The sequence below is a fragment of the Lampetra planeri genome, chromosome 9, assembly GCF_965212315.1.
Source record: "Lampetra planeri chromosome 9, kcLamPlan1.2.h2, whole genome shotgun sequence".
Lineage (NCBI taxonomy): Eukaryota > Metazoa > Chordata > Hyperoartia > Petromyzontiformes > Petromyzontidae > Lampetra > Lampetra planeri.
The window spans coordinates 543,130-665,954 of record NC_136115.1 but is presented as its reverse complement, the minus strand read 5'-3'; the positions used below and the strand labels follow the sequence as shown (position 1 = coordinate 665,954).

At 51.8% G+C, this 122,825-nt stretch overlaps 5 protein-coding genes and 1 long non-coding RNA gene across 15 annotated transcripts; 4 read left to right on the top strand and 2 right to left on the bottom strand.

Annotated features, from left to right (window-relative positions):
• Positions 1–3,512: 3,512 nt before the first annotated feature.
• LOC144720754 (uncharacterized) lies at positions 3,513–20,153 on the top strand. The gene is made up of 6 exons (XM_078597777.1): positions 3,513–4,485; positions 11,245–11,356; positions 13,308–13,731; positions 14,596–15,024; positions 19,533–19,784; positions 20,069–20,153. Exons 1-6 carry the CDS (start codon positions 3,646–3,648, stop codon positions 20,151–20,153), a joined length of 2,142 nt encoding a protein of 713 aa, XP_078453903.1. The 5' UTR covers positions 3,513–3,645.
• Positions 19,673–55,576, top strand: LOC144720522 (PH and SEC7 domain-containing protein 1-like). The gene is made up of 12 exons (XM_078597301.1): positions 19,673–19,784; positions 20,069–20,149; positions 20,540–20,652; positions 21,649–21,707; positions 25,924–26,013; positions 32,717–32,760; positions 33,310–33,560; positions 34,296–34,366; positions 34,978–35,135; positions 35,606–35,750; positions 46,681–46,824; positions 47,539–55,576. The coding sequence occupies exons 3-12, from the start codon at positions 20,565–20,567 to the stop codon at positions 48,121–48,123; spliced, it is 1,635 nt and encodes a 544-aa protein (XP_078453427.1). The 5' UTR covers positions 19,673–19,784; positions 20,069–20,149; positions 20,540–20,564; the 3' UTR covers positions 48,124–55,576.
• On the bottom strand, positions 32,762–34,680 carry LOC144720523 (uncharacterized). Its single transcript, XR_013585772.1, has 2 exons — positions 34,358–34,680; positions 32,762–33,517 (listed from the first exon to the last, which is right to left on the bottom strand). It is a non-coding gene; the product is annotated as an uncharacterized LOC144720523 (long non-coding RNA).
• A 3,921-nt stretch (positions 55,577–59,497) lies between the features above and the next one.
• LOC144720519 (protein transport protein Sec24A-like) lies at positions 59,498–88,693 on the top strand. 4 transcript variants are annotated; one of them, XM_078597290.1, is made up of 23 exons: positions 59,498–59,738; positions 62,502–63,269; positions 66,476–67,240; positions 70,832–70,891; positions 73,985–74,130; positions 74,836–75,008; positions 75,508–75,610; positions 76,411–76,537; positions 77,081–77,190; positions 77,993–78,105; positions 78,409–78,527; positions 79,086–79,141; positions 79,603–79,800; positions 80,004–80,127; positions 80,564–80,722; positions 81,056–81,229; positions 81,736–81,846; positions 82,357–82,532; positions 82,721–82,858; positions 83,297–83,401; positions 83,930–84,022; positions 84,810–84,916; positions 85,329–88,693. In XM_078597290.1, the coding sequence occupies exons 1-23, from the start codon at positions 59,714–59,716 to the stop codon at positions 85,441–85,443; spliced, it is 4,065 nt and encodes a 1,354-aa protein (XP_078453416.1). In that variant the 5' UTR covers positions 59,498–59,713; the 3' UTR covers positions 85,444–88,693. The 4 variants fall into 4 exon arrangements, with proteins under 4 accessions (XP_078453416.1, XP_078453415.1, XP_078453414.1 ...); XM_078597289.1 differs by having other exon boundaries at positions 59,498–59,762; positions 76,414–76,537; XM_078597288.1 differs by having other exon boundaries at positions 59,498–59,762.
• A 4,535-nt stretch (positions 88,694–93,228) lies between these two features.
• On the bottom strand, positions 93,229–105,658 carry LOC144720520 (MOB kinase activator 1B). The gene is made up of 6 exons (XM_078597292.1): positions 105,414–105,658; positions 101,056–101,222; positions 98,778–98,871; positions 96,984–97,117; positions 96,140–96,303; positions 93,229–95,184 (listed from the first exon to the last, which is right to left on the bottom strand). Exons 1-6 carry the CDS (start codon positions 105,425–105,427, stop codon positions 95,107–95,109), a joined length of 651 nt encoding a protein of 216 aa, XP_078453418.1. The 5' UTR covers positions 105,428–105,658; the 3' UTR covers positions 93,229–95,106.
• A 3,472-nt stretch (positions 105,659–109,130) lies between these two features.
• Positions 109,131–121,081, top strand: LOC144720521 (heterogeneous nuclear ribonucleoprotein F-like). Of its 7 annotated transcripts, none has more exons than XM_078597300.1 (12): positions 109,131–109,248; positions 110,595–110,708; positions 111,509–111,664; positions 112,021–112,170; positions 114,170–114,308; positions 114,903–115,081; positions 115,625–115,762; positions 116,274–116,371; positions 116,483–116,618; positions 117,831–117,914; positions 118,900–119,028; positions 120,555–121,081. In XM_078597300.1, exons 2-12 carry the CDS (start codon positions 110,618–110,620, stop codon positions 120,593–120,595), a joined length of 1,341 nt encoding a protein of 446 aa, XP_078453426.1. In that variant the 5' UTR covers positions 109,131–109,248; positions 110,595–110,617; the 3' UTR covers positions 120,596–121,081. The 7 variants fall into 7 exon arrangements, with proteins under 7 accessions (XP_078453426.1, XP_078453425.1, XP_078453424.1 ...); XM_078597299.1 differs by having other exon boundaries at positions 116,250–116,371; XM_078597298.1 differs by having other exon boundaries at positions 116,250–116,371; positions 118,861–119,028; positions 120,555–120,720.
• Positions 121,082–122,825: the final 1,744 nt, after the last annotated feature.

The window sequence follows — 122,825 nt, the reverse complement described above, 5'->3', positions numbered from 1 at the left end:
TTAACGCGCGTGTATGTGTGTTAACGCGCGTGTATGTGTGTTAACACGCGTGTGTGTATGTGTGTTAACACGCGTGTGTGTATGTGTGTTAACACGCGTGTGTGTATGTTTGTTAACACGCGTGTGTGTATGTGTGTTAACGCGCGTGTATGTGTGTTAACGCGCGTGTATGTGTGTTAACACGCGTGTGTGTATGTGTGTTAACACGCGTGTGTGTATGTGTGTTAACGCGCGTGTATGTGTGTTAACACGCGTGTGTGTATGTTTGTTAACACGCGTGTGTGTATGTGTGTTAACGCGCGTGTATGTGTGTTAACGCGCGTGTATGTGTGTTAACACGCGTGTGTGTATGTGTGTTAACACGCGTGTGTGTATGTGTGTTAACGCGCGTGTATGTGTGTTAATGCGCGTGTGTGTATGTGTGTTAACGCGCGTGTATGTATGTGTGTTAACACCTGAGTATGCGTGTGTGTATATGTGTGTTAACACGCGTGTGTGTTAACACGTGAGTATGCGTGTGTGCGTGTATTTTCGTGTATGTATGGGGAGCGATAGTGCATTGGTTAGCCCACTGCGCTACGAAACCCGTGACCCGATTTCGAATCCCGCTCACGGCCAACACCAGTGATGATTATCTGAACCGGTCCCGCGCCTCCCCTAGATCGACTCGGCCTTAAATAAGTACCTGGTGTGGTGTGTAATCATCAGCGCTGGGGAGACAAAGACGGCCGGGCGTGGGTTTGGTCACCCATCCTCCCGTGTGCCGTGCCGGCCTTCATCAGAGCTGCTCGCTATAGCGGCATTTCACTAAAGAGTCTGTGAAGGCTCGAGAGGGGATCTTTGTCTTTTGTGCCGATGGCTATCTGTGTGTATGTCATTGTATATCTCTGTGCATTTGTGTGCGTTTGTGTGAGTGTATTTGTGTGTATCCGTGTGCATTTTTGTATGCACCTCCGATTAGCACGGTTGGCTATGTATCTCCTCGTGTATCGTGCCAGTTTTCATAGATACCCGCCAAAAGCACTTGCCCAAAAATCTGTTAAGGCTATACGGGGAATCTTTGTCTTTCTCTTGGTCGTGTAGTGGTACTGCTCCTGCTGCTGCACTTGGTAATGATTCTGCTGCGGCTGCTGCTGTTGATGATGATGGTGTTGATGATGGTGTTGATGATGATGGTGGTGTTGATGGTGGTGTTGATGATGGTGTTGATGATGATGATGATGGTGTTGATGATGGTGTTGATGATGGTGTTGATGATGATGGTGTTGATGGTGGTGTTGATGATGATGGTGTTGATGGTGGTGTTGATGATGATGGTGGTGGTGGCGTTGATGATGGTGTTGATGATGTTGTTGATGATGATGATGATGGTGGTGTTGATGACGATTTTGCTGCTGATTACTGCTGATGATGTGTATGTGGGATGCTGCTGCTGCTGCTGATGATGCCATTGCCGATAATGATATTGATGGTGATTCTGTTGGTGATAGTATAATGTAGCGGTGATGCTGATGATGAGGATACGACTGCTTCTGGTGACGTAGTTGCTGCTAATGATGACGATGCTGATGATGACACTATGTATGTTGAACTTCTTTCGCACCGTACGATGACGATGTTGCTGTTGATAATGTTTACGATGATGATGTATTACTCAGTTGGGATCAGACATAGCAACTGTGGCCCTCTGACTGGCGCACTAATCCACGTGTTCAGGTCAGTGAATGAGTCGCGCTGTGCCCAACTGGGACATCTGCCACTGGGGGTGCCCTGGTTGAGACGAGAGGTGTCCCCGCTCTGATACGCCCCGGTGGATCGGAGGGCGGCTTGATACAAATACATCATTGTCATTGTGATGTTGATGCTGCTGCTGATGATGATCATGATGAATCAACTGCTGATGATATTGCCAATGCTGCTGCAGAAGCTGATGATGATGATGATGCTGATAACGGTGATGCTGCTGCTGATGCTATTGATTTTGCTACTGCAACAACTAATGCTGATGATGCTGATGATTCTCAAGATATTGATTTTTCTGCTGCAGAAGCTGATAATGATAATGATGCTGCTGATGATGATTATGATGTTGCTGCTGCTGACGATGATATTGCTTCTGCTGCAACAGATGATGATAACGATGCTATTGTTGATGCTGCTGCTGTTGATGATATACATATTACATCTGCTGCAGTGTCTGAGAATTGTGTTGAAGCTGCTGCTCATTAGCAGCTGCTGCTGACGATGCTTCTGCTTGCTGCAGTATCTGATGATTATGATGAAGCTGCTGCTGATGGTATTGTTGATGCTATTGCAACAGCAGCAGATGATAATGTGATAACAATGCTGCTGCTCATGCTGCTGTTGATGATATGCTACTGCTGTAGAAACTGATAATGATAACGATGCTGCTGATGATGCTGATGCTAACTATGATGCTACTGCTGAAGATGATTATGTTAATTGTTCATCAGCGGGTGAAAAGGTGTGTCTCCTGCTTTCCGCATCAAGAGGACGTTGTGGGATTACGAGTGACGGATTAGGTGGATGAGAGCTCACGCCATTCACCGGCGCGGTGACCCCTTCGAGTGTCCATGGCCGTCATGGTGCCTGCACTCGTCCTTGATGATGCGGTTGTCAGCATCAGAAACGTGATTTAAACTGTAGGAGGAATCCGATGAGCGATAAAGCTCCTTTTCACAGATGTCCAGTAATTGGTGTGGGTGATGTCGATGATGATGATGTTGTTGATGTTGCTACCATTGTTAAAGTTGATGTCATCATCTCTCTCGTTGTTGATGTTTTCTTGATAATGTTAATATTTTTGTTTGTGATGTCCGTTGTTGATAATCTTGACCTTGTGATTGCTGTTGTTCACGCTGTTTATTCCCTTGTTGATGTTGTTGTCGGTTACGTTGTTGTTGTTGTTGTGTTGTTGCTGTGTTGTGGCATGGGGGAAAGGGGGGGCAGAGCCCCGCCCCCACCCTCCACATTCCCCTCTCCCGACCCCTCCTGAGCCCCCTCCTCGCCCGCGTTTAGTTCATGGGCCAGGCCAGAAGTCTGTACCACCTATGGTAGTGCACCTTCAGTTGTACACAATCGTGTCTACCGCTCATCGGAGTCAATTACTTGGCACCCCCACTCGCATCACGTGGTTATCTCATCATTCATTGGCCACAGGAATAAACTGGAACCTGCCCAGCCCTGCCCCCCCAGGTGGAACCGACAGGTGACGTAGCGCGTCCTGCTTGGCTCATGGGCTAATCGGGCTATGGGGGAGGGGGTATTAGTTAGTGGGATATCGAATGTGTAGGCGGGCGGTGCAATTGCACCTGGGTCGGGGGGGTCCAGGCCGCGGGCTACGAGGAGGTGGGGGCCGCGGGCTACGAGGAGGGGGGGGAGTAGAGATGGGACCGGTGGTGAGCCCATGGCATTCCCAGTAACAGGACCCAAGCCCACCACGCGACGCCGCTGCTTTGTACGTCTCTACACATTCGCCGAGCGCTGCCGTGTAGCTCATTGATTGCTCGTTTGATTGCAGCAGCGCCGCCGACAATTTGAGCGCAAGAGTCGCATGGGCATCGTGATGACGCGGCCCCCCATCGTGCTCGCCCTCAAGTCGGAAGCGACCGCACGGGGGCGACCATGAGCGACTCCCCGTTGCCTCTCGAGGGGGGTCCCGCCGCCTCGCCGAGCCCCCCGCGCTCCCCACGTACCCCCAGCGGTGGCGCGTCCCCCCTCTCGGGGGGTTCCGCCGCTTCCTCCTCCTTCTACCGCGCGCGCTTCGAGGAGCTCTGCAGCGCCTTCGCTGCGGCGGCGGAGGCGACGGCGGGAGCAGCAGCAGCAGCAGGAGGAGCAGCAGGAGGAGCAGGAGGAGGAGGAGAGCGCAGCGGGCCGACTCCGCGACTCTCCGCGGAGCGCGCGGTATCTTCCTGCTCATCCTCCCCGGGCCCCCTACGTCTCCCCGCCGACACCGCCGCTTCGGGGTCCGGCTTGTGGCCGCCGTCGGGTCGCGGCAGGCGGTTGCGAGACGCACGCAGCAGCAGCAGCAGCAGCACCGCAGCCACCGCCACCATCACCACGAAGTCCTTACACCGGGAGCGCGCCGGCACCAGCGCCTCGTCCTCCTGCTCCGTGGTGAGCATCAGCTACGTGGAGCGGAGCCGCGCCGTCGTCACCCCTCTCGGAGGGCCCCGGAGCTCGGCCGTCTCCTCCCCGGACTCCGCCGCAGTTTCCGTCGTCTCCCTGGGGTCGCCCCCTCCCCCCGCGAGTCCCGAGGGGCGCGGGGGGCCGTGGGGCGTCCGCGGGGAGGAGCGCCTCGCCTCCTTCACGGCGCGAGTCTCGCGCCTGCCGCGACCCGCGTCGCTGCGCGCGGGGAGCGGAGCGGAGCAGGAGGAGGGGGAGGAGGGCGCGACCCGGGGGGGGGTCAGGCGACCTGACAGCGGCGCCCTGGGCAGCAGCCCGGCACGGTCCGACTCGGCCACGGTAAGGGCGACGGTGATCGGCAAGACCCCGTTGCTTTGGCGTCGGGGTAGCGGGTTCGGAGATGGCGTTTGAGGTATTGTTAGGGATCGGGATAAGGCAACAGCTGGGGTTAATAATGCGAGGGTTGGGCTCTGGTTATTGCCCCCCACCCCCACGTCCCCACCACCCACCTTTCTTTAAGATGTGGTTCCTAGTTCGATAAAATGTTTCCAGTAACAGAGAACAAGTCGTCCGGATTCGGTCCCAGGGACAGCGCTCTCCACTCGAGTCGCAGTTCTTCCCGACCACGTGACGAACTCGGCAGGCTGCGCGTGCCGCCTGCTCACCGGCGCAGCGCCGCTGTCAGGGGACATTCACCGTCCGGGAAAGTGGAACAGAGGTGCTGGTGTACAGAGGCTTTAGCGGAGGAGTGTTTAGGCGAAGTCATCGATGATGATGACGACGACGATGTGTATAGCGCCGTAACGTGGCAAGCTATCGTAAGGGCGCTGGACAAACGGCAATGGCATTTGAGCCATGAGTCCAGAGATGTGGTGTCTATCGTGAATATTGAAAAGGTGAGTTCTGAGTGGGGTTTGAGTGACGGCACACGACAGCGTGGTTAACATAGGTCCCCGAGCGTAGCGAGTTGACCGGTCATCTGTGACTGCACACACACAACAAAATCCATTGCATTAATTTGGTTCTGCACTTAATTTGTTCAAATGTCAGCTCAGAGCTCGAATGCAGTAAATGTGACAGCGGTGAGGGAGAAGCATTGCTCTTTGTCGCGGGGTGGTCGGCGTGGGAGTGCTGCCCGATGCTGCGTGGCCACAGACGTCGCTTGATTGGGTCTCAGAGGTAGCGCTCCGTGAGCCGCTTCAGGGGCCGCTCCCTAACGCGAGGGGCTTTCACTGGTCTGCGAGAGAAGCGAATTCACTCTTCGTCTAGTGATGTGAAACTTTGTGCAGTGCTTGCAAATTCTCACGCGACGCACGTGCTTTTTTCCCAGATTGCTCGTTGCTTCAACTCCCGTACTTCATTTGTTTCGCTTTTGTCATATTTGTGACCCACGTCCCTCTTGCAAATAAGAGCTGTCTGTGCGTGACTGAGTGGGTGCATATATTTGCATACATCGTGTGGGGAGTGGTGGGCGCAGCGGCTCGCGTGCAGCGCTCCGAACCCGGCGACCCGAGTTCGGTTCCCGGTCACGGCCACCACCAGTGACGATTATCTGAACCGGTCCCCGAGCCCCTGCTAGGTCGACTCAGCCTCAACTGGATATACTTCCTGGAGCAACGAAACTTTCGTCTCACTTTCCTCAATTCTATTGAAGCCGACACGGGGGGTCTTTATATATAAATCTTAATTTTAGAACTTTCGTGACTGCAGGAATTATTATTTGGTTCTTTCGGTTAAGTCACGTCTAAAGATAAAATAATAAATTAAATTAAATAATAGAATACGACGTTTCGATTGCAACACAAGCAATCATCATCAGGTATAATGAAATAGCGACATAAAATCTAACCAGAAAACTATAGACAGACATATTAGCAGACAGATATCACCAAGATACATAGCGGGAGCAACACAGGTAACAGAGAGGGGTGATCGTCTCTGTGGGGTGGCCTTAAATAGACAGAGGGGGGGGCGGAGGCAGAGAGAGGGAGAGGGGTTAGAGAAAAAAATAGCATATCAATGAGTGGTCAACAGACGTGGTGCTGCACGGCAAGTAAGCCTGAAAATCAGGAGGACACACTAAAATTAAATAACCTAGTAAAATATCGAAATGTAATGTAATACAACACAGAGGGTCGGTCAACACACAATTAACGCATAGCCTGGTTGATTACGTATTTCAAAGATTGCTAAGTTAGAATTTAAGTGTGAACATTCTAAAGAGGACACAGGCAGAGAAACAAGTCGCCAGAGAGAGAGAAAAAAGATAAGCTTAAAACTTCCCCGTAGAAGTGGTTCAATCTTAATTTTAGAACTTTCGTGACTGCAGGAATTATTATTTGGTTCTTTCGGTTAAGTCACGTCTAAAGATAAAATAATAAATTAAATTAAATAATAGAATACGACGCTATTTCATTATACCTGATGACGATTGCTTGTGTTGCAATCGAAACGTCGTATTCTATTATTTAATTTAATTTATTATTTTATCTTTAGACGTGACTTAACCGAAAGAACCAAATAATAAGGTCTTTATATAGTTTATGAATGTATATGCCTGTGATTTGCGCAGCGTGTATTAATCGTGCAACTCGGTATGTGAGTACGTGTATGTCTACGTGTCCTGTGCACGTATCAGGTAGAGACCTCGTGTATGTGCGTGCGTACGTGGCCTATCGCATGCGTCCTGTAGGTTTGCGCACGCGAGACAAACACAGACGCCACGGCGCGTCGCTCTCCACCACCTCCACATTCACACGCCGAGGGAACACGGGGACCCCAGAACAGGGTTGGGGGGGGGGCATGGAGCTATCGGGGTCACCGGTGGGGGACACGGGGACGCAGAGACAGAGGGATCGCTTGAGTGGGAAATACGGGGGGTGGAGGTGGGGGAGGTATTGGCTCTGGGGATACGAGGACTTAGGGGGTCTCTGGGAAGAAAGGAGAGGGGGGGCAGGGGTGGAGAGTGGAGGGACGGAGGGAGACACGCGGACGACCAGACGCCAAGAGGCTGCAGGATCCGGGTTGTGAGAGGGAGGCTGCCGCTGCCACGGGGTGGGGGAGGGGTGGGGGGGGTGGCGACGGCGACGTGAGGGTGTGGAGGGGAGCAGGAGGAGGAGGAGGTGAGGGTGGAAAGGAGACGAGGTAGAAGCGGTCGAGCCGTCTCTGTTGGGCGGGCAGCAGCGTCTCTCGCCTGACCGCTCGCTCACTCACTCACTCACGCACTTCGTTCGCCTGTTTGTGGCTACCCTGCTGCCGCACCTGGAGTCCAACTGGGTCGTCGTTGTTGTTGTTGTTGTTGTCAGAAGCCAGGTAAGTTGGACGGCACTCCTGGGAGACATCGGTCGATTGTTTGAACAGCGGGTGTACAGCGCACAGACACAGACATATGCACACGTACACAGACGCACGAACACACACACTTTCGACACACACCATAGACACAGATACAACCACACAAATACACATTTGTTACCTGCAGCCTTAACAGACTGTTAGGGCTAATACTGGTGGCGAGCACTCGTTAAGGACGAGAGGGGGTCGGTGGCCAGCACCACCTCCGGCCGACTTTGTCTCGAGTGGCGATGTTTACACATCGCACCAGACACTCATTTGAGGCTAGGTCGACCTAAGGGAGGCCCAAGACTGATTCAAATATTAGCCACTCGTATTGGTCGTGAGCGTGTGTTCACCTCTTTCTGTAAATGTATCACTGTGAAGTGTGTTGTGTGCAATGTGCCCGTGTGTGTGTGTGCCCGTGTGTGTGTGTGTGCCCGTGTGTGTGTGCCCGTGTGTGTAATGTGCCCGTGTGTGTGTGTGCCCGTGTGTGTGTGTGTGCCCGTGTGTGTAATGTGCCCGTGTGTGTGTGTGCCCGTGTGTGTGTGTGTGCCCGTGTGTGTGTGTGTGTGTGCCCGTGTGTGTGTGTGTGTGTGCCCGTGTGTGTGTGCACGCCAGCGAATATTTGTATTTTTGAGACGCGAGCAGAACTTGCATTTCTGGTTCTCTCGAGATAGAATTGGATTCGTGGGATATTGTGTACGTGTGTGTTGTGTCATTAATGAGCAATCAGAATAATATAAAATAATGTACAGCTCCTTTGTCAATCAGCTGCTGCATGGATTAAGGCCGTCCTACGCACCATGTCGATCGTAAGAGTAGTTTGACCATACTTCACCCCTCTGGTGAGTGCGGGTTGTGTGTGTGTATGTATACACACGTGTGTCGTGGAGAGTGGTGGTGTAATGTTTAGCGCTCTTCGCAAAGAACACAGTGACCAGAGTTCGAATCCTACTGACGATCAATAACCGTGGCGAATATTTGAACCGGTCTTGGGCCTCACCCCCTAGCCTAGGTCGACTCAGCCTTAAATGAGTACCTGGTGCAGCGTGTACCATCAGCACTGGGGAGAGAAAGGCGGCTGGGCGTGGCGTTGGCCATCCACCTCGTGCGCCGCGCCGGCCTTCGCAGGCGCTCGCTAGCAGCACTTGCCCCAACAGTCTGTTCGAGGCTAAAAAGGGGATCTTTGTTTTTGTTATCCTATGTATGTGTGTATATGAGCAGGTGGGACAGTGGTTAGCGCACAGAGCCAGTGTACTAACCCGGCCACATGAGTTATATTACCATCAATAGCGCGTGATATCTGAACCGGTCCTGGACCGCCTGCTCTTGGTCGACTCAGCCTAAAATGAGTGTGGAGTGCGGTGTGTTGACATCAGCATGGGGGGGGGGGGGGTAAAGGCGGCAGGATGTGGTGTTGGCCACACAGCCACCTACCTCGTGCGTCGTGTCAGAACGTGTCCCGACAGTCGACAAAGACACACGCTAGCGGAATATGTTTCATAAAACACGGAATATGTTTTATAAAACACGGAATATGTTTTATAAATTGACTCCTGAATTTGTGGGCGGTGGCACTGAACAAGTGTTCCCCGCTTGTCGCAGAGGCTCGCGGTTCGAATCCGGAATGCCGCCCTGGTTATTACTGAGGGTAAATCTTGACTTAAAGCTTTCGTGACTGCAGGAATTCATATTTTTTGGGTCTTTCGGTAAAGTCGCGTAGATAGGTTCAAAGAAAATAACAAAAACTACGTTTCGATCGCAACACAAGCGGTCGTCGGCAGGAAACGTCGTAGTTTTATTTATTTTCTTTGAACCTATCTCCGTGACTTCACCGAAAGACCCACAGAGTTTGCATTGCTGGGGGTGTCTGAATGAATATCGCCACGCGACGCGTGCTGCACTCCCAGTGGACGTTACAGGCCCCCGATGTCGTTCGAATCGAGTCGGCCGTTGCGTGCCGACACCGTGGGCCACATTTGCCAAATTAGAAAACATCGCACCGCAAATCGCTCAGTTGGGATGACTACACACGGAGCAACATCGCCCTGTCCTGTGGAACGACTGCCGACTGTGTCCGTGTGACACAGCAGCACCTTCCTTCTCGATAGCCCGGAGCTATAGGAACGACACCGCCACGGTAGCCAACGCGGCTAACTTTCTATCAACTACCTGCTGTCAACTCCTTGTCATCAACTACACGTGTATCGTAGATACATCCATGGGTGGCATGGGGCTCTAGGAAGAGCCACGGAAGCCACAGGCCTCGGCTGCACACACGTTGCTGTACTGGTCACCACGAAGGAAGCGCGATGGCGAGGAGTGAGTGACTGAGCGAGTGGTGGCATGAATGACAGTGTCCGTGATGAAACATCAAGTTCAAGTTCATTTATTAGGTATAGCCCTGTGAGCCATTCGGCTCTTGAATCGGGTGCAACCGCAACAAACAAAAAACAAAAACATCTTAAAGTGAATATGTGACTGAGTGCAAACAGAAAATCCAAGAAAAGACAGTAAAATATTGCAGAAAAAGCACCGTACACAAAAATGTGCAAAAATCCCAGTGGGATGCAAATCAAACAACAACAATCACAAGACAACATGAGGACCGAGGCCGGCTGGGAGGCATGGTGGGAGCCGCACGCGCGTGATTCATGGAAGCTGATTCGTCGGGGTTCTTCAAGGGACGCCTGCGTGAGCGATTCCAGAATGTAACCACGGCACGAGCCAGATGGACCAAGTGGGCCCCCATCTTTCGCTTGTAATGTTGCTGATGCCCTTATAAATAACCTCTTGACCTTTAATACTTCCCAAGCCACCCCAAAGATCTGGCTGGGGGGGCGGGGAGGGCAGCGCGCGGGTCAAGTGGGAGAGGAGGTGGGCGGTCGCTGCGCTTCATTGGGAAGGAGGCAGCGAGAGAGGGGGGCAGAGACCCCCCCCCCACACCTGTAGATTCATCAACACCGTCAGCTGATCAAGTTTCACGCGCACATCGCGGTTAAACCCGTTCCTCGACTCGAGGCAATCCGAGCCGTTCCATAAACATTGGGGAGGTAGGGAGGGGGCAATTATCTCTCTCGTGGGCGGAAATAATGACGAGGCGTTAGCGACACAGCGGGCCTGGGACTGTGGGGGGCGGAGAGGAGGGAGGGGGTGGCGCGTGGGGAGTCGAGCATTGGACAATTAGACGAATATTGACGGTTTGATAAAGAGATGGAGAGAGATAGAGAATGATAATCACGGTAATTTACAGTCCCGTGCCAATCTACTGCGGGCTGAAGGCCTCCTCGTGCTGTGCGGCCCGTGGGGGGCTGGGGTGACCCAACTTCCACACGCGACACCACCGCCCCCCACTGTGCACACAGCGACAAGTCGCCCTGCACAGCCTTCACGGGCTGCTAAGGCTCCACGCGAGCGCCCGTGAAGGCTGGGGCCGCACACGAGGTAGGCGAGGCCCAGGAGTGGGTCAAATAATCCCTGCTGTGATTGGTCGTGAGCTGGAATCGAACTCGGGTCGACGGGTCGTAGTGCAGGGCTATCCGCTAGACGACCGCTCCTCGCACACAAATACACAGACACACGCGTGAACACACAACCCGACACATTATGCATTTCCCATATCGGAAATCGAACTCAGATGCCTGGGGTGGGGGTGGGGGGGATTGTACAACGCGCGAACCACTCGGTCCTATAAAGCCTCGACATTCGAATCCTGCAACCTCCCACCTGCCCGCACCTCTTGCCCCCCCTCCCCCCGTGCAGCAGACGGAGCGATTCTCGCCGCCGCCGCACTCCGATCCGTCTCCCCGCGCGTCGCGACTCGCCCAGGCCAGACACGACTTCTTCTTCGGCAGCTCCCAGCCGGAGACGCACGGTACGGGGCGCACGGCCAGGCAGGGCAGCGTGGGGCAGGGCAGGGATGGGTCAGGCTCGGGGTGCACCCGGGACACATACCCAGGGCCCTGGACTCCGGAGGGCTCAATGGAAGGCGCCGTGACATTCTGACTGTGTTGGTATTCACCGTCGCGCTGCTGCTGCTGCTGTTCGGCGATTCCCGTGGTGGAACCAACGTCGCCTGTACACGCAGCAGTCGCCTCCTCCACCTCCTCCCGTCCCTCTCTCAAAGCCTCGCCTCTTCTCCAGTGCCCATTCTCTCCCTCTTCACTCCCCTCGCCCCTCCACTCCTTCCCGTCCCGCCCCTCTAGCCCGTTTGTGATCCCTCATTACCCCGCTCTCTCTGTCACTCGTTCCTTAATCCTTGTAGCACGCGCCTGCCATCTACATCATCCCATTCGGTCATCGTTCAGTAAGCCATGTCAAGCGCCTTGTGTGAAGCAGGCGCTCTATGTAAATATACATTTAGATTGGATTATACCACGCGTCCGTTGTCCGACACGATGTCCGACGTTTCACCCAACGTGTTGGAACCTTATTTAGGAAGTTAAGTGAGTTTCTCCGATAAGTTCCATCAGCACCGTGGACCGAAACGTCGGACAACTTGACGAACAAAACGCGGTGCAACCCGGAAATGCACGCGTCTAGAAGAGGTGTGCGTTACGGTTCGCATTTTGATTCTGCAGGCAAGTGTGAGTGTCTATTGCAGGCAAGTGTGAGTGTCTATTGCAGGCAAGTGTGAGTGTCTATTGCAGGCAAGTGTGAGTGTCTATTGCAGGCAAGTATGAGTGTCATTTTAATGTGAACAATGTAAACAATGCTGCCATTGTTGGGAGTGTGTGGCAGCGAGGGTTGGGCCGCTTGTAATGATGTGTCCCGTTGTATAATGTGCAGCGTGAGCATTGTTTATGCAAACTGCATCTCACAATCACCGAGGAAGCACAGACAAAGCTGAAAGGTTGCAACCAGGCGAGCCGGCACTACCCACAATTGCCAAAGTTTTGCGGCCCTCTATATATTACGACTTTTCCAGCCAATTAGTGAGTATTCATACATGTGGGAGGAAACCGGAGCACCCGGACCAACAGCCACGTGTGTGAGAGGGGCGAGACTCTATCCCCGTGCAGAAGGGACAGATGGAGATGAGTCGGCACGTTGCTGTACCGCCATCTTCTGGCGAGCCAGGGTATGGCGCCTTCCTGAGGTTTCCGCCAACCCTCGCTGCTGCATCCACAGCGCGAGATTACGGGCGTGTGGGGCAGGGTCCGGAGGAGGGGGTGAGGCCTCTATAAGAGACGAGCTTCTGTGTTTCGCAGTTCACTTCGACTCGCACTTTCATTTCCTGTTTTAACCTCAATAGATCCATTCCCCTCCACAGCAGGTTCCGCTCCGTGACTGATTTTTAACCAATAGAGGGCCCCCTTTGCACCACAGAGACATAGCCATGGCACGGCATTTGAATTGAATGAAGCAAATTTAAGGTAAAACAACCTAACTTATCTTGATTCAAAATTTCGATTTAAAGCTTTCGTGACTGCAGGAAGAACCAAGAAGATTATCTTGATTCGTTTCGTGTAGTCATCAGTGACCACTCGGTTTAATCACAAGCCAGCCTATGTGTGTATATGCGTCTTTGCGTAAGTCTATGGGTTTCCGTGTCAGTCCACGGTTTATCTGTTGTAAGTGTGTGTCTACGTATATGTCGATGTCTATACGAGTGTCTAAGGGTCTCTATCATAGTCATTGGTGACCTGGCCAAAACCACCAACTCGCTAATCTTGAGGACTGGGCTCATTCACAGTAGATCAGCTGCCTATGACCTCTGACCTCTGAGTCTCACCCAGCCTCACCTCTCCAAACACGGAGCTCTCTCCATCCTCTCGACCTCTCCTCTCTCTCGAACGACGCAAATTCGTTGTCACATTCCTCAGCCTCTCCTCCGGGTCGTCATGGTGACGTTGCCATGGCGACAGCACGGGTGATGGACGGAGGAGGAGCCAGAGCCAACCGCAGCAACAACAGCCGCAACAGCGGCGGTAGCAGCAGCAGCAGCGGCAGCGGCAGCAGCAGTGACGACGACGACGATGGTGGAAACCACAGAGCCCTGGCAGCAGCGGCAGGATCCAGAATCCCCAGCAACGGAGTCGGGAACCCGGCGAGGAACCCGGACAAAATAAAACCGAGCAAAACTTTCCCTGCCGCCACCGCCGCCAGCGGGGCCCAGAGGAAGGCGCGGAGTGAGGTGACGAGGGCGCGGATGGGGCGGAGCGGCGGTGACGACGAGGATGAAGACGACGACGACGATGATGATGATTCGTTCGTGGAGCAAGCACTCTTTAACGGCGGAGGACCGGGGTACGTAGCGTGGACAGGGGTACGTAGCACGGACCGGGGTACGTAGAGAGGACATGGGTACGTAGCGTGGACAGGGGTACGTAGCGTGGACATGGATGGGTAGCAAGGGCTTCAGCCAAACTGCTTGAGCATTCCATAAATGTTTGTTTTTAAATCTGCATTCCTGAGAAAGTCAAACATCAGGTGAGGGAGAGGAAATCGTGTCTATAATCGTAGTCGTAATACTAATAATTACCTCTATCCAGGAGAGCCACGCTGAGTGGCAGGGTTCATATTTGTAAGATGTTCCCAGACAATGACTGATGAGTGTATATTATATACGTGGGGAGGACACCGGAGCACCACACATTGCGCGCGGGGGCCATGCTGAATCCTCGTACAGATGGAAACAGATGGGTTTCCAATTGTGATGTGACATTCATGTCACGAGAGGGGTACATTCCCATGAAGGCGATTCTTGGAGCGAGCAGTGCATCACCGTGTGTGAGAGAAGAACAACCCTGACTGGTTATATTGGCAGGGCTTTTTGGAAAGTTGCTTGAATAAGAGTTGAGCCGTTTAAATGCCACCCAGCTGCCGTTTACCCGATCGATCAACGCGAAATCACGTGACAGGATCTTGAGGTCAGCACGTGTTATTGTCTCGTGACCCCTCTTCACCCTCCAGGGATTGAGGGCTTGGCAAGGTGGGGCAGGGTTCCACGGGCTTCAGATCCAAGGGGGTGCTCACGAGGGAGGGGGCATCCTCACAAGGACCTCAGATTCGGCCGAGGACATCCCGTGGCAGTTTCCAACAGCGACGTTTCGGCTGACGCTGCCGCCCTCTCGCCTGCGTTACCCTCCCCGCCCCCCCCCCCCCCCCCAGGCTGCCGCCGCGCGGCGAGGCCGCTCGCCCTACGGCGGCGGCGGCGTTTGCTGCCGCCGCGTCCCCGGGCCGCGCAAGCCTCGCCTCGCTGCAGGACGCCTTCAGCCGCGACTTCGAGGAGATCGTGGAGGCGCAGCGGAACCGCGCCGCCTCGTGCCTCAGCCTCAGCTCCCTCGACAGCTTCACGTCGCCGCCATCCACGCGCCGCGCCGCGGGCTTCCCCCGCGCGGGTCCCGCGGGGGCCGCGGCTTGGGCGGCCCCTGGGCCGCCGGCTACGAGCGGCCATGGCTCGCGGGCGGGGGCCTCGGCGGCGGCGGCGGGGAGCGGCGATGGCGGGGCGGCCGCGTGTAACGGGGCGTACGGCGACGGAGGAGCGGAGGGGGGGTCCCGAGGAGCGGCCAAGCGCGGGGCCGGGAGCACGCCCTGCAGGTGCTGTGGGGACCATCGGGGGGGGGGACGATTGGTAGATTCGTTCGGTGTTGATTGACACCGAATGTTTAAGTGCGCGATGCGCGCGTCGAGTGCGTGCGTGAGAGCGAGAGTCGATGGGTTGAGTCGTTTGTGTTGTTGTGGTGGTGGTGGTGGTGGTACGGGTTTGTTTATGCCCGTGCCCTTGTCTATGTCGCTGTGTTTATACGTGCGCATTTGTGCGTGTGTGTGTGTGTGTGTATCTGTGTGTGTGTGTGTATCTGTGTGTGTGTGTGTATCTGTGTGTGGGGCATGCGTGCAAGTGTGTGTGCCCACGTGTCTGTGTATCTATCTAATGGGAGGAATAGCGTAATGGTTAGCGCGCTGCACTACGAACCTGGCGACCCGAATTCGATTCCCGCTCACGGACAACACCAGTGACGTTTATCTGAACTGATCTTGGGCCCTCCCCTAGGTTGACTCTGCCTCAAATGAGTACCTGGTGCGGTGTGTTAACATCGCCACTGGGGAGACAAAGGCGGTCGGGCGTGGTACTGTGCACCCACCCCCTCGTGTAACGTGCCAGCCTTCACAGGTGCTCGCTAACAGCACTTGCCCCAAAAGTCTGTGAAGGCTATACGAGAGATCTTTGTCCTTGTGTATCTGTGCGGCGTGTTTGAGTTGGGGGCGGTGGTACATTGGGTTAGCTCACTGCATTACAAATCAAGTGACTTCAGTTCGATTACAGCCAAGATTAACATCACAATGGCAAGTGGTATTTTAACTTATCCCGCCCCCCGACCCCTCTACGTCGACTCAGCCTTACACTCAGCAGCAGATGCGGTGTGTAAACGCCAGGCCTCACGGTGACAAAGACGTGCTTGCAAGGCTTACACCACGTGGTAGCATTGTTCCGGCCTTAATGGCTACGTCTTCACTTTCAGCACTTGCCTCGACAATCGCTTTAGGCTATACGGGGGAGTTTTGTCTTTGGAAATAGAATTTGGGTTGCTTCCTGGAATCCCACAAAGCCTTCGGAGATGCTGCAGTAGCCGCAGCCTCGCGATCAATGCTCTCAATTTAAACACAGAAACAAGTGGCAGCCCTCCATCAATCCAAATAACAACATCAATCAACACATTTTCGTCACTCGCACTGTGGCCTTAAAACGAACAAGTATATAATTGGCGACGTTTCGGGCAACGACCCTTCCTCACAGCGCATCAAGAGGCCACAGAGGTCGAGTTTTATGTGCAATGCTTAAGGACCATTGCCCAACACGTCGCCTGTTGTATTCTTGTCTTGTGAAGGCCGCCACGGTGTTATTTGAGGATGTCTTGAGTGTGTGTTTTTATTTGTGCTTGTGCACCACTGCCCAACGCAGCAGCAGCAGCAGCAGCAACGTCGCAACATAATCTCGTTATCGACCCAGCACTGGATGATGAAGGCCTTCCCACGCCGTGCCCATCCCGGGGCGGTTGTTGTTTGTCCATACTTCACCGCGCTCCTCGGTGTGGAGGAGGTCCCCAGAGATGGTTCAGATATCGCTCGCCACTGATGCTAGCCGTGGCGTATAACAGAGCCCGGGTCACGGGGTTCCCAGCACATTGCGCTGACCACTGCGCTGGGACCTGGGGACGGCTCTGAGTTCGTCAGCCATTCGTCCTTCTCGACGAATGTTGTATAACAGCGTTTGATGAAGCAAGCCAAACCCTGCACCGGCTTCGGCTTTCTGGGCCTCGTCAGCAGAGTCCGGCCTCTTAAACAAATGCTGCTGCTGCTGCTGCGTTGTCTGGTGTTGGGGTCTAGAGCCGTCCACGAGCGGGTGAGTGAGGATCGATGATTCCAGCCTGGTCGAGTACGACCAACACAATTACCCTCGAGACACACACAGACATTCAACACAGTCGTTTGAGGCGATACTGTGGCCTTTAAAGGAAACACAATAGGCGACGTTTCGGGAAATGTCCCTTATTCATGGCACATGGGAATGCCTTCTGCCCACAGTGTGTTTCGTGCTTGATGAAGGGATGTGAAGGGATGTAGCTCTCAAGCGACGGGAACGCCGTCGCATCACCGCATGCTGTGCTGTCGCGTTTGTCCGGATTCTGTCTTCTGACTCCAAACCCCGCGGGGGGGGGGGGGGGCCGCCAGCGGGGAGCGCCGCTTCAGCATCACTCGCTCTGATCTCTCAACAACGCCTCCCACGCTCCCCACCACGCCAGCTCTTTATTATCGTCAACGTCGTACTTTGTATATCATCATTCTCACCGTCATTATAGTCATCGTTGTCGTCTGCAAACGATTACGTGTGGACCACCCACATGCACACGCGCACACACTTTGACGCACACGCACACACGATCAAACGCGCACACACACAGACACCCTCCCACTCACTCACCCACACACGCATATTCCCACACCCCCACACACATTCGTATACATATGTAAACAAATGTAGACAAACGTCTACGCATCCTCACACACTCGCACATATGCAGACCCCCACACACATCGCCCAATCAAAGGCAAGGATCCCCATCCCCTATCGCCTTTAACACACCGTTGAGGCAGGTACTGTGAGCAGCAAGAACTCTGAAGGTCGCGACACCACGCGAGACAGGGTAGGTGGCCAGTACCATGCCCGACCGCCTTTGTCTCCTCACAATGCTGATGTTTACACACCGCAAGCGGGTACTCATTTATGGCTGAGTCGCCCTAGGGGGAAGTCTCAGACCGGTTCAAATATTTGTCACCGATGTTGGCTGTGAGCTGCAATCGGACTCGGGTCGCTGGTTCGTAGCGCAGTGCGGTCACCACTATACCACCGCTCCAGAGGCGTAGCTAGGATATTTTGCGCACGGGGACGAACTATAAAATTGGCGCCCCCCCCCCCCCCCGTTTATTCACATTTTCCTATTACCTCGAATAAGGAATAACAATTAAAATTTTAATGAAACATTGTATTTAAAGGAGCAAATTTATAGAAATTATATTACATGGCTCACTCAGTCACTGTCGTAGACTGGTTGACATAGTCTACAAAAGATGATTTTTTCTCGATTTCACTGTCGCAAACTGGTCAATCACGTAATAAAAATCTGTTTTTTCCAATGTTTCTCTTTCAACACTAAGAAGAGCAAGATCGCTGAGACGATCTTGTCCCATTGAAGCCGCAAATACGACAAAATAAGTTTCAATTTGTTGAACGACCGCTCACAGCTTGCAATTGAAACTGCCATTGTTAATACAATTTGCAGTGAAATTTGCAAATTCGGAAATATGTCGTCTTCATAAAACACAATAAAACCAAGAAGATCCAAAGGAGTTTCTGGTAGAACTTCATTCCGGTTACTGAGCAGCATTTTGCAATCTTCAATTTCTGTGAAAAGTTAGTGGCCATTGATGTCGGTGTCATAGAAATTTCCAAAATCTGTGCAATTTCGACGAATTGCATCGACATCTGTGTCGGATAGAAGAGTTTTGACGTCCAGCAGAAATCCAAATTTTGTGTTCAGGTCTTTTAGTCGTAAAACCCGTGTTGACATCTCCTGTTGAAGTCGATAAAATACGCTCTTCATAACGCGCACAATTTCTTCTTCTGCTGAAAGTCCTGCATCTTTTGCCAGTTCTCCTGGCATCTTCCGACGTCACCCAATTCTTGTCCACATCGATCCCCCAGGCTGTGCATCTTGTTTTGGCGTTTTCTACAGCAACTTGGCTCAAATCATCACGAAGCTTGACAAATTCATGCTCCAAAGATTCAAGATCAGTTGCTGCTTCCTTGAAATTCATAGTAGGATCCTGTAAGCGCTTCTGAACACGATCAATTTTTCCAAGAATGACATTCCCGAAATGTAATAAAACTATGAAGTTAAAATTTAATACGCATGCCTGTAACTGTTCTGCATCACTACTGGTTTCAGGCGTCATAGTTACGTCCTCCGATAATTTGACTAGCAGCCCTACTAGTTCATCCAGTCCTTCATAGATAGCTTTAACAGCTTCTGATCGTGCATTCCAGCGTGTTTCAGGCCGTCGTAGTTTCCGCCACCAAAAAACAGGCCAGTGACTAAGGCTGAAAGACTGCGCCTGTCTGTTGTTTGGGACGTTCTTCCATGTAAGTTCTTAATAGACGCGCGTACCAAAATGTAATTACATATAATGTAGGCTGTGTGTGGCGGGATATATAAACTTTTAGGTTGAGGTGTAGATTTGTGCAGTAGTTTCAGGCTGCCGCGCCCGCCGCAATAAGTTATAATGTAACGTTGTAAGCCTCATTTTGGCGCCCCTTTACCTTGGCGCCCGGGGACATATGTACCCCCCTGCCCCCCCCTAGCTACGCCTTTGCACCGCTCCACACATGCGTACACACACATCTCTCTACCCACACACACACACAAGTCACCCAGCCACTCGCACACTTCACCCACACACACCCATCCACACTTAACCCACACACACCCACAAGTCACCCAGCCACTCGCACACTTAACCCACGCACCCCCCCCCCCCCCCCCCCGCAGTCCTGGCAAGCTGCGCGACCTCCACGCGATCCTGGAGCGGGTCGAGGGAGGCGACGTCGCGGCCGCCGAGCTGGAGGCCCCGGGGGCGCTGGCCAACGGCGCCGGGGCGGGCGAGGGGGGGGGCGCCGGGGGCCCGGGGGGCCCCGAGGACTCGCGCGGGTCGCCCACCCAGGCCGCACGTCGCCTCGCAGCCAAACTCTTCCACCTGGAAGGAGTGCGGCGCTCCGACGTCGCCAAACACCTGGGCAAGAAGTGAGTGCGGCGCGGAGGGGCGCGGGGCTCAGCCCTTCACTCACCGTTTTCTTGCGAGGGTTGGTCCCGATGTGAGCGTTGACTCCGATGTGAGGGTTGGTCCCGATGCGAGGGTTGGTCCCGAAATGAGCGTTGGTCCCGATGTGAGCGTTGATTCCGATGCGATTGTGGTTTCAGAGTTTCGCTCTTCAGAGAGCACTCGCTTGCACGTGAGGATGTGTCGCCGATTGCGCACACGGTACAGTACGCGTGTGCCCGTGTCTCGGTGCGCGCGTGCCCCTCAGCAACGAGTCGTCTCGTCTCGTGGCCGAGGAGTATTTGCGGTTCTTTGACTTCACGGGACTCACTCTGGACCAAGCGCTGAGGTGAGTGCAGTAGTCACGACAACAACAACATTGTCATTTTGTTGGGAAACTTCTGCTGAGTCTCAAGACTATTTTTCAGGAGGGTACTGCTTCCTTCTCACTCCTCCTCCCTTACTGCTGCCTCTCTCCCTCCCCTGCTCCCTCGCCACTCGCTTCTTCCATCCCCCACACACCTCCCCGTGCTCTCTCCCCCCCACGCATTCTCCCCTCTCCTCTCCCTCTGTCTCTCCCTCCCTCGTTCCCTATCTCGCCCCCCCCCCCCCTCTTTCCTCCCTCCGTCCGTCACGAACTCCCTTCTCCTCCGTCTCCTCCTTTCCCCCCTCCTCCCCTCGTCTCTCACTCCACCGCTCCCTCCCTACTCCACTCCCTCCCTCTCTCCCTGCTCCCTAGGCGCTTCCTCAAGGCGTTCGCGCTGATGGGGGAGACGCAGGAGAGGGAGCGCATCCTGGCGCATTTCTCCCGGCGCTACCACGCGTGCCACCCAACCACGGTGCCATCCGAGGGTACGCGACCTCCCCCCCCCCCCCACCACGGCCAGGCAGCCACGATGTTAGCGAGCACCTATTACTCATTCAGTGACGACGCAACTCCCCCCCTCCCTCCTGTAGCGACATCCCTGGACTGTGCATTCCTGTCGGAAGCTTTATTTAGCAGAAATAAAGTCACTGAACGTTATCGTTCAGATTGCTACTGCTGGGCTCTGGTGACGTCATTGCAGTGCTGAATTAAAACGTGCGTCTGCATGAAAAGTACGCACATTGATGTGAAGGAAAAGCACCAACTGGATTCGTCAATAACACTGCGGCTTTAAAAATAATAAAAAGAGGCAATGTTTTGGTCATAGAACCATATGTATATATATACCAGAGCAATGTGCCTTCTGCATAACATATGTCCAATGAAGAAGGATCCTTGCCCGAAACGTCGCCTATGATATGTTCCTGTTAAGGCCACACACAGTTTTAAGTATGTGAGAATTTTTGCCCGTACCAAAATGATGAAAACATCATCGGCTCTACAACTATCACAAGGTATCACCCAGTCTGTATAAACTACACATACTTGTGGTGAAACATGCAAACAAACATTGCTTTGACAATAATAATAATAATGATGCACACATTGTCTTTGGAACGGATTGGCCTCCACCAGGGACAGCCTCCTTAATGGCCTTGTCGCGTCACCAGTATTAGAGCAGAGGATACCAAAGGAGAACATCACAAAGGCAATGCAAACATCAATATCCTTAACACCTCCTGTATTGTTATTGACGAACATCTTGAGTTGTTGTTGTTGACAGTGCTTGTGCACCACTGCCAACGCAGCAGCAGCATCACCACCCAGCAGTTTGTTACAATTCGGGTCGTGCTGCCGCCGTTTTGGAGTCTGGTCGGATTTCTTCATTGCGCGTAAACAAATTGGCGGTGGCGGTGGCTTGGGAAGCACGTCATCCAGCAGTGGGTTGACCATGGCTAATGATGAACTTGCTGTCTCGACAGACGGTGTGCACACGCTCACGTGTGCCCTCATGCTGCTCAACACGGACCTGCACGGACGAGTAAGTACACAGGTGTACACACACACATAGTGGGTAGGTGGCCAGAACCACGCGCGGACGCCTTTGTCTTTCCGAGTGGCGATGTTTACACATAGTACCAGGTACTCTTGTGAGGCTGAGTCGACCTTGGGGAGGCCCAGGACTGGTTCAGATTTTAGCCACTGTTGTTGGTTGTGAGCGGGGATCGAACTCGGGTCACCGGGTTTGTAGCACAGTGCGCGAACCACTTCGTCACGTGTGCAGATGGAGGTGTATCTACAAACACCCCAACACGTGTACAACACATGCACAACACACGTACACACACCTGTGCACATTCTCATACGTGAAAACATTCATACACATGTTTGCATAGAAACGTGTGGACACACTTGTCTACATACACATGCAGACACAGCACATACACGCACATGCAGACACCAACAATTGCACACATGTGAACTCACACAGACCTACACGATCGTTTCTTCGCTTGGACAGACGCACACCTCCACGCCTTATGTGTGCCCTGAGTGGGGCCGATGTCTCCTCGCACTAACCATGTCTCTCTGTCTCACCTCTCTCACCTTTCCTCACCGCACCCGCGCCCGTTACTCCCTCACCCAGGCGGTGAGTGCCCTCCCTCCTTCCCCCTCGTGACCTGTACACATTGCTCAGGGCAATCCAAAGCCATCAGTAAGCTCAGGTCTGCGGTTAGAATCAGGGTCAGGTATATAGAAAGGATATGCATGACATTTGTGGTTATAGGTCAGAGTCAGATGTGTGGTTTTTGTAAGGGTTAGGTCTGTGGTCAGGGTCATGCCTAGATGTATGTTTAACATCAAGGTTGAGTTTGTGGGTCGGCTCAGGGTTAGGTTCTTGGTTTGTTGTCAGGGTTAGTTAGGTGGTATTGTTTCTGGACAGGGACTCAGCACCAGCGATGTGGTTATGGGAATACGTTTAGTAAGGGGTAGGATCATGGTGAGATCGCATGGCTAGGCTCAGGACTTGGGTCTCTGCGTGGTTTTTCAGTTGTAGTGCGCGACTCAACAGCATTATATTATCATTCTGAACGACGGTGCCGTAGCCGCAAGCAGCACTGAACTTAATTAATTAGCCGTATCCAATTAATTATGAGCGTTAATTATGAGCGATTCTCGTTGAGGGATGCGGTGAGTGAGCTGTACTCTCTAGAAAGAGGGCGCCGAGAGTCTAGGACTAGCTCTATCCCTAATCACTCTAGCCAATCAGACACTAGCACTAGCTCTACCACTAACCACTCTAGCCAATCAGACACTAGCACTAGTTGTATCAGTAACCAGTGTAGCCAATCAGACGCTAGCTCGATATCCTAACCAAATTATCCAACCAGATGCTACCAGTTTCCACAGTTAATCATACCCTCAGCATAACCACACTAGCCCAGAAGACCGCTAATCCTATTACTAAGCTTAGCCCCACATCCTGGCGCTTTTCCCGGAATCCATCGGCACCATCCTGTCTCCCTGCCCTTCTTGATTCGCTTCTCGCTTTTACAATCATAGTGTTGCTGGGTGGTGTGGAATAATCTACAATCGCTTGCTTACCCGAATGCTGGTGAGCTCTAGAGGGCATTTAGTCTACTCTTCAACGTTCATCGGACGTCTTGGACGAGTGTAATAATGCTGCTCTAAAGACACCACTGCAGCCAATCGGAAATAATGTTGGGTTTCACGGGGGAGGGGCTGGTGGGGATGTGGGGGGAGGACATGGTAATGAGAATGATAAATTAATGGGCGCGGCATAATCACGTGTGGAAACAATTGGTCGCATGCTGCAGGGTTAGAGATTGGATGAGGGATAGAGATTGGCTGCAGAACTGTTCAGGGCAGCACTGTTTTGTACTAAAGCGACCCTGGCGTTCATTTACACACACAGCACCTCCCGCACCTCTCATTAGCACGGTTGGCTACGTACGGTGCCAAAGAAGTTCAACATATATACATGCAGCACTATTCCGTCTCACGGACAGTTCCATCCAGCACCACGGACAGCACCATAGAAGACATTTTAGAACCACATACATCTCCATTCACTACCATAGTTATCTCCTTTCAGTTCCACGAACCATGCTCTGTACCATGCAGAAAGTCCCGCTGGGTACCATGGACAGCTCCACTCTTATCACGATACGGTATTATAGTATTGAGAACCACGTACATCTACATTCACTGCAATTGGCATCTCAATTCAGTACCACGGACATATCCATTCGATTCCATGAAGATGGCTCCACTTAGTACCCCGGACAGCTCCATTCGTTATCACAAACAGCTCAATTTAATACCAAGGGCATCCAGACAGCTCCATTCAATTTTCAGGACCGCTTCATTCGTTAACATGAACAGCTCCGTTCAGCACCATGGACAATTCCAGTTAGTTCCAGCCAATGGTTACGGACAGTTCAATTGAGTGCCGTGGACAGCCCCAATCGGTATCAGTCAGTATCCACAGACGGCTCTGTTCAGTCCCACGGACAGCTCCATTCAGTACCACGGACAGCACCGTTCATTATCATGAACATCGCCATTCAGTACCACGGACAGCACCATTCACGACCACGAACACCGATTAAGACGAAGAAACCTGGGGAATAAAGATGAACTTATTCATTGATTACAATTCTGCGTGTACGAATAGATTATCTCCAAATCCTTTATGTTTACATTCTAAAGAATAATGGCGCACTATCCGATATGTTTTTAATAACTCTCTGGATTCTTAAGTCACTCAACTACAGGATTCTGTAAATATATAACACTGTACTATAGATTGACGTCATTCCACATCAATTCGCACTGCTATAGATTATTTAAATTCACACCATGAATCGCAAGCCATATATTCCAATTACTTGCACCAGCAAAGCTTCTACCAGCACAGGGGACAAATCGATAATATGTAGACAGTCAATATTTGGCAAAAAATATCATCATATATAGAGGACTTCAGAGCTTGGGCAATTTTTAGTAGCCGGCGGCTCGAAGTACAACTTCTGCCTTCCAGCGTTGTCAGTGCTTAATCAACGATTGTGAGATGCAATTTGTATGAATGACGACGCGATACATGAAAGTATATGGAGTAATCAATTTTGAGAATTGAGTTGCTTACGAAAAGTACCGAATCGTAGTGGCGTGAGTCATTCACTACGCAAGGCATTGATATGATTGCTATGTGGAGTCGATACAGCTAGTCACATGAATACGAACACAATGTCAGTTGTTTACCGATCAATAACACTATATATAATACGTAACGTTTCAGGCAATGGTCCTTCTTCATGGCACATAAATGATGATGATGATGATGATGAAGATTAATTGCCCAAAGCGTCAGTTATTATATGCTTTTTCATTTTAAGGCCACAGGGTGATATTAATGAAGATGTTGAGCTTTGTTGTTGTTGTTTGTCCTTGTGCAACACATCGAACGCAACAGTAGCGGCATCACCAACATGCTGTTGTTCACATTTTTTGGTCGTCTAAATGCGATCGCGTCTCGAGGTGCGCCGTGAATAGCGGGACATGCACGTCACCTGGCACTGGCCCGAAGCCTCCATCGCTCTCCCCAAGCATTCCGTAGCAGGCCTCAATGTGAGCCGGGGTGGTGGCACAGCCAATCGTCCAGAGCTTTGGAGGCAATGGTTGGTGGTTCGTAACCAGATCAGTGAACCTTCCCAAACTCGCCGGGATCAGAGTTGGCCAGGAGATGGCAGTACAGCGGAGTGGGTTGTAATCTCGACCGCGCGAATCTTTGAGTGTTATCACCGTCGCCGTGTCGCAGGGCCCTCATTAAAAGGCGATGCTCTCTTCGATAAATAAACTACTTTATCATCATCATCATTATTATTAGGACAGTTATAGTCGTGATCTCAGCACGCATTGCAGAATCTTGCCTGAAAGTGAACTCCGCTCCCCATACATCACCACTCATCTGTGACAGAAAAGAAATCATTTCACAGTTACACTCCATTCAGAACTATTAATTTCAATTAACCGTGTGGAACACGTTCCGTTTAGCAGCCAATTAAAGTAATTAAAGGACACGTCGTGCACATTATCGTCAGCACGGTCATTATCACATGTGGCCCGTTGATCTGCAATAGCATTGATGAATGGGACGGACGTCTATAATTGGGGAATCGATGTCTCCGATTGGTTAATCGTTGGCCGCTGTTGTGCTCGTGATTGGCGCGCAGAATATCGGGAAACGTATGACCTGCCAAGAGTTCATCGGGAACCTGGAGGGACTGGACAGCGGGCAGGATTTTCCCCGGGACCTACTCAAGGTAAATGCGAACAACGATGACAGAGTACTTACATCCGAAGGACGGCGGTGCACGTGGTGGCTATGCACGTGGTGGCTATGCACGTGGTGGCTATGCACGTGGTGGCTATGCACGTGGTGGCTATGCACGTGGTGGCTATGCACGTGGTGGCTATGCACGTGGTGGCTATGCACGTGGTGGCTATGCACGTGGTGGCTATGCACGTGGCTGTCTGGAATCCAGCCCTGTGGAGGCAGCAGCGAGGGTTGGTGGATCGCAAACAGATGTAATACTAAACACGTACAGTATATCCCTTTATTAATACTGTACACTGATGGATGATTTATTTTCGAGCGGTGTTTATGTTGGGGGTTGTTTGACTCTACTTCTCTATGCTGGTTATTACAAAGAGGTGAATATGGATTGGGGGGGGGGGCAGGAACCCATTCAGATGTCTCTTTCCGGTGACATCACAGTGCCAAAACAACTGTCCTACCACTCCCCCACGCATACGAGGCAGTGATACTGAAAGGTCCGCACGGACGAGTCCACGAGGCCACCTGATGATACTGCCACCTCATGGCCACTGCACAAGCCAACGATTTTCAGAGTTTCACAAATCTGTGCGTGATCAGTCAACCCTGACCTCCACAGCGCTGGATACACGCGCGTGTGTGTGTGTACACCACACTCACGTGACTGTAACGTGAGTGGTGAGAGTGTCAGTGTCAGATAGCCTTAATAGGTGCTCCCCAACAGCACTTGTCCCACCAGCCTATGTAGGCTACGTGGTGGGGGTCTTTGTCTTTTGTTTATGAGGAGAAGGGGAGGGCGGCGTCTGTTTGTCTCTCGCCCCCTCCCCTCCGAGCCCGAGTGCACCTGCTGCTGCTACACACTCCACACTCGCTGTGACACACTCGCTGTGACACACTCGCTGTTACACACTCGCTGTTACACACTCGCTGTTACACACTCGCTGCCACACGCTGGCTGTTACACACTCGCTGTTACACCCTCCACGCTCGCTGTTACACAATCACTGCCACACACTCGCTGTTACACACTCGCTGTTACACACTCGCTGTTACACACTCGCTGTTACACACTCGCTGTGACACACTCGCTGCCACACGCTGGCTGTTACACACTCGCTGTTACACCCTCCACGCTCGCTGTTACACAATCACTGCCACACACTCGCTGTTACACACTCGCTGTTACACACTCGCTGTTACACACTCGCTGTTACACACTCGCTGTGACACACTCGCTGCCACACGCTGGCTGTTACACACTCGCTGTTACACCCTCCACGCTCGCTGTTACACAATCACTGCCACACACTCGCTGTTACACACTCGCTGTTACACACTCGCTGTTACACACTCGCTGTTACACACTCGCTGTGACACACTCGCTGCCACACGCTGGCTGTTACACACTCGCTGTTACACCCTCCACGCTCGCTGTTACACAATCACTGCCACACACTCGCTGTTACACACTCGCTGTTACACACTCGCTGTTACACGCTCGCTGCCACACGCTCGCTGTTACACACTCGCTGTTACACACACGCTGTGACACACTCGCTGCCATACGCTGGCTGTTACACACTCGCTGTTACACCCTCCACGCTCGCTGTTACACAATCACTGCCACACACTCGCTGTTACACACTCGCTGTTACACACTCGCTGTTACACACTCGCTGTTACACACTCGCTGTGACACACTCGCTGCCACACGCTGGCTGTTACACACTCGCTGTTACACCCTCCACGCTCGCTGTTACACAATCACTGCCACACACTCGCTGTTACACACTCGCTGTTACACGCTCGCTGCCACACGCTCGCTGTTACACACTCGCTGTTACACACACGCTGTTACACACTCACTGCCACACGCTCGCTGTTACACACACGCTGTTACACACACGCTGTTACACAATCACTGCCACACACTCGCTGTTACACACTCGCTGTTACACGCTCGCTGTTACACGCTCACTGTTACACACTCACGCTCTCAGGCACACCCGCCAGTCGCTACTAAGTGGCGGTGAAGTCATCAGTGTACTTGTGCCAGGCTATGTGCACTTTGAGATCACGTGAAGTGTTCCCTGGCAGGAGGGTTGACTGAGATGACTGGCAGGTGCACCACCTGTGCCCCCTACTGTTCTTGTATCCGCCCGGCGCGCAGGGACACCAACTCTCTGACACACACACACGCACATGCTTGCTCGCTCTCATGCACACTGCTGCAATCACGCTCTCCCACACTCACCCGCTTACTCAAGCACACACTCAATCAAACACAAAGATCCCCTTCATAGCCTCAGGAGACTTTTAGGGCAAGAGCTATTAGCGAGAACCTATAAAGACCGGTACGGTACACGAGAGGGTGGTGTGGCCAGCACCACGCCCGGCCGAATTTGAGGCCGAGTCGACCTAGCGGAGGCCCAGGACCGGTTTCTATATTCGCCACTTGTTGGTCGTGAGCGGGCATCGAGCTCGGGTTGCACAGTGTGCTAAGCACAGCGCCACCGCTCTCCAGCGCACACTCCGAGTGGAGCCCGCTGCCGGAGCGTGAGGCTGCTGCCATGACGACGCCGCGAGTGTGCGTCGAGGCGGAGCGAGGAGCGAGCGTGGAGAGCGACTCGGGAGGGGTTGGTCGGCGCATAGCCCGAGGAAGAGGGAAGGAAGATAGAGGGAGAGAAGGGGGCTACAGAGGCAGAAAGAGTGGTGGTGTGAGTTCTGTTTATGAAAGTGGTGGTAGAGGGGGGGGGGGGGCTGCAGCTTGGAGGGGGCTGAGCGGGGCAGGGAGAGGGAACCGATGAGCGGGAGACGGGACGAGCCGAGATTAGAGAGCGGAGCTGGGAGTGGAGAAGCATCACCGCCGCAGCTTGTCGCCCAGACTCATCGCATCTACTCTCCAGAGGCGTCGGAGAGAGGGGAGGGGAGAGAGGGGAGGGGAGAGAGGGGAGGGGAGAGAGGGGAGGGGAGAGAGGGGAGGGGAGAGAGGGGAGGGGAGAGAGGGGAGGGGAGAGAGGGGAGGGGAGAGAGGGGAGGGGAGAGAGGGGAGGGGAGAGAGGGGAGGGGAGAGAGGGGAGGGGAGAGAGGGGAGGGGAGAGAGGGGAGGGGAGAGAGGGGAGGGGAGAGAGGGGAGGGGAGAGAGGGGAGGGGAGAGAGGGGAGGGGAGAGAGGGGAGGGGAGAGAGGGGAGGGGAGAGAGGGGAGGGGAGAGAGGGGAGGGGAGAGAGGGGAGGGGACAGGGGAGAGAGGGGGGAGGGTAAAGGGTTGGAGCAGAGATCCGAAACTCCCCTGGCTCCCCCCCTCCCTCTCCCTGCGAAGCTGCGCTTTCATTTTAGATTCGCGCTCCGTCCGCGGGACTCGCTCGCCGTGACCGCCGATCGCTCTCGGCAACAGGCGCAGCGAGTAGCGCGGTTTGTGCGTGTGACGTGGGGCTGTGGGGATGGCAGTAACCTGCTGGTAACGCGCGGTGACGGGTTAGCAACACGTGGTCGTGTGTGGCGGCTGATGTTCTTGTTGTTAGTTCTATGATTTTCTGTGTCGACGTGAACGGTCTGGGCTCAGTGGGGAGCCCGCAGAGAGGTTGATCCGTGCACTCGGGGGGGTCCGGGGACGCTCAACGAGGGGGGCGGAGGGTGGGGGTGGGAGATAAGAAGGCGGCGGAAGAGGGTTTGCTGTTTGTTGTTACATTCATCCACTCATTCAGTTACTCGGTCATTCATTCACTCATTCATTATTCCGAGTTCGTAATCGAAAATTGCTTTGGCCGTATCTGTACACGCTCCAAGTAAGTTTAATTATTATTATTATTGCATTGTTACTCTTTCCGTTATTGATTAATGTAATCTGTAATTCATCTCTACATCAATTCCATCAGTCAGTAACTCAGCCCATCTCATTTTCAGGCAGCCGTTCGTCAACTCGGTCATTGTAAACGTAATCCTCGTTCCTTAATTAATTCGTAGATTGACATAAACACACTTCGTGATGCACATCTAACAACGACAATCACAGCTGGTTCGTCTCGTTGCTTCATTCAGCGATTGCGTTTAGTTATCCAGCAACTGTGAATGCATGCTATGGGTGCTGCCTATCAGAGCACAGTCCATGGTCTAAGGGCATTGCTCTCGCAAGCAGAGCGCGAGTGACTTCTGCTGCTGCTGCTCTGGGTGCGAGCACACGCAGCTCGTTTCGTCTGCTCGGAACACGCGGGCGGCGGCGCCCCTTCGGGTCTCGGCACATTCTCGGTGATTCATTCCGTCGCTCGTTCAGTCGGTTATTTATTGGTGGGTTCGTTCACTCGGCCATTCAGTCTGCTGCTCGCTCGGTGACGCATTTCGCTCTGGCCGCGTATTCGTTGTTGAGAGGCGGTCGCGTAAATCCAAACTGCGATTGTAATTTGTCTTTGATTCGTTATTGAATTCGCTCGTTGCTTAAGATATTAATTAATTATTCTGCTCGGTCATTCGTACATGTACGTACTCGTTCGTCCAGTCGTTCACTGGTACATGTGTTGTTGAGGTGAGCTCTTAGAGACGCTCGATAATTACAAATTATAACTCTCGCTGCAGTGCAATTAATTCTCCCGGATATTCACCCATTTAGTTTATGTACTAATACGTTGAGCCATTCAATAATTCATTTATGTTGTTCATTCCCGAATTCACTCGCTCGCCATTTAATTCACTCGCTCATCATTCTTGAGAAGCAAGGCGGGGGGGGGGGGGTTTCGCACGTCACCGCGTTTTACATTCGCGTTGTGATTCTCCCGCACTCGCTCATCCATTCACTCAGCCCTGAGCTCAGCTACTCGCAGGGAGCCGCGCTGTGGAGGGGGGGGGGCTGTAGGGGCGGCGGGGGGGCCGCAGCCTTGGGGCAGTGGTTCGGGCTGAGGGGTCCCTGCCTGCCATGCACGTGGTGGCTATCCGCTGTCACCGGTTAGTGCTGATGGTTGCTGGTCGGTGTTGATATTGCTGCTTATGGACCGTAAAGGGGTTTCTTCTGCGTCCCTAGCGTCGTGTCGAGGTTGGTGGCGGAGCCAGAGGATGGCTCCAGGAGGAGTTGCCTCGTGGTGAATTATCTTGAATTCTGACGGCGGTGACTGCTCACAGCCGAGATTGGGTGTAGCTTTGTGGCCCATGGCGCGAGGGCGCTCACCGCAGCCGTCCTGCCAGTGAAACTCGGAATCGTCAATTGTTGTAGGAGGCGACAGCCACGTCTACCGCGCGATCTTCTGACGCGGTTCAGTGGAGAGCTCGTGAGCTAGGGCTGATGAGCTTCATCTTCGCGAGGCTGATATTGATGTTGAGCAACATCTATCATTTTACTTCGAGGTGGTTAATGAGCCAGATGATTGCGTCAGGAGTAGCGGAGTGGTGGTGAATCGCTGTGGTGATGATGTCTCCTACTGATTCGTATTTCTGAATCTGACATTGAGCCATTGCACGTTCCATGGTTCTGTTCTTGGGTTTCAATTTCCCATCTGTGCATTATCATCGTCGTCGTCACCAGGTATCCGCAGCAACTGTTGCTGGTGTGGTTTGTCCAATGGATGCAGTTTAGGGGTTGTGGTCCCATTAGCGTTGCGGAAGGTCGAAGCCAGAGAGATATTCTGCTTTGGCGGGTCGTTCACGCGGCAGGGATGATCAGATATGGTCGTGGGTGCCTAATCAGCGCTATCGGTGCTGGTTAAGGCTGCTTGGGATTGTTGGTTCTGGTTAGTTATTGCTGGTGATCCAGGTGTGACAGTGATTGGTGTTGTGGGTCACCCCAGGGCTGATCGCCTCCAGTGGCCTCCCCCTGCCAAGCCCGCCACGCCTCTGAATGCACTTTCCAAGTTGAATGTGTACGACATATTAATGTAATAAAGAACGAATTAATTAAATATAGCCGGTTACCAGAGCAGCCAGCGCTAGTTAGAGCTGGTTAGAGCTAGTCAGAGCTGGTTAGAGCTAGTTAGAGCTGGTTAGAGCTAGTTAAAGTTGGTTAGAGCTGGTTAGAGCTGGTGATCTAGACCGGTGAGCACTGCTGCCTGCACCACGCCGCAGCCCTGGGTTCCCGTGTCACGAGTCCGCGTCGTGAGGACGAGTTCGCGTCGTGAGGACGAGTGCGACGATGATCGGAGTGAACAGCGCCAACTCGTGCGCGGGCCTCTCCCGCTTGCCCCCCCCGATCGACCTGGGGGGCCACTCGCGGTTCGGGGGGGGCTCCGGGGGCCTCGTGGCAGTCTCCGAGTTTCGCTCGGCGGGGCCCCCCTCGCAGCAGCAGCAGAATCGTCGGCCCCCCCGCAGGGCTCCGGCGGCGTCTCCCACGAGGCAGCGTGGGGGGCCCACTGCGAGAGGGGGCAAGGCCGATCCCGAGTCGGAGAGGAAGGTGGGGAGATGATGGTGGAGTTGTTACTGATGATAGTAGAGTGATGATGCTGTTGATGATGGTGGAGGTGATGATGCTGTTGATGATGGTGCTGGTTGTTGTGGTGTTAATGGTGGTGGTGGTGATTATGGCGGTGAAAATGATGTTGATGATGAGAGAATATTAATCACGTGATAAACCCCCCCCCCCCCAACTGCCCCTGGAGACTCGGCTCATCGTCACGATTTGTGACCATCGTGATTCGATCTGGAATCGAATTCTTTTGCATTAAGAGCTTTCTTGTTGTTGTTCTTGTTGTTGTTGTTGTGTGGGTTGCAGGCACTGTACAACTCCATCAAGAACGAGAAGCTTGAATGGGCCATGTGAGTGATGTCATCTGTTGTTATTATTTAATTTCATATTATTATTGCAGTTGTTGTCATTGGGCGTATGTGTTATTGCCACTGTGAACATTTAAATGCATTTACGTGGTGGAGGTGATGGGACTGGAGTTCGGTAAAACAGACTGCGTGTTCAGTGGAAGGCATTCATCATCAGCAACAGCATCTGTAGCATCATCACCAGATGCAGAAGCTTCATCACAACTATTGCCCAATCATCATCATTATATGAATAAGGTTTATCAGCATCATTATTATCATCGCCGTTGTCATAACTAACACCAAAATCTTAACCAGTAACACCGCCATAGCCATTCCTATCGCACCATCATTGACTTCACCAACATTATAATCCCTGTCATCATCACCATCCACATTACAATAATCAAAACCGCCACCACCAAAATAATTAATATCCCCATTATCACCCTTATCATCACCATAACTACCACCACCACCACCACTATCATCACCATCATCGTCACAATCATCATCATCATGCTCCTCATCACGTGTTTCACCCCCCGGTAGTGACGATGAGGAGCTGCGCCGTTCGCTCTCGGAGTTGGTGGAGGACCACGGGGATCGCCCCGGGGGTGGCCGGGACGGATCGGGGGGCCGTCTGGGAGTGGGGGGCTCCGGCGGGAGTCGCCCCATGCCCGGCCGCCTGAGCAGCAGCGGCAGCAACCCCTTCCTGGACCTGGTGCCGGACCCCGGCGCCGCCACGCACAAGCAGGGCCTGCTGGTGCGCAAGACCCACGCCGACATCGACGGCCGGCGCAGTGAGTGTGGTCGTGGGTGGGCGGGTGTGTGGGCGAGTGTATGGGCGGGTGTGTGGGTGGGTGTGTGGATGAGTGGGTGGGTGTGTGGGCGGGCGGGTGGGTACGTGACTGGATGTGTGGGTGGGTGGGTAGCTGGGTGTGTGGGTGGCTGTGTGTGTGGGCGGGCGGGCGGGTGGCTGGGTGGGTGTGTGTGGCTGGGTGTGTGGTTGGCTGGGTGTGTGGTTGGCTGGGTGTGTGGTTGGCTGGGTGTGTGGATGGCTGGGTGTGTGGGTGTGCGGGCGGTTGTAAGGGTGTGTGGGCGGGTGGATAGATGCTTGAATGAGTGGGTACATATGTAGAACACATTCCTGCGGAGGGAGATGGTAGGAACGTTGGGTTGCTCGGTCAATGGCCAGGGTCAACGGCGGCGTGGTGTATTCCGCAAATATGGCCGACTGTGAGGGCGGGCACAAGCCGGCGTGAGTAGGTTAAATGGTGAGTTTTATAAGGGCACCACGGGGTGACCAGCCCCTCCCCACCCAGCCCCTCCCACCCTCCCCTCTCCACCCAGCCCCACCCCTCCCATTTTTGGATGCACGACGGTCGGACAGACACAATAATCCCCTGTGGGCTGGTGGAACCAGGTGGTTCCTACCAGTATAAGTGGCTATATGGGTGGGTGGATCGGCAGGTTGGTGAGTTACTGGCTGTGTGAGTCACCGCTGTGTCCCCTATCTCCATTACCGACACCTTCAGCTCCCAAAGGTCGTCGCGGCTGGAAGGCATTCACAGCTGTGCTGCGGGGAATGGTGCTTTACCTGCACAAGGTGAGTGTGAGTGGGCTTGGCGGAGGAGTGGTGTGGGGAGCCGCGGGGCAAGCCAGTAGAATGTTGTAACAGCTCCTTGGCGGCCACGAGCGCCAGCAGTGTAGCGCGCCGTTGCTTCCTTCCCTCTGCGAGGGTCCCGCAGATGTTGCACATTTGACGATCGACCTCTCGAGCTGTCGCTCGCTCCATGCGAACAACGGCAGCTGGCCGCAGCGTTGGGTTACAGAGCGCACGGCAGAGCAGACAGCGGTGGCGGTGGCAGAGTGGGTGGGGGGGGGGGACCCGAGTCTAGGCAGGTGTGGCCCCTCACCGCCCACCAGGTCACTGCCCCCCACGCCCCCTGCCCACATCCCCATTAACCCCCAGCACGCCGTCTCCCCGACAAGCTTCTCGCTTGCAAAGAGCTGCAGGCAAAGTGCAGCGAGGCCACCGTCACAGGGCCCGCCGCGCTCACTGAACACGCCGCGCCCGTCGCGTGCGGACAGAGTGCCCGGAGTAGCCGGAGAACACCACCCACGCCTCGCACGATCGGAAGTTTCGCGAATCTTCCCGTGATCCACCGCAGCGCCGGATTTGTGAGTGCGGCTGTGGCGGTTGTGGTGGCGCTGCAGGGGGACAAGGGCCCCGTGGGTCCCCTGACGGACGAGGAGCTGCGCAACGCGGTGAGCATCCACCACGGCGCCGCCTCCATGGCGCGCGACTACGGCAAGCGGCCCCACGTGCTGCGCCTCGTCACGGCCGACTGGAGGGTGCTGCTCCTGCAGGCGCCGTGAGGAAGCGCGCTCTGCCCCTGCGCCACACCCCTTCCTCTTCCTCCCCTCCCCTTGCCCCTCCTCCCCCCGCCTCCCCCCGCCTCCACCACCTTCCCCCCTCCTCCCCCCTCCTCCCCCCTCCACCCTCCTTCCTCCTCCCTCTCCCCTATCTCTCTTCCCTCCTCCTCTACCATTATCATAATTTTCATAACCACCGATTTCCTCCTCCATCATCAACATCATGAGGATGATCACCAACATCCTCCTCCCTCCTTTGTGCACCACGCACGGCCTCAACCACAATCACTACAACCGACAACCGCGATGCCAGCTGTGGCATCCAGCAGCGCAACAACCACGACTGCTATCACAACCACCACCTCCAGCAGAACTACAACTCCACCACGTTCCACACCCACCACCACCACCATCGCCACTTCGACTGCCAACACCAACACCACAAATCGAGTTCTCCCCTCCCTCCCAGGAGCCACGAGGAGATGGAGTCGTGGATTTTCCGGATCAATGTGGTCGCTGCGGAGTTCTCTTCGCCTCCGTTCCCGGCGGCCACGGCTTCCACCAAACGCTTCAGCCGCCCGCTCCTGCCGTCCATGGCCACCAAGCTGCCTCCTGTGAGACCACGCAGACCCCACCCCCTACCCCCATAGCCCCCACCCCTACCCCCATGACCCCCACCCCTACCCCCATGACCCCACACCCCTACCCCCATAACCCCCACACCCCTACCCCCATGACCCCACACCCCTACCCCCATAACCCCCACACCCCTACCCCCATAGCCCCCACACCCCTACCCCCATAACCCCACACCCCTACCCCCATAACCCCACACCCCTACCCCCATGACCCCACACCCCTACCCCCATGACCCCACACCCCTACCCCCATGACCCCACACCCCTACCCCCATGACCCCCACACCCTACCCCCATAACCCCACACCCCTACCCCCATGACCCCACACCCCTACCCCCATGACCCCCACACCCTACCCCCATAACCCCACACCCCTACCCCCATGACCCCACACCCCTACCCCCATAGCCCCACCCCCCTAACCCCATAGCCCCACACCCCTACCCCCATAACCCCACACCCCTACCCCCATGACCCCACACCCCTATCCCCATAGCCCCACCCCCCTACCCCCATAGCCCCACACCCCTACCCCCATAACCCCACACCCCTACCCCCATGACCCCACACCCCTACCCCCATAACCCCCACACCCTACCCCCATAACCCCACACCCCTACCCCCATAACCCCCACACCCTACCCCCATGACCCCACACCCCTACCCCCATGACCCCACACCCCTACCCCCATAACCCCACACTCCTACCCCCATGACCCCACACCCCTACCCCCCATAACCCCACACCCCTACCCCCATGACCCCACACCCCTACCCCCCATAGCCCCACACCCCTACCCCCATGACCCCACACCCCTACCCCCATAGCCCCACACCCCTACCCCCATAGCCCCACACCCCTACCCCCATAACCCCACACCCCTACCCCCATAACCCCCACCCCTACCCCCATGACCCCACACCCCTACCCCCATGACCCCACACCCCTACCCCCATAACCCCCACCCCTACCCCCATAGCCCCACACCCCTACCCCCATAACCCCACACCCCTACCCCCATGACCCCCACCCCTACCCCCATAGCCCCACACCCCTACCCCCATAACCCCACACCCCTACCCCCATAACCCCACACCCCTACCCCCATGACCCCACACCCCTACCCCCATAGCCCCCACACCCCTACCCCCATAGCCCCACACCCCTACCCCCATGACCCCACACCCCCTACCCCCATAGCCCCACACCCCTACCCCCATAGCCCCACACCCCTACCCCCATAACCCCACACCCCTACCCCCATGACCCCACACCCCTACCCCCATAACCCCCACACCCTACCCCCATAACCCCACACCCCTACCCCCATAACCCCCACACCCTACCCCCATAACCCCACACCCCTACCCCCATGACCCCACACCCCTACCCCCATAACCCCACACCCCTACCCCCATGACCCCACACCCCTACCCCCATAACCCCACACCCCTACCCCCATAGCCCCACACCCCTACCCCCATAACCCCACACCCCTACCCCCATAACCCCCACCCCTACCCCCATCACCCCCACCCCTACCCCCATGACCCCACACCCCTACCCCCATAGCCCCACACCCCTACCCCCATGACCCCACACCCCTACCCCCATAGCCCCACACCCCTACCCCCATAGCCCCACACCCCCTACCCCCATAACCCCCACCCCTACCCCCATGACCCCACACCCCTACCCCCATGACCCCACACCCCTACCCCCCATAACCCCCACCCCTACCCCCATAGCCCCACACCCCTACCCCCATAACCCCACACCCCTACCCCCATAACCCCCACCCCTACCCCCATGACCCCACACCCCTACCCCCATAGCCCCACACCCCTACCCCCATAACCCCACACCCCTACCCACATAACCCCACACCCCTACCCCCATGAACCCACACCCCTACCCCCATAGCCCCCACACCCCTACCCCCATAGCCCCACACCCCTACCCCCCATGACCCCACACCCCTACCCCCATAGCCCCACACCCCTACCCCCATAACCCCACACCCCTACCCCCATAACCCCCACCCCTACCCCCATGACCCCACACCCCTACCCCCATAGCCCCACACCCCTACCCCCATAACCCCACACCCCTACCCCCATAACCCCACACCCCTACCCCCATAACCCCACACCCCTACCCCCATGACCCCCACCCCTACCCCCATAACCCCACACCCCTACCCCCATAGCCCCACACCCCTACCCCCATAACCCCACACCCCTACCCCCATAACCCCACACCCCTACCCCCATAGCCCCACACCCCTACCCCCATAACCCCACACCCCTACCCCCATAGCCCCACACCCCTACCCCCATAACCCCACACCCCTACCCCCATGACCCCCACCCCTACCCCCATGACCCACACCCCTACCCCCATAGCCCCACACCCCTACCCCCATAACCCCACACCCCTACCCCCATAACCCCACACCCCTACCCCCATAACCCCACACCCCTACCCCCATGACCCCACACCCCTACCCCCATGACCCCACACCCCTACCCCCATGACCCCACACCCCTACCCCCATAACCCCACACCCCTACCCCCATAACCCCCACACCCCTTCCCCCATAGCCCCCACACCCTACCCCCATGACCCCACACCCCTACCCCCCATGACCCCACACCCCTACCCCCATGACCCCACACCCCTACCCCCATAACCCCACACCCCTACCCCCATAACCCCACACCCCTACCCCCATAACCCCACACCCCTACCCCCATGACCCCACACCCCTACCCCCATGACCCCACACCCCTACCCCCATGACCCCACACCCCTACCCCCATAACCCCCACACCCCTACCCCCATAACCCCACACCCCTACCCCCATAACCCCCACCCCTACCCCCATGACCCCACACCCCTACCCCCATAGCCCCACACCCCTACCCCCATAACCCCACACCCCTACCCCCATAACCCCACACCCCTACCCCCATAACCCCACACCCCTACCCCCATGACCCCCACCCCTACCCCCATAACCCCACACCCCTACCCCCATAGCCCCACACCCCTACCCCCATAACCCCACACCCCTACCCCCATAACCCCACACCCCTACCCCCATAGCCCCACACCCCTACCCCCATAACCCCACACCCCTACCCCCATAGCCCCACACCCCTACCCCCATAACCCCACACCCCTACCCCCATGACCCCCACCCCTACCCCCATGACCCACACCCCTACCCCCATAGCCCCACACCCCTACCCCCATAACCCCACACCCCTACCCCCATAACCCCACACCCCTACCCCCATAACCCCACACCCCTACCCCCATGACCCCACACCCCTACCCCCATGACCCCACACCCCTACCCCCATGACCCCACACCCCTACCCCCATAACCCCACACCCCTACCCCCATAACCCCCCACACCCCTTCCCCCATAGCCCCCACACCCTACCCCCATGACCCCACACCCCTACCCCCATGACCCCACACCCCTACCCCCATGACCCCACACCCCTACCCCCATAACCCCACACCCCTACCCCCATAACCCCACACCCCTACCCCCATGACCCCACACCCCTAACCCCATGACCCCACACCCCTACCCCCATGACCCCACACCCCTACCCCCATGACCCCACACCCCTACCCCCATAACCCCCACACCCCTACCCCCATAGCCCCCACACCCTACCCCCATGACCCCACACCCCTACCCCCATGACCCCACACCCCTACCCCCATGACCCCACACCCCTACCCCCATAACCCCCACACCCCTACCCCCATAACCCCCACACCCTACCCCCATGACCCCACACCTCTACCCCCATGACCCCACACCCCTACCCCCATGACCCCACACCCCTACCCCCATAACCCCCACACCCCTACCCCCATAACCCCCACACCCCTACCCCCATAAACCCCACACCCCTACCCCCATAGCCCCACACCCCTACCCCCATAAACCCCACACCCCTACCCCCATAACCCCACACCCCTACTGCCATAGCCCCCACACCCTACCTCCATAACCCCCACACCCCTACCCCCATAAACCCCACACCCCTACCCCCATAGCCCCACACCCCTACTGCCATAGCCCCCACACCCTACCCCCATAACCCCCACACCCCTACCCCCATAGCCCCACACCCCTACCCCCATAAACCCCACACCCCTACCCCCATAGCCCCACACCCCTACCCCCATAACCCCCACACCCCTACCCCCATAACCCCACACCCCTACCCCCATAAACCCCACACCCCTACCCCCATAACCCCCACACCCCTACCACCATAGCCCCCACACCCCTACCCCAATAAACCCACACCCCTACCCCCATAACCCCCACACCCCTACCCCCATAACCCCCACACCCCTACCCCCATAACCCCCACACCCCTACCCCCATAACCCCCACACCCCTACCCCCATAAACCCCACACCCCTACCCCCATAACCCCACACCCCTACCCCCATAACCCCCACACCCCTACCCCCATAAACCCCACACCCCTAACCCCATAACCCCACACCCCTACCCCCATAAACCCCACACCCCTACCCCCATAGCCCCACACCCCTACCCCCATAGCCCCACACCCCTACCCCCATGACCCCCACACCCCTACCCCCATGACCCCCACACCCCTACCCCCATGACCCCCACACCCCTACCCCCATAACCCCCACACCCCTACCCCCATAACCCCACGCCCCTACCCCCATGACCCCCACACCCCTACCCCCATAACCCCCACACCCCTACCCCCATGACCCCCACACCCCTACCCCCATAACCCCCACACCCCTACCCCCATGACCCCCACACCCCTACCCCCATAACCCCCACACCCCTACCCCCATAACCCCCACACCCCTACCCCCATAACCCCCACACCCCTACCCCCATGACCCCCACACCCCTACCCCCATAACCCCACACCCCTACCCCCATAACCCCCACACCCCTACCCCCATAAACCCCACACCCCTACCCCCATAACCCCCACACCCCTACCCCCATAACCCTCACACCCCTACCCCCATAACCCCACACCCCTACCCCCATAAACCCCACACCCCTACCCCCACACCCCTACCCCCATAACCCCACACCCCTACCCCCATAAACCCCACACCCCTACCCCCACACCCCTACCCCCATGACCCCCACACCCCTACCCCCATAACCCCACACCCCTACCCCCATAACCCCCACACCCCTACCCCCATAAACCCTACACCCCTACCCCCATAACCCCACACCCCTACCCCCATAACCCCACCCCCCTACCCCCATAAACCCCACACCCCTACCCCCATAAACCCCACACCCCTACCCCCATGACCCCCACACCCCTACCCCCATAGCCCCCACACTCCTACCCCCATGACCCCCACACCCCTACCCCCATAACCCCACACCCCTACCCCCATAACCCCACACCCCTACCCCCATAAACCCTACACCCCTACCCCCATAACCCCTACACCCCTACCCCCATAACCCCCACACCCCTACCCCCATAACCCCCACACCCCTACCACCATAGCCCCCACACCCCTACCCCCATAAACCCACACCCCTACCCCCATAACCCCCACACCCCTACCCCCATAACCCCCACACCCCTACCCCCATAACCCCCACACCCCTACCCCCATAACCCCCACACCCCTACCCCCATAAACCCCACACCCCTACCCCCATAACCCCACACCCCTACCCCCATAACCCCCACACCCCTACCCCCATAAACCCCACACCCCTAACCCCATAACCCCACACCCCTACCCCCATAAACCCCACACCCCTACCCCCATAGCCCCACACCCCTACCCCCATAGCCCCACACCCCTACCCCCATGACCCCCACACCCCTACCCCCATGACCCCCACACCCCTACCCCCATGACCCCCACACCCCTACCCCCATAACCCCCACACCCCTACCCCCATAACCCCACGCCCCTACCCCCATGACCCCCCACACCCCTACCCCCATAACCCCCACACCCCTACCCCCATGACCCCCACACCCCTACCCCCATAACCCCCACACCCCTACCCCCATGACCCCCACACCCCTACCCCCATAACCCCCACACCCCTACCCCCATAACCCCCACACCCCTACCCCCATAACCCCCACACCCCTACCCCCATGACCCCCACACCCCTACCCCCATAACCCCACACCCCTACCCCCATAACCCCCACACCCCTACCCCCATAACCCCCACACCCCTACCCCCATAAACCCCACACCCCTACCCCCATAACCCCCACACCCCTACCCCCATAACCCCCACACCCCTACCCCCATAACCCCACACCCCTACCCCCATAAACCCCACACCCCTACCCCCACACCCCTACCCCCATAACCCCACACCCCTACCCCCATAAACCCCACACCCCTACCCCCACACCCCTACCCCCATGACCCCCACACCCCTACCCCCATAACCCCACACCCCTACCCCCATAACCCCCACACCCCTACCCCCATAAACCCTACACCCCTACCCCCATAACCCCACACCCCTACCCCCATAACCCCACCCCCCTACCCCCATAAACCCCACACCCCTACCCCCATAAACCCCACACCCCTACCCCCATGACCCCCACACCCCTACCCCCATAGCCCCCACACTCCTACCCCCATGACCCCCACACCCCTACCCCCATAACCCCACACCCCTACCCCCATAACCCCACACCCCTACCCCCATAAACCCTACACCCCTACCCCCATAACCCCTACACCCCTACCCCCATAACCCCCACACCCCTACCCCCATAACCCCCACACCCCTACCCCCATAGCCCCCACACCCCTACCCCCATAACCCCACACCCCTACCCCCATAGCCCCCACACCCCTACCCCGATAACCCCACACCCCTACCCCCATAACCCCACACCCCTACCCCCATAACCCCCACACCCCTACTGCCATAACCCCACACCCCTACCCCCATAAACCCCACACCCCTACCCCCATAGCCCCCACACCCCCTACCCCCATAACCCCCTACCCCCATAACCCCACACCCCTACCCCCATAACCCCCACACCCCTACCCCCATGACCCCCACACCCCTACCCCCATAGCCCCCACACCCCTACCCCCATAACCTCCACACCCCTACCCCCATAGCCCCCACACCCCTACCCCCATAACCCCACACCCCTACCCCCATAAACCCCACACCCCTACCCCCATAACCTCCACACCCCTACCCCCATAAACCCCACACCCCTACCCCCATAACCCCACACCCCTACCCCCATAAACCCCACACCCCTACTGCCATAACCCCACACCCCTACCCCCATAAACCCCACACCCCTACCCCCATAGCCCCCACACCCCTACCCCCATAACCCCCACACCCCTACCCCCATAACCCCCACACCCCTACCCCCATAACCTCCACACCCCTACCCCCATAAACCCCACACCCCTACCCCCATAAACCCCACACCCCTACCCCCATAAACCCCACACCCCTACCCCCATAACCCCACACCCCTACCGCCATAACCCCACACCCCTACCCCCATGACCCCCACACCCCTACCCCCATAAACCCCACACCCCTACCCCCATAAACCCCACACTCCTACCCCCATGACCCCCACACCCCTACCCCCATAACCTCCACACACCTACCCCCATAACCCCCACACCCCTACCCCCATAACCCCCACACACCTACCCCCATAACCCCCACACCCCTACCCCCATAACCCCACACCCCTACCCCCATAACCCCACACCCCTACCCCCATAACCCCCACACCCCTACCCCCATAACCCCACACCCCTACCCCCATGACCCCCACACACCTACCCCCATAACCCCCACACCCCTACCCCCATGACCCCCACACCCCTACCCCCATGACCCCCACACACCTACCCCCATGACCCCCACACCCCTACCCCCATAACCCCCACACCCCTACCCCCATAACCCTACACCCCTACCCCCATGACCCCCACACCCCTACCGCCATAACCCCACACCCCTACCCCCATAACCCCACACCCCTACCCCCATAACCCCCACACCCCTACCCCCATAACCCCCACACCCCTACCCCCATAACCCCACACCCCTACCCCCATAACCCCCACACCCCTACCCCCATAACCCCACACCCCTACCCCCATAACCCCACACCCCTACCCCCATAACCCCACACCCCTACCACCATGACCCCCACACCCCTACCCCCATAACCCCCACACCCCTACCCCCATAACCCCACACCCCTACCCCCATGACCCCCACACCCCTACCCCCATAACCCCACACCCCTACCACCATGACCCCCACACCCCGGCGAGCAATTAGTGGCTGTGGAGCTCAGAGTTCGCTGGTTACACGCGGAGCTGTTTGGCTTTGAGTGAGAGGAAACCGGAGGGACTCGCGACACAAACAAGGGGATGGCCTTCTCTAAAGGTCTGCCTCGAGATGAGTCCGCGAACCCACTTGCTGTACTGCCATCTCCTGGCCCACACGTCATAGCCGGGCGGTGGTGGAGGCCGCGAGGGTTGGTGGATCGCGCACCAGTGTGGCGGCATCATGTATTCACGGACTACTGCATGGGATAGAGTGTTGCCCCCTCGCACGCGTGGGTTTTCTCCAGGTGCTCCTGTTTCTTCCCACGTGTAGAAACACTCCTCACTAATTGGCTGACAGAATACTGACGTCAGGGTATATATTTGCCCAAATTCTAAAACGGCCCCCGCAGGTCACTCAGTTGGGATGATGCGGAGCGGCCACCACCACCGCCCTCTCCTGCCTAGGGGCAGCCTGAAGCCCCTGTGCACGTCAGGTGACGAGTCGCCTCGTGCTGCACAGGGACAGCTGCCACTCGGGGTGCGCCCTTTCAAACGCGTCGAGATGCGATGAGGTGCAGCGCTGTGAGACGCCCCCGGTGTAATTGGCGGGGGGTGGAATAGCTCGATGGAACTTACAACCACTCCATCATTCTCGTCACCAGTCCGTGCTCGCCGGCTTCATCCGGTTTCTATGGGCGACGGCGTCACACTGCACGGGGGGGGGGGGGGGGGCAAGTGACTTTGTGCGCGGACGAGTGATGGGGATGGTTAGTGTGAGTGTTCGAGCGCGAGACGTGGAGCGATGTCGGACTTTAGCCTGACCCTGCCCTCGTAGGGAAATCAATCACCCGCCAGACCGTAATATTTAATGGGCTTAGAAGAGAAGATTTTCCCTTTGAGATCATGCCAAGCCAACAATGGTTGTATCATTAACTTGCACAGGCCGGACGATATTCGCGCTAAATGTCAGCTTTGTTTTTCAAATATCTATTAGAGCTGAAATCCGCTGAAGAAGCGATGCTTGCGCAAAATAAACTCACGCAGACGATCCGTCGCCTCCTTCACATGGCCGCCCTTCCACAGAGTAAAACTATTTTGGTTACACAACCCGTCAGCCGCACGGCCTTCTGGGAGTGCTTCATGTCAGCAGCATCGATGCAAGACAAGCAGCACTCTGGACCGGTGTTGACACCCAGAGTCTTCTCATCAGCAGAGTCGAGCTTGCTGGAATCAATGCTGGTGATCTTGCCGGGTGCTGCAGGTGGCTTGCACAGGAGGCGGAGGGAGGGGGGGGAGTTATTTTATATTTGACTCCGAAGCGTGTGGCCACTCGCTGTGGTTTAACGATGTCCTCCTGGGAGAGAGGCTGGGGTGGCGGTGGGGGTGGTAGGGGGCTGTGGATGGAGACGGCTGTATGGGGTGGGGGGAGTGTGAGTGTGGGGGGGACAGTAAGGATAATGGGGTGAGTATGTGATGGTGCTGATGATGATGGAGGTGAAAGTGATGACATGCTGATGCTGTTGGTGATTACGACAATAAAGCACCAAAACATGACGATGATAATTAGCATGATCATAACATATTGATAATTGTTATAATGCTGCTGATACTAATGCTGCTGATACTAATGCTGCTGATACTAATGCTGCTGCTTCTACTGGTGTTGATCGTGCTGGTGCAGCTGTTGCAGCTACTGCTGCTGCTGCTGCCTGTTGTTGCTCAAACCAACTATGCTAATCCTACTGCTGCTGCTCAGATCACTACTCCTGATGGCGCTGCTTCTGACACGGCTGCTGATATAGCTGTTGGTGCTGCTTCTGATGATGATGATGCTTCGTAATGCTGGTGTCAACACTTTTGCTACTACTGCTGCTGATACTGATGCTGATACTGATGCTGCTGATACTGTTGAAGCTACTGCTGCATTAGACAGCTGTTAATACTGCGAATGCTCCTGCTGCTGACATTGCTTCTGATGACGGTGAACGTGTTGCTGAAACTTTGTCATCTCCTTCCATGTCGGCTCTCATCCTCTTCGTTCCCAATCTTCTCTCTCTCTCTCTCTGTCCCTCCGTCTCCCTGTGCCCAATCCCCATGTTCGAGCCTTCTCCCTCCTTGCACCCCTCCACTGGAATCAACGTCCCCTGTACATGAAGCAGTCCCCCTCCTTAACCTCCTTCCATTCCTCTTTAAAAGTATCGCCTCTTTTCTATTACCCATTCTCTTCCTCTTCGCCCCTCCACTCCTTCCCGTTCCACCCCTATAGCCCTTTCCTGATCCCCTAAGTACCCCTGTATCACTGTCAATCATTCCTCAATCCTTGTAGCACGCCCCTGTCACCCTTTTGTAAGCCATGTCAATCGCTTTGAGTAAAGGCGCCCAAAATATACAATTAGATTCGATACTGCTGATGCTTGAGCTGGTGTTGTTGCCGCTGTTGATGCGCGTACGACTGGTGCCGATACTTCTGCTGGCTGCTGATTCTGCTGGCGCTGATTCTGCTGGCACTGATTCTGCTGGCGCTCGAAGGAGGAGCAGATGCGGTGCCACGCGGACCGGCTGGCGGCGCTCTGCACGGAGCTGGCCCAGCACCAGGAGGCGCGGCCGGATCGGCGCTCGCGCTCCAAGGAGCAGCACGAGCACCGGCTGCGCGAGACCTACCTGCTGCTCGAGGTGCACCCCTGCACGTGTGTGCCAAAGATGCCCCACGTAGCCTTCTCTCAAGGGGGGTGGGTGACCGGCACCACACGGACGTTAAGCAACCGCACCAGCGACTGTCCTCACTCAACTGAGGTTGAGCTGCGCTGTGTGAGGGCTCCCCCTGGAGGCAGAATCCGTATCACGGACGCGGGACGGCACCTTTCAACACCAGGTGGGGGGGGGGGGGTCTCGGGGGCCAAAGCAGGAACGCTCTCGTCACGGCCCCAGTGAGTTGAATTGAATCTGCGAGCCCCGAATGATGGATGTTCCTCGGGGTGGGCAGGTTAGAAGCCAGCTACTCTAGCGGGCGTGTCGCCGCAGACAGCGCCGCACCAACACCGCCGTGCCAGCTCCCCCGGGACCGGTGCACCGTGCGGAATCTCGCCAGGGCTTGCAGACCGAGCCATGTCATAATCATCATCATCGTCACCATCGTTGTCTTCATCGTCACGTGTCCAATACTGGGTAAGCATATTGACGGTGGTGGTAGGACACGAGCAGGAGAATCGGGGTCTGCATTTTCGCATGCGAGCACTCCATCAGGAGCTGGTCACCGCCCCGCCCGCCGGTGCACCGCTCGAGCACTCGAGCGCCAGGCCACTGTGTGCGGTGCATGCGCGGCCCACGTGTGACTGATACACGATCCCAAATCCCCCACCCCCCTCCGCTCCCCGTGCGTCTGAGCAGAAGACGCGCTACGAGACGTACCTACGCCTGCTGAGACACAAGATAGCGGCCGGCACCGATGACCTGGCCGTGGTGGAGGCTGCCCTGGGCATTGGGCAGGAGAGCGAGCAGGGCGCGGCTCTGGAGCGGAGAGGAGGCTCTCGGCACCGAACGGAGCAGCCTCAGCAGCGTCACCCGAAGCAGCGGCAGCAGCAGCATGAGGAGGAAGGGCAAGGCCTGGAGGAAGGGCACGGGCGGGAGCAAGGGATTGCGCAGGGGCAAGGGGAAGGGCAAAGGGAGGGGCGGGAGTTGTGCCAGAGTCCTGGCACCCTGCCCCAGACCTGCTCTGGCCTTTCAGTGAGTGAGCAGCAGCAGCAGCAGCAAGATTATCAACAACTGCAGCAGCAGGGGGTGCAACAGGGGGAGCAGCAGGCGGAGCAGCAGGGGGAGCAGCAAGGGGAGCAGCAGGGAGAGCAGCTGGGGGAGCAACAGGGGGAGCAGCAGGGAGAGACTGCGTCGGGCGCGGCGGGGGGGAAGGGCGCCCCCCGGAATGTGTCTGAGCGGCGCAGCTACAGACAGGCCATCAACGGGAAACTGCGGCGGTGAGCGGCCTCAGTGGAGGGGGGGGGGGGAAGAGGTAGTTCACTCAGAGTCCGTGGAGAGAGGGGAGATCATCGCTTCGCTCTCTCCCCCACCGACCCCTCGCTCACCACAACCGACCCCTCGCTCACCACAACCGACCCCTCGCTCACCACAACCGACCCCTCGCTCACCACAACCGACCCCTCGCTCACCACAACCGACCCCTCGCTTACCACAACCGACCCCTCGCTCACCACAACCGACCCCTCGCTCACCACAACCGACCCCTCGCTCACCACAACCGACCCCTCGCTCACCACAACCGGCCCCTCGCTCACCACAACCGACCCCTAGCTCACCACAACCGACCCCTCGCTCACCACAACCGACCCCTCGCTCACCACAACCGACCCCTCGCTCACCACCGCCCAGCTGTCTCTGTCAGGGTCTTCTCAGCCACGCGCTGTGTGTGCGAGGCAGTGCTGGGTGTCGTGCCCAGTGAAGATGGGGCGACGAAATGGGGGGAGGGGGGCATCACTTAACTTTGGGGGAGGGGGGGCACACGGGCTAATAATAATAATCCACACCCCGAGTGGGATGAGAAGAGGATTACGCCAAAGCGAAATTGAGCGGGCAGAGCGCACGGGGAGTCGCCACTCGACGTGAGCACGCGGCTCCATGGCGGGAGCCCTGCAGCATCTCAGCGCCGGAGGCTCCTCGCGCCGTGAGGAGAGACGGACATTGTGAACCCAGAGGCAGCAGCAGCTAGCGGTGGTTCTAGGACTCTACGAGTGGGACTCCGGACCTTGGGGTTGCGTGGTGACGACCGTGTTGCTGCTGCTGCTGCGGTATCTTGCAAGAAAGAAGCGTTGGCGAGGAGTGGGTTGGCGTCCAACAGCGGTGTTGGAAATGACCTCTGGAACTGACACTTGAGTGGCCCCCCAGCTGCTTTCGAATTTGGGAGGACACGCGGCTTTCGGGGGGCACTGTTGTTGGTTAGGAAAGGGGGGCGGTGAGAACGGAGCCCCCTAGAATACCCAAAATAGAATCTCCACTGAGTGTGCACTTGCGATAATGGTGATGTGTGGTTCGTGGTGAAGTGCGGCCTGGAGTATAGACCCAGTGGAGCAAGGAGCCTCAGTTTCCAGCACCCATCCGTGTGATGGGGAGGGGCGTGCTCCCTTCTGCTGCCTGCCGTCTAATGCACGAGCAGTGCGGGCGGACTGAGAAGACTGCAGCTTTAGATCTGGGATGGGAAGAGTGGTCTGATCTCCGCATTGTTCAGCGATCCATTCATTGTGTTCCTGTGATATAGTCCACGTGATTCATTGTTGTCTTGTGATCCACACCGTATTTTCCACAGATGCATTCCGTTTTTGTAAATGATCCACTCCGTGTTTACTTCATGTCCCTTCCTTGATTTCCGCTTATCAGCTCCGTATTTTTTAGTGATCCACTTCGTGTTTTCCACTGATCCACTCCGTAGTTGCACCTCCGATTAGCGCGGTTGGCTCCGTACGGTGCGAAAGAAGTTCAACATACATACGTAGTTTTGAGTGATCCACTCCGTATTTTCCTTTGATCCACTCCGTGATTTTTTTTTCCACTGTTCCATGCCATGTTTTTTTCTATTTAGCCACTCCGCGTTTTAAGTGTTCCATTCAAATCTCCGCACAGATTCAATCCAGAGACGTGCACTGCGAGCCAGCAGACCACGTGTCATACTGTCTCTTCCGTCTCGACTGCCATCTCCTGGCTTCGCGCGGGCATCGCAGCGCCACGCGACAGCTGGCAAGCTGCTGGTGGCCACCAGAGCCAAGACCTCCTCACCAGGCTGCGACCTTGCTTAGCTTCTGAAATTTGACGAGATGAGCATCATTCAGGGAGATTCGGTTGCAGCAGGATGCATGTCCACAAGACACAGGCGTCTGGCTAACCTGCCACCAGGAATGTGCTGCTGCTTCTGCTGCTGTGTTGAGAGTGGCGCACAAACAACGACACGAAACTCAACACATTCGTCAACACTATGGACTTAAAATGACACACACCACGCAACGTTTCGGGCAATGGCCCTTATTCATAGCACACGAACAAGAGTCATTGCCCGAGACGCGTCTGTCCCTGTGCAGGCAGGTTTATTGAGCAACGTGTTGAGGGTGTTTTAGTTTCACAGGCTGCGTCCCGAGGGGCGTCACGTTGCCTCCTTATTGGCCATTCACGTTCGCTTTGTCGTACTCGTTGTCGATTTGAAGAGGGATTCATTTCTCACGGAATATTTTCCAGTGGTCCCACAAGCTCGCATTCCCCCGGACCCCTCCCCACCCCCGCCGCCACCCCCACTTCGTTTCCGGAGTTTAGCCCCGGAGAGCTCCGTCTGAAATGAATCCCCTTGGATGCTGTTCACGCCACCATTGTGCGCGCTGCTCAGTGAAGCGAGACGGAGCGCGCCGGAGCTCTTCCCCTCCTTTCATCTGCCCTGGGACTAATTCCACGTGGCCGAGCGCCCACGTGACTCGCGACTACTGTGACCTTTGAGGGGTCACCGTTATCTACCCGGTGGAGGAGGAGCAGGGGGGGGGACAGGGATTCGTTTCCCCGTTGCACCCCACGGCTCCGTCTTTCTCACCGAGTGCTTCACGGGTCGCTGGTAGACTGGAGGAGCAGGCCACTTGACCAGTAGCCACGCCCATAGCGAAATGTGTACTGGATGTGGTGTGCCGTGCGCGGCTGAAATTAAACCCTGACTTGGTGCCCGACCCCCTCGCCCAGTGCCAGCAGCGAGAGTCGTGTGCCCCTGTAATCAGCCCCTTCCCCCGTCTCTTGTCACGAACTCTTGTGTCCCTGACCGCAGGGGTCTTCTCCCTGCTCACAATCGGGGTGGGTGCCTTAGGGTGGCTCTGTGAGCATTGGGGGTGTGCTGCGATGCACGGGAGTGGATGGATGAGGGTGGCTGCACGGCCAATACCAGTGACGATTACCTGAACCGGTCATGGGCCTCCCCTAGGTCGATTCAGCCTCAAATGAGTACCTGGTGTGGTGTGTAAACATCAACACTGTGGAGACAAAGTCGGCCGGGCGTGGTGCTGGCCACCCACCGCCTCCTGCGCCGTTCCGGCCTTAATCGGTGCTCGAGAGTGGCACTTGCACTCAGTCAGTGAAAGGCTATACTGGGGATCTTTGTCTTTGTTCTTTTGTACATGAGTGCTGATGCGCTTGTGTTGTCCACGGCATGGTTGTGTTTGCTGTGCACCAACCCGAACGGGTGCTGCTCGCTAACAGAACTTTCCCCAACCGTCTAAAAGGCTGAACAGAGGGATCTATATACTACACAGTATTTGTCGGTACCAACCCGTTGGATATTTCAGATTTGGGTGTTGGAGCTCGATATGAATGGGGTCCAAATACCACGAGAGTCGGACGGGGGGGGGGTACCAATGCGTAGCTGATCTGCCAGCCTTAAAATCACAGTCGACTCTACAGTAGTTCTCTTTAAAAGATCGCCAGTTGATCTCGTGAGTGTGGGGCGAGCGGGGCATTTAGTCTGGACCCCCTGTCACAGCCTCCATCTCCGTGTAGTATTTTAGTTTACACGAAACACGCCCTTGCAGGAACGTGACCTCGTATCTCGTAGCTGCCCCGCCACCAGAGCGCGCTCGCCTCGTCACTGCTGTGAGTTCCAGACTTGGCCAGCGGGGAGCCGAGGGGGGTAGCCCAGCATACGTGGCCAGGTGCGCGCTGGCGCTACGAGATCAGAGCTGGGATCGCGTTGCTGCTTCGGGCTTGTGTCTTATATTTAAACAACCTCCACCTTTCGTCCCAATCCATCCACGTTTGTGAGACAATTTTCTTCGATTATCATCACAAGTGATGATTTTTTTCCTATAGATATTTGTAAGCGAGTGGATTAATTTATCTCTCATTGTAAATGCTCTACGTGTTCAAACAGTATAGTTGATGTAAACATCGCTGTTCGTGAAGAGAGTGAGATGATCATTATACTGGAGAGAGCCTATTGGAGATCAGAGAGAATATTCTAACGTACACAGTACGACAAAGAGACAGGCGACCGGGCGTGATGCTGGCCAAACACCCCTCGTGTGCACTGCCGGCCCTTATACAGTATGTGCTCGCTCACAGCACTTGCCCCAGCAGCATGTGTAGGCTATACGGGGGATCTTTGTCTTTGATATCTAATCCACACACACATGACACACACATATCAAGAAAAAATAAAGTCCCACACACAGGCCCTTGGTGAATCTACTGGTGGACGAAGACCTCCCCATGCCGTGTGGCCGATGAGGCTTGTTGATGAGGATTGTTTGACTACTTTACCAGAACCTGTTGAGATCTAGACATTGGTGCGGGCTTGGAGCGCTAACCAGTCACTCAGCCATGTGGCCACCTCAACACACACACAGACCGATAGACTCGTTTAGAGACCAATGAACTTACAGAGACCTATGACTGACTGCATAAACACTAAAAATATATGCCAATTGTTGCTGTTCAGCATCGTGATTACGGGGGTCGCATTTACGACGTTATATAAACCCAAAGTTTTATTCTGTATGAATGTTTCCCAAAACTATAGGTCACCAAACTGTAATTATGGGCGCTCGGGAACGCCAGAGGAGACTGGGATGAGGCAGGGCAAGGGTGGTGATATTAGTGGTGGTGGTGGTGGATCGTGAAGGATCGTGAGATTAGCAATGGTCTGGGTTTGTATTTGGCAGCCGCGTGAACACGTGCGCGCCAGCCAATTGGATGTCAACAATCTTCGACAGGGGACATCATCAGCGCCAAGATTGCCTCTGGCAGATTACTACAGGAAGCTCTTGGATCGTAGCTACGCGCCTGTAGGCTGTGTTTCCAGTGCTGCCACGCACGAGTTTGAAGCTTCCGCATTGATTTCCCCAAAAAAGTTACTTTCAGGCTCGTCGTTTTGGCACTGCAGTGACGTCACCGCGCAATCGCTCTAAAAAAAGTTGGAATACGTCGGTGCCGTGAGAGCTATGACGGAGATCCGTTACTTGCCTTGCCACGTAGCTGCCCCATATCCTCCACGTGGCAGAACCGCCGTTGCCACTTGGCGGGCATCATCAGTAGTGATTTGATGGAACACCTCATCGTTATCACGTGGCACCATCGTCGCCACGTACCAGCACCATCATCAATGTCATGCGGCAACAAGACGTGTCGCAGCTTTTCCACGTGGCAGAACGTCTCAGCCACTTTGTACCGTTATGGTTTCCACGTGGCGGCACCATCACGACCACGTGGGCAGCACCATCGTTGCTATGTGGTTTATCCATCAGTCATCACTGTGGTTTGTGCAGTGCGTATGTATATATTGTACGTTGGTATAAGTTATTTGCAATTTTGCTTGTGATTAGAAGTTGTTTTCCCCAGTTATTTGTAATTGCAAATGAGGTTTGTATTTTGATGAGAACGAAAACGTATTTAAAAGTCTATTTAAAAAAGAAAGACCACACACGCATACACGCGTATACTACTGTACATAATTTAAAGTGGTTACCACTTGTGTTATACACTGTGACGTGGAATGAAGCGAAGCACTTGAAACGCAAGTGAACACTTGTGCACACATCGCACACTCGAGAGAGAGGGCACTTTGGTGGCAATGGCACGCACTCGCATGAAAGAGTTCCACGTACGTCCACTACAAATCAGGGACGGTAACTGACGGTCGTCAATGCCCCGCGTACATGAACTCATCTCACGCGGCACGTGGCTTCATTTCACACGACTCGTGACATCACCGCATACGGCCAGTGGCCAGATGAGGCATACCACAGATACTTAAAGGACCGCAAACGATATTTAACCATCACTGCACATATGTGATGTGCACTAAGCGGGTGGTAGAGGGGATAATTTTGGCCTGACAAAACTTTCCTATATACCACGCGGTGTCGTCACCTGTTGTCGTTGAAGTCGTGTCGAACACAGTCGATGCATACCTCCGCCCAGTGTGATCACAGTTTCATATTGCCTCGTCCGTGTGTACCCCTCCAGAGAAACACATTTGCGGCCCTTTTATCTTTCCACTGGTGGATGAGGCCGCCCCACGCCGTGTGTGTCCTGGAGGGTTGTTTAACCATACTTCACCACGCTAGTGCAGGTTTGTTTAACTGGGCAAGGCATAGACTTGGGGACATAGAAGTACAGAACAACAATTTATTTTGCTGCACTGCCTCCTGTACTGTCCACCATGCAGCCCTGCATCAAGCTGTGTATGCATGCTGATCACCCACCACAAGCACTATCCGGGCTAAAACCTGCTGGGCTTCCACACATAAACGCAGCTCTTGTCGGTTTAACACGTAGGATGCTTTCGCGACCAATATCCATAATAGAGGTTTTTTGGGTTAGATCGCGTAAATATATAAATGCGTCGTCAAAACCCGCCACCACCTGATACAGCCGACTAGTAAGAGTTGTCACGTAAACAGAACGTGCATCATGTACGTTGACTCGGTAATCCCCCCTCCACATTGCGCAAGAGCGCAGCTGCGTGGTCACCACATCTACGCCTCTATATGAGGAACGCAACAGGTGGACTTCTCCACAAATATGGCTGTCGCCTGATGAAGCTAGTTGCACTTACTGGCGAAACGTCGTACTCAGATTGTAAATGTTGTGGCTTGGCTCTCCAACACACAACCGGTGTGCTGTACTAGTGACGAATTGGCACGTTCTATTTACGTGACAACCCTTACTAGTTGGCTGTGTCGGGTCGTGGCGGGTTTTAACGACACATTCATATATTTACGCGATCTAACCCAAAACAAACTCTATTATGCAACTCTTGTAGCTACACAAAATCTAGGCGGTGTGTCCCAGGCTACTCCACACGACATTTGCAAAATTCGTTATTGAGACGCAAAGATCGCTTTGAAGGTTTGGCAAAGCGTGCCATTACAACGACCCATTGGCATCACCGTGGCATAATTCACATGGACTATATTATTCATTATACGGCAATCCAACGTGACATCAATAGAGGACTGTAATGATTCCCTTGACCGTAACTTTAAAGTATTATTTTTTATAAATACGTTTTTTTCACAAGAGCCTTGATATATTTGGAATACCTTAAAATGAATAACGAGGGTTTTTATTTTAACTTCACGTGGGAGATGAAACCGGAGAACCCAGAAAAAAACTGCCAAGTGGACGAGAGTGGGTTAACACCATCCTGGATTCGTCAACCTACTTGCTGTGTTGCCATCTCCTGTGCACCTCGCAGTTCAGCGTGGGTTTGGGAGTGTTCACAAGTCTGCATGATCCACCGACCCATGGGGAATAGTGTCACAGATCTCTGCGTGATCCACCAACCCACGGAAGGTGCAGGAGGATGTCTAAGCTGCTTTATACCGTTGGATGTTCGTCGCTGAAGAAACGCGAGTCTTTGGTGGAGATTTTAATAAAACATACACCGTGTAATTACTAACTATTGTTATGCATTTACTTATTGTACGTCCTTTAATTACTGGCAGCGCATAGAGTGAATGAGCCAGAAGAATAATTTAATTGGTACCACCTAAGGAAGCAACACTTTGGCAGCAAACTTCGTAGCCTCAGTTGACTGACATTCTATGAAACTCGGAACTGTTGGTGCAAATTCGTCGCATCACTGCTCGAGGTCCCATGCTGAAGGGGAAAGAGAAGCTGTGGAGATAGACACGGACGGAGATGGACACGGACTGAGATAGACACGGACAGAGACAGGGAGGCAAACGCACACACGGAGTTTCAAACAACACAGAAGTGTGTAAAGGCCACTCAGCCTCTGTGCATTAACAAAACAAGCTATTTGCAGTTCAATCTTGACTTAAAGCTTTCGTGACTGCAGGAATTCATATTCTTTGGGTCTTTCGGTAAAGTCACGTAGACAGGTTCAAAGAAAATAAAAAATAAACTACGACGTTTCGACGATTGCTTGTGTTGCGATCGAAACGTCGTAGTTTTTTGTTATTTTCTTTGAACCTATCTACGTGACTTTACCGAAAGACCCAAAGAATATGAGCAGTACCTGAAGAACTGCATTTTCGTCCTCTTGTCTTTGTCCACCATCACAATAAATGTGAGCAACTAACAGGAACTGCAGTTGGTGTTTTGCATAATGCAGAGGATTTTAACACGTTTCTGTGGTGCTGCTGCCGTTGTTGTTGTTTGAAACGTGTGGTTGTCCAGCCAGCACTGTTACACTCCTATGTCGGGTGTTCCTGGTCATTTACACATTTGAGCACGCACACAGAGGAGAAGCATACGCGGAATGAGACAGGCACAGATACAAAGATCCCCCATATAAATTTCGATTTAAAGCTTTCGTGACTGCAGGGATTCATCTTCTTGGTTTTTTCGGTAAAGTCACGTAGAAGGGAAGTAATAAAATAATAAAAATAAAACATAATAAAATAATAAGTTGTAGCCGAAACGTCGTGAGAATTATTTTATTATGTTTTATTTTTATTATTTTATTACTTCCCTTCTACGTGGTTTTACCGAAAAAACCAAGAAGATGAATCCCCCATATAGTCTTAATAGACTGTTAGGGCAAGTGCTGTTAGCGAGCACCTATGAAGGCCGACACGGCACACTAGGGGGTGGGTGGCCATCACCACGCCCGGCCACCTTTGTCTCCCTAGTGGCGATGCTTAGGGGCCGTCCATAAATGACGTCACGCGATTTTGGACGATTTTTTACCCCCCCCCAAATATGACGTCACAAAGCTCTGCCCCCCCCCCCCCCCATTGTCATTGTAGTGCGTATTTAATGTGGCGCTGCACTCTGATGTTGTAGGAGAAAACATTTATTAAAAAGTATATTTAATTAAGTAGAACGTGTTGTCTATATTTATTTAAAGTTGCGCATTTTGATGTGACGTCACATTTCTCAAACACCCCCCCCCCCCTCGTCACACATCGCCACAAATGTCTGACCGCCCCCCTAGGTGCGTGACGTCATTTATGGACGGCCTCCTACCGCTCCCCATACGTCTGTTTGCACGCACACAGAGTCGGTGTTTTTCGATGGGCATTCACGCAACACAACTGTGACTCAGTCGCGATCCTCACCTGTGAATGGGTCATGACGTCACGCAAGTGCGTCAGGTTCTGCACGCGCGCGGAACACCACGTGAGAGCGCCCCCACCTCATGGCCCGCCCACTGCGTTCCTCGACGCATTCCTGAGAAGTGCGTGACGCCAGTGGTGGGTTCTGGGACTCAGTACACAGGAGGATACAGGATTTAAAGTTCAGGTCTCAAGTATATGAAAAATAGATTTCTATATCCAGTAATTAATGAAAATGTCAACTTGTAACGCGCAACCGAGTACCCCCTTTCCTGACCAAACATGGTTCTGAGAAATAAATGTATGAATAATGAACATCAATATTTTAAACAATTGTCCATTTGATCCTTATGGCAGTACTCGTGTACCAAATAATACTAAATGGCCGAGGCAATTTAATATTTTTTTTCTGGGACACTATTTTTTCCAGGGGTGTACTTAACTCCGCGACTGAGGTACCAATCAATCCGAAATCAGTGCAACTCCGCGATGTCGAAACGCCGAACATCAGCATAACAAAATCCGTTATCGAAAATTTCCACTTTGAATAGTGCATCGTGTACAGCTCGTCGAGATGAGTCGATTGCGAGAGCCGGGTACTATAAGGTAATGTTTTTAAAGTATCCTAACTAGCTTCTAATTGCCAGCGAATTTAATACAAATCAATGGACGCTCAGCACGCTTTGCGCTCGCTGGTTGCTCTTGGAAACCACCTTGTTTACGATCAATGAGTTAGAAAGGTATTTTATATTGTTCTAGGTTACCATGTGCATTTACATTTTTATCGTAGCTATGTTATACAATATTGGCATATTTATACATAATTATTCACCAATTACTCTAATTTACTACTATAATGAGCCAATAATGTCTGTGTGTCCCGCGCGTGACGTCACTCCACGTTATCCAGCCCCCCTCATTAATACTCATGAACAGGTGACGTCCTCCACATGGACCCCTCCTCATTAATATTAATTAGTGGGTGACGTCACTCTACATGGGGGAGCGAGGCACCTCCCCCTTTAAGTGGAATAAGTCTGTGTCACTTTACAAATTGCACACGAATTGATGCAATGAATATCACGTCGCCGTCTGCTTTTCGCTTGCAAGTTTCAGATTTACTGAAATACACCCGCCCTTGGACGGGCACAATGCTAGTACGATATAATTTCACACATTTATAAATCACCTCACGTACCTCCGTGGAACATTGTCACGTACCCCCAGGGGTCCACGTACCCCCGATTGAGACCCACTGCTCTCCATGGGTACACGAGTTAGTTGATCGGCAGATCCCGCGTTGTGGTGTGACGTCAGGGTACTCCCACCTCGAATAACTCATGGCCAGCGAGGAAGTATTGGGAAGTACGAAGTACCTACCCCTCAGTCAAGAGATGGACGGCTCACCAGCATTGGTTTTAGTAACTGACTGCTGATGAGACATTGGATGTCGAAACCGATCTAGAGCTTACTTGTACGAAGCCAATGCTGTGAGAAAAATGCACTCCCAGAAGGCCCATCGGATGTGTAAAATAGAACTTTATTTTTCGCGGCAACCTGTTTTGACATCCACACAACAATCCCGCGTATAGCGTACATTGGCTCTTGGGGCAATTGCACAGCCCACGGGGATGTTGTAGCAAACAACACGCTCGGCCACTTTTGTCTGCCTAGTGATGATGTTTCCACACCACACGACATGCCCAATTAGGGCCGAATCAACATCGATAGGTGAGACTCAGCACTGGTTCAAGATATTCGTCACTGACCTTGGTCGCGAGCCGGAATCGAACTCGGGACTCTGGGCTCGTAGCGCAGTGCGCTAACCACTACACCATTGCTCCGTACACGATTTTTACGTGACTTTTTATTGAGGAACTCTGTGATCTCTTGACTAATTTTGTTGTTGTTCTGCTGCCTTGTCCAAGCTTACATTCAGAATTGAAAAATCGGACATAAACCTTTATTTATATTTAATTACTTGGTAACTTTTTCACATTTTGCACTCCTATCGTGTTTTGAATTGTTTGTTGTTGTAAAATTCTGACCCCGCGCCCCTACTGCGCATCTGTAAAAAACGAGCTTTATAGCTCATCGGATTCCTCGTGCAGTCGAACGAGTCACTGAGTACATGGACCACGTGCGCGCTCACTGCCACGTGCTGCCCCATCGCTCCTCCCTCTCCCGTCACTACCAAGTCACGTGACACCAGCGCCCGCCCCCTCCTTCCTCCTCCCCAATCGCTGCGCACCCTGGGTAAACTGCCACGTGTCCCAAGCGCGCACGCGCGGGGCGGTGCGTCACTTCCTGCGGGTGTCGGAAGTGACGCGGCCGCCCCCCCGCCCCGCCAAGGGACGTGACGACTCGGGGACTCCGGACGGAGACGAGACCACGAAGGCGGCAGCGGCGGCGCGGAGCCCCACACGGAGCCCCACACGGAGAGGCGGGGACGGCACGAGGAGGTTCAGCCGCTTAGCGACGCGGAGACTCGACGAAGGCGGCGCCGCCTCGGGATGTCGGCGACGGCGCCTTACGCCGGTGGGCAGAGGCCCCACGCTAACGGTGCGCGGCCGCTCGGTCCAACCGGGGAGGGTTCACCGAACTCGGCAGGGTGACTAGCCGAGTGCCGTGGTCTGCGGCCTAGGCTGCGAGGTTTGGGGGAAGGGAGTTCCGCGAGGTTTGTGTCTGAAACTGGCGTTTCGGGTGTGAGATGCGGGTCTGTCGGTGTGGTGGTAGGCCGTACGTGAGGAGTGCTGCTGGTGTTGTGTGTAGCGAATGTTGTGATGCCACATTTGCCACCCTTCTCGACTCCAGCTACTTGTTAGGGCTCTCACGCCGCCACTCGTCAATCTCTTACCGACGCTAAATCCAGGCCTCTGCTACCCAGTCGTACATTGAGGTTATTTCAATCACTCCGAGTCCACGTCCCCACTCAGATCTCACGCTGATTCTCGTTAATGCCACCATTATACCAGTCGGCATCACGCCGTGTGCTCACCGCTCTCACGCATTGCTCGTATCGCAGCGTGAGAGTTCTACTTCAGGCGGGGAACAGTCGGGGACTTAAGCCGCTAGGCAGGGTGAGGCTTAGAAGAAGGGGAAGCTTAACGCGTATTCTGGCCGGATTCCCTTTATCAAAGAGGCCGCCCCGCCTTTCTCACGACTGGTGGAAGGTCCGACCGGTGTCAGGACCATAGTTTATTTGTGCGAGGAAACATATCAAATTCAGTGGCAAAATCACTTTAAGCGTTCACCCAATTGTCGCCGTGAGGGTCATCGTTAATGATCACGAGTGATGTAATACAGTCAATGTTTTTTTATATGTCTGAATATGATAGCAACTATTTATAAAGGCCACACATACTCCTCGGGACATGTTAGAGGAATACGTGATCCGAATGGCCGCGTGGGTGAATAGGTAGGGAAACGAAGGATAATCTTGCGAAGGATTTTTTCAGAGGTCACGAGGTAGAGGTTTTGAGTGCATCGTGTGTGTACCCTCAGTTGACTGACATTCTTTACCAAGTCTTATCCATCGTTGGTCATCTCTTCTCACGATGGTTCCTGCCCAAGCCCACTCGTCCTGAGTCTGTTTGCTTTGCCGTTGTTGGAGTTGTAGCCCAAGGTGGTGGCACACGGCAGAGGTGTAACAGTTTGTCCGACTTCCCCAATCATGGCAATCCAATGACTAACATTTGGAATTCACGGTTGCAATTCAGCTAAAACTCGAAAGACAATAGGCCGATGGACTTAACATGTTTTTTATATGTGTATGTGGAGAGACCGTAGTAATACATAAAAATTGGAAACCTTTAACATGGTCGGGAATGTAATAGTCATGCCATTGAACACATTTACCAATCTAAAATAATGAATTATTGCATGTGCTATTCAATGCATGTATTCTAAATTTAAGATTGAATACGAATAGATAATTAATCTGATGCTTCACTACCAGCAGCGTAGCATGGTTGGTGTATGGAATAGACCACCTCTCCCCACTTCTCTGCTCGCTGTCCAATGTCTCCCCCACCTCTTCATAGACGGGTGCTGGGCTTCCCCCTCTGGCCCATGCATTGCGTTGCAGTCGCACCACCTGCACACTCAATAGCTATGCCACCGATCAGCCCCTAGCAGTTGGGTGGTGGGGGCTGGCAGTGATTGCGGCCACGACGCCGTTCTCATTCCAAAGTTCACTCGCTTCCAGCGGTCGCGCAAGGAGCTGAACGCAGCATAGGATGCCAAGGCCGGAATGATTTGGGGAAAGAGCGGTGAAGATGTTTATTACCCTGAGCCTGTTTTATAATCTTGTAGAATGGCCAGCCATAGTTGTGTTTTAACAATGATCTTGTGTAGTGATTGATCATGTTTCAAGTGGAGGAGGTGTGGAGCTCCAGCTGGCTCTTTCTAGTGTCAGGAGTGATGCTTGCAGGTGGATTAATTAATAATTATTATGCACAGGCAACATGTGATTGTTCATTATTGCCTGAATCTGCTTTAGTGACACACACCGGATTTAAAATATACTGGTACCACAAACCATAATTGATTTGGACCTCGTAGGGCACAGTATTGGGTGAGCTAATACATATGAGAGGGGAAAATGGGGACTGATAGAGAATTTGTTAGCGCTAGCAATATCACTACCAAATGGTTCCAACACTAATTTTGATTAGTTTAACACGTAGGCTTTCGCAACCAATTTAATCATTATAAAGGTTTTTGGGTTAGATCCCATAAATATAAATGTGTCGTAACCCTCCACCACCCGACACAGCGTCATCTGGTCGAACACCATATGAGACGAGGCTCCAAAGAAAGCTGTCTCTGGTGTGGACCAATCAGTTTCAAAGACAATGCATAAATTACCAGAGTGTTGTTTTTTTGTTTGCATTTGACTGCAGGTATTGCGGTTAATGTAGACATGATTCCTTGCAAAAGGTGTCAGTTTTGTTGCCAGAAAAAAGGGGAAAAACCCTATTAGTACAGCCAGTAAGGTTTGTCACATAAACAAAATGCGCCAATTAGTTACTACTTCATCCCAGCGGTGTGTTTGAGAGTAAATCCACAACATTTATAGCAGCAGAATTGCCTACTACAGTGCCCATTGAGTCCAGGAAACGTTTTGATGAGGAAGCCACTGTAATTGCATTTCAGCTACTCAATGAAGCCACCTGCTTGTGTCCTCTCAGACTGGAAACCCCCAGACCAAGTGAATTGCTTTGCAAACCGGATCTATTAGATGGTATTCATCTCACGTCCTTATGAAATTAATTGAATAAGCATTTTCTCCCTCAACAGGACCCTATCAGAACTCTTCGCCTGTGCAAGGACAGCAGGCAACGCTACCTCCAGGCACCTTTCACCCGCCAGCGGACGGAAAGCATGTGCCCCCTCCTGCCATGCCCGGCTTTCCCCCGTATAATCCCATGGGCGGCCACCCTGCCACACTCAACCCTAGCAACTTGGCGACCCTACAGCCACCCCGGCTGTCTCCCATATCCAACAGCCTTCCGCCGACAGCGCCCAACAGCACGGGGGGCCACCATCACGCAGGAGGCGGTTCGGGCCCGCCCTCAAACCGGAGCTCACCCATGATGACTCGGGTGTCGCCCATGCCTGGCACGGGCCAGCCATTCCCTCCTCAGCAGCACCAGCAGCGGCCATCCCCTGTCAACCACTGGGCACCGACGCCTGGGACCAGCATGAATCACATGTCTGGTCCTCAGCTTGGGCCGGCGAATGGACCTTTGGGGCCTGCAGGGATGTCGGGGAACGGCTACGCTCCTGCTCAAGGTGGTCAGGGGCAGCAGATGGGTGGTTCCCAGCCCATGCCTACTTACATGTACACGCAGCCCATTAGCCACGAGTACGGGTCGGCATCATCGGCGGTGGCTCCGTCACCTCCGCCTCACAGCAACAACACCAATGTCACCGCTGTCCCTGCGCAGCAGCCTGGGTTCAATCCCAGGCCAGGGCCTCCCCCGACTTCAGGCAGCCAGGGTGCTGGGCTATATCAGCCGCCTGGATCGCACGCGGCTGCTGCGCCGTACCCCGCACCACGTCCAGGTACTTGAATTGGTTTTGCTTTAAGGTGCCCAACTGACTTTTTCCCACACTTCCTACATGTTCTTCATTCCTTATGTTTTACAAGGAAATCCTTTTTGAGTTTCATGTTCATGCTTATTTGGTGATGCTGTTGTCTATTTGGACTCGTGGAGTGAGCTTGTGTGTTCAGCCTTCTCTCTCCCGCACTTTCTCTGTGTGTCTGTGAAGCGGAGAGAGGGTGTGTCTATTTAGGAGATGTTCCCATTTCTCTGCTCAAGTCCGTAGGTCAAAGACGAGGTAATGGGGTCACATTGCTGGCTCGCTGGTTGTCTGATTCACTGTAAAAAAAATCTGCAACCTCCATAGCTATGCTTTTTTTATTTTAAAACTACACCAAGCACGCTTAATAGTTACTAACTAGTTATTGGTGTTTGATTTTTGGACCGTGTGTGATTTTTTTTAAACTACCTTTGTCAATGTTTTTGAAGGAAGGTGCTACTTAAAAACAAACAAAGTTCACGTATATGTATCCCTAAATTGTGTGCAGTAGTCTGTACGATACGAATATGAAGCTTCGTCAATGATTAATTTACTTTAAAATCAAATGCTGTGTGTTCCAACTTAACATCACTGTCAGTGACATTTTGAGGAGTAGGCAAGTGCCTGGGAACAGACGTTTAAAAAAAATCACTTTGTAAAGTTTTCCCTTTAACGAAGCTTCATACATTTGTTGGATAGCAGGAGAGGCCGCCTATGCACTCGTCTGCAAGGTGACAACTATTTATTTAGGTTTCATCTTCCTTTAATTTAAATAGATTAAGATGCTGCGGTAACTCAAATCAACACTAACATTTTCTGTGCCAAAAGTGCATTTGCAGACGTGACGTGATAGCATTCTCTTACGAGAACATAACCGTAAAGCAACATGTGAACTTAATTAAAGACCCCTTGGTTGGCTGACATTGTTATTTACATTTTGGCAATTCCACATTTTTGCTTGTTTGTCATAATTATTTTGGGAAACCCACCGTCCACCAAGACATAACATAATTTGGTAGTTTTCAATCCTCTGCTGAATGAGCACTCAGTATTTGTGGAGCTCTCTTGCCTAGAACACCAAGTAACCAAGCAGCATTTATTTAACAGGCCACACTGCAGATGTTGGAAAGTTTTCTTAAAGTTTTAAATGAATTGTATATTACCTGCTATGACATGCAGATTGAAAACATGGACAATGACAAATAAGATAGAACATAAGTTTAAAAGTTAACAAAGGCATGAAGAGGTACATGCATCTAATTACACCTAGAGACAAATTAATTCATGGATCGGAAAAAAGATCCAAGTTAGAGTTAGAGACAACATTGACTGTGAAGAAAAGTTGGTAGGCTTGGGCGTGACATGCTTCTCATGTCATGGGAAGAGATGATGGCTGGTGGTCGAGACTAAAAACAGCCAAAGGAGGAAATCTGCTATAAAATATATCCACAGGGGAGATGGAGTGATGAGTTTTTCTTCTGTGCAGGAGCTGGATGGATTGATGCATTGTGGGACCGTAATATTGTCTATGACTTATGGAGGTCTTCATTCAGCGGTGGTTAGATCATGGCTAATGATGATGTTATGATGATGATCATCATCACGGTCATCATAACCTCTGCTGATGACTCAGAGGAGTCAACAACATTCCAAGATGTTCCCAGTTTAAACAATTGCTGCTTAGTTGATTAAACAGACTCTTACACGTTCGCTTATTAGGAACTTGGCAGCTGTACTGCACCATTAGTAAGTCACGTAACAAGTTCCTTCGCAAGTGAATGATTGAAGGAAGGCGGCTGCTGTAGGTAATGGGAGGAATGCCTCTACGCACGCGGACCGCTGGGGCTCCGCAATGCTCTTCGTTTATACACGAGGGCATTTTACTAACAGCAGAATGAAGGGCATGCCTCCTGCACGTGTGTGTATCTATTCACAAATAATTTTTTTTTGTTTCAAGATGGAATTCATACAAAACATATCTTAGCATAATCATGAGAAAGTCATTTTCTTCCTGTTGCAAAGTGGGTATTTTGTAAAATAATTGAAAAGGTATAGAAAAAATTCGTGTTGGAATACAGTTTTTTATCCATTATATTGATGTGCCTATCTGTGTGCATGCATGCCAATGCATGATGCAATATTGCTCAATGAACCTTCAACTATTCGCAAAAAACAGGTCATCTTCCTCCTGTTCACAAAGGGGTCACGCAGTGTTAGTGCAAGTATTAGGTGAAGCCTGCTTGCATATGGAAAGAGCTGCCCCATCAGTAATGCGGTCCCTGCAGCAGCTGCTGCACATGTGTTTCTGGCAGCGTAACGATTGTGACTTCTTGTCAGAGTAGCGGACTGTTTAAAGTAGTCTCGTTAGTTCAGTGCCTGCTTATGCTGATTTAATTGGCAATGCCAATGGAAGTGCATGTACATGTACTGCCCTGTTGTCTATCCCCTGCTGGATTGAGGGCCTCCCCACGCTATACGGATTGTGGGGAATTATTTCAACATTCTTCATCACGCTGGTTAGCATGAGTTGGTGAAGGGTGGGAAGCATAGACTTGAGAGTTTAGCACCGTACAACAATTGATTTTACTGAGTTGTCCGTAATGTAGCCAGTAAAAATATTATTTAAGTGAGATTTTATTATTGCGATTTCCAACTTCACACACAGACGTTTTATGAAATTCTAAATACGTGGAACGGACTCCTTGCCAGCGTGAATAATCTGGGCCTGAATTAGAATTCCTGGCATGGCAGCATCGAGCAGCGCTGCCGTTAGGGGCAGTAAGCAGCGGGTCGTGGCATGAAACTGGAGAGACGGTTGAAACTGCTTGTGCTGGGCTCCGAGCCGTAACGTGACCGGAACATCTGCCCGGCGAATGCAGCATTTTCAGCTGTCGCGGAAAGTCTCCTTCACTGGAAATGTTTAATGTAAAGACATGTCATTTTGTTTAATGCGGTGTGACTGGTATGCATGCAATGATTCCTCCAATCCAATTAATTGTGAGAATCGCAGCCTATAGTGACCGCATTAACTCATTGCATATAACGTATATGTAAAAAAATCGATCCTTACACACGTGATATGACGTATTTATCGCGGGCGTGTAAGGATCCCACATTTATATTTGATGAAGCCGATGTGTCGTTACGCATTATGTAACTGACTTGTCTGATGGTCGTGTGCGTCTCAGGCCAACCAGGACCACCGCAGGCCGGGCAAGCATATGGAGCGATACCAACTATGGCACCTCCTCCACTGGGCCCTCCATCAGTGGGCCCTCCACCAATGGCAGCTGCATCAGGGGCCCCTTCATTAGGACCTCCACCAATGACCGCTCCATCATTAGGCCTCCCACCAATGGGCGCTCCATCTGGGGGCCCTCAATCATTGGGTCGTCCACAAGCGGGGCCTCCACCAATGGCCACTCCTTCATCAGGCGCTCCATCAGCAGGTCGCCCTCCCATGGCTATGGGTGGGAGGCCCCAGCCACCACTGGTTGCCCCACCTCCAACCGGAATGGCACCAGGATCCATGCAGTCGTGGCACCAGCAGCAGGTGCAGCCTCCACCCACTCAGCAGCAGCATCAGCAGCATCAGCAGCAGGCGCCACCTCCACCCACTCAGCAGCATCAGCAGCATCAGCAACGGCAGGTGGCGCCTCCACCCACTCAGCAGCATCAGCAGCGGCAGGTGGCGCCTCCACCCACTCAGCAGCAGCATCAGCATCAGCAGCAGCAGTATCAGCAGCATCAGCAGGTGCCACCTCCTCCCACTCAGCAGCAGCAGCATCAGCAGGTGCCACCTCCACCCACTCAGCAGCAGCAGCAGCTGCCGCCTCCACCCACTCAACAACAGCAGCAGCAGCAACATCAGCTGGGTCCCGCATCTCTTCAGTCGTCTTCATACCATCCGCCTCCACATGGACAGGGCCAGATGTCTGGCAGTCCAGATGCTGGTAGGCCAATGCTTACATTTCCATCATTCAGATCTGGGGTCAGTTGTAATTCCCAGCAGTTTTATTATCTCATTGCAAGTACATTGTGGCAATTCAGTACAATGTACGCAACTGCAATTAACTATCCTGGTCTGCTGTGATTATAAGTGACTAAATGTAATTCTTTGGGGAAGATGCGACCCAAGGAAACAAATGGCTCTTATCTTGTAAAAATATAGATATCAATGCTGTATTCCTGGCTGCCCAACACAAATGTATAATTGTATGTGTACATGTATTTGTGTGTTTTTTGTGGCCATGTGTGTGTATATGTATTGTATCAGTGAAGCATAAGTGGCCAGTGACATCTGATCCAGTCCTCGGCCTCCCTGCTACCTTGACTCAATCTTAAATGAGTACCTGCTGTGATGTGTAAATATCAGCACTGGGGAGACAAAGGCGGCCAGATGTGGTGTTGGGAGGCGTCGTGTTGTCTGCAGCACCCCACCATCTATTGCAGGCCTTCATAAAGGCAGACCCCTGCCCCCACATCGCCCTTAACAGACTGTTGGGGCAAGTGCTGTTTGCAGGCATCTTATCAAGTCCACCATGGCTAATAAGGATTTCCCCATCAGAAGGTTCTATAAAAAAAAAATATTTCTAGAAATATTTTACATTACAGTCGCAGTGCAATGTCATGCCACGAGTGACCGGGACTGCATGAGTGTTTCTTAAAATGTACAAAATGGTCATTGCAGCGATGTCATGAAGGTGCCATAATAACGTTTCTGACCATTACCAAAGTCTTGTTCCCGATTAATTAAGCTCGTTATTCACGTGTGACAAGCCAGGACACACGGCTTCGATGTGTAACAAAAAGATAACAGCTTTTACATTCAATCTTCGTATTTTTTTTAAACTACTTGGCTTACAGAGCTTCTTGTAAATTACCATCTTATGGAATTCCTGTCGCTTGCCTCTGCCTAACAACTTCTCTTATTTTGTCTCTCTTCCCTTTTCGTTAATTCTGAGTTCTCTTCCAAAACTCTTCCTTCTCTTCTTTTCTATCATTGTTTTGATTTGCCATCCCTCTCGGCTTTATTATTTGCGCTGTCGCAAACGGGGCAACTAGGTTTGCTCCGCGGTTACCAAAGTCCGGCGCATGACGTTTCTCCCGGCCTCGCTGGGGACAACGACTCAGGTGCAGTACCGGGGGGTGGGGGGAGGGTGACAGGTATCACACGGCCTGCGGCTCTCTGTGACCACGCCCAAATCTGTGTGTCGGCGTGTCTGTGTGTGGTTGCGTGCCACCGTGTATGTTCGATTCCCGCGCACGGCCAGCACCGGTGGCGATTACCTGAACCGATCCTGGGCCTCCCCTCGATCGACTCTGCCTCAAATTAGTACAGGGTGTGATGTGTGAATATCGCCACGAGGGAGACAAAGGTGGCCAGCACCACATCCGGCCACCCACCCCCTTGTGTGCCTTGCCGGCCTTCATAGGTGCTACTCGCTAAGAGCATATGCCCTAACATTCTGTTAAGGCTACACGGGGGATCTTGGTTTTTGTACAAGTTAGTAATAATAATTGAATTGATAATTCCATCCTAGGATCCCAATGCGTATGCCTTCGGGTATGCGTGTCCCTATACATGTGTGTTTACATGTGTCTGTGTGTAGTTTGTGTGTGTCTCCATATCTGCGTGGTTCCATCAGCATCTCGTGGCATGTGCCCATTAGTACCTTCAGACCCCCTCCCTCCTCCGCTCCGTGAACCAGCACTCAGGAGCCAGGCTCCACCCCTCACCTTGGCAACACGCTCCGCGCCGCTCCCTTTGAACCGCCACCGCTGCTGTCCCGGCATAGAGCTGAAAGGACGGGCGATCTGCATCACAACCGCCGCGGAGGGCTTGGGCGAGGCAGCAGCCAGCCTCGCTCCCAGCTGTACCGTCCCTGCCATCGTGTTAAGAGAGCCTCCGGTGCCTGGGATTTATAGCAAGCAAGATAACGTTCTTTGAGTCTTCACTGTTAGTCGTATTCTATTTTTTATTGCTTTCTTTGCCGCCGCTTGTCAACGATGACGCTTTTGCTGATGCTTAAAATCAAGCGCAAAAGAGTTCACCCGTTTCGGGCAGGTGGGTTTGACGTGGGGCGGGGGAGGCGTTGTTGGGGTGAGGGGAGTGTGTGGGGTGATGCATGGAGTGGCCCTAAATTTGTCACCATTTCTCGGAGAAGGGGAGACGTGGGCCATGTGGGATACGGAGACGGAGGCGGCATCGTGAAGTGACAGCAACATGTGGCGGGGATAGGGGATCGGTCAGTTTTATTGTCCAGATCTTGGTGGATGGGTGGAAATGTTTTTTAAGAAAACTTTTGTCACGAATAATAATTGGGCTTGGGCAGGACACATCTCCCAAGAGCAGGTGAGCTTGCAGAGACCGGGCGATGCAATCGGCTCATGTGCAGGTGCTCCAGTCATCGTTACGTCGCGTGCATCACAAATTGTGTTCGTGACCATCCAGATGTGATGGAGCTCAGTCAGCCGCACAAAGGGGACATCGTCATTTAACCTTTACACTTGTGAATTAGTGTGCAGGGTACCTGCCAGCCGTGGCACCTAGTAACGACCGCTGTGTTTGGTCGTCACTGTGTTCTGGTACAAGCCCAACACACATTGCAGAATAAGCGCAGCTAACTACGCGGTCGGTCGGCGCAGGGGAGCCGTGCGTGCGGCGATCGGCACATTGATCCCGTGTGCACGCATGTACGTGCTTAGTCTTGGATCGGATTATCTCACCTGTGCAGCTTGGCCGTTTGAGAGTTCGTTGTCACGAAGATTAATTTGAGCAGGCTAGTCACTGGGGGGTATGACAGGTACAGTGTTGTTTTTGTACGTGGGAGCTCTTGTGTCATGTTATTATTACAGGGCTCAGGGATCCGCAGTTACTTCCCGGATTCAATTCCCGGCCACAGCTGAACCTGTCCTGCCCACCCCCTAGGTTTACTCGGGTCTTATATTTAGTGCAGTGTTTAAAAATCAGCAATGGGAAGACAAAGGCTGTCGGGCATGGGTCTGTTTGTGCCACACATTTGTTCACTGGTCCTTGATAGGTGCTTGCAAACAGCGCTTGCCCCAGCAGGCGATGCAGGCTCCAGAGTGAGCGATCTCCGTTTCGTGTACACCTTGCTGTCCGAGTCTGCATGTACACTGCATGCGTGTCTGTGTATCTGCCTGCGTCTCTTCATGTGTACGTATATACATGCACACGTTATGTGTGTATGTATAGGTGCACACCCGTGTGTACACAGTGCAGGTGTATATTGTGTCTTACTAAGCTGTATAGTATATTATGTCTTACTAAGCTGTATTGTACATTGTGTCTTTCTTCCGCACCTCCCATTAGCACAGTTGGCTACGTGCAATGTGCATGCATGCATAGGTGTCGGTGCAGGCTCCAACCTGGAAAGTGTCGGCACTGTGCTCGTCCTGGTTTGCTCGGTCACCACTTAGAGGCGACACATTCTTTGCCGACGCTGTCACCACAACCATGGCCCGGTGTGGCTCCCCAACCTAAAGGTGCTGGCTGCCACTAAATGGCGTCTGTGTTGCAGATGGTGACTCCGCGTCCAGCCTCAGCAACTACGACTGCGTGGAGGGCGGAGGCATCATCGGTGAGCGTGCCCTGCCCGCTGCGTCGCACCCTGCCGTCGGCTGTGTCACGTGCAGTAGTACACACATGCGGCTCTTTCAGAGGGTCCCCCCAACCCCGTGCAGGTCCACGGGGGTTATATTTTATTGTGGTTCATCACGCTGTTCAGCGTGGGTTTGTGAAAGTGAGGAACATAGAAGTACGGTGCAACAATGCATTTTGTTGCTCCGCCCTCTTCTGTTGTACATGGCGGTCCCCCTTCCAAGCACTGAGCAAGCCCAACCCAGTGCCGAATCACCTCGAAGCACCCAACCTGCATTCTTTTCATCGTCGCCCCCCCCAGTAATGTTGGTGTTATTCAAGTAATCAAACCCATCATCGGTTGTCTGATCGATTATTTCACTATTCGGTGAGTCCAGCTCCAGTTGCTGCTAGCCAACCAAGCAGCCGCAGCCTACGGGGGGCTTGCCGACCGCTGTGCAAGCCTCTAGAGGACGGCAGCAGCAGCTTGCAGCCCTGGAAACGAGCGCTGGCTTCCCTGGGGGGGGCGGTGAGGAGGTGGCAGAGCGGTGCCTCTTCTTCACCGGGTGGTTCTTCACAGTTCGGCTGCTATTGGTGGTTTGGTAGTTCAAACGCCACATTCATTTGTTTCTGTATAAATTTTAACTATAAATTATTTTGTACCACTGAGCTATGTACCTCTTTTTCAGAAGCTACCTGGCCACAAATGATAGCTTAACGAAGTGGCTTATCATTTGTAAAATTATAGTAGCCAAATAGTCTAAAGCGTGTTTCTAACTGTGGAGGAAAAAAACGGAGGATCCACAGAAAATCCACGCGAGCAAACTCCAAATATACAGCAGCAGGTGTCAGGGTTGGGTTCGAACCCACGACCTCCTGTATGCCAGCAAGGTAGTTAACATCTCACCACCGTGGCGAGATGTATATTTATTCTTAAACTGTTGATAGATATTCGCCTGTGCCAAATCACATGGAAAGCACCCACTGCTCTGCAGATTTAGGAAGCTACTAAGCAGGATTGAGCCTGGATAGTGCCTGCGTGGTTGACCACTGTGTATGACGGGCATTATCGGCCGCGGGGGCCTACGTTGTTCCACAGAGGACAATGCTGCAAGATCTAGTGTTGTACTGTGCTACGGCTCCCTCATCTGTGTCCCCTGCCTTAACCAATCCGCACTGAACAAAGGTGGTCAAATAACCCCCACAATCCACAAAGCCATGGGGAGGTTCCCCATCCAGCAGTGCATTAACAGAGGGCCGTACTTGTACCTGATGTACATGTAATTAATAGTGCAAAAGTGAGTTTATTGTACGGTGCTGTTTATAACAAATGCAGTAGTGGGATATTCTGGGGTTAGGAAGCAGGAGGAAAGGGAGGGACACCTTAAGTCACGATGTTGGGTCTTCTAATTATTAACCAATTTTGTATACTGCCCATAAATACATTGTCCCAATTAACCTACCTGCAAGGTGGGGTGGGGGGCAGGCCCCCCCTTACCTACGCAACAGCCCGTACAATCGCAGCAGGCGTAGGTGCGCTCTTATGAGCGTGTGCGCCAAAAGCCTCCCACGCGCGCCAACATCGGTGCGAAGTGGAAACAGAACACATCCATTCATTTGTGCAACAATAGCGGCTGCCTTTGAACGCGATGATACGATCATAATTATTTGGCTCTTGCGGCAGCGAGGGGTGCTTGTGACACTCGTTCCTTGTACCCCGGCGCCACCATCATCTCCATAATCACCCACCGACCCATATCCCCTCTCCCCACTGTCTGCTGTTTCACAGGGGACACAGCCTCTCATGCCCTTCTCACACATAATGGTAACAGCATTAAGTATGCAGATACGGGAATGCATTCGCATGGTAATAAACACAAAAAACGACCAAATGTATTCTGTGCGTGCGGCCCACATCGTGTCAGGAGATGAATAAATGTTTTTTTCTGGAAGTGGAAGAAAGCAGCATTCTCAGCTTGTGTCAGGGAACGGTCCCTAAAGCAGCGTTCGTAGAACTACTTTTTAATTGCCTTCTCTAGGCTGCTTTTTCACACGTATATTTGCCCTGCAAAGAATGTCCATAATATGGCAGTGAAATGCTTAGATTTTTTTTTTTATCTCACAAATGACACCAAATTTATCGTGATTATAAATTTTTCTGAAATCTTTCACTGGGTTGAGACTACACTCACAGTTTCAGAATCCACTGTAGTAATTCGCAGCTGAATCAGATTGGAACCCAGATTCTTAAGAGTGGAGAAGCTAGTTTAGTCAACAATTTTGTTTAGCCTACGTGTTACATTTTGTTTAGATAGAAATTGGTTTGAAATCCAGGAATCTTAATAGTGCTCCCTTATTTTCTCTGACAAATTCATGTTTTTTTACACATGTACGTGTATTGAATAGCAGTGTAAAAGTGTATTAAAAAAAAAGTGTCTTCAAAGTCATTCAAATTTTATGCAAACTATATGCAAAATGGGATAAAGGGATCAGTGTGTTCAGTAGTTTGTGCACTGCACTGAACATGTTGAGTTGAATTGAATGATTAGCTTTGGCTCGCGTCACGAACCTTCACTGATCAGCGTGGTGAAGTATGGGCACATAATCCACATGACAAACAACATATGTGAGGCCTTCATCTAGTAGTGGATTGACAAAGGGATATTAATAATGTTTTAATCATCACTTCGAATAAGATCACCTTTAGGCTAATGCAATGAATGGGATGGAACATAAGATATCGACAATACTCGTGGAATACAGACAAATATAGAAAAGGGAGGCAGTACAAATGTCACAATAATTTATTTAATTTTTAACTGATTTGCGGTCTTGAATCGTCAGCATCTGTAAAACACGCTTGTCAACACCCATTGCTGTGGCAGAGAGATAGAACATAAGATCAAACATTTTACCCATTCTTGAATTGAACTGCGATCTTCATCCGTCAAAATCTGTGGATAAAATGTCATAACCTTTCTTATTTAATGACAAGCGTAGCTGCCTATCATTGCGTTGCATGAGCAAGTCCATGACATATGTGACATTACTTTGTTGTTTTCGGCATCATCATCATCTTCATCGTTGTTATCAGCGGCACCAAATTCCCCTACGGGACCTCCCATGGGCGGAGGTGGTGGTGGTGGTGGTGGCTTCGGACCGCCGGGCTACCCGCACGCTACGCCGAAAACCCCCTTCCACAACGCGGCCATGTCCAGCTACCCTCCGCAGTACCCACAGGTGCGTTATGCTCTCCCACGCCAGGAGTCTGGATACCTTCATAAACAAATAATTTACTGATGCTGCTGCATTGGCAGCGTTGCACAAGCACAGTTAACAACAACAAAAAATTCAACATTCAATCTTAATTTGGAGCTTTCGTGACTGCAGGGATTACTCTTTGGTTCTTTCGGTAAAGTCACGTATAAAGATATTATTTTATCTTTATACGTGACTTTACCGAAAGAACCAAAGAGAAATTCAAAATGTTTGTCAATAACACTGCGGCCTTAAAAAGAATGACGTTTCGGGCAATTGCACTTCACAGTACCTAGAGAGACCAGAGGGGTAGAGACATAATCTACCCCTCTGGCTTCTCCTGTGCTTTGACAGAGAGGGCCATTGGCTGAGACATCACCCATTCTATACTTTCTTTCTTTAAGGCCACAGTGTCTACTGTAATGTAGACGCAGTGTATTTTTTTACAGTTAATTCACCCACATTAATAATCAGGACGGCAGCTCGATTCGAACCGGAAACCTCTGCAACAAGTGGCAAATGCGCTCCTGCGAGGCTGTGTAACTATTGGTACCTAATGGTTCACCTTGCAGTGATTCCCATGGGTTTCCCTGATTCAGGGTAATAATGATGTTCACAAATCGGTTGCATTTCTATGGGTTTTTTTGTGCTTACGGTGCATGTAAAATGTGTTGTCAATGTCTGCAGACTGCTTTTGGACCCAACCAACTGTCCTCCTCAATGGGGGGGTTGTCGGTCCAACCTGAGAGCTTGCGGCCAGTCAACTTGCTTCAAGAGAGGAACCTCCTTCCCCCAACGCCGGTGGAACCCCCCAAGCCCAACCTCCACCCCGACATGCAGCAGCGCAACTGCCACCCTGAGTGAGTAGTGACGGGGCATGTGTATCGCTAAGCCGGTCAAGCCAGCCTGCTCAGAGAGCTCACGTGTACAAGTAACTTGTAGCAGAGATGTGCCCCCGTCAGGGACGCTGGGTGTGACATTGATTTACATTGCAGTGCCATCTATGGCATCTCGCCAGCTCTACCATAAGAGGTTTTCTGGATAAGATCGTGTAAATTAACCAAAAAACCTCTTATGGATGCTATTGGTCACGAAAGCCTGTGTGTTAAACTCCCCAACTAAACTTTGCGTAAACTTAAATTCCTTTGAACCGCAGCCGCTTTGTTAAGGTGCAGAGCAAGGAAACACGAGAAAATCCAGACTGAGCGGCCTGATAAAGCATGCTCAAGTAACCTCCACGATTCATCACGGCGCGGAAAGGCCCTCATCCAGGAGTGGATCAACAGATTGGCGCACGTGCGCTGAACGTGCATTTAATACATCCACGCTGACGCGCGTTCCCTTGTGCTCGTTTGGCAGCATCTTCCGCTGCACGCTGACCAACATACCACAGACGCCAAGCCTCTTGGGCAAGGCCAAGCTTCCGCTGGGTCTCCTGCTCCACCCCTTCAAGGACCTGCAGGTGAGCGCTCCCTCTCGCCAACACCACTGCCGCCGGAGCCCACGAGCTGGAGACTCGGAGAAACTGGGACGAAAACAACGCGTCGTACAGTCACCAGCGGCAGCATCAGGCACGCCACGTGGATTCGATTATGTGTGACCCTTGTCTCTTAACACGCTCGCGTGTGTGTGTGTTATTTGTGTGTGTGTTTTATGATGTAGCGTGTGTTGTGTGTTGTGCTTTGTTGTATGTGGTGTGTCTTGTTTGTGTGTTTTGATCCGTGTTGTCTATTGTGGTGTTGTGTATTGTGATGAGTGTCTTTCTGTTTAATATTTTGCATTGGGGACTGATATTTTTGTTTGTTTTGGGTTTTGTTTTTGAGGTCTTTTTCTGCTGTGTTAATGTGATGCAGCGTGTCTTTTGTGGGTTGTATGTTAAGTTATACATTTTTTGTGGGTTATTTTCTATGTTTTGTTGTATATTGGGTGCTAAAGTGCTTTTTAAAATTGTGATTTTTGTTATGCACTGTAAGATTTTTGTATTGTGTGATATGCTGTTGTGTATTTTTGAGTTACACCATTCCGTTTATTTCATTAATGTTGTTGCCCGCTGCATAATGTGTTGCGTGTGTGCGGTACGCTGTCGCGTGCGACGTGTTTTTGGGTGAGATTCTGCGCTCCGTTTATCGCATTTACATTCTCCGTTTGGTGTTTTTCGTGCTCACGATTTACGTTCCACTTGGCGCCGTGCCCCACCCACCCTCACTCTGCCCGCGTGCCGTTCGTATTCTCCGTCCCCCCTCGTTTGCGCGGTGCAAGCAGCAGCTGCCGGTGATCACCGCGAGCACCATCGTGCGCTGCCGCGCTTGCCGTACTTACATCAACCCCTTCGTCACCTTCATCGACCAGCGCCGCTGGAAGTGCAACCTGTGCTTCCGCGTCAACGAAGGTAGGCGCCGCTCGCGTAACGCTTCTCATATTAAACGCGACGCCCGCAACGCATCCGTAAAGTCGTATGTCTGCCTGCAACGAATATGTTAATTAGGATTCGTACAACTGGGTCTGCAAATCCATTGCCAAATACCTTTGAGTTGTATCATGAGATCTCCTTTGCCAGTATGAAATTATGATGCAAACAAAAAAACATGCTCTGACAGTAAAAGGCATTGTCATTTTCAAAGACACATACTGTCAGAGCATGGTTTTTCATTTTCACCACATGTATATGTGGTTAATGGAGACATGATTTCTTGCAAAGGTTTCAGTTTGGTGTTTTAACATCTTAACACCTGTTTTATTGCCAGAAAGGGGAAAAACCCTTATCACCTTTGAGTTGATTTGTTTCACACGGATGATCCCGTTTCGCTAGTTGCCCGGTACTCGCCCAGCAGTGGCCTGACAAAGAGGCCGTAGCCTCTAAGTCGGCGCTACTCTTCACCGCAGTTTAACAAATAATAAAAACTCCATGCTTGTGCTCGTTCCCCGACATCAGTTCCGGACGACTTCATGTACAACCCACTGACGCGCTCGTACGGGGAGCCCCAGAAGCGGCCCGAAATCCGCAATGCCACAATCGAGTTCATCGCTCCCTCCGAGTACATGGTGAGTAGGGGTGGGGGGTGGGGGTCTGTTTATGTCGAGGGTTTACACGGCAGTGCTGGGCGACGTGAGCAAACGTGCAACGTCGATACCGCCGTTCAAAGCGTACGACTGGAGCGACCATGAAGGACATGAGTATCGCATTGTGTGCTGGCTTGTGTCGGCCAGCACTGGTGTCTTTGTGTGTCTTTTTGTGGATAAGTGTGGTGAATGGTGGCCCAGTTAGCGCAATGCTCTCTATGAACGCGCCAACACGAGTTTGATTCCCGCTCACAGCCAACACCAGTTACTATTATTTGAACCAATCTTGGGCCTCCAATACGTCGACTGAGCCTCAAATGAGTACCTGGTGCAACGTGTAAACAATGCCACGAGGGAGACAAAGGTGGCCGGTCATGGTACTGGTCATCTACCCACCCCCTCATATGCCTTGTCAGCCTTCACAGTTGCTCAATAACAGAACTTGCCCCAAAAGTCTGTTCACAAGGTTATACGGGGGGGGGGGTTGTCTTTGTATGTTTCAATGTGGCCCAGTAGCCAGGTCGGGGGCAGTTGGCCCAGTAGGTAAACTGGGCGAGGCGTGGGGTCCGCCTCATGGAACGTCGGGCCGTTCGGCCGCTGGGCGTCTTTCACGCCGATAGGCGATGCCGACCACTGCTCCGTGACGGAGAGCCATTCCTGCCGCCCGCTGAGCGGTTTGCCACGGTCGGGGTCGTGTGAAGTAGCGCGTGGCGTCGGGCGATCGTGGCGAGGGGCGGACGACGAGGCCGTCACGTGCTCATTGTCCGTGCGTGACCGTGTGCAGGTGCGGCCGCCCCAGCCGGCCGTCTACATCTTCCTGCTGGACGTGTCCTTCCACGCCGTCGAGTGCGGATACCTGCCCGTCGTGTGCAACAGTATCCTGGAGCACCTGGACAGGTGTGTGGTGTCTGTGTGCTTGTGTGTGTGCATCTGTCAAGTCACCTGGCGAGGTCGTGCACAGCTCCTGCGGGAATTGACAGACCAAGAGGTTCCATCGCTAGTTACAAGTGTCAGTGTCCATAAGAGGACGGTTGTACTGGACTCCCTTTATAAAAGGCCTATCAAAAATTGATGAAGCGTAGTCTATCTGCAAGTGAAACTAAACTCATATGATTCCTCAAAGTGTTTTGGTTCCTATTGATACAATGGTAGAGGCCCCGTCGTCACGAGTTCCCCCACCCCAACCCCGTGCTGACGCAGGTTACCGGGCGACAGCCGCACGAAGGTGGGCATCGTGACGTTTGACAGCGCGATCCACTTCTACAGCCTGCAGGAGGGGCAGGCACGGCCACAGATGGTGGTGGTCACGGACATCGACGGTACGCACCCACACAAACAAAGGCGACTTTCCCCGGACCCCGAAGTAATAAGAAGAAATATTAATATTTATTTTTTATAAAGCACCTTTCATTAACGGTCTCAAAGCACTGTATAAGACACAATAACTCATTCTGCGTTATAACGGGCGCATTCCGTGTTGTGCTAAAAATCTTCCCTCATGGGAGAACCACATAGCGAAAACGCGTTGTGTGAACATGCAATTAAGCAAGGTCTTACTGTATAATTCAAAACAAAGAGCGTTTAGAATATTGTGTTAACACATTAATGGACTCTGAGTACCTGATTGGCTTGGCGAATGAGTTCACAGTTAAGTTGTGTAAGGGCCCATGCACACACGCACGCTCAGCCGTGTACCAGCTCGCTTGCTAACAAGATTGAATGGACAAGCAAACTATTCCATGCGGGAAAAACAAACAAATGCGGTGCGTGCGTGCACATGTGCTTTTGGAGCCGTTTGGTGGTCTCGTTGTTGCTTTCGTGATGGCGGCGGTCGGAATGTTGAGACGGCCCGTTGTTCCGTCGTGTGTTCCATACAGATGTGTTCATCCCAAGCCCCGAAGGCCTCCTTGTGAACCTGCAGGAAAGCAAAGAGGTGAGCGTCATCAAAGCCAAGCCAGCCCAGCCATCGTCATTTAGTAACTCTTTCCAACGAAGGGGGAAAGCGTTTGTGCGTTAGTTCTGGCTGTCTGTAACAGTGGGGGCACAATAACTCATTCTAAGATGATCGGATATACTATGAGTTTTTGTTTAAGGTTGTGTTGCTATTAGGGGCTTAACCGATAGAAAACCCAATAAATTCATCAAAGCCTTACCTAACACTTTGCACTAATAACCAGTGCGAAAAGGTTTCACCTCACCACCATATGCAATGGCTAACATCATTATTTGTGACATCACAAGATGATTTCATTACGTGCGGTGTAATCGCGTCGTGCGGCTCCAAAGATAACGGCATCCCACCAAAAACTCGCAATGACAAACGTGTGTTGAAGAGCGTTACAGAGTTATGCCATATGCGCGGCTCTAACTCGTGCCACGCTGTGCTCTCCCCAGCTGTTCCGCGAGCTTTTGCAGTCTCTGCCGACCGTGTTCCCGAGTGGGGCAGAGCGCGAGACACAGAGCGCGCTGGGGCCCGCGCTGCAGGCCGCTCACCGCCTGCTAGGAGCGACCGGAGGCCGAGTCACTGTCTTCCAGAGCCAGCTCCCCTCCGTGGGGCCCGGCGCCCTCAAGCCACGCGAGGTCGGCGCCAAGGTGTGGGTCCCATTGTCATCGTGGTCTTCATCATCAGCATCGGCAAAAACAGGAGCAGTGTCATTGTCCTTGGCATCGCCTTCATTTACAGCATCCAAAGCTTCTTACAGTTTCCATACACGAGAGAGCAAGCGAGTGAACGTGTGAGCGAGTGGTGATCGACGCGGCGTGGGTCGTGGCGTTGTGTGCGTGTGTTTGATCAGGGCACCGAGGGCCTCTCTCCAGCCACCGATTTCTACAAGAAGCTGGCGCTGGACTGCTCGGCGCAGCAGACGGCCGTCGATCTCTTCCTGCTCAGCAGCCAGTACGCCGACCTGGCTACGCTGTGTGAGTGTCCCCGGGCAGTCCCACACTGACGCATATCGCACTCCCTGGGTGCTCTTTTGAGCTGGTCACACCGATGCCGTCACCGTTTCCTGGAGACGACCTCATGGCTAGACGAATGAAACTCACCTGAGCAATGTTCACTTTCATTCTTGTAACTCTCCATCTATGGTTTTGTGACCTTATCATTATGAGCAGAGAGCCGGGTGGCTAAAACAGGCGGTGCGTCCGCCAGTCATCTCAGTCCCCCCGAGGTCTGTTAACCCACAACACGTGGGGCTTGTCCTGTGACCTGCCGGCAAGCTTTCGACACTCCACATGGTCTCAAAGTGCACCAAGCTTGGCACAAGCGCTGTGGTGACATTACCATCACGACGACTGGCGGCTGTTGTTGTTGACCACGGGTGCGTGTGTACGTGCGCTCGATTTCCGCGTGCAGCTTGCATATCGCGGTTCTCTTCGGGCGCCGTCTATTACTACCCGTCCCCGCATCCCGTCCACGCGCCAGCCCAGCTGGAGCGACTGCGCAGCGACCTGCAGCGCTACCTCACCCGAAAAATCGGCTTCGAGGCCGTCATGAGGATTCGCTGCACCAAGGGTGAGCGGCTCTTGTCATCGCTGTCATCGTTGGTGTCTTGATTCGTTATTTTTTGATTTTGTATTTTTCCCTTACAGAATCTTGTAGGCAGAGTGCTATTTTGAAACTTTACCCCGAATTTGATTGGGAGCCAGTGAAACGATCAGGAGTATTGGATTCATCCGATCACGCCTATGGGTTACGGGCGAGGAGTCCGGCAGCGGCATTTTGGATCATCTGGAATTTTTGAGATGAAGGATTTTGGGGTGGCCATAGAGAGGAGAGAGTTGCGGTGGCGGGGGACGCAAGGCGGGACGCGTGACCGCGGTGCGCTGCTCTCGTGCCGCCACCCAGGCCTCTCCATCCACACGTTCCACGGGAACTTCTTCGTCCGCTCCACGGACCTCCTCTCCCTTCCCAACGTCAACCCGGACGCCGGCTTCGCCGTGCAGGTCTCCATCGAGGAAGCGCTCGGCGACGCCGCCACCGTCTCCTTCCAGGCAGCGCTGCTCTACACGTCCAGCAAGGGTGCGTGGGGGACATGGGGGGGGGGTATCCAGGTTACGTTGACCCGTGCCTCCTGCCCTTGCGCTCTGTCTCATTGATTTAAATTCGCTGGTCTTTATTTAACCAAGATCACTTGATCAAAATTTGCAAAGAAGCATGGATTGGAGCATGTTTGGAATTACACCATAATATTGAAAGAGGAACACCTGGATTAAGAAACAAGCACCAATCTGAGATGTCACATTTACCGATAAGATAAGTAAATCTGCTTGGACCAAGACACATCGCTTAAATGGGATGATGATAATGATTGATGGCCGATGGATGAGACTGGTGATGGAGAGTGATGAGATCAATTTACGTGTAAGAGATGGATGCATGGTGATGGATTTTAGCAGCACTGGACTGTGAGGGATGGCAACAGGATGGGAACGATGATTGTTGCGGTTACCTTTAATTGTTAATGTTTGTGTGATCACGCTTATTTATTTACTCTCTTGCCAATGTGGTCTCGCGGCGCCCTGCAGGCGAGCGGCGGATCCGCGTGCACACGCTGTGCCTGCCCGTGGTCACGACGCTCATCGACATTTACGCCGGCGCCGACGTGCAGGCCGTCACGGCGCTCCTCGCCAAGATGGGTGAGGCCCGCGGCGCACCCCCACAGATGCTGCCCCCCCCCATGACTTAAGCACGGCACCCCCATTCGCTCCGGCGAAGTTAATATACCGACTCTGCCAGCGCTCTTGGTTCCAGCACTTAGGTGAAAGGGCACGCAGGTGCAAGGGCTGGTGTGTAGTTGGTACCATGGGAAGCGTGGGTGGTGCATCTGTCAGTCATCTCGGTCAGTTAACCCATAATATCTGGGTCTGTCCCGTGACCTCCTGCCAGTGATCCGTTGATGTTTCACATGCCTCAAAGTGGCCCTAGCCTGGCATAAGCGCTGTGGTGATTTCGCCATCACTTCGTGGCGAATGGCAGCTGTTGTTGCGTATAGGGAGTGGTGGCAAAGGCTGGCCTGGTGATGGCCACGCTCCCACCCACTCGTGTGCCGTGCCGGCCTTCACAGGTGCTCACTAAAGGCACTTGCGCCGATATGCTCTGAGAGTCTACCCGTGTGATCTTTGTGTGCACGTTGTGTACGTTTGTAGCGGTGGACCGCACGCTCTCGTCGAGCCTGAGCGACGCGCGTGACGCCCTGGTGAACGCCGCCGTGGACTTCCTGGCTGCGTACCGGGGTTCGGGGGGCGGCCCTGCGCAATCCGGGCTCACGGCGCCACACGGCCTGCGGCTGCTGCCGCTCTACGCGCTGGCGCTGCTGAAACAGGTGGGAGGCGTTTTGCAGGGTGGCGGCGCTGAACCGTGGGGCGGGTGGGCGGGTGCCTTTTGAGTGTGGGGCAGCAAACAAAACAGCCGTAAGTGTTGAAGTAAGTGTTGATGAAGTACCACCCGCACTGCTACTACGATGGCGGTGGCGATTGCCGCGTCCTAACTTTGGTCGTCTTTTCATTCCAGAAAGCGTTTGGCTCGGGAAAGAGTGTGCGCCTGGATGAGCGAGCGTTTGCCATGTGTGAGATGAAACACCAGCCACTGGGCCAGCTCATGCGCGCTGTGCACCCCAGCCTCTACCGCGTCGACAACCTCACGGAAAAGGTGTGGCCAGCCGCCCCTTACCTCCCCTGCCCCCCTCCCCTGCCCTGCACCCCCCCCCTCGCCTACAGAGTTGGTCACGCCACTTGGGAAGTGCGTTTGTGTGTCCGTGTGGGGAGCGGTAGTGCCATGGATAGCGCACTGCGCTACCAATCCAGCCATGCGTGTTTGATTCCCGCTCACAGACAATAAAAATAGGCGAATATTTTAACCGGTCCAGGGCTGCCGCCTGTCGTATAGGTCGATTCGGCCTTAAAATAGTGCCTCGTGCATTGTATAAACATGAGCCCTGGGGAGACAAAGGCAGCCGAGATTGGTGCTTACCACCCAAACCCCTCGCGTGCCATGCTGGCCTTCATAGGTGCTCAGGAACAAGATTTTCCCCAACAGTCTCTGAAAGGCTCTACGTGTGGGGCACCTGTGTGTTCATGGCGTGTGCAGGGTGGGGTGATGGAGGGCGACGTGCTGGTGCCCCAGCCGCCGTTGCTGCAGTTGTCTGCCGAGCGTCTGTCTGGGGACGGAGCCTTCCTGCTCGACTCGGGCACCGTGAGTTGGCACGGGCGCCACCTGCACATTGCCATGCCAGCACGCGGCACCACCGTCACACTCCTGCTTCTCACCTGACCACGATCTAACACCGAGGTGTACCTGTCGTGCGGGGTGCTGGTCTTGATAGGTGCTCACTGATGCTGCTCGTTGCTCTGGTTTGTGAGACTGTATGGGGGTCATCTACATATGTGTACGTGCATGTGTGCGTATGTGGAGAGTGGTGGTGTAGTGGTTAGTGCGCTTCGCTACGAACCTGGCGACCCAAGTTCGATTCCTGTTCATGGCCAACGCCAATGATAATTATCTGAACCAGGTCCTATGGCCTCCGCTAGGTCAACTCAGCCTCTAATGAGTACCTGGTGTGGTGTGTAAATATCACCACTTGGGAGACAAAGGCGGCCGGGCATGCTGTTAGCCACCCACCTGCTTCGTGTGCCGTGCAGGCCTTGATCGGTGCTCGCTAAATGCACTTGCCCTAACAGTCTGTTAAGGCTATACGGGGGGTCTTTGTCTTTGTGTGTCCAGGTACTGCAGCTGTGGGTGGGCAGGGGCGTCGGGCTGGCTTTCCTGCACGAGGTGCTGGGTGTGCAGAACGTCGCAGCCATCCAGACGAACACGGTAACGATCGATGGCTCACCCGTGCCCCTACTGCCGTCACTAGCGCCAGCTAGTAACACCTGTGTCCATCCTTCCATCACTGTCAGACCTGACGCAGAAGATCCTCGGTTTTGATCTTCCGTGAAGCTTATGGGCCGTAACCCCTAATACCAGAGGTGGGACAAAGTCATTGTTATGCAAGTCCAAGTCGAGTCGCAAGTCATCAAATTCATGACTCGAGTCTGACTCGAGTCCAAGTCACATGACTCGAGTCCACATCTCATAGGTGGGACAAAGTCATTGTTATGCAAGTCCAAGTCGAGTCGCAAGTCATCAAATTCATGACTCGAGTCTGACTCGAGTCCAAGTCACATGACTCGAGTCCACACCTCTGCCTAATACACATCTGCACAAACCACGGCACAAATTGAAAACGAACAGTTTGCGGTGACTGTGGTCACCACCCAGAACAGAACCGCAGAACAGATAATGACTCAATGCCCAAGTCACAAATACGAAGGAGGCACGATAACAGCGGTTCACCAGTCCACTAGTCCTGACACAATCGTCTCGCTCAAGCACCTAAACATGAAATTGTAGCTGTTGCTCTACATCAAGATCAGTCATGCGACGAAGAGGAAGGTATGGGTTTGGAGATGGACGGTCCACGAGTGCCTCTCCTCGACACGAGCTCTCGCGACGTGGCCCATGCTGAGTGGAGTCCACATCTTGTGTGTGAAGTCTTCTGTATGTAACACGTGTGTGTGTGTGACACGTGTTTGTGTGTGTGCTTTGTGCATCCCTGCAGCAATGGTCCCTGCCGGAGCTGCCCAACGCGGCATCGGAGCGCGTGCGCTCCTTCGTGTCGTGGCTACGGCGTCACCGGGCCTTCCCCCCGCCACTGCAGATCATTCGGTGAGTCTTCACGGCATCGTCAGCAGCCACTTGGATGAATGCGTCCTCAAGCCGCTGCCATATCTCACGAGTTGATTGAATCTCTCCTTGGGCCCCGTTCTCTCCTGCGGCTGCTGCCACTCCAACACGAGTCTCCACTCCGTCCTGTCCAGTCCCACTCACGTTTCTTCACGTTCTATCCCCCTTCTATAGCCACTGCTGCTGATAACGTTTAATATCGAAATATTTATATTCACCCAGTCTTATTTCACTTAGGAAAATGTTAAGTGAAGCAGTTGTTTGTTTAATGAGCTTGAAGTAAACAGCCGGAATTTGCACGTGTGGCTAATTAATGTTCGTCTCTGTGCGTGTGTCCCGTGTGCGATTGCGTGCGCGCGTGTGCGCCCGTGTCCTACTTGCGCCGCCGCGCCAGTGACGACGGCGCGAGCCGCTCGGCCTTCGTGCAGAGCCTGGTGGAGGACCGCACCGAGTCCGCCATGTCCTACTACGAGCTCCTGCTGCACGTGCAGCAGCAGGTCTGCAAGTGAGGGCCCCGCCGGCAACGGCACGACGCTCCGCGCTCCCCCACCGTGGCACCGTCGCTCCGATCTCCCCGACCGCCCCCTCCCCCGCCCTTCTCGCTCCCACACGCCGTCCAGCGGCGGTGCGGGGCTCGCGACGACCGAGCGGCGCCCTGCACGTCTCCGTGCCTCGCGGGAGGAGGGCAGCCCGGAGGAGGTGGCCAGGAATCGTGGAGGTCGCCGGGTCGCCGGGTCCACCGCCCACAGACTCAATCGGGCCCCGCTCGCCTCTCTCACTGGTCCAGTCGAAAGTGCAGTAAATTAGCACTTTATATTGAATAAGCAAAAATTACAAACGAGTGAACAAATGGACTAATTAACCAGTTCCAGGCATGCGTGATTCGCGGAAGATAAATTTGTAAATAAGGCGCCGCCTTCGGTGGAGTCTGGGCCGAGTTGGGGGGGGGGGCCCAGCCCTGGGGGGGCGGCCCAGCCCTGTTGCTGTGTCGAGCGAGGTCGCTCTCCTGCGTGCGCCCAAGAGGAGGTGCGCTGTGCTGCGGTGTGTTTCGGTGTGCGGATGTTGTTGGTTTTTCTTATCTCACCACCGGGTGGTACCGTCGCTTGACCGGTTCCTCGCCAGGTGAGGAGGCTGGTTATGCGCGGAGTGTGTGAAATTTCATTTTTGCGAATCCGCCCGCCTTCCGGTTTGTTAATCTCGACGCTTTAAAATGCTTCGTAAATATGTTTTCAGAGCGTAAGGGGGGGTGGGGGTGGAAGCTTAGAAGATGACGATGATGATCACGACGATGATAATGATATATTCCACGTGCCTGTGTAACTGTGGGACGGCAGTAGAGAGATTGGGCAGTAGCCAGGAGGGAGGTGCGGGGGCACGAATGGTCGTGCGCGCACACCTGTGGTGCTTGACGAGTTCCCGCGCATCGCTGTGATTATCGGCGCAACTCTCGAGCCAGGCCAGCCGAGACAGGCTGTGGTGTGAGCGAGCAAGCGAGTGAGTGAGCGATTAGGAGTGCACGGGACACGAACTAGCGTGAGTTGCGTTACGAATTAATGTAGACTGTATTTATGCAATCGATTTACAAACGAAGCTGAAACTCGATAAGACGAGGGGCGCAGACGTGTACAAATACATGTTGATTAACCCGGTGCAATTAGGTAAACTTGGAACACTTTGTATCGGCCAATCCTGCCGTGAGGAGTAATATCCGTGATGTCGTGCAGCGGCGGACGGGCGAGCAAGCGAGACGGTGCAAGAGGGTTGAGGGGCAGGGCTCGGTGGGGGGCAGGCCACGGCTGGCGTCTCTGGTTGCCCGTGCAGCCGGTTCTCACGAAAGTGTTGCGAAAGGGACTCGATGCGGACACAGAGTCCCGAGACCACGCGAGTCCCGAACGAGGCCAAGGCAGCCACGTGTCCATTCATTCACATCCTGCGAGTGCCTCTCGAGTGGTAACCTCCACCTTCTGTCACCACTGTGGTTTTTATTTTATATATAAAATCGCTCGTGTGAAGCCCTCGGAACATTAGTCCCCTGGTTGCATCCGGAAGTGTTTCTTCGCCGCCCAATGATGAACGTGCGGCAACTCTGGACTGCGCAGCATGAGGTGGCTAATCCGAGTCAAGCTCCGTGTTCCTATCCAATTGAAATAATGTGAAGTAATTTCTTAAGAACCAGTTTTAGCACCCCCCCCCCACATCTACAAATCAACTCTAAATTGCCAAACCTAATTTCATAAAGAAGAAAAATAGCTGCTTGAAAAAAATGAGGCAATGTAAAGCGGAGGAATTGCACTTCCAAAAGCAACTTTAACTCAAGTGTCCTGAGGCTGTCACGCTCACGCTGTGTTGGGTTTCCACCACGTGGAGTCTGTGTAAAGAGAGACAAACACCGGATGTGTGGAAACGAATGTACGTGCGTGCGTTGAACTTCCTTCTCGTACGTAGCCAACCGTGCTAATCGGAGGTGCGGGATAACCCTTGCGAAGGTAAATCCAGCAGTGTGCGTCTGGAGGTCACGTGAAGGCTGCTTCTTGTCGCAGCATGAATGGGAACATGAATGCGTCTTGAGGATCGATCGTGTTGTCCGGGCTCCAGAGAAATCCATCCCTGATTTGAGTGGCGGTCAGATCCATCCTCACCGAGTCGGGCGCTCCCCGAGCCGTTCCCATCGCTCGACCTGGTTTATCTGTTCAGTAGGGGGGGTGGTTTCCACTTTACTACAGTGGTGATGTTGGCGGTCAGGGTGGGTGATGAGAGACACACGTGTGGTTCCTCTCGGTTTCCATGAACTCTCACAGCTGACTGGCTTTGCGATGCGACGGTCAGGAGATTCTGCCGCTCGTCGTTGCCCCGGCGATTGTGGTGCCACTGTGGGTCAGCGATTGCCACACGGCCGCACCGAGTTCATGGTCTCCAGCACTCCGTGGGGGAGGGGGGGACCTCGATCCCTGTGCATTGGACGAGGGAGGCTCCTACAGCTTCAGGAGGCTAGCCCCTGGAATTCTAAGAAGTTTGTGGTGGTTCAGAGCTCGAGGTTGAAGAGAGGCTGCAAGCTCTGCGCTGTGTTTTCCATTCTCAGGTGATGCGGCATGTGCAGGTAGATTCCTTGACGATTTTAAACTGATCGCAGCATGTGATGAATTAGTACCCCCCAAGGTAGCAAATCTTGAGTAGCACTGATGTACTATTTATATGGCTCAGAAGGGTTCATTATTTGATAATCCACCCACTTCCAATGGTTATCGAAATTAACTGTTATTTCCACGTAAACAAATTGGAACCGTTAAAGTTATACCACCACAAGTGTAACCCACATGTGAAATTGGTTTGGCCTCATTTGACTAATTGCCGTGTGAGACTTGAAGACCCGGGGTGGAGTTTGCAACCTCCTCTAGCTGAGGTCGTGAGCTGCCACATGAATGCACAATCGTGTTTGGAACCCCTGGCCTAGACCTCCACCGCCAACCCAGCTGCTGACCCAGGCAGCAACGCGTTCCGGGACCCCCCCCCCCACCCCCCATCGCGCTGCGTGTTCAGTCACAGACTCGGGGACGAGCGATGGTTGAGAGCGGAGTGCAGTGGCTTCCCTTATTAGTCTGCTGTCATTCTCAGATGGCGGTGGCTTTTTACGATTCACGTACTGTTAAGATATTACTTTATAATAGGAGATACGCAAACAAAGAGCGTGATTTAAGATTTACTATGCTTCAAACGTATGAATTATTAAACAAGCTGCTTGTACGAACTGCGGCCACACCACCGTGCGTTTGTACTGGATGGGCGTGTGTCGCGGTGTGCGCGCGTTCTTCGATGAGTGCGCTGTATGGAGTGTGGGAGAGAATGTGAGAGGATTTGTGCGTGTGTGGGGAGCGGTCGTCGTTAGTGCAGTGCGCTACAAACACAGTGGTGATTGGAGTTCGATTCCCACTCACAGCCGACATCCGTGACGAATATCTGAACCGGTCCTTGGGCCCCTCCCTATAGAGGTCGACTCAACCTTAAATGGGTACCTGGTGCGGTGTATAAACACTAATCAGTGAAACAAAGGCGGTCGCGTGTGGTGCTGGCCACCCACGCTTGTGTGTCGTGTTTCCCTTAATAGGTGCTCGCTAACAGCATTTGCCCCAACAGTCTGTTAAGGTTGTACGGGGTGTGTCTATGCGGCAAGGGACACACGCATAGTCATTTCCTCCCCAGTGCTGATGTTTACACACCGCACCAATTCCTGATTTGAGGCCGAGTCGACCTAGAGGAACCACAGGACTGATTCACATATTTGACATTCGTGTTGGCCGTAATCTGGAATCGAACTCTGGTAGCCGGGTTCGAAGCGCAGAACCCTAACTACACGACCGCTCCCCACAACAACAGCTGCCATTGGCCACTAAGTTCTGGTGGCGTCACCACGGTGCTTGTGCCAGGCTAGGTGTACGCGGAGGCCACGTGAAATGTCGAAGGCTGGCTGACAGGAGGTCATGTGACAAATCCAGGTGCCATAGGTTGACCGACTCGGATGACTGGCAGATACTAAACCTGTGCCCCCCACTGTGCCAACTTGCAGAATTTTAGCCGCCTGGCGCTGCCCTCGTGAGCGTCGATAATCTCCTCTGCAGTTGGAGGGCGACTGCCTCCAACTGCCCAGTAGCAGAGTCTTTCACGAGCCTCCTCCATAGATGCCAATCTTGAAACCGTTGATACCAGTCATCGGCAAGTCCACTCGGCTCCACATCATCTACCGCATCCGTCCATCTCTTTTCCAGCCCGTGTCGTTCTCGTTTAGCCCCCTTTATGCGGCCAAACAGAAGCTACTTGGGCATGCGGTGGCTGGGCATGCGTGCTACATGACCCAGCCAATGCAGCCTTGCCTGCCGGAGGAGCTCACTGATGGGAATGTGTCCAGGCCTTCCAAGGATTCGTGAGCTCACACAATTCAGCCTGGTTCAACCTAGGATTGATCGTAGGCAGGCCAGCCTGAAGATTTCAAACCGGCGCAAATATTCCATTGGAGGGTTCCAAGTGACCCCAGAAAAGAGAAGGGAGCGCAAGGCTGTGACCGAGAAGACGCAGAGCTTCGTGTGGGGCGACAGACCAGGTAACTTCCACACAGCATTACGCAGCTGATTAAAATATAAAGCCGCCCAACTGATTCGGAGTGAGACCTCTGCTGCCAAACCGGAGCTGGTCATAAGCATACTACCGAAAAGCACAAATAGGAGCACAAGAACACGTGGTTATCACAGAACGGCAACATGCAACAGAGATGCAAACATCCACGTTCTTGGACTGCCACGCACACACCCAGGCCCCTCTTGGGAAACGAGACTGCTCACGGGTTCTCACTTGCTCATAGAGACTCCGTGTACTTTACGACAACCTAACTGCACGGAAGAGTCGCTACTTAATTGAGTGATTGCGTGATGACCACTTCAGTGACACTCGCACGTGGTCAGGTCAGGGTGGAGGCGGCCGCGACTCGATGCTCCGCAGTGCTGTCTCCACGCGCGGGGCTGGGATCTCTGCTTCGAGACCTCGACCATGGATTATTACTGCACCCGGCACACCACATCCACTGTATATGTATCGCCGTGGGCTGTCGGCTATTTGTAATGTGCCTACCCATTCCATGCGGAAATTAGTCTGCACCCAACACTGCATCGTGTCCATCAAACTGCTGAACGCGCGGAGGAGATGGAGCGCGAGGGACATTGGGAACGAGAGACGGCTGCTTCAACAGCATCATCGTCTCGGCTTGCCATCTCTGAGATCTCAAAACACGGGACTTTATGCGAAGAAGAATATCTCGGTGGCAGAAGAGAGCAACTCTCAGTGCATTATGCTAAAGGGTTGCCAGGTGGCATCATCATGGGGTTGGCGGATCACACTTGCGTCGAGGTGTCATACCCTGGCTCGCCAGGAGGAACCAGTGACCCAAACTGACTCCCCGCCAACTGTGCGGGGATCGAACATTGCCCCGTGGCACTCGTGGGGTTACACTCTGGGAAGGAACTTTCGCAACATTTGTGTGATCCACCAACCCTGGCGACTGCCTCCTCAGCGGTTCGCAGGGCACGAGGAGACACCCGCGGCCGGCTCAAACGGACATCGACTCTTTAAAAGTCCTGCTTGAGACTGCAGGAAAGTTTGCCGTCCTGTCATCGGAAGCATTTCACATTTTAGGGGCTGTCCATAAATGACGTCACGCACCTGGGGGGGGGGGTGTGTCAGAAATGTGACGTCACATAAAAATGCGCAACTTTAAATAAATATAGACAACACGTTCTACTTAAAGACTTTTTAATAAATGTTTTCTCCGACATCAGTGCAGCGGCACATTAAATACGCACTACAATGACTAGTTTAAAGCGATTTGAAGCATGTTTTATTTGGGGGGGGGGGGTAGAGCTTTGTGACGTCATATTTGAGGGGGGGGGTCTGACTTTGTGACGCTGTGTGACGAGAGGGGGGGGTCCAAAATGGCATGTCATTTATGGACTGCCCCTTACGGTGTACATGGATTTTAACAAAAGGGCCAGCATCAAAGCACGCAAGAAAAGTCAATGTTTACCATTCATTTGTAACGAGTTAGCACGCGGACACCCCCAGCCACGATAAGGCCGCGACATTCGCCACGTGTCAAACACATCCGTTTGTTGACCCGAGTGGCCGGACACAAATGAACGCGAGTCCGGTAATTAAAGCCCCCCCACCCCACCCAGCCCCAAGGGGCGCGGCCCTCTAGCTCGCTGCTGCCTCCCGCCGTCCCGCGCCGTGCACTGCACGGACAGGGCCACGTTCTAAACTCTCGCCTTCAAGAGGCACGGCGAGGACGTCTCGTTTTCATCAGGCCCCATCGTGTGTGTGCTGCAATCTCTCACTCTTACACACCCACCGGTCTCTTCGCCATGCATGTGCCATGAAGGGATATTTCCTGAAACGTCACCGATTATATATTCTTTGGGTCTTTCAGTATATATGATCGATTATATATTATTTGAAACCAATTTATGGCAATTTACATTGTTAAGCAGCGTCACCAATTGATCTGCGTACTGCACATGATTGTTTTGTACTGTGTACTGTACGCAATCCCACGTGTTCAGACATTGCAACTTACATTTGAAGCCTAGAGTGGCTTAATCAGAAAAGATCAAAATCTATATTCAGACTGGATGAAATCCTTTGAGCTATGAAGCTGTCTCTGAATGTTCACGTGACGGACCCATCCGTCGACCCGCGTGTTCACACTCAACGAAGATGACATCAGTGGCGAGTGACCTATCTTCGTGGCTTTCCCGAAAGACCCAAAGAATATGAATGCCTGCAGTCACGAAAGCTTTAAGTCAAGATTTACCCACACTTTACCCCACCACACATGACCTGCCGATCAACTGGGGTGTACCTACTGCTGAGTGGCCAGGCGAGAGGAGACTGGCTGCACCGTTGACCTCTTGCTGCAGGACGGCCAACTGACCTGTGACCTTTGGATTACAAGTCCAGCGAGTTCTCCACGACACCACAGCAGTCATTTCTCGGACAGACTTGCGGTACAGGAGTGAGTTCGCCGCTTGTTGCAAGAGATTTGCGGTTCGAACTCAGAGGCTGCCTCGACTAATACTATCGGTGTATTTACCATGAAACTACTGCGTGCCGTCCACTTCAGAGGACGTGAAAAATCCTGTGATGTCACTCGCAAGAGTAGGCGATTTGATGCTGGTGTCATGGTCCAAATTGAAAAATTACCCATAAAGTACTCCATTGGAATATACATAGCAATCATAATCCCTGCTTCGAAAACTTGGTAGATGAGAATCAGTGAGGCTTTTCTGGGTAAACAAGCGCAAGTGTTTGGGCACTAAACACAAACAGTAAATCTTGGGTTTGGCAGCGCGACAGATGTGGAGTAGGGGAGAGTGGTGAGGATACGGCATAGGAGGGCTGCTATTCATACTCTTTGGTTCTTTTGGTAAAGTCACGTAGGTAGAAAATAAAATAAATCACGTTTCGATCGCAACACAAGCGGTCGTCAAGCGGAAAACATAATCCAGCAGTGGAACTGCTGAACTATTCAGTTGTCTCCTGGTGCCCCACCCTCTTTGCCACTCCCCACATTCTCAATCATCGTCTTTCCATTTTCCGCTTTTGTATTGACAGCAACCTGCCGACTCAGAATGCTGGCGGCACTGAAACAAGCACGGACTTGATGCACGAACCCACACACGCAGACGCCACCCACCCCCACACGCCACCCACCCACGCATGCACCCACACAAAATGAACGGGCGGGAAACGTTGAGTTCGCACCGCATTTTATTTTACTCTTAAAACGAACTCAAAATGTATTTCTTTAGGAACGGAAAACGACGCTTATAAAAAAAATCATACCCCCATGTGGTCGTGCCCAGGAAAACCCTGGGCTCATCCTGGAGGGTGTGGATCTGACCCCCCGGGTGTTGGGGGGCTGCATGCAGTCACGATCACGTGAGCCTCGTACAATCCACGAGCAATCCTTAAGCGAGCAAACGACTCCTCCTACGAGTTAATAACGCGCTTTGTTAGGAACTGCTTTGCCCGAATGAGTTCAATGAAAAACTCCTTCACGCACCCCCAAGGTTAAGGCAGTTGTTAACAAATCCGAGCAAAACACTGTTTTAACCGATGCTTGATGACCTTCATAACGCTAAAAGTTAACCTATAGAGCGCACGAGTCAATTAAAATTGTAATATCCCATGAAAAAGCCTACGTCCCAAAAAAACACAAGCTGTACTGGTGCTGGTGGGCCAGACCGGCATTATTCAGCCGCAAAACGAAACTGCACAGGCAGTGGTGCAACTCGAGCAGAGACCCCGACGAGCGGCCCAGGCAGGGGACGGTGCCGGGGAAATGTCTCCGCAGTAAAGTTTATGGCAGCGCTGTCACGAACGACAGGCAGCAATGTGGAACGTCAGGCGGGGGGGGGGGACTAACCGACCGACCAAGCGCTAAAGTTTTCTGTGTCCCAATTGTACACCCAGACCTGCCAAATCGCACGTCGATGTCTTCCAGATGCGTTTACTTGTGGCACTAAAAGGCTCAGAACACTGACAAACTGTGTTTTCATCCAGAAATGTGTTTGCCTTCCACGAGGCTTTGCGATTTTAATTTGCAAGCAATCCGTGTTCCTTCCATCAAGTTGTCATCTGAAGTTTTTTGACCCCAGTTTAAAATCAGGGCAACGTTTGTCAAGGAGGCAGCATTGTGTTCGGCCCATCATTGTCAAGCCGGCACAAACTGAGACTCCTCAAACACATTTATGGATGCAACTGTGCGAGTACAGGTGTTTACAAGGCCTTTTAGCATCTGCACCGCAAATGTGGGCTGCTGCGCATCGTTCTCCGCAGTCGTGGGAGACGTCAACGGGCGCGTCGACCCGGCAAGAAAGGCACTTTTTTTCCACCCTCACTCCGCTGAAAATGGACAATGTCGATCGATAAACGCTAACAATGTCGTACGACATCACACGCAAGCACGCCTGTATCGCCACACGTCCGAGGTGAGCTCAAAGCTTCCTACACACATGCACTAAAACGTAAAAGCCTGCTAAAACTAGGTATATCTTTGTTCATAACATTACCATCAACTAAAATAAGTGAAATATTGTTAAAATATATTAATGGTACAAAATAAAACGAATAACGATGAACACACTGTCCTTTCACCTTCATGTGGTACGTCAAAACTCTTACTTTCCAACGAAATCGAGGATTTTTTTTTGTTACAGATCCTGGCCATAAAATCATTATGCAATTTAAACAAAGCAATGAAGCTAACCAAAAAAAAATAAAGAGAAAATCGAAAACAATTACAATAAAATCACCCAGTACACCTCTGCTCGCACAACTGGTTGGGTCACCTGGTACATAGGACTCTGTACAACGGAAAGAGGATCGGAACGTTTCAGGGTGGGGGCGATGGGAGCTCCGTGTGGGCGGGAGAGGAAAGGAGGAATGCGTCGCCCGCACCGGTGGCGCCGTCTCCGCAATGACGCCGCCGCCGCCCCCCCTCGGGTATTGCTGCTTCAACCGCACGCGCCGTGGATCGTTCACTCCGGGGCTTTCGTCGTGGCCGGCGACGGGCAGTGGTTTTGTCGGCGACGGACGGTGGCGGTGACCGTGGCGAGAGCTGTGCGGTCCGTCTATCTGTCCTTGGCGGTGAGACGCTCAATGAGGTCCTGCAGCGGCGCCAGCTCCCTCCGATCGATCAAGTTGAACTCCTTAGGAAGAGGATGAGATGGTGCGCAGTAGGGGAGGGGACGGGAGGGGACCGGAGGGGTTGGGGGGGGAGGAGCGGGTTACGGCGGTTGTAGCAGACCGGTCATACTTCCCCTAGCTGATGTTCAACGGAGCGCGCTTCACTTGGCCGTGCTGGTTTCCGTTGGGCAAAGGTGGAAATTTAAACGGTGCGGTGCCGCAGGCCCGGTGCCCTTGTGGAAACACAGAGGCTGACCTCGGAGCAACTTTGCAGAAGAAATACCACGGCCGTTTTTCAGAAGTCTCGTGACTGCCGTTGATGCGGAGTCTCAACAACAACAAAAAGCAAATAGCCGTAGGATCCTTCTTGCTCTATCCTGGCTTTACCCAAAGTCTAGACATCAAATGAGTCCACTTACAGGTGAACGGCCAAATAAATAAGGTCAATATTGATATTTTTTGGGTCTTTCGGTAAAGTCACGTGGATAGGTTCTTAGAAAATAACAAAAAACTACGACGTTTCGATCGCAACAAAAGAGGTCGTCATCGACCGCTTTTGTTGCTCCGTGACTTTACCGAAAGACCCAAAGAAGATGAATTCCTGCAGTCCCGAAAGCTTAAAGTCAAGATTTAAGGTCAATATTTATTTTTAAGAAGAGGTCCCCCTGAACAGTGTTTCTCAACTCCAAGGAGTGACCCCTCCCCACCCCTTTCCCACATTCAGCCCATGCATGATGACCATTCCCACTCCTATGCCAATTAATCCACTTGCACACTGCATGCCCCCAACGGTCGGTAACCACGGAGCGCCGCACCATAGAGAAAATGTTTCGGGGACGGTATTTGCATAAAGCAGCCCGGCAAATGCGCAGCATTGTTTAGGACGTCTCTCCCGAAGGACGACACGCGTGCCGTTCCTCCGAGGTGGTGTGGGTGGCGGTGGAACGCGCAAAGCAGGACGGGCAATGGGGACACCACCTGCACAAAGTAGATGAAGTGCTTGAAGGAGGTGTTGAGGTGCGCCTCTTCCTGCAGCTGCGTGACGATGCCGAAGTGCTGGTGGTACACGTGAGCGTACACGCGGAACAGCCGCCGCAGAATCATCTTGGCCACCGACAGGAAGTTCTTGGGAAAGGGCACACCTGCGGGCAGGTGGGGACGTGGGTCAGGTGAGGGCGGACTTTGTTGGAAGTTGGTCAGGGTGCGCGGGGTGGCTGGGTAGTAGCAATAGTAAATGTTCTCATGTCGCAACGTCTAGGCGGAGAAACAAGACAAAGTAGTTTAAGTTTTACACAACCTCCAGCGAGTGACACAGAGTAAGATCTGGGATAAAACAATAAATATGATTACTGTGACAAGATTTTATAAACAATATATTATTTTTTGTTTGGGAAGTCAGACTTACTAAGATTGTTTTAAAATGTATATTTTTTAATATCGAATACAAAGTTGTAATGCCTAATTTCAAAGTTGTGGAGCGTGACTCTTGAAGTAAATTGTTTTGATCATTAGACCCTAAAAGTCAACCAAATGATTGTCATGTCCGACTTGTAGTGTAAGAATATTTGTGATGAGGGCAAATTGTGTAGCAGGTTCGTGGGGTTTGGGTATTGTCAGGGGGAAGATAATGTGGCTTAATGAACGAGTCAATGGTCTTAACCAAATATAAAATTTTAAACTTCTCTACCCATGCTTCAGCCCAAAATGTATCTGTAAACAATCGAATTAATACTCTTAATTGTTTACACTATAAAGGGAGCATGAAGTTCCTATACCGCCCTTTCCCTCTGGGAATCAGAGGGTGGCGGCGGCGGCTGCTCACCGATCTTGCTGGGGAAGAGCGCCTCATCGTCCAGCTGGTCCTGCACCCATGTCATGAGGTAGTCGATGTACTTGGGCGCCGAGCACTTGATGGGGCGCTTGATGTTTGTGCCGTCGGCCCAGTGGTACTCGTACCTACCGGAGATGTCGTAATGTTGACCCCATAGAATTTGGACCGCAGGGGTCAGTATACTATATATTATTTGAACATCGCGGTAAAAAATTATATCGAAGCAATGACTTCCCCCCTCCCCGTGGGGTCAGCTTACTCTACAGGGTTAGGGTGTCTGTCCAAGGGTTCTTACAACCTTGTTCAAAATTGGCCTCTGTCTAAATTAAGGTACAAGACCAATATGTTACCTCACAAAATCATTAAAGGTACGATAAATAATACAAACTGGCATGGGGAGCTGATACCCAGGACTAGTTCGGATATAACTCACCTTGATGTGAAGTGATGATAGCACTGGCCGGGAGTCGAACTCGGGTTTGCCCGGCTCAGAGCGCAATGCGTTAACTACCATGGCACCGCTCCAGCCAATGTGTTATTGCAAGGCAGAGTTAACAACGAAAGTGGAGGTCTCTCTAATATTGGAACAGATGGGAATGATTCATCACCAACATTAAGTTTGCACTTGTCGTCTCTGTTTATCGTGCTCGTCTGTGTCTCGTACAGAGCCAGGTTAAAAAGGTAGCGGAGGCCACGTTGGTTGCTATGTAAAACGCTGACAGCGACGAACAAGGAAGCGGCAGGCAGGCAGGCCTTGTGTTATCGCCATGGCGAGAAGCTAACCTCAAGGAGAAACGTCACAGCTGTTTACAGGAAGTCATGTGACTGCTGCTTGCGCAGAAACTAAAAACATGCGAAATACCCGTACAGTAGTTTCCCCTTAGCCCACGCTCTGACCTTGCGACAAATGGAGTTACAGGATTTGGCTAGTGCGCACCTGTCACCATGCTCGTGATTAAGCTATCAACCCTTGCCCACAGACTTCGAATACTGACGGCGCTTTTAATAATAAACGCACTTGTCGGCCTGCATCCTTGGACATTCTATGTTACAAACAATGGATTGGAAGCATTATCTGGAACAAAACAGTCCCCGTTGCTCCTGTGGCAGTGGCTGGCTAGTGCTGGTTTTTTCCCTCAACATTTAGAATCAACTTGCGTTTTAGAGTATTTGGCTGCTATCAATTTCCACATGATAAGCCCCTTGGTTGAGCTATGTGGTCAGGTCGCTTCTGAAAAAGAGCTGTACAGCTCAGTGGGCCTTACCTGGTAACATATTAATAGTAGTAGTAGCAGTGGCAATACGGTGTTCGCTAAAGTCTAAACCTTAACTTTGTAATATGTGCGCGTACAGCACTCCCGCCAATCCATTGCAGGATTAGGTCCTCCCCACTACCTGTGTGGGTTGACCTTACTTGACCACGCCGGTCAATGTGGGTTGGTTCAGAGCAGAGATGTGGATACGCAGAAGTACAGCACAACTATTGATGTTGCTGCATTTCCCTCTACCGCCCACCACATAGCCCCTATACAATCGCTATGACCACTCGCTAGTGGGTGGTTGGCACTCTATCTAAGCGCTATCAAAGCTCAACCCTGCTTAACTTGAGAACTTGTGAGATCTGACAAGATTGGAAGCATTCCGGGTGATTTGGTCACAAGCTTCAAATATTACCCATAAGGTCACTATGAAATATAAAAAAAACACCGGTCTTCGCTACGGACCGTCGAGCTATCTCTGAACAGTGCTGTTAACTTGTGTTAGTGAAGGAGGGGTGGCACTCACTTGGGCCCTGCAGACATAACCGGACAACTCTGCTCTGTGCAGAACTCGGCGATAGTTCCAAAGAGCATATTTATTTGGTTGAAAAAGTCCACGGCTGTGAAAAGACACAGAACAGGAAAGAAACAAAAAAAAGTAGAAATGAAACCACCATCAGAGCGAGCAGACAAAACCCACGATGGCGAGGCGTGATGCTGGAGTTGCTGTGATTAAGAGGTTCAACATCGTCAAACCTCCACGATCGAAGCCAGGTCTGTTTGGGTTGGTGCCCCATAAATTATTTCCACATCCAGCACACATCAAGTATACCTCTCACAACAGCATTAGATACGCGTCACTTGCGACCTACTCTAGTCTGTCTGCCAGCGACCCATGAAATATTCAGCGAGACATGAATTCTTCATCAGAGCTATGGGTAGGTGGTCATAGGGCTGGGTGGCAGTGGGTTGGGCCGACATGCCGCAACGCAACAGGCCCCGGGGACACCAGTGAACCGTGCAGCCACTTCCAGCCGTGTGTTTACCTTTCTGACATTGCAGCTGTGAGCCAAATCAAGCGTGCCGGCCTGGCGTGGACCCAGGGCCAGCGTCAGCAGCTGCCGCCCGTTCTCTAAATGCCGAGTGGCTCGCGCTCTCCAGTAATTAACACCAGGTGCGCATGCAAGTGCACAATTAGGAAAGCTTCCCAGTTGGCAACGAGAGTTTGCATGTCTCGCAAGAGGATGCAAATGTTGCGACTTGCTGCCGAATTATGTCCAGCTTGCCGCCACATTTTTGGATGCCAGGAATTTGGTCGCGGTTGGGGGTGCGTGTATGAGAGTGTGCGTGTCTCCGTACACCCGCGTGTGTCAGCATGTCTTCCTCATGACTGGCTTTGGCATTCTGCATTTGCTTGGAATCGGAGCCGGCTGCGGTGTCATGTGCTATGCCAACCCCTTAACGGATACTCAATTGGCACTTGCCCAAGATGTTACAACGATGAAAGGCATCCTTGTCTTGTCGTGTGTGTATTCTTATGAACATGGGTGTGGAAACGTGCTCAGTCTCTTTATAGACGTGTATTATATAACAAACTAGCTGTACTACCCGGCTTCGCCCGGGACTTGGATTCACCACACCCGGCCGCCTTTGTCTCCCCAGTGGCGATGTCCACACCACAACAGTTACTCGTTTGAGGCTGAGTCGACCTAGGGGAGGCCCAGGACCGGTTCAAATTATCGTCACTGGTGGTGGCCGTGAGCGGGAATCGAACTCGGGTCGCCGGGTTCGTAGCGCAGCGCGCTAACCGCTACACTACACATGCGTTACGCTTCCACATACGCGGGTCACGTGACAGATTTAACGTCACAGCTCACTTACCGTGCAAAAAATATATGCAATATTGAGCTCCCCCCCCCCCCAAAAGAATAAAAAAGTGTATATTTTTAATTTTTGCATGGTGTACAGTCTGGAAAGTACCCACATGGCAAATTTGCATTTTGTTGCATGTCGGGAAGTACGCTAAACATTTTGAACAGACACACATTCACAACTTTGCCTTTTATATAAATGGAGATGGGAAAACTGGCGAAAACGTTGACAGGCTAGATGGGCCATTTAAGCTCAAAGTTCTACTACAATTTACAGTTTCAGAGCCACTATTACAAGACAAAACCCAAAAAACAAATATCCCTTGTGGATATTGTGCATATCTAGGCTCTGTGTCCCACACTGTGCAATGTGCGTTGAAGGCTTAGCATACTTCAAAATTACAAATGCGAGTGTCATTATGGCACTCTAGAGATGTCACTCCAAAGTTTTAACACACCGTCAATGCTGTGACATCACTGATGAGCAACAATAAAAAAAATATTCCAATTCATGCCAGGCCAGCACAATATTAGGCATGCATTTAGAAGGGAACATCTGTTTAACATGTAGGTTTTCGAAGCCAACCAAAATCAAAATGTGTTCTTCCGGTTTAAGTCGAGTGTAGAGCATTTCTTCTATCAAGTTCTGGCCACTCACTACTGCATCTTGAGGAGTTGAATATTCCCACAGTATTCTATGGCGAAAGCTTGCGAGAAGACATGCTCAGCACAAATAGTCTAACTTGGAAAGACTACACATGCAGGTGTTTTACTTTGAACTTCGTCTTCCTTTAAGGCCCAGGGCTCAGGAAGATTTATTCACTACGAACAAACTCAGGACTCTCAAGAGACTCGTAACGTTCGATGCACGTGAACGGGACCCCGTGGATCTGCATCCATCCGATCACCACCGGCACGCGGAGGAAGGCCTACTGTTGACAGCGATCCACTCGTTGAGGTCCTCTCCCTCGGGCAGTGCGACGGCGAGCCGCAGGTTTCCAGAGCCCAGCGTCGCCTCCGCGTGCTTGAGCAGCTCCGCTTGGCGTGAGCCCTCAGGCAGAGCCTTGCGCGGCTTGAATGTTTTGGACGAGCGTCCGCTGCTGCAGGGGCCAGAAGAAATGGAAAGGAGAGGGCTTATAGCACAGGAGGTTCTCAATAGTTTGATCCGAGGCCACCACATTATACATGCTTATGTTTTTTGGCATCACGATTACTTAAGCACAGGCCCAAAATCCCAAGTCACTAAAAAAAACAGCACTGTTAAATGTGCAAAAAATGTAAATGTGTACATTTATTGAATTTTAACGAGGTTGTAAAAACTTTGGGATGCAACTCCAAAGTCAAGCAGTGCGAGGGAAGAAGCAAAACGATGTGTGTTTTGACCTACTATGTGAAAACTGGTTGTGAAGGGGATGACGTGATTTTGCTGTCACCAGACTGGACAACATAAGGAATTCATTCATCAAGACATTAACTGAAAATGGAAAGAACTATAATACAAACGGAAGAATTGATATTGCTGTGGTGTGGGCATGTTAGAATAATGCCATCTAACATATTTGCATCAAAATCAGTGAAAATGATAGCTGAAGGCAACAGAGGCAGAGGACGTTTATGGAAAAGGTGGACTGAAGGCATCGTTCTGGAGGCATTGAAAAGAAGAAGACTGATCAGACATATATGCAGGGACCCTACTGCGTGTGACCTAGTAGCCGCCGTAAAGGCTGGGAGGGAGAGAAAGTAGCGTCGTTTGGGAGTCGGGTGGTATTACACGGACTTTAAGCTTGAGCCTTAGGATTTGAGAAAAAAAATGTATTGGCTTGAGTCATGATATCGCCACTTATTACAATGGACTACCCAGGAAATTATGGTTCGGATGACAGATTCTGTTCCAGTGCAAGTCTCTGCGAAGCCATCTCACTGAGCTTGTCGTGCCTCCCTGTAGTCCAGGACAACGTTCACTAGTGACAAGTCACGTGTAATTACCCAATTCACACGTGGATGGAAGATGTAGGTAAATACGACGGGCTGAGCCTGTGGGGAAGTGGGAACGCTCATATTTGAACACTGCCGTTCGACTAAATACTGCCGTCACAGACTGAAGTCTGCTCTGTTGAGTACTGCAGTGAAAATAACATTTAGCTTTGTTTCTAATGTACATTATTGATATAAACAATGTTCACCACAACAGGAAGAGACATACTCTCCATGACCTCAGCTGTGTGTTCTGGGCAGCATAGCGCCCCCCCCCCCCCACAGAGAACCAGTAATTTCTACAGGAAATTACAAAACGTACTCTGCTGGTATGACAAGCACTAACCAACCCTGAGCAGCGTGTTTTGTGTCAAACTCATGTTAAAATGCCACACTTGAATGCATCAATAACATTTCACAAGTACAGTAAGTACTGCACTGCATATTAAAAAAATGTTTTATCAGCTATAGCGTGTGGTCACAGGGGAAAATAATCCGCAGTTAAGCAGTTTTGTACCTCGAAACATTGATAATCGTAATACATCAACAATCAGCATATTTGCTTAACGATGGTGAGCATGACCTGTATCTCAGGGCACTGCCCACCAGTGTGCCAACATTGTTTAAATAAGGGACTGCCGAATGAATGGATCAATCGACATCGGTTTCCACTGCTGACAATTGCACCTAAGCCATGACGGTTTCATGTTCGCTCTCGTTCAGAAAGGATTCCCATTCCTGTGCGGAAATGCCATGGGCCCACAAGACAATTATGAGGGCCAGAGGGGGGGGGGCTAAGGAACAAAAATAAGGTTCACATTTGTGCCATAACTGGTTTGTCCATCCGAGCTGTGTATGCTCTGTACGAGTACAAGGTTTCAGTTTGGTGTTTTAACATCTTAACAATTGTTTTGTTGCCAATAAAAACGGGGGAAACCTATTCTCATATTTTGTTACGGGAAAAGGAGGTCCCATGATATATAGATTTGTGTATGTATATGAGCAAGTTAGTGTACGGGCTTTTATTTACATGTATAAAACAATGTATGTTTATACTGATATATAAGCGAGTATATGTATAATGCAAATCTCTGTATGAGTACTTGAATAACTGTGTTGGTGCGTGTGTACTGTATATGTATGTAGGGGGAGCGGTAGTTGATAGCGGTTCGCACAATCCGATATCAACCCGGTCACCAGAGTTCGATTCCAGCTCACGGCCAACACAAGTGACGATTATATGAACCGGTCCTGGGCTTCCCCTAGGTAGACTCTGCCTCGAATGAGTACCTGGTGCGATTTTTAAACATCACGAGGGAGTGGCCATCCACCATCTCGTGCGCCGTGCCGGCCTTCATCGGTGCTCGCTAACAGCGCTTGTCCCTACAGTATGTTAAGGCTATACGGGGGATCTTTGTCTTTATGTCTTCACAATCAGCCATGGCCAAGTACAGTATGCGTGTATAAGCACAGTATGCGTGTATAAGCACAGTATGCGTGTACGTGAGTACACGTGTTTAATTTGCATGTTTCTGTAAACAATAATTCCGCGTGTTTGCATCCAATGAAAATTAAGTCATGTGGATGGGGACATAAATCGCGACATTCCACCGGCAGTCTGCTAATACAAGTGCAATTACAACAGCGTGTCTGTGCACTGACCCCGACGTTACAATCTAGACACAACTAGCCAGGGAGAGACCCACTTGGGCCGCTGATGGGTGATGATATCAACTTACACTCCTGTACTGTAGCCATGTTATGACTACGGTACAGTGGTAACGGCGTAGGCGACCCTCGGAAATGTAAAACGCAGGAAAATCTTGACATTGTAAAACAAGCAATATTCAAGTTAAATGTGCAGTGTGTGATGTCAGCAAGTAAGACGCCACGAAGCCACCCGTCATCACTGCGCACACGAGGAAGATGCCAAGGCCCTATACAAGCCTGAGTCACGAACTCCGTCCGGCTTCGCGTGATGAAGTGTTTCACCGTGCTAATGATTCACTGGACGTGTACATGTGTGCGTGCCGTGTACATGTGTGCGTGCCGTGTACATGTGTGTGCCGGCTGTGTGAGCTCGGGCTAGATGAGAGTTGTTGGGGGTCTCCTCTCCGGCGTTTTGCGTCACGTCGCGCCGTGCGGCGGGGACGAAGGGGAGCACCACAATGGCGCTCGTCCTGGCGGGGACACTGGGGGTGGTGTTCACGGGGGGGGGGTGGTGTTCACGGGGGGGGGGGGGTGGTGTTCACGGGGGGGGGGGGTGGTGTTCACGGGGGGGGGGTGGTGTTCACGGGGCGGTGGTGTTCATGCGGGTGGTGGTATTCACGGGGGGGGGTGGTGTTCACGGGGGGGGGTGGTGTTCACGGGGGGGGGGGTGGTGTTCACGGGGCGGTGGTGTTCACGGGGGGGGTGGTGTTCACGGGGGGGGTGGTGTTCACGGGGGGGGGGGTGGTGTTCACGGGGGGGTGGTGTTCACGGGGGGGTGGTGTTCACGGGGGGGGGGTATTCACGGGGGGGGGTGGTGTTCACGGGGGGGGGTGGTGTTCACGGGGAGGGGGGGTGGTGTTCACGGGGGGGGGTGGTGTTCACGGGGGGGGGGGGGTGGTGGTATTCACGGGGGGGGGGGGGTGGTGTTCACGGGGGGTGTTCACGAGGGTATCACGATCAGCAGCATCGTCATGAGTAGCAGACATCGTCTCATCCACTGCTGGATGGACATCGTCTCACGTTTCCCCCATTCCCTCAAGCTCGCGGGACGATTGCTAATCTCACTGCCGTCTTCACGCCATCTCGCACACTCACATTATCACATACGCGGCGAAATAGTGTTAAGATTAGTATCGTCAGCAGCGGCAGCTGTTTATCCACTACCGAGTGAATTCCCTCTATCCTCGTGATGCTGCGATGGCTTTCATCTTCATCGACGTATCGCGCATCAACACACGGAGTGCGAGTACAGTACGCAGGGAGATAAGGACCATCAGCAGTAGCCATTGCCCGTGTCGGCGTCTTTACCAAGTCTTTGCCACCCTTCGACTCTCTGTCTGCGCTGCCACACGACGATCAGCTGATGTATTTCACATCAGCCGATCTCATCGCTCCATCGCCGGAGGAGGTCGTTCTCTCTCGCTCGCCTTCCTCTCTCCTCCTCGAGTTGCCATTCCTGTCACCACAGCCCCGACCTGCCGCTCACCATCAGCCTCACCGCATCTCCTAGGCAGGACCTGTCTAGCCCAAGCCCAATGCTAGTAACAGTCACAGGCACACGGTGTATGCGTGTCGCTTTGCAGAGTGTTTGTGGAGACGAAACTCACAATAGGAAGCTCATGGCGCCGGCTGCTCGTCTTGTGCTTTGGTCGCTCAAGGGAGGGGACGACGGAGGAGGGGGCACGAACGACGGCGGCGAGGGGCTGACGAGGGGCTGACGGGAGCAGGCGGACGGGGAGGCGGTGGGACTGGGTGACGAGGAAGATGGAGGAGGGAGCAGTGAGACTGGGTGACGAGGAAGATGGAGGAGGAGGAGATGGAGACACCTGCACACACACACAGGGGCAGTCGTCCTCTCGTTCCGCGTCCGGGCGAGGGCGGGGGCGAGGGGGGCGGGGCCGGGGGGGCGAGGGGGCGGGGCCGGGGGGGCGAGGGGGCGGGGCCGGGGGGCAGCGCCCCGCGTGGCCGCTGCGTGAGCCGCCCGCCACAGAAGCCACTCGCTTCACCAGATTGTTACATTGCTCAGCTCCACTTACTACGATCACAGTTCACATGCAGTCTCTGTGTCTATGCTGTGTGTACACAGTTCACATGCAGTCTCTGTGTCTATGCTGTGTGTACACAGTTCACATGCAGTCTCTGTGTCTATGCTGTGTGTACACAGTTCACATGCAGTCTCTGTGTCTATGCTGTGTGTACACAGTTCACATGCAGTCTCTGTGTCTATGCTGTGTGTACACAGTTCACATGCAGTCTCTGTGTCTATGCTGTGTGTACACAGTTCACATGCAGTCTCTGTGTCTATGCTGTGTGTACACAGTTCACATGCAGTCTCTGTGTCTATGCTGTGTGTACACAGTTCACATGCAGTCTCTGTGTCTATGCTGTGTGTACACAGTTCACATGCAGTCTCTGTGTCTATGCTGTGTGTACACAGTTCACATGCAGTCTCTGTGTCTATGCTGTGTGTACACAGTTCACATGCAGTCTCTGTGTCTATGCTGTGTGTACACAGTTCACATGCAGTCTCTGTGTCTATGCTGTGTGTACACAGTTCACATGCAGTCTCTGTGTCTATGCTGTGTGTACACAGTTCACATGCAGTCTCTGTGTCTATGCTGTGTGTACACAGTTCACATGCAGTCTCTGTGTCTATGCTGTGTGTACACAGTTCACATGCAGTCTCTGTGTCTATGCTGTGTGTACACAGTTCACATGCAGTCTCTGTGTCTATGCTGTGTGTACACAGTTCACATGCAGTCTCTGTGTCTATGCTGTGTGTACACAGTTCACATGCAGTCTCTGTGTCTATGCTGTGTGTACACAGTTCACATGCAGTCTCTGTGTCTATGCTGTGTGTACACAGTTCACATGCAGTCTCTGTGTCTATGCTGTGTGTAAACGGTGTGTTTCTAGAACTGTCTGCTAATGTGAGTCCCGTAGTGGAGAGAGTCGGGATTCCTGCTGGACGTGTGAGATGTTTGTGCAACCCAGGAGTCGAGATTACTGACAGTATAGACTGCATGTATATGGACATATTGTATATTATATCGATTGTACTGAACTAGCTAGAGCAGCACATTAGTGTTTAGATTCCCGACAGTATGAAGATTTTTATTGAATCCAGTGAAGAGGGTTCAGAGTGTAGACTAATTTATATTAATTTCGAAATGTTGGATTATACAATGTAATACTGTACTTGCAGTGTCCAGATTCTAGGATGCAAGTATAAATGTGATGGTACTTATATACTTAAATAAGGATAGTCTACATTGTAGTCAAGCAATAGTAAGATCATCTAGAAATTCTAGATTATAAACTTCGAATGATGAATGTTCTACAACAGATTAACGAATTTCAAGTGCTCTCGACACTACTGATGTAATACATCTACACAGCTTAAAGAACAATTTAATTTCTACAAGTTACCACATTGCACTATGATGACCATATTAAGTTTAAATGCTAGTATTAGCGTTCTGTGAATATGCAATCGTAGCACAGCATTTAACCAGGTTGCATGTCTTACTGCACAGGTATATGTGTGTATGTGTTTCTAAGTTTTCCTTTTGTTATTCGTGCACTCCACTTTCCGTACTGAAATCTAGGGAACACATTGTAAACGTATATTTAAATAAACACCCCAAGGGGATGTGGTTGAGTGTGTACAGTGTGTTTGACATCCAAGTTCTGACTCCTTCCACTAAAGGGCATCGACACGTTACTGGGCAGTACCAATCGCATAAAAGCAATGTTCACCATGGCTTACAACGCTTTACATTCCAAACTCATCTAAGGGGCATTTAATGTAACTTAAGTTTAATGTTGAGTAATTATTTGGACTTTTGGTGGCGCCCGTAACGTGGCCACGTGAGTGGTTCAGTTTTTATTTCCGTGTGTTAACTAATGGGAGCCAGATGACGTATTTGTAATGCAAATGTTTCCATGTGAATCCAATCGTTGAGGTAACTCGTGTGGAATAATTATGAATACTTAAAACTTGCTACCAGTGTACAGTACTGTAGTTACATGTCGCCTGTCAAGACCGCCCAAGCCTCGTGCCTTGCGTTGAAGTTAAGGCCACTGGGCAAGAAATACGAATCGATTATTTACATTATGAAATTTGTTTTACCCTTTCTGCCAATAAAACAGGTGTTAAGATGTACAAACACCAGATAGATAACATTTGCAAGGAATCAAGCCTGCATTAACCACACGTACTACTGGTGAACATGCAAATAAACATGCTCTAAGAATATATTATGCCTTGTCTTCGAAACGCATTGGCCTACACCAGACATCATTCTTTGCATTGTTTACATTCTTATTGCTAGACGGCACGTTTATTTACTCTTGCACATGAAACTAAAGGGTTATCGATTGCGACTCGCTCCCCATGATTCGCTTACGCAACACCTGCAGCCATTGTCACGTGCACCGCAACATGTCGGATTGTTTAATCAGATCGATTAAAAGCTCACAATTCAACTTAAAAATGGTCTAGTTTAATATTGCCTCATTCATTCTATCGGAGCGTTATCCGATGAACATAAAACAAAATGCTAATTAAAATAAATCGTGTATCATAGACTCTCTATATCCGTTAACACCGAGGGCCTATATTTGTGCTGTAAAGCAGTCGTTGCATTTTTCTAAAGCAGTGAAGCAGTGCCATAGAACGAATGTGTTGAAGATTGTCTTGCTATTGCTTATGAGAGTAAGAATCGACTAATTATTACATCGATAATGGGCACTGGATAGTCTTAAAACAATCCCACGTCCATTCTAGATTGCGCTTGCACCGCGAGTGGTTGAATTGGAGGCACGGGCCTGCAGTCGATTTGTGAAACAATCAAACAGCAATTTAATCGACTGTCGCCTGGCAGATCTCGCGACATCTTGGGCGGGTCTCGCGCGAACGGGATGGCGAAATGGGGTAGGAAGGGGAGTGAAAAGGGCGGGGCTAAGGAATAAAAAGGCGGAGCCAGAGCCCAGAGAGGCGGGGCTAGAGACAATAAAAGGCGGGGCTAGAGAAAATAAAGGGCGGGGCTAGAGAGAATAAATGGCGGGGCTCGAAAGAATAAAGGGCGGGGCTAGAGAAAATAGAAGGGCGGGGCTAGAGAGAATAACAGGCGGTGCTAGAAAAAATTAAAGGCGGGGCTAGAGAAAATAAAAGGGCGGGGCTAGAGAAAATAAAAGGCGGGGCTAGAAAAAATAAAAGGCGGGGCTAGAGAAAATAAAAGGGCGGGGCTGAGCGAAGGAAAGGGCGGGGCTAGAGAAAATAAAAGGCGGGGCTGAGCAAAGAAAAGGGCGGGGCTGAGCGAAGGAAAGGACGGGGCTAGGGGAGGAAAAAGGCGGGGCGAGAAAGGGAGCTGGCCTCGCGCATGCGCAGCCGCGTTCTTGTCGACCGAGAGAACGAGCGAGCGTCAGCGTGTTTGTAAGGTGCGTAAAAGCCGCGTTGCGTTTCCTCACGACAATTCATCGGTCGCGATTTTTTTTGGATTTAGCGCTGTTTTATTGAAACGCGCGTGGCCCTTTTGACGTGATTTGTTAAACTGTAAAGTTTATTTTGTTTTATCTTTGATCGCGGCCCCGAGAGGCGTCGGGAGTCGGTTTCGTTGTTGCGCGCGAGGCGGTAAAATGGCGGCGGCGCGGGGACGAGAAGGCCGAGGCCTAACCGCCACCCCCTAGCCCCAGCCTCGGTGTGCACTCGCACGACGAGGAGTCGTATTAATGCTACATAGTAGTAACAACACCGTGTGCGGCTCGAGTTGGTAATTCATTGCAAAGATTGAATACGCAAGGGACTGGATCCCGGCATAGTGCGAGATTGCGGCCTTGCGCGGCCATTTCCTAATTTGACTACGCTTAGGCCTTTTTCACCCCAAGGTTTCAAGTGAATCGGGATATTTGTGACGAATAATTAACTTAAGCGGGTCAATTAACGGGTTTCGTTAACGTATTCTCTGCGTGCGGCGTCGTTTGTATAGTTTGTAAGGAGTGGGGAGGCAGGGGAGCCCGAGGGATACTGGGCCCTGAGTCGCCACGCGTCCTGCCCCGCGCCGCCATCTCGGGAAGGTTTCCGTGGGACCCGAATCCGACCTTTTTAAACGTTCTAATTCGAGTGCACATTCAATTTGGTTTGGGTTATTTAGCGTTTATTTGAGTTCATCACGGAGTTGTGTCATGGGAGGGATACATTCCACGTGTCGTGTGGGGTTTGTCTTGAATATCGTTAAATCGCGTTTTCGGGTGAATAGATTGGATTATATGTCGTCGATGACAATTTCAGTGTCGAAGTTTGTCTGAACTCTGCCATCGACCATAATTGGATTGTCAATGCTGTAATTGATATTCCACGTGTATTCGTATTGGGTTTAGTGAAAATTTGATTCCACATCCATGCGGTGTTCGGTTTGGCTTTGTTATTGTTTTCGGCTCGTTCGGCCCAGACCTGAGCTCGTTTTTAGTTTCGATTTACAGTTTTAATAATTGGTTTACCCTGCATTTAAATGTAACTTAGATTACATTTTGGATTTTTGCATTTTATATTCGAAGTTTGTTCAATCTACAATGTTTGTCTGGCACGTGTTTCAACTTGCGTTCCATGTCAGATGTATTGAATTCGGGTTTGCTTATACATGTTTTCGTAAAGGTTCGATGTATGCCTCTAACCGAGTCTTTCCGCATTCAGACAATCGATTGCACCCACGAGGCGGTCGCGTGTAAATGAGCTTGCGTGGTCTCGTGCCAGTCTTTTCACCTCGTCCATTGTTTGCATTTCCCAGGAATTAGCACAACACTTAACGTCATGGCTGATGAAGTGGTGGAAGGGTTCGTGGTGCGGCTGCGGGGCCTTCCCTGGTCTTGCTCATCCGAGGAGGTCATCAAGTTCCTCTCAGGTACAACCCGGGCGACTTGCGTCTAACAAAATCATGTTTGCTAAGAAAGGGCGCCAAATGACGAGCAACAAGAGGCAATTTTGAAGGTGTAATAGATAATACTAATTATTGAATTTAGCACGGTTATAAGAAAGAAACGATAGGGTATTCCAAAATTGATTAGTGCGAGGAAACAAGCTGCAAGAAGTGTTTTACCTACTTAGTTGAATAGTGTGAGACGAAACAAATTTTTGTAGGAGTGGTGGCAATTTGTGCAATGTGAACCAGGTCATACGAGTTGCATTACTTACGTGAACTATGTAATTATATTATCATTCGTTTGGGAGACTAGAAATAAACCTCGCTTATAATTTATTGTTAATTATTGGTCAAGAAAGTAATTAAGTCATGTATTTAGCTTTTTTTTACTTGAGGCATCTTCAATAGATATCTTAAAGTGAATGATGGTCATTTTAACTGACAGATAGTTAATAGGTTTCGGTGTAAGTGAAGGCCAGCAACGCAATATCGTGCAGGCGTACTTGTGACGTTACCACTTTTACTTTGGGTAAAACTATGACGGTGAGCACACAGCTGATTTTCTTATGAAAAGATGTCGTACAGCCCACAGCACCACAACTCTATAGCAGGGCAAATAGCCAGAGGGTAATTACTCATTTTGGACTTGATAACATTTGATGGCGAGGAACTTAAAAGAGGTTTTCATTCAATTCAATTGAATCTTTATAAAATTGTATCCTGAAAAATGTTGCCATAAGGAAAAAGGTATGTAACGCTGCAGTGATGATCTTGCTGTGCAGGATGTGCCATCGTGAATAGTGCCGACGGCGTACACTTCACCAACTCACGTGAAGGCCGACCCAGCGGGGAGGCTTTTGTGGAGCTGGAGTCGGAAGAGGACCTGGATAGGGCTTTGGAACGTGACCACAAGAACATGGGGCACCGCTACATTGAAGGCAAGTTAAAACTGTCACAGCTGCGATGGTGATTAATTCCCTGGGTGATCGGTACAGTATAATTCTTGGAACACAATAGTTAAGGGCCCTTGAGTTAACGGGTTACTTTTTAGGAAAGTTGCTCACTGCCAGGTCCACTCATTTGTACTGCCTGACTGCCAAATGTAAAATATCTTCTAACGTGTATGCTAGAACTCAATTCTGGTGACTTGATTTGAATATTACTTGTAGGCTTACACGTAATCTCATTTTCTTCCACCTCCGTTAATCCTGATTTTAAAAAGTGAAGCAGTTTACCAGTGCGAGAAGCCCCCCCCACCATGGTATTTTAATGGTTGTTTATTATTGCCGTGCAGTGTTCCGATCGAAGTTGAGCGAGCTCAACTGGGTGCTGAACCAGCAGAACCCGGTGGCGCTGCCCGAGAGTGGGGAGGCTGAGGGCTGCGTGCGTTTGCGCGGCCTGCCCTTCTCCTGCAGCAAGGAGGAGATTGCGCAGTTCTTTACTGGTAAGTTGTCACCAAGAGAAGGGGAGAGGATCACTTGACTTTTAAAGCCCAAGTCTAAACGGGCAGTGAAGGTGTAGACTAAAAATCATATCGCAGCATGTAACACATCTTTTGAGCCCTGAGCTGGAAATGTTAAATGGCATATACTGGCTAGAAATACGTAAGAGTTCATTTGAACTACATTTTAGCAACATTGTTAATTCATTTCAGATGTGGTGCATTTAGCTTTGGGTGTGTTGCTTGATTTCAGTGTGGCTGCCCGAGGAATTTTGTACCCATTATAGCCTCAATTTAATTTGTTTTGGTAAAGTTTGAATTGTGTTTTTTGGTTGGTTTATGGTTTGTATACTTTGTCTTGGGCATTTTCAAGGTTTACTTGTCAAGTGACATTATTGTTGATTAAGCAGTAGTTCTGCTTAGTTTAATTGCTTTATTGCTCACTCAATTTCAAGTTATTAATAAATAAAAAACTAATGGAAATTGGTAGAGCATAACAGGTGTTGTACCTCATCATGCCAGATATTTTCATAGATGGCTTTGTTAACTTTTTATCTGGAAAAAAATGTAACCGGAAGGTAAGTCAAGTGGTTATGTTTGTTCATTGGAATACAAAATGTTTTTGCAATTGTATATATTCTCTGGTGAAGATTTATTGTGACGAATATAATTAACCCTTTGACAATCCACTGCTGGAAGGAAGCCTCTCAAACACCATGTTGGTCATGAGAATAGCTGGCTAATGTGTTCCTGGTTAGTCAAGTAAATTGTGGTTCAAAATTGCTGACCTGTAGCTATCAAGTTGCTGTTTCATTTAACTTGTGTAAAATAAAGGCTTATGTTATTATAAGCGAAAGGAAGATATTCATCTTGTAACCGTCTGGTGTTCATGAAATATTGAGTTTTACAGAGGAAAAGACTTTTAGTGTACGACTGTCATTTTCAGCTGAACTAACTAGGGTTTTCAACCTTGGTAAAAAATATAATTCATGATATAAGATAATATGCAGATTTCCTGACGTGTAGTAATGTGACTGACAAGACTAGGGCTGAAAAAACCCCATTGTGCTACATGTGTTAGCTGAAGCAGCAACTTGATTAATCGCATTTGGCCGGTTAAACATGCACAATTAAAAAACTACACTTTAGTCAATCTGTTTTCTAAAATGGATTCATTCAACCATGCAGCACCGAACTTTACTCAATATACTGCAGGCTCTTAAATGTCGGTATCATGGAGAGCCAGTTGTCCAAAATGTCTTATCTTCTCTTGACAGTGTTTTCATATTTTATTGTAACATTGCATCGGCCACATCCTAGTACAATGCTGATAACAGTGCATTGTTTTGTGTCAAGTGCAAAATTATCAACCGTGTTCTGCATGATCTGCTGTTTCTAATTTGTTGGCATATATGCCCTATTGCTGTTTTCAGGGTTGGGGTTCGGGTGGGTGGGGCGGGGAGGCCATGAGCATCTCTACACTGCCTTCACCCAGTGTTGCATTTCAAAAGCCAACTCTGTTCGGTCGTATTCATAACATTGTTGTTGTTTCAGGGATTGTTTTAGGCTGAGTATCGATGGGGACCTGGGGGGTGGGTGGGAGATGTTTCCAACCCAGCCCTTGCTTTTTTTTATTCCAGGGGTGGGGGGAAGAGACGCCCAAAGTTTCTGACCAAAACTGTTACAATTTCAGGGACGCCAGCAGGACATGGGTTGGGGTGGTCTGAATGAACACCTTAATCTCTTAAGTATATCAATGGCTTTTGCTGACGTTTCCACAGATTGCATTAAAACCGTTGCTTCTTCAGAGACTCCTCCGCTAAGTCGCTGGGGGACGGGCGAGGGAACGGCGGGCGCTTGATTTATTTAATCATCGCTTTTACACGCGATTCCATGACCCTGACACCTGTTTACCTGGAATGGAAGTGCTGACACGTTGCGGGCCTTGGGCTAGCGTTCCCTCGTCTAAGTGATGTTGGTTTTGGGTTTGTCTAATTGTAAGGGCTGGAAATCGTGCCGAACGGGATTACGCTGCCGGTGGACTACCAGGGGCGGAGCACTGGGGAGGCCTTCGTTCAGTTTGCCTCGCAAGAGGCAGCCGAGAAGGCTCTGGGCAAGCACAAGGAAAGGATAGGGCACAGGTGGGGAGACGGCAAGAGAGAGACTTCTTTTTCTCCCTGGCGGGGAGGGGGGAGGCTGCGTGGGACTGTGCATTGAGCTGGAAGGGGAGTGGGTGCTGGGCAAAGCATCCCCCCTTCCCCTGGGCCCTCTTTAGTGCGACTGGCCGGGGTAAGGTGGTATACGGATGTCCTGGGAATCGCGATTGCTTTGAACGGAGGTGGGAGGTGGGTGAAACATGGCAGGGCAAACAAGTGTCCGGTCTACAGTTCATACACAGGTGTATTGTTTGCTCCTTGTAAAGATCATTTGGTTAGCTTTCACATACTCCTTTCTTCAAACATTGAATAAAATTTTCAACGTAAATTCCAGCGCAACGTTTACTTGTCTGTTTTGCAACTTTAAATAGTTTGGCTTTGCACACATTTTCAAAAAGTCAACTTGTTCAGAAGTTTGGTCTTTACACACCTGTGAAATTAAGTAACTGCAATTTTGAAATGTAGCATTTATGATAACTCGACTCGTGTTAGTGCACATGTTCACATTTTACTGTGACATTAAGCGTTGCGATGTGGCTTGTGCAAAGTCTCACTTTGAATTGTATCCGTTTCCCGCAGGTACATCGAGGTTTTCAAGAGTAACAGGGGTGAGGTACGCGCCTACTACGACCCACCAAAGCGGCTAATGATGGGAATGCAGAGGCCCGGGCCCTACGATCGGCCTATGGGAGGTGGCCGTGGGGGCCCTCCCATGCGTGGAGGCTTTGACCGCATGCGCCGAGGCGGTGGCTATGGAGGTGAAGCAACTGCAGCACGACGACCCCCCCCCTCTACCCCAATTCCTCTGCAATCCACATGCTTATCTGAATACTCCTTGGCTTCATGAGTGACCTTTGTGAGATTGACTGTAAAGAGAAAAGTGCTTTATGTATAGCCATGTGTGAATTCAGATTAACACACAATTTAAATATATAACTACCTTTTAAAGATATGCAATGCTTTGTATCATTGTCTTCTACTGTATGACACGTAGACTTAATGGATTGCTTTAAACACTTTGAGTAAAACATTTCTATTTAAAACCCATGTTGATCACATCTCAATGAAATCCAAACAAATATAGGGGTTTTATGCAAAAAATATTTTTGCATTCGATTGTGCCTGTGGTTAAGCACTTCCTCGCTCATCAAAGTCTTCCAGTCTAAATAAAATAATCAGATTTTATATGTCCAGGTTTAAGTTTGTGAACCATGTGCCCGCTTTGGAATGTTGATTATATTCACACTTGTAAAGTGATTGTATAGACTTGAGTGTCGAACGTGTGGTGTGTCTCGTTTAAGGTTATGGTGGTGGATATGACGATGGCTTCAATGGCTACAATGACAACTATGGCTATGACCGTGGTTTTGACCAGGGTGGGAAGGGCATGATGGGTATGGGTATGGGGGGTGGCATGGGAGGTGGCGGCATGTCCCGAGGTGAGTTGATGTTCCTGTGTGGCTGGGATATGACTCCCCCCCCCCCCCCCCCCATATACCCCTTGTGCTGTTCTGAAGATTGGGTGACTGATGGAGCTTTCCCAAACGTCAAAAGGTGGCTTTTGGGGGGTGGGGGGTTGAGATCTCTCCATTTAGATATCTCTACACTGACAATAAAACTTAAAGAACCATACTTGGCTATTTTAGAATGGTTATGCTATTTGCCTCAAGTTTATTATGTGTCAGACTTATTGTTGTTTTCCTATTGCACATTAAATGTATGTATGAACTTGTGCCCCATATCTAGCCAACAATGCTAATCAGAGGTGTGTACTCTATGCTCAAGTAAATATCGGTTTGGCCACTGGAAATACATTGTGCTTTTTGTATAGCTCTCTTTTGTAAGGAATTGGAATTAATGCACGTTTTTTCCTTTTGTAAAGTGAACGTTTGAGCTGAGTGTTTCTGTACATGCCTGCTTCGGCAGGCATGTCTGGCCGTGGCTATGGAGGTGGAGGAGGAGGAGAATCCACCTACCAGAGTTCCTCTGGACACTTTGTGCACATGCGGGGCCTGCCCTTCAGAGCCACAGAGTTGGACATTAACAACGTAGGTTCAGATTCCTGCTGCCCCCAGCTCGCAGCTCAACCACAGTTTGCAGCAGTAGTGAAAGTCAAAGAGCTGCATCCGTCCTCATAGTTTGTGTGCTTTGTGCTGCAGTTCTTCACGCCGCTGAACCCAGTTCGCGTGAACATCGAGTACGACGGGAGTGGGAGGCCCACGGGAGAGTGTGACGTCGAGTTTGCCTCTCACGAGGATGCCGTGACCGCCATGGCCAAGGACAAGGCTCACATGCGTAAGCTGCACACGCTGCTGTGGCATTTTGAAAGGCGGCGGGAACGTTTTTACAGAATTATTGATGAATCGTTCTACATACTCTATTGCTGGATTAAGGCCTGCCCAAATCGTTGCCATCTGTCACTGTCCTACATTGCAGCAATAGAACAATCTGCTTATCCATCCTTTTACTTGCCCCCACGAGGAAAATTAGAGAACATTTTACATTCCAAGCCTGTCTCCTCCCACTGATCGTAATGCACATTAAGTCTTTCCACATAAAGATATGGAGCCATCGCTCCATGTCTTGGGTGTGTAGGTAGGTCAATATAAATCGGTGGGGGTTATAAATGGATCGCTGCATAGTTCCTAGTGATGAATCCTTTATTTTTGTTTGGCCCTAAAAAGGGGCCATTCTCATTGGTAATTGCGTTGAGACACTTCGAATCATCCAAACAAATGCCTAAATCAATCACGTCTGTAGTTTAGACGATTGTACGCAAGTCGGTGTTTATGGTTTCTACAGATGTATTTAACTCAGTCCATAGCATAGCTCTGAGTGAATGGTAACATATGAGTCCATGCTGTTAAAGTGGACCTGTTAAGAGAAGCCTCGACATGTTGAAGCCACTTTAAATGTTTGTCAGTGCAGCAAAGGATTGTGACAAATGGCATCGCTTAACTGTGAAATGGATTTGTAAATGTACAACCGCATAGATGACAAGTGGTATCTGTTTGCATGCAAGTTGTTTGGCTATGTAATTCAAATGAGGTACTGCACAATAGTCAACTGGTTCACCCATGATGGTGATGCAAGCTTGTCGGGGATCATTTCATTATTAAGATGTATCAAGCTTAAATATGACATTTGGAGGTGCGGGTGAATTAAAGGAAGTCTGCAGATTCTGACTGGAGGTCGACTGCCAATGTGCAGTGAAAAAGTTGTTGAGTTTCAGGCGACCTGAAGCTGCGACAGAACCAACGTTCGCCTGGTCTGATTCAAGAGACGGGCTTGACGAGGAGGCCGCTTGAGGCTGATCGGAGGTTGCGGGATGTAACGGATGATGAGATAGCGGTAGTTAAAATAGGCTGGTTGAGCCCGTACGTGTGCTAAAATAACTCCCTTTGTTTCAATATTCTTAGGATTTGTACTGTTTGAGAGGCGCTTTGTTGGTTGACATGCTTGCCAGACTGTGACATAACGTTGTCCCGTCTTTCTGCTTCTCCACAGAACATCGCTACATCGAGCTCTTCCTCAACTCCTCTGCTTCAGCCAGCATGGGTGGGGGTAACTACGGTGGTGGCAACGGCATGGGTAGGTGCCCCACGCAATGGGGGAGGATGGCAGCTCCCACACTCCCAGGGTATAGGTCCCCTACAGGACCTACCCATTGCTTTGTCTTGATAGTTCTTTCAGCAGTGGTCCCTAAAAACTATTTCTGCTTGCTGGGGGTAACCAAAAACAAGCAACCTACTGGTTGCATACAGAACCAAATGCAAGATAGTTTATCTAGCGCCCTTGGCAATTAAATGCAATAAATGTTAAATACAAAGCCTCTTCCTTTTAACAGTGTTGTCTTAGTGTAATTTTTGTTGATGCATTGTCAAATAGGCTGGGTGCCAGAGCTAACTCACATTCTACCAATCTCTTGGATTCCTCACCAAAAGCAACTTGGTGGATAGTCTTGGCTTTTATCCTAATTGGGAACTTAATGCTCGCCCCAAGCTCTTGAGGTTTCCCAATACTTGGTCGAGCTCCCACACCTCCGAGTTTGCACGGTTGACTTAAGTATGGTGCAAAAGTTAAAAAATGTATATATTATCATTTTTGAAAGGTTAACATCTGTTTTGAAATATCACAAGCAGTCTCTTGCTTTGCCAAAAAGCTTGTAGGGTTTAATTATCTGCGATTGAAATCTTAACTGCATCGTTTTTAAAGGAAGACAACCAAAAAACCAAATGGCTCATTGCTATGTAGTTACACACTTCACTTGTGTGCTTGGCTCTCCTGCAATATTTGACTAATTAGTTTTGGTGTGCTATCATATAATTGTGTGATGCCGGTGAAGTGACAGCTCTGCTTAAAAGTCCATTTACTCATGAGGCTTGAAACTCTTGTCAGACAACCCGGCGACAACACAGCCTTGGCACATGCGTGTAAAATTGAGTTATTTGTCTTTTGTGTTGCATCATTGTTTAAGACAAGTGTTAAAATCCCCATAAGTTATATTCCTGTGTGTGTTTTGTGTGTGTGTGTCTAGGTGGTGGTTATAATGGAGGCCGTTTTGCGGGTTTTTCAGGCTCTCAGTCAAGCTTCAGCACCGGTAACCAGGGCGGCTACAACACAACTGCCGCTGGCATGTCTGGCGGATATGGCAACAGCAACTTTAGCGCCGATGGCTATGGCGGTAACATGGGAGGAGGCTATGGTGAGTGAGGGCAGTGCAACAGTTTGAACCTTTCACCTGAAGTTACAAAAAACTAAATTCCCTTTTAGCTCTAGTAAAAAAAATGTGGTTGTGAAAATTGAAAGTAAAAGGATTCGTTAGGTTATATCAAATTAAATTCATCGCTTGCATGCAGTTTACACAAAAAATTGCACATTTTGTCAGGATGAGAAATGTGGCTGCCAGTTCATAAGAACAAATATCTGACTTTGTATATCATCTCAATTCTCGCTGTTTGTGTTGGTGAGTGTAAAGGTTGAAACGGGCGTATATATTTTTTCCCCACGTTGCTCTGAGCACAGGGGGGGGGAGGTTCAACGAGGGGAGGGGTCTTGGGAGGCACTCGCTGGTTGGCCAGTAATTAAAATTGCAAGTGGTATTTCACCTTACTTTGCCTTCCACTGGTATTGGCCAGAGGAATTTAAATTCATTTTGTTTTCAACATCTTTGGGGGGGCTGACCGGGCTCCAAATGAAGCCATGCACTGCTGTAAAACAAAACATTTGTGACATCGGTTTGTCAAAGTATGGCCATAATTTTGTTCACCAGGAGGGGAGGAGACTAAATGCATAGTGGATATTATGCTGCCCTGTCCAATTGATAAGCCATGATTAGATTCCTCGGTTAGCAGCTTTGATTGGCTTCTGTTCTTAGTGATGGCCACCCCATTATTTACTCTGGACTGATGCTGGCACCAAGCAATTTGCTAGCCTTGTAGCCAGGGGGAGTTTGGTGTGGGTGAGGTCAGCGTGCCGAAGTGGGAATTTGGGATCAACGCTCTTTTCATTGGTGCCATGGCAGCAAGGGCAAGCATGCTTTTGTGGGCAGGCATCAAACGGTCTCACGACTGTTCGCCGTTGGGCACTCGGATTCGTGCGAGTGTGCAATGAGCTATTGGTTGTTTAGCGGAGAGATGGGTTGGGGGGGATTAAGATTTGAGGGTGGGAGGGTGGCTGGGGAGTGAAATACATAGAGGGACACTGTGCATATGCTCAGTCCTAAATCTCTACCTTTCGTGTCACACCTTTTTCACACAGGAGGCACAGGCGGCATGGGGGCAGGGGGTGGCTTCTACAGCGGCAGTACGCAGAACAGCGGGATGGGAATGGGTGGTTCGGCCATGGGAAAAATGGGCAGGGGGAACTGGAACATGTGAATTCCAAACCGAGGCATAGTGAAAAGCTTGGTCTCTTTCTCGTTTGTAGCCAGGTCTTTGTGGATAGCCAGCCAGTTTGAGCTCTTTCTGAGACGCCCGTTTCTGAATCCTGTTGTGATAGGTGGAAGCGCCTCTGGTTGTGGTAATTCCAACCTTTTATGCTTATAACACCCTGTGTTGACAGTATGTATGGCAGAGACGTATATATACTGTTATTCTTTTGTTTATTGTATTAATTTTCCTTGAACAACTTCATACATTTTGGCAGTGCGTGTGAATAAATGTCTTTCATATTACAATGACATGTTGTGTGTATTTTCTCAACCCTGCATTTTCTCACTTTGGGCTGCAGGTGGTGGTAGTGCCCAATCTACAGTTTTAAAGCCCGTCTGACCATTCATCCGCAGTGGTTTGTGGAGCTGTTGCAGATACTCATGACTTTTTTTTACTGCCCGTTGCACAACCATTTATATAGAAACTGCAACTTTATACACATAAAGCTAATGGCTCCTTAATGGGGTTATAATTGTAAATCTCGGTGCTTTTAGAGTTTAATTTGAAAGCTGTTTGGTTGCATGGTGCTCCACCAAAATGTGTCCGACCAGTCGGTGGTGGTTCTGGGGTCCAGGATGGTTTGGAACCACCACTCGAGCGCAGGCAGCAATTAACTTGTGTGGTCATTAACATGAAGCTGGGTGATGCACAAGTACGTTATGGGGCAGGCAGAGGCCACCAGGCCACTGGTTTATCACTGTGCCATTATTAAAAGGAAGCGACCTTTAAGCAAAATAAGTGTTGCCTTCAAGGATTTGTACTCTGGGCATGATGAATGTCAACTGTAGTTGGCTGCTCCTAATTAAAATACAGCCATGGGCCTTTGGTTGCAATGGGAATCCAATTTATTGAGATGTTGGAATACCAGCATGACTGCTTAGAAATTGTATTATATACTCCAATATGCAGTACTTAAAATTGGGCTTTATACATTATTTAAATGCATGACCATCTCCAGATATCACAGCTCTCCATGGAAGGAGTTTATGAATGCGGTGAGGCCAAGGTGCTGTGTGGCACCTTGATCAATAACACGAGTCACATCCAAATGTGTTTATTCTACAGGCTGGAACACATTAGTTGGGAGATGGTAAAACAAACTTTGTACCAATTTATTTGGCTTATAAAGGTGAATTGTCATTCCGTCAGTGTATCCACATGTGATTGTAGTTATAGACCTTTTCAAAAACAAAAGTTTTGCTATTGGGTACCGACAAGGAAACTCCACTCCGCTGCCCATGGTTTTTAAATGAACTGCCCAATAATTATATAAGTGTCTATTTAATGGTGAAGATTAAGTGTGGAAAGCTTTTCATTTTGGCAAATAGGGTTATGAGTTTTGACATTTTTATGAGTGGATAGGTGATACTTAGGCGGCACAGAAGCAAGATGCTCGAATATAATGAAAGCTAACAAGTGTACTGTGGTGCGGACGATGGGATTTGCATGTGAATTGCCCTGGTTGAGTGTGAATACTGAAGTATCCCCACCACTCTTAAGAGGAAAAAAAGTCAAATCAAACGAGCCCTTTTGGATACACCTCGAGAACTGAGATGTCCCTTAATGCATTTGAAAACTCGTGAGGAAGGGGAGCTTTTCTGGAAGCACTCTAACACTTTGCAAGCTTTTGTCGAATGAACAAAGCCTTAGTCTCGACACTTGGCAATAGTCCGTGAATACACGTGTGTGCAAGATGACAGATTTGCTTTTCGATTTGCATCTTTAAGAGGCTTGTTAATTTGATTCGCCAGAGTCTTCACACCATCTTTCATCTTCACAAAGCACAGTATCGAGTTTCGGATCAAGGGCTACTCTGTGCCTCCTGTAGGGTGGGGTGGGTAAACCCTTTGCATGGTGCCTTGAGGTGAACGTCGATGGCCATGGCTTCATGTTACATACCGTGCCGCTCCTAGACTGCAGTGGGGGCATAATTCGTCTCCACAGCAGAATGCGTACTGAATGTGGTGTGCTGCTCACGGATTTACTTTCGTCTTGCAGCCCTGTAAAATGAAGCCCTGGTCATGATCAATGTCACTGCTCCCCGAGGCGTCAAATGAAAGCACCCGGCGAGAGGAAACCAAGCAGTGCGCTTATGCTGAAAGACTGGGACCCGTCGAAAAAATCGTGAATTAATAACGGGTGCCACTTGCGAAATCTTCCTAAAATAAAGAAAACTGGTTCTTTCAGTAAAGTCACGTAGAAAGAAATTAAATAATAGAATACGACGTTTCGATTGCAACAAGCAACCATCAGGTACAAATGAATGAGAAAACAAACAGTAAACTTGGAAGTATGCAATACCACAGTCGGCCAACAAAACAGTAAAGATCCACCTGGTTGATTACGTTCTTCCAAAGATTGCTAACTTAGAGACAAAACACGAAAGCTTCGAATCGAGTGTGAAGATAACTATTTGTGTAACACGGTGTGCAGTTTCGAGTAAGGATAATATTTTGGGCAGAGTTCAAACGTTTACCCTTTACTCAGAAGGCTCATTGGTCACAACGCTTTCTCGTGGTATATTATTTAATAATTTACAGCTCTTGGCCAATCCACTGCAGGATGAAGG

What these genes read in the sequence shown, in the direction of transcription:
- LOC144720520 (XM_078597292.1), bottom strand. An exon ending in CGAGTGGATCGCTGTCAACA is followed by an intron (nt 98,872 to 101,055) that starts GTAGGCCTTCCT and finishes GTCTTTTCACAG; the next exon opens with CCGTGGACTTTTTCAACCAA. An exon ending in GCTCTTCCCCAGCAAGATCG is followed by an intron (nt 96,304 to 96,983) that starts GTGAGCAGCCGC and finishes ACCTGCCCGCAG; the next exon opens with GTGTGCCCTTTCCCAAGAAC.
- LOC144720521 (XM_078597293.1), top strand. Translation starts at nt 110,618, where the DNA reads ATGGCTGATGAAGTGGTGGAAGGGTTCGTGGTGCGGCTGCGGGGCCTT. An exon ending in CGGTGGTGGCAACGGCATGG is followed by an intron (nt 117,915 to 118,860) that starts GTAGGTGCCCCA and finishes GTGTGTGTCTAG; the next exon opens with GTGGTGGTTATAATGGAGGC. An exon ending in TAACATGGGAGGAGGCTATG is followed by an intron (nt 119,029 to 120,083) that starts GTGAGTGAGGGC and finishes TTTTTCACACAG; the next exon opens with GAGGCACAGGCGGCATGGGG.
- LOC144720754 (XM_078597777.1), top strand. Translation starts at nt 3,646, where the DNA reads ATGAGCGACTCCCCGTTGCCTCTCGAGGGGGGTCCCGCCGCCTCGCCG. An exon ending in CACGGTCCGACTCGGCCACG is followed by an intron (nt 4,486 to 11,244) that starts GTAAGGGCGACG and finishes CCCCCCGTGCAG; the next exon opens with CAGACGGAGCGATTCTCGCC. An exon ending in GCCGGGAGCACGCCCTGCAG is followed by an intron (nt 15,025 to 19,532) that starts GTGCTGTGGGGA and finishes CCCCCCCCGCAG; the next exon opens with TCCTGGCAAGCTGCGCGACC.
- LOC144720519 (XM_078597288.1), top strand. Translation starts at nt 59,714, where the DNA reads ATGTCGGCGACGGCGCCTTACGCCGGTGGGCAGAGGCCCCACGCTAAC. An exon ending in TCGCTCCCTCCGAGTACATG is followed by an intron (nt 77,191 to 77,992) that starts GTGAGTAGGGGT and finishes GACCGTGTGCAG; the next exon opens with GTGCGGCCGCCCCAGCCGGC. An exon ending in CAGCCATCCAGACGAACACG is followed by an intron (nt 84,023 to 84,809) that starts GTAACGATCGAT and finishes GCATCCCTGCAG; the next exon opens with CAATGGTCCCTGCCGGAGCT.
- LOC144720522 (XM_078597301.1), top strand. Translation starts at nt 20,565, where the DNA reads ATGGGGGAGACGCAGGAGAGGGAGCGCATCCTGGCGCATTTCTCCCGG. An exon ending in AACCACGGTGCCATCCGAGG is followed by an intron (nt 20,653 to 21,648) that starts GTACGCGACCTC and finishes CTGTCTCGACAG; the next exon opens with ACGGTGTGCACACGCTCACG. An exon ending in GTGCTGCTCCTGCAGGCGCC is followed by an intron (nt 35,136 to 35,605) that starts GTGAGGAAGCGC and finishes CCTCCCTCCCAG; the next exon opens with GAGCCACGAGGAGATGGAGT.